At 45.8% G+C, this 115,981-nt stretch overlaps 5 protein-coding genes across 7 annotated transcripts in view; 1 reads left to right on the top strand and 4 right to left on the bottom strand.

Annotated features, from left to right (window-relative positions):
• Window positions 1-494: 494 nt before the first annotated feature.
• MEST (mesoderm specific transcript) lies at window positions 495-22,542 on the bottom strand. 2 transcript variants are annotated; one of them, XM_061638038.1, is made up of 12 exons: window positions 22,435-22,542; window positions 15,758-15,912; window positions 14,653-14,732; window positions 14,466-14,543; window positions 13,453-13,589; window positions 12,469-12,527; window positions 10,757-10,797; window positions 9,805-9,875; window positions 9,509-9,610; window positions 7,370-7,446; window positions 7,185-7,248; window positions 495-4,426 (listed from the first exon to the last, which is right to left on the bottom strand). In XM_061638038.1, exons 2-12 carry the CDS (start codon window positions 15,909-15,911, stop codon window positions 4,309-4,311), a joined length of 981 nt encoding a protein of 326 aa, XP_061494022.1. In that variant the 5' UTR covers window position 15,912; window positions 22,435-22,542; the 3' UTR covers window positions 495-4,308. The 2 variants fall into 2 exon arrangements, with proteins under 2 accessions (XP_061494022.1, XP_061494023.1); XM_061638039.1 differs by lacking the exon at window positions 22,435-22,542 and adding an exon at window positions 21,291-21,615.
• Window positions 22,543-24,307: 1,765 nt separating this feature from the next.
• On the top strand, window positions 24,308-42,139 carry CEP41 (centrosomal protein 41). 2 transcript variants are annotated; one of them, XM_061638033.1, is made up of 11 exons: window positions 24,308-24,466; window positions 29,539-29,602; window positions 31,695-31,742; window positions 34,486-34,547; window positions 35,007-35,076; window positions 35,883-36,027; window positions 37,015-37,166; window positions 38,687-38,754; window positions 39,693-39,807; window positions 40,573-40,791; window positions 41,934-42,139. In XM_061638033.1, the coding sequence occupies exons 1-11, from the start codon at window positions 24,323-24,325 to the stop codon at window positions 42,077-42,079; spliced, it is 1,233 nt and encodes a 410-aa protein (XP_061494017.1). In that variant the 5' UTR covers window positions 24,308-24,322; the 3' UTR covers window positions 42,080-42,139. The 2 variants fall into 2 exon arrangements, with proteins under 2 accessions (XP_061494017.1, XP_061494018.1); XM_061638034.1 differs by lacking the exon at window positions 24,308-24,466 and adding an exon at window positions 25,172-25,400.
• A 4,408-nt stretch (window positions 42,140-46,547) lies between these two features.
• Window positions 46,548-59,964, bottom strand: LOC133390114 (carboxypeptidase A1-like). The gene is made up of 10 exons (XM_061638035.1): window positions 59,864-59,964; window positions 57,794-57,928; window positions 56,556-56,654; window positions 55,341-55,442; window positions 54,440-54,541; window positions 53,017-53,127; window positions 52,795-52,885; window positions 49,672-49,871; window positions 48,051-48,135; window positions 46,548-46,827 (listed from the first exon to the last, which is right to left on the bottom strand). The coding sequence occupies exons 2-10, from the start codon at window positions 57,809-57,811 to the stop codon at window positions 46,640-46,642; spliced, it is 996 nt and encodes a 331-aa protein (XP_061494019.1). The 5' UTR covers window positions 57,812-57,928; window positions 59,864-59,964; the 3' UTR covers window positions 46,548-46,639.
• Window positions 59,965-68,259: 8,295 nt separating this feature from the next.
• Window positions 68,260-78,873, bottom strand: LOC133363264 (carboxypeptidase A1-like). Its single transcript, XM_061582655.1, has 9 exons — window positions 78,769-78,873; window positions 77,655-77,753; window positions 76,567-76,668; window positions 74,749-74,850; window positions 72,934-73,044; window positions 71,860-71,950; window positions 70,365-70,564; window positions 68,726-68,810; window positions 68,260-68,488 (listed from the first exon to the last, which is right to left on the bottom strand). Exons 1-9 carry the CDS (start codon window positions 78,856-78,858, stop codon window positions 68,301-68,303), a joined length of 1,068 nt encoding a protein of 355 aa, XP_061438639.1. The 5' UTR covers window positions 78,859-78,873; the 3' UTR covers window positions 68,260-68,300.
• Window positions 78,874-100,619: 21,746 nt separating this feature from the next.
• LOC133363263 (carboxypeptidase A2-like) overlaps window positions 100,620-115,981 on the bottom strand; it is an 18,118-nt gene continuing 2,756 nt past the window's right edge. The window contains exons 2-11 of the mRNA XM_061582654.1: window positions 115,101-115,182; window positions 113,098-113,232; window positions 112,091-112,189; window positions 109,620-109,721; window positions 109,070-109,171; window positions 106,022-106,132; window positions 105,772-105,862; window positions 103,551-103,750; window positions 102,847-102,931; window positions 100,620-101,192 (exon numbers count right to left, since the gene is read on the bottom strand). Of these exons, the coding sequence (XP_061438638.1) occupies window positions 101,005-101,192; window positions 102,847-102,931; window positions 103,551-103,750; window positions 105,772-105,862; window positions 106,022-106,132; window positions 109,070-109,171; window positions 109,620-109,721; window positions 112,091-112,189; window positions 113,098-113,232; window positions 115,101-115,182 (1,195 nt within the window). The 3' untranslated portion in view covers window positions 100,620-101,004. The remainder of the gene's footprint in view (window positions 101,193-102,846; window positions 102,932-103,550; window positions 103,751-105,771; window positions 105,863-106,021; window positions 106,133-109,069; window positions 109,172-109,619; window positions 109,722-112,090; window positions 112,190-113,097; window positions 113,233-115,100; window positions 115,183-115,981) is intronic.

Below are 115,981 nucleotides of genomic sequence, written 5' to 3'. Positions count from 1 at the left end.
ACTCTATGATTCTCTCTTGAAAGGTACATAGAACTGAAGGGAGTAAGTTGGAAGAGTAACACTTCCCCACTTCCTCTTGCAGCCCTTACGTCCTTTTCAGGTACCTCCACTGGTTCTGACTTTTACCATATCTCTTGGGAAAGTGTGTGTGCATGTGTGCACACCTCTCCTTTTTTGGGTGGAAAGGGAGCAGTATGCAGAGGGGGTGATGCCCATGGCATTCACTCCAAAGTCCAGATGTGCCCATCATGGGCCTACAATGTTGGCGAGCTCTTCTCTAGAGCCTCCCACTGAACTTCATAGCTCAACAGTGATCTGAAGCTCCATTGCCCACATGCAAGCTCAAGCAGCAGCTACTGCCTTAAAGACCATAAGAACGAAATCTCTCTCTTCGCCCGGGTTCAAGTTGCTACACTTGCCTGTCTGTCCGCATTCCTTGTACTGTACCTTTTTAGAGAAGGAAGAGAAAATGAAGCAGAAACACCAACGCCAGCTAGGTTGAGAAGCTGTTCCTTTAGTTGCTGTGTTAACAACTGCTTCACAAATCTGCATTTTGAAAGAGGGTAGGAGCCTGGCATCTTCTAGTGGGAACCGGGTATCAGTGGAAAGGGTTTCCCTGCTGGCTAACAAGCAAGATCCTGTACTTCATGTGTACAGAGGAAAAGAGAAAGGTAAATACCGTGCCTATTCAGAAGTAAGTTCTATTGAATTCAGTGGGGCTTGTTATGTGCCTTCAAGCTGATTATGACTGATGGTGACCCTATGAATCAGCGACCTCCAAGAGCATCTATCGCAAACCACCCTGTTCAGATCTTGTAAGTTCAGGTCTGGGGCTTCCTTGATGGAATCAATCCATCTCTTGTTTGGCCTTCCTCTTTTTCTACTCCCTTCTGTTTTCCCCAGCGTTACTATCTTTTCTAATGAATCATGTCTTCTCATTATGTGTCCAAAGTAGGATAACTCAGTTTCATCATTTTAGCTTCTAGTGATAGTTCTGGTTTAATTTGTTCTAACACCCAATTATTGGTCTTTTTCGCAGTCCATGGTATCCGCAAAGCTCTCCTCCAGCACCACATTTCAAATGAGTGGATTTTTCTCTTACTGCTTTTTTCACTGTCCAACTTTCACATCCATACACAGAGATCAGGTATACCATGGTCTGAATGATCCTGGCTTTAGTGTTCAGTAATAAGTAAGTGGGGCTTACTTCTGGGTAAATGGGGTTAGGATTGCAGTCTCGGGTTTTCTTTGAAAAAGACCAAGTTTTCTTTTGTCCGTTTTCTGCCTGACAAGTGGTCACTTTGCATAGCAAATAAATGTCAGGATGGCATAATCTTGGGTCTTTCCTGTGCAATATTTTTCCTTATTAAACTAAAAACAGTTCATGACCACCAAATGGATGAGAGAGTTAAGCAGACAGATTGCCACTGAAGGAACTGCTGCAGAACCAGCACCAGCTTAGTTCAGTTTTCCAGACTGCTGCCGCCACCACCACCACATTTTGAGCAAGCATGTAGGTGAAACCCAACCATTTCACTGCATGCCTGTAATCACCCTGCAGGCATTCAGATCAGTTTCTCTATCTCACCTTGGGCAAGAGAACCTACCCTAAATGAATTCCAAGTTACTGGCTTCCTATTGCTCCGCTCTTCACCCTTAAAGCAAAGAAGTGGCCAGCTGCCCAAGTCTGACTGTGCAAGAACTCACGTCAGAGCTTCATTCTCGAGTATTATGTGAGCCAAGAACATTGTCCCTTAAGACAAGATGAAGCTCACACTACACAGCTGTAAGCCGCTGTTGCTGTTGCTGTTGCTAGTTGATTAACAGCAGCACCACATCTACTTTTCAGAGTGTAGGAGTGTCCACCTGCCAGTCCACTGAAAGGATGTCTTGAAAAATGGCTCAGGGACAAAACCACCTACAAGCCTGCCAGGCAGAGGTGGGAGCCTTGTGCTGTTGGGGCTGCTTTAGTCCTTCCTACACACCTCCCTTCACTTAGGAAAGTTCATGCAGACTAAACTCTGCAAAGGCCAGTAGTCAGGGAGGGCATCCTGCCTGGAGCGTGGTCGCTCCAGCCAGACCAAATTGCTTAGACTTGTGCCAGCTGCCAGGGAGGAAGCTCCCGCAGCCTTGCCCACTGCATAGCTGCAGGGTGTGGGTTCTCTTAAGAGATCCAGTTTTGCCTTTTTGACGTCATACTATTCCTGGTTGTGAGGAAAGTTACACCAGGCCAATAATGGTGTCTGCCTAACCTTGAAGGCATTCAAGAGGCAGCTGGACACCCACCTCTTGGGTATGCTTTAACTTGGATTCCTGCATTGAGCAGGGGGTTGGATTCAGTGGCCTTGTAGGACACTTCCAACTCTACTATTCTATGATTCAAAGTCCAGACAAATTAGGTTATTATTACAGAACATAGGATCAGGGCCAGCGCCAGAGGGCGGCCAGGTCAGGCCCCGGCCAAGGGCCCCTGGGTCCCCACTGCAGATCGTGGAAGGGAGCACTACCCATCCACCCTAAGGAGGGGCCCTTCAGGGAGAGTTGGACAGGCATGTGCTGGGGCAGGCTGGTGCCAACTCTGTATAGCATGGTGCCAAAATCATCTGTCTAGTGCAGTAACTACACTGATGGGCAGCTCTCAAAAGTCTCAGGAAGAGGTCTTTTCATGTCACCCAATTCTTTATTTGGAGATGTCATGGCCTGAATCTGGGATGTTCTGCATGCAGCTATCCCTGAATAACTCTGGACAGGCCGAAGAGCTACCCTTTTGCTACTAAATGCACTTTCTCTTTATCCCCAAAGTGATCTCCACTTTCCACAGGCCTCACGGGAGATAGTACCTCCCAACCTTTGCCCTGATCAGTCATTGCAAGAAGTGGCACAAGCCCACATCCAGACAGCCCCAAAAACAAGAGGCCTGAAAGCTTATTTGCATTTTGCCAGCCCTTTGCAAGGGTAAGAAGTTGTCACAAAGGCAGACAGAGAAAAGTACTCTCGGGCTCATGGCCCACTCGAATAGAGGGCTGCAGCTCCTAGGAGATTCATCACTAACACATCTCTGGAAGAAACCATTTCAGCCACAGCTTCTTCCTTCCTGAGGCACTATAAGCCAGGCTCGCACCCCCTGCTGCTGCCTGTGGAAGGCAGATGCTCCAATAGCTTCCCTTCCTGTTCTGGGTATGGCAATGACCCCACCCAGAATGCCTCTGATGTCTCCTGGGCCGACACCAAGGAAGAAGGCCAGACTTCACGTGACGTATTTCCCATCATCAACGGAGGGAGATGAGCCTGCCCCCCACCAGGGACTTTGATGCTGTTGGGCCTCTTAACTGCTCCGCAGCAGGATAGAGGCGGTCAGCCTTGGGCACCAGAGATTCCATGTAAGTATCATTTGAACCCTAAGTATGACCTACTGTCTTGTTTCGTTGCTGCTTCCTTGGCTGTCAGTACTCAATACCTAGAACATGTTTTTGTGCTTGTTTTAAATTATTTTGCAGTTTGGATAAAGTCATTTTGCAGTTTGGGTTTTTTCCTTTGAGAACAGTCTGTGGGCTAATCTTCACCTACAGTGCCATGTTCTCCAAACCCATCACTTGTGACATCAGCTGATGGGCAGGGGGCAAGGGTTCAATTCGGTATTGGCTGCAGGTGCCTGTTCCCAGCTCTGCCCACCTGTCCGATTTGGCCCACGAGGCCAATCCTGATAAGGATCTGGCCCACGGAGCCTGTTCCAGAAGCTCCGCTCCATTACACCCTGAAAGGGGTGAGGGAGTCATTCCTCCCACCCAACAGGACAGGCTAAGTGAATTTGCATAGCCCCAGCCTTGGCCCAGATGGGAGGAATAACCCTCACCAGGATGCCTCCCATCCACCAAAGGGAAGACATGAAGACCTTTCTGGCAAGAGACAAAACAAGCTGCGCAAGAAACAAGATCTCTCCCCATCCCACAACCTGATACGTGTTCATCTTTGAAGGAAGCAAGACCTGAATATAGAGAGGAGCAACAGCAGAAATCACCCACTTGTTTATATGCTTCAGTCTCCCTGTCAGCACCATCCTTCTCTTTTCAGGCAGCTGAGAGAGAGGAGTGGCGCATCAGCAGCGGAGCTTATGAACAAGTCACTTCTGGCTCTCCACCCCAGCCACGCATGTGAGATGCTAACCATGAGTCTATCGCTTCGCTCGCCAAGGCAGCAGAAACTGCAAGAGCTTCCTGCTCACTGCATGGAGTGGTTTTTGGTCCAGAGCTCTAAGTGCACAATTTAGCCCTCTAGGATGTAAAAATGTCTCTGATTCCTGCTTGTGGCTCAGAATGAGTTGATGAAGTTCAGGTATGCACTCAGGAAGCCCATGGGGTCCTCCAGCTGGGGGTAGTGGCTAATGTGGTCATCCAGCACAGACACTGTCGACATTGGAAGCACTTGCCTGTTGGAAGACAGCAAGAAACAGCTCTTTAGAACTTCCCACTACTGTTGTGGGGGACAAAGGAAAGGGGCAGAAGCAAAACAGTATTAAGGTAATCATGAAGAGTTTCTCCTAGTGCTTCAGGCTGCAGCTCATCCAAGCCAGGAAAGAGCTATTTCTAGCATAAGAAAGATTAATTTGTTTCCAAAGGACATTCCTATTCAGACAGACAGAAATTGCACCTTGTACAGTCCCCCGTGGGCTGTATTGCTTCAATCTGCAGGTAGAAATTGCCAGTCTGAATTAAGAGATAAAGAAATCCTGTTCAGTTTGCATTTAAAGGTAAACCTGCCACACTTACCAAACCTGCACTTTCCAAAACAATACACAAACCAAAATTCACACTTCTTCGAATTCTGCAATGCAGGTATTATGTGTACGATAAAGGAATATACTAGGGTCAAATGTGCATAAAAATGCATACATTAGAGAAAATAACATACAAAATTGTATTATATTAGGGAAGATTGCTTTGCAATAATGTATACATATATTTTAAAATATATTTTATTGTTTTAAGAAATAACATAACCAAGTATCAAAATTTATACCCCTCCCCATAGGAGTTTGCAATACACATCTTTAAAACTCTACATTGTTTCATTATCCGAGAGTATATTATCATGATAACCATATCCTTTTAGCTGCAGTTGGCTGTTGGTCACACATGTCATGACCAACCGCCAAGAGTAGCTAAAGGATATATTTATCATGATATACACTCAGATAATGAAACACAGTAGGGCCCAGCTTCTCGGTGCCCCGCTTTTCGGCGTTCCACTAATATGGCGCCAGCAGGGTGATCAGCTGGAGGGGGGGCTGGAGCTCCCCACACTCCATCTGATCGTACTGGAGGAGGGGAAGATCAGCTGTAGCGTGCTACACCTGATCTCCTCCTCCTCAGGGGCGGTCAGCGGGTTAAGGTTCCAGATCCCCGCGCCACAGCTGATCCGCTTTTCAGCAGGGGTATGGAACCTAACCTGCTGTATGAGTGGGGCCCTACTGTAAAGTGTATATTAGGAGAAATTTGCACTAAACTGATGGATTTTTTTTTAGGGTTTCCTGAGGGTTCCTACAAAAAATAAATTCTCAAACTGATGTGGAAATGTAGAGAGCTCAGCTTAAAAGACTGGAAAAGAGAGACACTGGGAGACACCAAAATGGGCAGACTGGCCCATCCCTCGAGCGTAAGATGTTCCTCTGCAGAAAGCATTCTGAGCAGGGTCAAGGCAACGCCAAACCTCTTCCCTCCCACCCCCTAGCTTAAGAACATAAGAACATAAGAAGAGCCTGCTGGATCAGGCCAGTGGCCCATCTAGTCCAGCATCCTGTTCTCACAGTGGCCAACCAGGTGCCTGGGGGAAGCCCGCAAGCAGGACCCGAGTGCAAGAACACTCTCCCCTCCTGAGGCTTCCGGCAACTGGTTTTCAGAAGCATGCTGCCTCTGACTAGGGTGGCAGAGCACAGCCATCACGGCTAGTAGCCATTGATAGCCCTGTCCTCCATGAATTTGTCTAATTTTCTTTTAAAGCCGTCCAAGCTGGTGGCCATTACTGCATCTTGTGGGAGCAAATTCCATAGTTTAACTATGTGCTGAGTAAAGAAGTACTTCCTTTTGTCTGTCCTGAATCTTCCAACATTCAGCTTCTTTGAATGTCCACGAGTTCTAGTATTATGAGAGAGGGAGAAGAACTTTTCTCTATCCACTTTCTCAATGCCATGCATAATTTTATACACTTCTATCATGTCTCCTCTGACCCGCCTTTTCTCTAAACTAAAAAGCCCCAAATGCTGCAACCTTTCCTCGTAAGGGAGTCGCTCCATCCCCTTGATCATTCTGGTTGCCCTCTTCTGAACCTTTTCCAACTCTATAATATCCTTTTTGCAATGAATATTTTTACACAGGAGAACAAAACAGCATCCAGCCCCCCCTCCTGCCTCATCTGAAGCAGGGCATCCAAGGAGGACTGTGCAATGGGCTACTTCTCTGCCTCCGAATCAGCTCAGTGGAGGCATTTTGCAGCTCTAGGTCACGCTGGGTGAACACCCTGGGGCTCTGAGTCTGGCTGGGGTCCTCTGAAGCTATTTGTTCTGGAAGCCCCTTGCCACAGAGCCCCTGCTGTCTCCTTCTGGCAGCTGTGGCCTAAATTGAGGAGGGCTGATCTGTGCTCCTGTCTTCTGGCATGGCACTGAACTAGATCTACGCCCCCCCCCCAAAATGACATCTAGTAAAGCACCCTCTTCACTAAGATGGGGGAAGCCCAGGCACGGATGGTTGGCAAGCACGGGCATATTTGACCATTGTCAAATATTTCACCCATCTCTGTGATGCGCCTGACCAGGCCTCACCTGTTGCTCTCTGTCCCTCATTAGCTGGGGGAAGAGCAGTTTTCTCAAACTAGGACTAAAAGGTGGTCTCTTTTCCTTCACCTAAATACTAAGGTTTTTGCTTCTTTTGCAAGACAAGCTAAGTGCTTCTAAGAGGCAGGAATTCAAGAGGGACTGCTTTCTCTAGCATGCAATGTAAGCTGCACCTGCTGAATATCTGCCTTATGCAGCTATATTATAAGGTAAAGAGCATCTCAGAGAGAAAAAGCAGGGACCTCTAGTGCATATATGAAAATCCTTGCTGATGCTGAAAGGCTCTGTTTGCTTCAGGCAAACAGAAGAAAGTGTTGATGTAACCCCAAGACATTATGTGGTATGGCCACAAGCTTACTTGTAGAGCTGAAGAAACTCCGGATATGGATTTACGGGGTCCAGAGGCCCATAAATGAGATGTACTGTAAGAAAAGAAGAATAGTGTCCCCGTTAACCTCCAAAACTATTCACCCCACCAAGTTGCAAAATGCATCCCGGCTCTTCCGTACAACACAGTTAGTGTCTTAACCATCTCCTACTCACGAGGAACAGATGTGGACTTCAGGGCTCCAACCCAGCGGTCTCTGTGCTTCTTCCGTTGGTTGATGTACTGTAAAATGCTGAAGGACAAAGTTCATCAATGGAAACCTATTATTCTGAGCACAAGGCAGAAGCATCAAGTTGCTCTACAGCAATAAATGCCAGAGCTCAGCAAAAGAGCATCTGCCTTGCATGTAGAGGGTCCCAAGTTCAAGCCCCAATGGCATCTCTCAGCAAGGCTGGGAATGTCCCCTGCCTGAAACCCCGGAGAGGCACTGGCAGTCAGTGTAGACAGTGCTGAGCTAAATGGGCCAGCGGTGTGACTCAGTTACATCATAAGAAGCTGCCCTACACCATCTTCCACAGGAATGCCTCGGCCTCCGAGACAAGTGCAAAAAGTAGCTGGCTCTCCAACAGTTTTTCAGCTGGGACCGCAAGGCCCCATCAGAATCCTAGCCCATCCCAGTGAATAATAAATGAAACGGGTGCTTTGCAGGCCAGTAACACATTTGGGAAAAACTCTCCTGGAAATCAAGTCTATCAGTGTCTACCAAACAGGACAGAGAGACAGCAACAATGAATTCTGAGCATGTCCTGAATCAACTGATTTTCTGGGGCATTTGAGAGTGTGCTTCTTGCATGGTGGTCTCTCTGCCAGTTTAGTTCAACACAGAGTACGCAAGACAGGACCTATTCCTCTGTGACCCCAACATGTATGCATGCAAAGGAACACAGGAAGCTGTCTTAAAGAACGTCAGACCGTTCGTCTCTGAGGAGTGGTGAACCTGTGGCCCTCCAATGTCACTAAATAACAACTTGCATCCCCTGCTGGCTGGGGTTGCTGGGAACCAGAATCCAACAACATCTCGAAGGCCACAGGTTAGCCGCCCCGATCTACACTGACTGACAGCAGCTGGGTCCAGGGTCTCATACAGGGGCTTTTCCCAGCCCGATAGGAAGGTACCAGATATTGAACCCAGGACCTTCTGCATGCAACGCATACCCAGCTGTGGCTTCTCCCTGAAATGCAGAGCAATACCAAAAAATTCAGCACTGACAAGTGATCACTGAGCCCCCCAATATGCATAAGCTTTGGGGCCAGGTAAGGGAGAGAGGACAGAGCTTCTTGGACAAGCATGCTTGGAGACTCCTCATATCCCAGGGAGGTACTTGGTGGATTTCTTAGTTGACATTGGGCTTTTCACCAGATTGTTGAACTGAGCTCACTACGCTCCGGGTTACTTCGGGTAACGGTAACAAAATCCAGGAGAACTGCTCATTTGCAGCCTCCAACACAAAGCAAACAAGCCCAGGCACTGAAACAGCCCAAGTGTCGGATCTCCTACACTGCTCTGAAAAGAGGACCTCTGTCTAGAGAAAGCCGAGTCACAGGCTGGTACATTTGAGACTCTTAATGCTTTATTTGCACCAGGAACACTGAATCCTGTGTCTCCCCCAAGATGGCCAGGTGAAGAGGGTGCTACATTTATCCCAAGAGACAATCCTGAGAGCCATCACTAGCAGGGACAACATTAAACTTTCTGTGTCCCAAACACCTTAGCATAAGGCAGTTTTTGCCAACCCGGTGCTCTCTAGACATTTTGGAATTATTATTGTTGTTTAGGCTTACTACAGCTGATACAGTACAGTGGGGAGGAGAGCCTGGCTGGAAGTCCAGAGTGTGAGTTCCAATCCCCTCTCGTGTCTGCTGGGTGTCAAGAGCCAGCTAAAGATCACCCCCACAGTGGGTGGCTCAGGGGTGACGTGCCCTGCCACCTGTGCACCCGTGGGCAAGCTGCAGAGTCCCAAGGAGCCCAGTTGCCCCCCAGCTGGCAGTTGTGGACAAGGAAGGGGCTGGCTTGTGCAGCTGTGGCAAGCTGAGCAGGCCCTAGCCAGCTGGGGAGGACTAGCCTCAGAGGGAGGCAATGGTAACCCCCCTCTGAATACCACTTACCATGAAATCAGGATTGACTTGAAGGCAGTCCATTTTCCAGTCTTACTAGTAGCTTTTTATTATTTATTTATCTGATTTCTATCCTACACTTTCTCCTAGTAGGAGCCCAGGGCAGCACCTTAGAAGCAGACCCCATGTGTCTGTCCATGTGTCCATTATCTTTACCTTTTTTTACCTGGCAGCCTTACCTGTCAACCACAAGGTTTCCGTCATTTGTTCGAACTGCAGTCCACATGTCCCAGTATTCAGCCTCTGAAGGCTGAGTGTAGGGGCCAAAGACTTCCGCAAGTCTGGAAGATTCCAAAAAGAGGTGGCAGTATCATCAAGAGCATCCACTCAAATCCAGAAGGTTAGGGTTAAAAAAGCACTTTAGAAAAGAGGTTTCCAAAACTGGACTGCATCCTTTAAGAGGGCTGAAATGATACTATTGGAGACTTCCTGCTCTAGAAGAGTATCAATCCAAGAACTGAAAATACTAACTCACCCTCTGGCAAAGAAGTAGTAGTTTGATAATCGGGTAATAATGGGCGATAGCAGGCCACCGTCTTTGAGAATCTTTAAAGAAAAAGATAAAAAGGAAAAATGACTATGCCAGCCCTCGCCAACCTGGTGCCCTCCAGTTGCTTTGGACTACAACTCCTATCAGCCCCAACCAGTACCACTGAATTGTAGTGCAAAACATCTGAACAGCACCAGGTTCAGGAAGCCTGGCCTAGAGACTAAACTAACTGGAAATGCAGAACAGAATCAAATCTGAATTTTAATTAAGACTGCAATCCTAATTATTTTTATTTGTTTTTGTCATTTATATACCACCCAATTAACCAGCCATCGGTTCCCAACCTTTCAGGTATGGTGACTCACAAGTTCAAATTAACTTGGTATGGTGATCCCTCAATTTATTGTCCCATGAAGTTTGAACCTTAGGTCTTCTCTACGGCCAGCGAGCAGTTCGCAAGTATCAAAATGGAAGAACTGAGCCCTTCTGACAATATGCCAACAAAACAGTAAGTTGCAAGAGGCATTCATCATACCAGTTAAAGATTAAAAGCAATAAATATTTGGGGTTTCCTGGTAACTCCCACGACCTACTTGCAGGTCATGAGCAACATGTTGGGAAACTCTGCTCTAGAGTTCATAAATTTAATATCAATCAGTACATGTACACATGCACACACGCGCGTGCGCGTGCCAGGAGTGGCAGTAAAGAAAATTATGGGCACAAGTTCACATACAGAACACAGAATTGTCTTCAACCAAGTCCTACTCAGAATAGACCCACTAGAATTAATGAACCCAAGTCAGCCATGTCTATTAACTTCAACAGGTCTACTCTGAGTAGGACAAACACTGAACACCATCCCTGTGTTTCCACCAGATTCTTGGCTAGAACAGTTTTGTTCTTCACAGAAGTTTGACAGAGCAAAGCTGCTTACCTTCTGAATGAATCTGGGATGGTGAGTTTCTGGGAAAATACCTGGAAATGATTTTTTTCCAAAAAAGAGAGAGGTACTTAAGTAAGACGGGATCACAGCGCAGTGGCAGAACACGCGCTCTGCAGGCAGAAGGCTCCGGGTTCAATCCCTGGCAATGGCGGGTAAGGCTGGGAAAGGCTTCCTCTCGGAAGCACTGGAGAGTCGCTGCCAACTGGCACAGGCTACGGTGGCTCAGATGGACCAATGATTTCACTTAGTACAAGGCAGCTTTCTAAGCACCAGCGTCAGTCTAAAATCTTGCACTGTGGTAACCCAAATTTTGCAAATAAAATGCAACAAGTGGCTGCGGTAAAATATTGCAGTGTCGAGTGCTTCAGTTTAGGGTTCCAGTTGTAGCCATTCCATCCCATCCGCTCCAGTTCCCTTCCCATCCCCATGCCAACAGCCGCCATTCTACGCCAACTGAGCATGCTCAGTGCTGAATCGGTTTGAGCAACCGAAGCGGAGGCCTTCACACCCTGCCCGTGAGCACTTGCCAGAGACATCTAGCTAGTAGCCACTGTTAGAAAGAGGATGCTGGACTAGGTGGAACTTTGGCCTGATCCACTAGGGCTCTTCCTTCCAATGTCCTTATAAAGCAAGGGTGGAAAACCTCTCCCCAGGCCAGTGGTAGCTGGTGGCTCTGTGTCAGTGGAATCCACTCCAGGTTTTAGTACAATTTTTGAAGCACCTTGGACAGCTCCTTGAAAGTTAGGGCTAAAACCTGGAGTGGATTCACCTGCCCCGCTGATGTGGAGCCACCACCACCCCAGGCCTGCTTCACATGCTTCTTGAGCAGTTTTGTCTGGCTGGAATATGCCTTTGAACTCTGATAATGCCTCCTGCTTGCCTGGATGGAGGACAGAGAGGGGTGTGCAAGTGTATGTAGAAACCAGCCTACTGGACAAAGGCAGAATTTATTGTTCTGCCAACTTATGGCTTTGGCCCCACCCATCACTGGCATGTGGTGTTGGAGGAGAGCTTTGCACATACCATGGACCACGAAAGAGGCAAATAATTGGGTGTTAGAACACAATAAACCAGAACTATCACTAGAAGCCAAAGTGATGAAACTGAGGTTATCATACTTTGGACACATCATGAGAAGACACGATTCACTAGAAAAGACGATAATGCTGGGAAAAACAGAAGGGAGCAGAAAAAGAGGAAGGCCAAACAAGAGATGGATTGATTCCAGAAAGGAAGCCACAGACCTGAACTTACAAGATCTGAACAGGGTGGTCCATAACAGATGCTATTGGAGGTCACTGATTCATAGGGTCGCCATAAGTCGTGATCGACTTGAAGGCACCTAACAACAACAAATCACTGGCATGAAGGGAATGCAGCCCTCAGGCTGAAACGGTTTCCTATCCCTGTTATAAAGAGTTAAATAAATTGCCAGGTGGCAAGTTCATCAGGAGCTCTTAGCCATAGTTCAGTGGAACCTCCATGTACTGAGGCAGTATATCTTTAAATGTCAGATGATGTGGATAAACAACATGGGCCTGCAACCATGGGCATGCCGTGCTTGCGGGCTTCCAGATGGCTGTTGACAGAAACCAGAGCTAGATAGGCTTCTGGTTTGATCCAGTAGGGCTCTTCTGATGCAATTTTTGAGAATTAAAAACAAAAGAGAGAAAGAGAAAGGTATTTTTTAATAAATGGCTTACCTCCGTTTGACAGACACAGGCTATTGATAAGGACACTCCCAGTTTTATTGTGCTCGTACCTGAGAACAGAGAAGAGGGCAAGGCAGAACGGATTTGGGACTGACCCAAGCTTGTTCTTCTGCACCAAGATGACACTCCCTCAAGGGAATCATTTCACAGATGCCCCCGCAGTGCCAGCTGTAATGACTGGGCTGATTTTTGCACTCAAGAGCAGGCCACGTGGTTCGTTAGCGTCTAATGACCAACACCACGTGCACCTTCTTTATAAACAGCTAAAGCAGATACCAGGAAGGATTGCAAAAAGCAGGGGCGGGGAGAAAGGCTGACGTTCTGGCATGGAAACTGCTGAACATGCACGCGTGTGAGAGAAAGGGTCTTTCAACGGCTAGCCGCAAGAACAGCAAAATTATCTCTGTTAGGATATGGCCAGAGCCTACACCAAATGGCCTTTCAAACCTTCCCAACTCTTAAAAGAATACCTAAGATGGAAAAAATGAAACTTCTTTTCTTTCTCTCTTCATTTGTGGCTCAGCAGCATAAATGCCTTATAGGTGCCATCCTTCAGCTGCAGGGGTCAGCTTGAAAAAGGAAGCACACGCATAAAGGCAGGACAAGGCTACGTCTGAAATATAAAACAACTGAAGGAGGGTGGCAATCTAGAGAAGAGGTAGCCAGTATGGTGCCTTCCAGATGTTGCTTGGACTACAAATCCCACCATCCCTAACAACTGGCCACACTGGCTGGGGTTGACAGAAAACTAGTGCTTGAGGTTGCTTTTCCCTCCTCCCTCAACCTCCTTTTTCCTCGTGTGTCATGTCTTTTTAGATTGTAAGCCTGAAGGAAGGGACCGTCTTGGAAGTGATTTTTGTCAGTTGCTCTGACAGACGTTTTGGCTAAAGGGCAGGGTATAAAGGCTGTAAATAAATAAATAAATCTGGTGAACAACATTAATGAAAATGCAGAAGCATTAGAACGCCCAGTAACCTGTGGAGCAGCTCTTGCGCAACTGTGTCCCCGTAGTCGTGAGAGAGAAGGTTGATCCGTTGGTTCAGGAGGCCCAAGTGGCCCAGCAGTTCTTCCACGATGCTGGCTTGCTCAAAGATGGAATACTGGTGAGGCCTCTGTTTGAAAAGCAAAAGGAGAGCACAGCTGTACAGAGAACAGCAAAAGGTGCATCCACCTCTGCAACTTAAGCCCAGCAGATACAAGCGGTATCCCTGGAGTGGACTGCTTTTGGCTGCAGATAGGAGCTTGTTAAGCTTCAGTGCTGCTCCATTAAAAAGCTCTATTCGCATAGGAAAAAAAAAGAGCATGCCAGGCAGAAAGTGGTCTCCCCAATAAGCTACCTTTCTACATGCAAGGAGGGTTAGAGGGCAGGGGCGTATTCAAATATGCTGCAGTCTGGATTGGTACAACCCAGAATACGTACCAATGGCTGAAAATATGTTATTAAGTCACTTGGAGACCTTTTGTGTAACAAGCAACTAATAAGTTTAATAAATAATAATAATAATTAATAAGCTTTAATGCTTGACCCTACTGTATTTAGGAAAGTGCCATGGCTCGCTGGCAGAGCATCTGCTTTGCATGCAAAAGGTCCCAGGTTCAATCCCTGGCATCTACAAGTAAGGCTGAGAGAGACCCCCATCTGAAACCCTGGAGGGCTGCTGTCAGTCAGTGTAGACAGTGTAGTAGTGAATTAGATGGACTAGTTGTGGGGGGGAAGGGCTGTAGTTCATTTGTAGGGCATCTTGTACACAGAAAGGTCCAGGTTCAGTCCTCAGCATCTCCAGGTAGGGCTGGGAATGCTCTCTATCTGCAGCCCTGGACAGCTGCTGCCAGCCAGTGCAGGTAATGTTGAGCTAGATAGACCAATGGTTTGATGTGGTATAAGGCAGCTTCCTATGTTCAAACTGGGCCTCCTTTCTTTGGATTTACATCCTGTTTGGTTGTGTTTTTAGGGAAGAAAAATGCAGCACTTTTCAGGACTACCTTACCGGTTTGTCACTGAAGCCAAATCCCACAAAATCCAGAGCAATCACTCGGTGAAATCGCTGAGTCAGCCCTTCCCAAATCTGTAGTCCAAGAAAGAAAGAAAAAAAGTGGGTAGGCTCCTGCCATTGAACAGGAAACTCTCTCTACATCCTGCCTCCAAAATTTTAACCCTTACACGGAGCTCCTCACCTTGTACCAGTCATAGCTGGAGGTTGGGAAGCCATGCAAAAGAACCACAATGTCTGAACTGCCAACTGCGCCTGAGGAGTCTGAGGGAAGGGGAGAAGAGAACACTCATTAAAACACTGCGGTCACATCTGCACCATACATTTAAAGCACCATGATTTAAGCAGTCATGGCTTCCCCCAAAGAATCCTGGGAACTGTAGTTTGTTAAGGGAGAGTTGTTAAAGAGACTCCTATTCTCCTCACAGAGCTGCAACTCCCAGAATTCCCTGGGAACAGAGATTGTTAAACCACTCTTGGAGTCATAGTTCTGTGAGAAGAGGGAGGGATCTCCTAACAACTCTCAGGTCCTGTGTTGGGTTCCCTGCCATGGGATGTACAGCAGGTGGGTATGGAAGACAGGAGCTTTTGGATTATGGTGCCCAAAATCTGGAATAACCTCCTAAGAGAGGCACACCTGGCCCCAGTGCCACTCACTTTTTAAAAATGATTTTTTTTTAGCTTTTATGATTTACAAAGAAAAGAAAAACTGAACTTTTACAAAGTCTTACATTCTTACTTCTCTCCTAGTGAACGGTTAACTTTAATTTCTTAAATTGATGAGAAAGAGTTGTAAAGGGCAATCTTATCATCCATCTCCTCATTCCAAAAGTTTATCAATAATGCCCATCTTTCTATAAATCTGCTTTCTTAGAGATTGCTTAAGGCCCTTTTTTGAACAGGCAAGTTAACAGTGCAATCTCCTATATTTTCTTCAGCTATTCAGTAATTGGGAGTTTTTATTTTTCCAATATTGTGAGATGCACAATTTTGCACCAGTCAATAAATTTGTGACCAGCTGATTATCCCCTTTCCTTATTCCCGTTTGTATTATACAGAGGAGCGTGGTCTTTAAAAGCTACTCACTTTTATAATGTGCAGCAAAGATGGGCTTTTATTCCAGTGTTAAGATCATTTGTCTGCTACCTTTTGTCTTTTTTTGGGTAAATGTTACCTTATTTGCGATTGCGTTGTAATTTTTACTTCTCTTTTGATTGTGAGACACCTTGAGTATTTTATAGAAAGGTGTACTAGACATTTCAGAAGTAAACAAATACATGAACAAAAACCTCTGTAAAATATGTTCTGGTTCTTGTACGTGAAGTAGCTTCCTGATGACTTCCATGAGTGCAGAGCTGGTGACAACTTTGGGGGTGGGATGTGGAGGTAGACAGCAATGAGTGGCACGGTCAGCAGGCCCACTTGAATCCACCACTCTCTCATTCTAGAACAGACACAAAATGAATAAAAACCCCAAAGCAGAGTTCACAACTTAACTAGGTTGGGTAAGAGGTCAGCTAGCAGAGCAGAAAGGAGAAAACTCCCCTGGCCTGGCCTTTGCGCCTTGTTCTGATTTTCACTGGGGTGCACGGCTTTAAAAACCACACAAACATACATTTCCAATGAGCGGAAGACATCAGCCACCTTTCAGAAAGTGACCTTCCATAAGAGAAGAAAGGATGGGAAATTATTGAATACATGGACCCCCTCCATGGATTTGTTTACATAAACAATAATGGAAAATTGCTCTAGAATCTATATGAAATGTTTCTATAGCTTTAAAATTGAGATTGGTTCAGCAAAAATTGGTATTCCGGGTATATTAGACCCCGCAACATTTTTATAGGAAGATGTTGTCTAATTCAAATGCTGGAGACGCAATGCTGGAAATGCCGCTTTGAGGCATACAACGTGAGCAGGTCCAGTGATATGTTATTTTTGGTCTGAAGTCGTCGTCTGTATCAATTTTGTATTGATGAAATCCTTGAAATTTGTGGATGTTCATGCACTTTACAACAATGGAATCTGGGCATGTTTGGGCCAATAATCAACCTTCCCCCTTCCCCCATATACACACAGGTACACAATTATTTTCTATCAGAATGTTAACTGGAGCACAGCGCAGGGAACATATCACCCCTGTGCTTTATTGACTCCACTGGCTCCCAATTTGCTTCCGGGCCCAATTCAAAGTGCTGGTTCTGACCTTTAAAGCCCTAAATGGCCTTGAACCAATGTACCCGAGGAACCGCTTATGTACCTGCCCAGGATTTAAGATCATCTGCCTCTGGTCTCCTCTGCGTGCCTGGAGTGAAAGACGTTAGAGGCACGCGGGAGAGAGCTTTTTCAGCTGTGGCCCCCAAGCTTTGGAACACCCTACGCCAAGAAGTCCGCTCTGCTCCGTCCCTGATGGTTTTCCGGAGACTTCTGAAAACGATCTTGTTCTGGAGAGCCTTTGAGAGGGACTGATGGTAGAGCCTGACACTGATTTTATGACTTCCTGTTTATATGTATATGTGTGTGTGTGTGTGTGTTGTATTTTAGGTATTTTAATTGCATTTTATGTATTTTAATTTATTTTAATGTTTTTGTGATTTTATTGTTTACAATTGTATTATGTACGTGTTTGATTTTATTTTTGTAAGCTACTAAGACACCTTTTAGAAGCAAGCATCAAACATAATTAACCAAGCCAATGTTCTCCCACTGAATCACAGAAGAGTGTATTATAGTGGTAGAGGGTTGGACTGGAACCTGGGAGATCAGGGTTCAAATCCCCACTTGGCCATGAAGCTCCCTGGATAGCCTTGAGCCAGTTGCCGTCTTTTCAGCCTAACTGACTTTCTGTGGTTGTTGTGAGGATAAGATAGGGAGGGGGTAGAATGATACATGCCACCTTGGAGAGATCCATTAATGGGACATAAATGCAATAAATACATAAAATTAAAAACATAGGAAGAGCCATATTGCAGGGATATCTAGTCCAATGTCCTGCGTCACTCAGTGGTCAGCTGATGGACACATTGCTGCTGTCGCCTCTATATCCCTGGATATAGCACAAAAGCAGTAACATAATTCAGGTGAAACCCAAGAACTAATGTTCTTCACCGCCCGGCACAAATCCTATGCTCAAACACCACGTCACCACTCTCCCTCTAAGAGCAAACTCAGGTGCTGAGTGCCAATAGCTATATCACAAAAACAGAGCCACTGAGAAACAAGGCACTGGCATGCTCAGAGTAGCACCAAAGTTTGCAGAAGTATTTAGGTAAACAAACTAAGAGGCAATTCCCCCCACCCCTTAAAACAACCAAAGACTACAGCATGCTTAGTAGCCAAGGAACACTGAGCATTTGCAGGGAATGGGGGTGAGAGAACAAAATGGAGTATACTAGAGAAAGACATCACCATCACCCCTTGTAGGGACATTAAAACATTTTGTCGCCGGTCCCATATTAGCAGCTTCAGAGGGACAGACTGGAGGAGCAAGAAAAGAAAGGCTTTAAGGAACAGCAAGAAAGAGGGGGCAGGCGGTAGTATCAGGAACTAGTTGATCCTCCTCCAAGCTGACTAGTCACACTGCAAGCAGGGGGCAGGTTGCAGATTACTCAAGCTGGGACACATCAAAGACCAGAATGCACCTTGTTTGGGGAAATCAGGGGGTCCCAGAGAGGCAATCTCATGCCACAGCCTGTTCAACAGCTTCAAGACCTGCTGCACTCTGTACAAGAAACCTCTTGCTCAGGAACACAGGAAGCCTGCCTTCATACCAAGTCAGGGCACTGGCCCATTTAGCTCAGTATTGTCGACACTGACTGGCAGCAGCTCTCCAGGGATTTCATAGAATCACACAATACTAGAGTTGGAAGGGGCCTATAAGGCCATCGAGTCCAACCCCCTGCTCAATGCAGGAATCCAAATCAAAGCATAAGAACATAAGAACATAAGAAGAGCCTGCTGGATCAGGCCAGTGGCCCATCTAGTCCAGCATCCTGTTCTCACAGTGGCCAACCAGGTGCCTGGGGGAAGCCCGCAAGCAGGACCCGAGTGCAAGAACACTCTCCCCTCCTGAGGCTTCCGGCAACTGGTTTTCAGAAGCATGCTGCCTCTGACTAGGGTGGCACAGCACAGCCATCACGGCTAGTAGCCATTGATAGCCCTGTCCTCCATGAATTTGTCTAATCTTCTTTTAAAGCCATCCAAGCTGGTGGCCATTACTGCGTCTTGTGGGAGCAAATTCCATAGTTTAACTATGCGCTGAGTAAAGAAGTACTTCCTTTAAGACATTTAAGACAGAGGTCTCTCCAAGCCGTACCTGGAGATGCCAGAGATTGAACCTGGTGCCTTCGGCATACAAGGCAGGTGCTCTACCACTGAACTGCAGCCTGTCTCAAACAGGAACAGTGGACAGCATCGGTCCATCCAGCTCAGTATTGTCGACACTGACTGGCAGCAGCTCTCCAGGGTTTCCAGATAAGGGACATTCCCAGCCCTACCTGGAGATGCTGGGAACTGAACCTGGGGCTTTCTACATGGAAAGCAGATGTGCTACCACTGCACCTCTCCAGCGGTGGGGGCCAGATTCTGCCAGCACTCGTCCTCTGCAGGAAAACAGTTGTGGGATAATGGTAAGTGCACAGTCTCAAAAAAAGTAATACTGCTGGACCATCCTCAGTGATGCGAGACAGAAATTTTTCCAGTGCTTTATTTACAGTGCCGTGCAAAATGTTGTGTTTTGCAAGTTCATTAGTAACAACGAATGGATGCCAACTGTAAACACAGCACAAGGCAAGCTGGGCAGATTCAGGGCTGTAATTAACGTTATTCAGGCAATTATCCCATTGCTATTGCCTTTATTTTTGTACAAGTATTCCAATAAAAATATTCATTTAAATCACATTAAGTCAGGTTTAATTTTTCTCCTCAGGTACTTCAGGTCAAATACTTGTGGTGTATTAGGACAAATTAATTAACGCAGGATGCTTTTTTTTTTTAAGCTTTGTTATACTACAAGTCAAATAAACATGCTAAATTAGATATTCTCTTAGGCATCCGAAAATTCTCCGACACAAACTGGACATTTTCTGATGCAAATTACCCTAATTTCCAATTTGAAAGTTTCCAGAAAACCAAAGTCACTTAGCTTGGCTGGAGAGATTATTCTAATTTCTACTCCCTTTGGAACAGCAACTCTTGTGCTGTACATAACTGTTGTGGTGTACGCTATAGAAGCAACATTCAAAATGGAAATGGACTGCCTTCAAGTCGATCCTGACTTATGGCGACCCTATGAATAGGGTTTTCATGGTAAGTGGTATTCCAAGGGGGTTTACCATTGCCTCCCTCTGAGACTAGTCCTCCCCAGCTGGCTAGGGCCTGCTCAGCTTGCCACGGCTGCACAAGCCAGCCCCTTCCTTGTCCGCAACTGCCAGGTGGGGGGCAACTGGGCTCCTTGGGACTCTGCAGCTTGCCCACGGCTGCACAGGTGACAGGGCACGTAACTGTGGTGGGGATCTTTAGCTGGCCCTTGACACCCAGGAGACACGAGCGAGGATTTGAACTCACAGACTTTGGACTCCCAGCCAGGCTCTCTTCCCAAAGTAACAGAGGAGGCCAGAACAGCCCTCTAGCCACAGGGAATGAGAGGACTCTGTCCACTGGAACGTAAGCAGAGCCTGGCTGCTGGATCAGACCAAAGACGGCCTGTCTAGGCCAGTATATCATGTTCTCACAGCAGCCAACCAGAGGCCTCTTCTGGGAAGCCCAAAAGCAGGACCTGAATGCAACTGTGCTGTCTCCACTTGCGATTCCCAGCAACTGGTTTTCAGAGGCATTTACTGCTCCCAACAGTACCGGGTAGAGCACAGCTGTCACGGCTAGTAGCCACCGACCGCCTTATCCTCTATGAGTTTGTCTAATCCTCTTTTAAAGCCATTTAAGTTGGTGGCCCTCACTACAGCTTGCAAGAGCAAATTCCCTAGTTTTACCTTTGTGGCAAATGAGGAAGTTCTCTCTTTTGTCCACCCTGAATCTTCCAGCGTTGAGCTTCATTATACACCCCCAAATTCTAGTATTATGATAGGTTTTCTTTCCCCACACCATGTACAATTTAGACACCTCTATCATATCCCCTCTTACTCATCTTTTCTCTAAACTAAAAAATCCCAGAGCCGCCACCTCTTCTGAACCTTTTCCAGCTTTACAATATCTTTGATGGAGGTGTTGCAAAGCCAAACTCAGCCCATAAACAGGCCAGCCTATGCGAATGTGGGGCTGTGGCATCACTGTGCAGACATCCAGTATCCAGTGGAGGCTGGTCCGTGAGAACAAATGGGGCATTGTCTGCACCAACACTAGTCTGTCTGCCAGCCATCCTACTTAGAACCAGTCAGGGGATGGCGCTACCTGCCACTGGCTGGTCTCCCTGTCTTCTGCCCTGCCAGTCTCAAATGGGCACCACCCTCACACCCACACAGCACGACTAAGACTGAGATGCTACGGCAGGAACAGGCAAGCCCAGCCAGCTCAAGATAAAGAAAAGTTGCTGCAACATCAGATACGGTGATGAAAGGACATCCGCTTCCATCACCTCAGTAAGAGACAGGCTGGGCCAAACCTTGCACAACTGCAAAACAGAGTGTGAGGGACTGCCATGCTGTTAGGGACACCCAGTAAGATGCCCTCCCACTCATTTTATTTTATTTAATTTATTTATTTAAGACATTTATATGCCACTTAATTATTCACATCTCCAAGCAGCGTACACAAAAACAGAAAATGAAGCTGTAAAACCATAACATTTTATCACAGTACCAAACATACCTTAAAATGCCTGCTGGAACAAGGGAGTCTTAGTCATGCACCTGAAGTTCAGTCTAGTCTTAGGTGGGAGGGAGTTCCACAGGCTTGGGCTGAAGGCACGGTTTCTAGTCATTAGGAGCCGTGCATCTGGCACAGCCATTTGATTTTGGGATAGCCTCTGGGTTATTGGGGGAGGGGCGGTGGAGCTGTTCAAATCCCAGTTCCTTCTGCGGGGGTGTCTATTCCATACTTCTGAGTGCAGAATATGCGAATAAGGAATCAGGAGCCACCTCCCACCAGAAAAGCAGGAAGTCAACCTCTCAGGTGAGGGGAAGATGTGACCCTGATGCACCCACGGTTAAAGTCCACAACAGCTGGGATTTTGAGCATGCAACAAAACATCAATTCCTAGTGCAGGGTAAAGTGCAGAGAGAGAGAGCGGAGAGAGACCAAACGCACAATATATAACCCCTTCTGGCCTTTTAAAAAATAATTTCTAAGTTTTCTTCAGAAATAAAGTTTGTACAATTTCGATTCCAGCCCCCACACACACCGTCCACCCCCCCGCAAGGTTACATAACCCAGGGAGGAAGGCTTCTCCCTCCAGAAATCTCCACACCCCCAATACCAGACTAAAACCCGGGGGGGGGGAGGGAAGTCTCCCAACCCCCCCTTGAAAGGTATCCCCTTCCTGCCCATGAGAGAGATCAACAGCCCCTTTCAGGGGGGCAATCCTACCCCCTTGCGAATGAGGGGGAAAGCTTCCCTCCATTGTCCTTTTAGGGGACTGTGATTCACCCCCCAATTTTCAAGAATAAGCCTCTTCTCCCCCCCAACTCTCCCATTCTACCCCATGGGAAAAAGCCTCCAAAAGGGCAGCCCCCCATATTTCCCAGGGGGAACGATTCAAACCCCTAAATTCTAAGAATCTTCCTCTTCTCCCCCTCCTTTTCGGCCCCCCCAGGGGCAAAATAATCCCCCTTATATTTCCTCAGGAAAGCTCACCCCATTTCCTGGAAATGCACCCCAAATCCCCCCTTTTTGTATCTAAGGCTACATTTCTCCCACCCCCAAGTAGCCCCTCCTCCCATATCTGCTCCCTGAGGAAGGAAGAATGGGGCCCCCTCCTCAGGTCCCTAGAGGGAGCGCATGCGCACTCGCTCACCTGGGGGCTGCGGGGAGTCCCGTCCCAGGCTGCTCCCGGGCAAAGGCTTCTGAAGCCAGGAGTTGGGAAGGCGCATGCGCGTCTTGTGCCCACCTTAACTGCTCCGCCCCTTTTGCCGCCGCCTTCGAACCTCTGTCTGGCTAATGGACCATACTTCTTCTGCGCTTGTTTGGATGGGAGAATCTCCCCTGTGGCGCCTCCTGGCGAGAACCGGCGGTAGTGCGACCACAGGGAGAATCGACTTTGGCACATTATGTACAGGGCTACCTGCGGGCCTGCTGCTTTTAAATTTATTTTGGATTTTTTTATTTTGCATTGGACATGGATTTATTTATTCTTACTTATTTATTCAATTTATATTTCGCCCTTACTCCCAGAAGGAGCCCAGGGCGGCAAACAAAAACACTAAAAGCACTTTAAAACATCTTAACAACAAAAGACTGTAAAACATATTAAAACAAAACATCTTGAAAACATCTTGAAAAAAAACTTTTAAAACATCTTAGAAATCATTTCCAGCACAGATGCAGACTGGGATAATGGGCTCTGCACTGTTGCCCAAAATGCTATTCCAAAAATGTTCCAAATGCATCTTTTGCAGGCTTTCCTGCTATTTTTAATATATATATGTAATTGTTTTGAAGTATTTTTATCCTGCTTTTCAGCCGAAGTAAGGCTTCCAGAACATCTTACAAATATCATGGATAAGAGGACAGCTCCTACCCTCAAGTCTTGCAATCTAAAACACAAGAAACAAAAGGGAAAGGGATTGACAAGGAAAAGGCAAGCTGAAGCACTAGTTCTTAGCGAGGTCTTGTATCTATCAGCTTGAATGGAATGATTTGGGGAGGAGGAAGCTAAAAGGGCTGCAGTTCCCTCTCTCTGTATTGTTAAGCCCTCTGTAATGCAGCCCTCCATGCCTGTGGGGAGGAGAGTCTGGCTGGGAGTCCAGAGTCTGTGAGTTCAAATCCCTGCTCGTGTCTCCTGGGTGTCAAGAGCCAGCTAAAGATCCCACACACACAGCGAGTGGCTCAGGGATGACGTGCCCTGGCACCTGTGCAGCCGTGGGCAAGCTGCATAGTCTCAAGGAGCCCAGTTGCCCCCCAGCTGGCAGTTGCAGACAAGGCAGGGGCTGGCTTGTGCAGCGGTGGCAAGCTGAGCAGGCCCTAGCCAGCTAGGGAGGACTAGTCTCAGAGGGAGGCAATGGGAAACCCCCTTTGAATATCACTTACCATGAAAACCCTATTCGTAGGATTGCCATAAGTTGGGATCAATCCGGCCCACAGTGCCTCCCCTCAGGCCATACCCCTCCCTGGCCCTGCTGCACATTCTCCTTGAGCGGTTTCGCTTTATTTTTATTTATTTAGTTATTCCATTTATATCCTATCCTGCCTTGCCTCCCAGAAGGAGCCCGGAGCAGCAAACAAAAACACTCCAAGCACTTTAAAACATCTTAAAAACAAGTTTTTGAAATGTATCAAAATGAAACATCTTTAAAAACAGTTTTGTTGGGAAGCGTCCTTGGACTCTGACCAGCTTGGATGGAGGAGAGAGCCAGCGAGCGTGTGTAGAACCTGTCCTAAAGTACAAAGGTCAAATTTCCATTCGTTGCCCCTTCTACTTTTGCCTCTGGCCCCGCCTACCAGCAACATGTGGCCCCCAGGTTGTCCAGAAGGGAATGCGGCCCTTGGAGGGGGGGGGAATGGTTCCCAGCTCAGGCCTATGTAGACCAACCCGGTTTCTAGGTACATAGAAAGTTGCCTTTTAGTGAGTGGTCCATGTTGCTCGGTTGTGTCTACATGGGACCAGTATTCACCTTTTCACTCTGTCAGTTGGAAAACTGAAGAACTCTGTCTGGGGTCTGCATCTAGAGGCCCAAAGTCCAGAAATGGGGGGGGAGTGTTGTTTCTCCCTCTGCACACTGGGCTCATGCGGATGCCTCTTCCCGGGGGGAGCCTTGCTCCTTTTGGCCAGAGAGAATGAGAGAAGCCAGGACCGCTTGAGGCTAAAGAGGACTTTTTCTCCCTCTCAGGTAAGAACATAGGAAGCTCTCTTACACTGAAACAGACAATCAAGCTCAGTAGTGTCAACACTGACAGGCAGCAGCTCTCCAGGAAGGGTGAGGGCACATTCTCAGCCCCACGTGGAGATGCTGCCAAGGACTGAACCTGCGACCTTCTTGCATGCAAAGCAGGTGCTATGCCGTTGAGCTACGGCCCTTCCCAGCTAGAAAAATAAGAAGACACCCCTTACACTGAGTCAGACCACTGGTCCATCTAGCTCAATATTGTCTACACTGGCTGGCAGCAACTCTCTTGAGGTGCCAGCGGGGATTGAACCTGGGGCCTTCTGCATGCTCTGCCACTGAGCCATGGCGCTTCCCCACAGATGCCACCCAGATTCCCCCACTGGGAAGCCCACGAGCAGGACTCCGCGAGCCCTCCCCAATACAGGCACTATTTCTCTACTGCGGCAAGGCGCGACCCTCCCAAGGAAGAGCCAGCGCAAGGACACCATGCGTTTCTTTGGCCGCGGCTGATTGAGGCGGCACGACGGAACCTTACGTCACAATGCTGTCTAAGCACGGCTTGACAGAATGAAAAGAGGGGAGAGGAAGGACAAAGCAACGCGGAGGAGTTCCGCGTCTCCCCGGTAACCACTGACGCCATTTTTTTTTGTCACAAAAGGAGGGGGGATACGCCCGCCGGCCTCTACGCCGGGACTTTAAACTGAAGGAAAAAAATCACACTACAAACCTCCCTCACTGAGTTGTTTTTTTAAGTGGGAGAGCGCGCGCGAGGGAGCTGATTGGCTGCGGCGCGCGGTGGCTGGCCAATAGGGGCTCCGGGCTGTGGTTTGGAAGGCGTGGATTGGGGAGGACGCGCAGGCCGGGAGGCGGGGCCTGGAGGAGGCGACGCTGACAGTTGGGCAGGATGTCGGCGAGGAGGCGCATCGGGGACCCTGAGGTGAGAGCGCAGCCCCTGCAGGGGCGGCCGGGAGACCCCCCCACCCGTCGCCTCTGCCCCCTTGAGGAGGGGCCCGCTCCCCACTCAGCCAAACCGGGGTGGGGTCCTCCTCCCGATATTGGGGTCCCGCTCTGGTCCCCCCACCAAGCCCTCTCTCCTCACGCCACATATGGCGACCTCCCTCAAGCAGGCTCTTGCTGCCTCCTCTCCCCCCCTCTTCTTTTTTTGGGGGGGTCCCATTTTGCTAACTTCCTATTTAGTGACATCCCTCAAACAGCATCTTATTTTCCCCTCCTTTTCTCCCCCTCTTCTTCGGGGGGGGTGATTCCCATTTTGGGAGGTCCCCTTTGTGTCCTAAACACCACTAAATCTACCGTTCTCTCTCTTTCATGAGTGCCAGATACTTGCCTTGAATTTAGGGGATCCTCCCAAAAGAGGCTGTTCACCCCTCCCCCTTTAGTGCTGCTCCCCTGGTTAATATGTTTGGGGGAGTGGGCAAAAAAAAACCTTCCTTGTTTTTTGGGCTCCCACTTATCCCTGGATTTGGGTCAATATGGAAATCCCCCCATAGGCTGTCTTTCCTGGGGGGGGGTTCCTTACTCATCCCCACTGAGGCTTCCCAAAGAGGTCAATCAGTGGCCATTAGTCACTCTGGATCCATGGAACCTCCATGTTCAGGAGCAGTATGCCTCCTAATAGCAGCACCTAGGAGGCAAATGGGAGGAGAGGGCTGTTGCCCTGCTTGTGAGCTTCCCAGAGGCGACCTTATTGGCCAGTGCAGGCAGCAGATGATAGATTTGGTTGTTCCCTTGTTTGATCTGCTGTTATGTCCTTTCTTAAGTGTCTGAGGTTGCTGCTGCCATAGTTCAGACTTTTTAAAGATGTTTTGTAAAGTAAGCTCATTAATCCCAAGCTGGGATCCTTCCCATTCCCACTGATATTCCTGCTGGTCTCCAATCATGGTAAGGCTTGCATTTCCCGCTGTTACCACTCAGATTCTCCTGGCGATGCCCAATTACAGTCAGAGCCAGTGGGGCCCTGTGGATAGACAGCCTGCCTGGGATGTGGGAGACCTGGTTTCCAGTTCCATCTGGGGAAGAATTTGCCCTGCTCTGGCTGGAGACGTTGGGCTTGTAACTCAGTGTGATTGATTGTGACTTGCTAGGTTGGGTCGGGGTAGAGCTGGTGGTAGATGGCTTACTTCATAGTAGATGGTTGAACTTCATGATTTTTGCACCCTTTTAACTGTGAGATCCTGAGCTCTGTGTTAGCTGTGAACTTCCTGCTGCCTTGCAGGGTCCCTGTGACGAGGGCTCTGCCCTCCAGTCTTTTATTGGTGATTTAACTGATGGACATTTACATTAGTTTATGAATGACGTCTTCCAGAAAAGAGCTCTCTAACTTGGGACAGGAAACTGGTGCAACCTGAAGCCGATGGGAGCTGGAGTTCAGTGACCTCTGCAGGGCCACAGGTTGCCTGCCTGGTCTAACTGCAGTGGCTGTGGAGGGTCAGGACTGAGGTGGTGGAGGGTTGGTGGCAGAGGCCCGCCAAAATATTGCTGTTCCCAAACAGCAAAAATGTTTTTAATTGCTGTCAACCACCCAGAGAGTTTTGGCTATGGGGCGGTATATAAATGTAATAAATAAATAAAATAAGCAAACACTTTCACCATTTTCTTAGCACGCTAAGTGGTCATTTGTGGCTTTGTGTGTAGAAGACAGGCTGTCACTTAGTGGTAGAGTGCATGCTGCTTTGTATGTGGAAGGTCCCAGGTTCAATGTCTGAGTAGGGCTGGGGAAGAGTCCTGTGGAAAACCTTGATGAGCTGCTGCCAGTTACCGTAGAGCGACTGCAGGTGTAGGCATTGCTGAGCTGGATGGACCAATAGCAGCTTCCTATGTTCTTATTGTCCACAATAGGCTGACTTTGTGGAGGCTTGTGGTGGGCTTTCTCCAAAATTGATTTGGAACTAATTCACATTATCCACTTGTAGCTAGTGCATGGAGATCGTTATCTTCAACTCAGGCTGGAAATATGTTGTGGGTAGTATGGTCCTGTGAACAGTTTCACAAACCCAGGCCACAGTTTTTACATCACTGCTCTTTCCACCTTATGGTAATTCCAGGCAGGTAATTCTTAGGTAAGATTTTGGTGGTATCCAGAATTGTGGCTTGTACTTGTGGCTGCTTGCACAGCTAATTTTCTGTAGGCACATGTTAAGCCCATGTTCAGAACAAGGGAGCGTGTATGAAGTGGCCCACTATGTGATTTTTTTGCTGTAAGGTGAAATGTGGATTGCCTTGGCCTGTGTGTGGCTGTTTGGCCTGTAGTTAAATTGACCGTGTGATTGATTTGCTGTATAACCAGAACCTTGTCACAAGGCCTTTGAAAATAGGTTGCCAGCTGTGAGATGAGCAGCAATCTTGCTGAAATGCAAAGGGCTGTAATTGTGGTAGGAACAGAGGGAGTGGCCTGTTCGGTAATTCCAGGCCCCCTTTCTTGACTTCTTCAGTTTTCTGTCTGGTGTGTACGCATGTGTGTGTGTAAGAAGAGCCTCTTGCCCCCTTACTAAAGGAAATGTGAGGGGGGAAATGTGTAGGCAGAATTCTACCTTGGGCGGGAGCAGCAGAGGAAAACCAGAAGTGTATTTTTGTGTAAAATGGAATTGTGAGCTTGGTTCTAATACTGATCACAAATTCCTGAGCTGAGCATGTGCCGGTTCCTTCATTTAAATGTGTGTCTATCTGCCAGAGCCACTATTTTGTATCTGGCTCTGGTTGGTGGATCTCTCAGGGTTCTAGTGAAAAAAAGTAGATCTTGCAAGGCTAAAACCCACCCATCCCTGTTCTACCTAAGTAATCAATAAGATATAAAGCCACTCCCACCTTCCAGTGGTCTGGCCAATATACTCTGGTCCAGCTAACAAGCAAAGAAGGCAGTGACATCCCATCTGCTTCATTCTACTACCGTCACCTCAGCTGACCAGTGAAGGAGGAGGACAGGAGTTTGTCCTTCTGTCCCTTGTCAGTTATAGCAGTTGTTTTGCCTCTGTTGATCACTATATATATTTTCTTGGCTGCATTACTTTTTCAGGCTGGGTGGTAAGCAAGCATAGACTTTCCTGGTGGGAATGTGGTGCTTATTTTCTAATGTTATTAAAACTTTTACTTTAATGTGTTGCTCATTTTTAGGTTTTTGCACGTACAAGGCAGATTCCTTATCTTCTCACAACCAAACCAGACAATCTCTGGGCTTTGAACCTGGCCATACAGGGTGGGTCAGTCCACACTTTCCCAAAAAGGGAACTGTAAAGTTGCTAAAATTACACCTGGTTCACACAATTGCTTTTATGTGCTTTAGATGTAGGTTGAATGCCTGTTGGTAGAGTGCTTGCTTCTCTAGGCTTGTAGTGAAGTGGTCATCATGGTGTCTGCTTCATCATGTATCTAGATCCCAAACTACTGTACCACAGCAAAGCTTTGGATAAGGAGTGGTGAAATGTGGGTATGTGATGAAAACTCTGTGTGTGTCTGCATGAAGCAATGACACAAATACTTTGCCAGCCAACCTGATCATGTGGGGGGAGTTTAAAACCAAATTCACTTTACTCAAGACTTTCTCCCCACCCTGGTGTTCTCCTTTATTGTATTGTATTGCTCCATTTCAGAGACACCCTGTCTTGAGTTCATTAGAGACTGTTTTCAGCTACAGATCTGTACAGATCTCTACAAATCAATTTGGGACTAGCTAATCTGCTCTGTAGAGATTTGTAGCTGCTTCAGCCTGATCTGGACAGGATACCAATTGGCCTGATTTGGTTTGTGATTTGAACAAATACAGTGCACAGCCCAAGTAAAGTGTGTGTTGTGATAAAATGTTGTCTTGTGCCTCTTGGCTCTGTGAAGACTGTAGTGTATTGGCTCTTGGGTTTAGGACTCATAGTTCCCAGTTTCTGCTTCTTTCTACATTCTTTGTTTCAACTATTTATTTATTTATTTGATTGATCGATTGATATCCTGCCCTTTCTCTTAGTTGGAGCCCAATTATGTGCGTCCCTGATCTGGTGTTCCAGTTCTCCATTCCATACTTGGGTTATCTGCTGGGTATACTCTCTCTTTCTCTCTCTCTCTCTCAACAGTTTTTGACCAAAAGGATCCCACAGAATCCTAAATACCAGCATGTAAAAACTCGCCTTGACACAGGTAAGTGGACATCTCTCCCTCTGTCTTTCCTCTAGAAATGTTTTAATCTGAGCAAAGTACATGAGACAGAAATCTCTCCCTTGCTATATCAGAACAGTGGGTTTTGTACATACAGGAGGATGTGACCTTGTCAAGAGTTTGTGGGCTATGATGTCAGATCTTGAGGTAACAATGTGCTTTTGTGACTTAGCTCCCAGAATATACTTAATTACAAGCCCTTAGAAAGTCAGCACATTGGATACTATTTAAATGTTGGAAATTTTTGTAAATATATAGTGGGGCCCCGCTTCTTGGCGCCCCGCTTTTCAGCATTCCGTTAATATGGCACCAGCTGGAGGGGGGGCTGATTTTCTCCTCGGGGGCGGTCAGACTCCTGCACCATTGATCTGTTCTTCTTCTCCTCTGGTGCGATCAGCAGGTTAGGTTCCAGACCCCTGCACTACAGCTGATCTGCTTTTCGGTGCTTTTCACTTTCCGGCGGGGGTCTGGAATCTAACCTGCCGTATGAGTGGGGCCCTATTGTAGCTACTTGGCCACCTCTGAGGAATAATAACTTCCTCCAGGCAATCAGAGTGAAAGTGTTACAGTTGGTTCTTTATTTCTTTTAGACCACAAATGGCTAATACGGGGGGGGGGGTGTAGCACGTCGACTTTTGTGGGATATCTACAAGGCTAGAATAGGGTTTTTTTCCAGTCTTTGAAGTGGGAGCATGGAAGCTAGAAATTTGAATAATATGAACCTGGTCAATGCAGTTTAACCATGGATTGAGCATGAGGCCTGCACACAGCAGGTCTTGGCAGAAAGGGGAAGCCCCACCAGCATGCATGCCTTGTAGTGTTCTTTCAACTGTTAGCAGTGTATTAAATATGTCAGGATATGAAACTACCTAGTACTGAGTAAGACAAGCAGTACATCTAGCCTAGTATTGTCTACTCTGATTGGCAGCAGCTTTCCAAAGATTCAGGTAGATCAAAGCCTTTCCCAGTTCTGCTGGCTGAAGTCCTTTATGGGGAGATTGAACCTGATGCCATCTGCATTAGTCTTTGCTCACCCAATGGGCTGTAGCCCCTTTCATAAATTACTTGAGTGTCTATGGTCTGTTTTGAAACACACACACCTCCAAACCTGATTGCAGCATATGGACCTTCCTCTGTGTTTTTTACTGACAATGTTTATCTCTGGAGGCCATCTTTTCATTGTAATATTTATTTAATTATTTAATTATTTGTAAGGGGGTGGCTGATATCTGATTGCTGGGAGTAGGAAGCTGCGATTGAATAAAAAGGCAACTTAGAGAAGACCACCTATAACATAGCTTCAGCGTTCAGTACAGTACAGCAAAGCTAGCACTGGGTCATAAAACTCCTAATGGAAACTTGTTTGTCAGTTACAAATCCATGAATGGATCATGCGCAGCATCTCTCCCAAAAATCTAGCCTGCTTTTCCACACCTCATGAGGAGACCACCTTTCTTTGCCAGTGGATCAACTCTTTCATCCTAAATCAAGGAAGTGAGCAGAAATCTTCTGATGCTGTACTCCAGATTGGTTAATGTGGACCAGTTACCTCTTAATTCATCTGCGCAACCCTTTCAAGGATGCTGCAGCCTGATTTATGTCTACCCTTTTAAGGCATCTTTATATGGAATGGGAATTCTGGAGTGCTAGACTAATACTGGGGAGACCTGGGTTCAAATCTCTGCTCAGCCTTGACGTTCACTGAGGGGTGTTGAAAAGTCACTGCCTGTCAGTCCTACATTTTTAACAGGGCTGTTGTGAGAGTTGCATGGGGCATGGGAAAACACGTTTGTCACCCTGAGCTCCTTGAAAAAATAGCAGGATGAAAACACAATAAATAAAATATTTCAAGCCTCTCAGAGCTAGCATCAGCTATTTTGGGATCCCTATGATTTTCTAGACCTACTAATCCACATTAATGATTACGAGCATTGGATTAACTTGGAATAAATGGGTGAGTTGAGGACTTGATAACCCTTAAGGTTTCTCCCTCTTCCATATTGCTGGGGAACTAATTCATTGTGCATCTTCCATGGAGAAGAATGCATTACTGTGTGTGTGTGTTCTCTTGCAGGTAGTAGTATGACCAAATACACTGAAAAACTGGAAGAGATCAAAAGAAGTGAGTAATCTTACAGCAACTACTTAGGCATCTGTAATTCACTGATTTGGGGCCACAGACTGGCAGAGGGGAGTACAGGAGAGCCTGCTGTAGGGGGTCCAGAACTTTGAGGACTTGTCACTTGAATCAGGATTGCCCCTCCCAAGCAGTGAAGTGCTCATGCAGAGAAGCAGGCTGTTGGCATCTTTGCATCCTCTGGCACAAGATGTTTCTTGGACTAGGACCTGGGAGACCAGGGTTCGAATCCTCACACAGCCAGGAAACTCACTGGGTGACCTTGGGCCGGTCACTGCCTCTCAGCCTTGTGAAAACCCCGTTCATAGGGTCACCATAAGTCGGAATCGAAGGCAGTACATTTACATTTTTACAGGAAGGTAGCTGCCTTTCTCTCCTGATTTCCCACAACCCCAATTAAGTGCACCTCGGCTCAGGGACAGCCATGTCTAGGGAATAAGCTTCATCAAAGTGTGCTTATGCAATGATCCGGCCGCCGCCACATGCATTTTCCCAACCTCGATCTGCAAAACTGGGGACTAGAAGCTTTCCAAAATGAATGCTAATATTCTCGGCTTAATTAATTCTGTGAACAGGCCTGATGACGCTGTCCTTTCAAACTTTGTACAGTTCAGGTAGCAAGTCAGAATCCATACTTGGAAAACAAAGGAGTTTCGGGTGTTTTTTTTTTATTGCAACTCTCAGTTTTTCCTCACCCTGCAATCTCTCTTATTCTTTTTTAGTTGCAATTGCTTTGGTCAACTAGAAATAAAGTTACTTTGTTTCACAGCATCCTTTTGTGAACAGATTGCTTTTGAGTACTGAAACCTTAGCAGTGGTCTCCTTGTATCTGTGCTACAAAACTTGTTGTGTTTCCATTTGTTTTGCTCTGAACTCTTTTGTGTCAGACTCTTCTTCTGTTTAAATCCCACTTCAAGAAGCTTAGGTGCAGAAACCCTCTCATTGGGCCTATGGTGAATAGCACCTTGTGTGGTTCAGGTAATTTGCAAACCGGCTTGATTTCTCATGGATAGATGACACCAGTTGGACGCATCCTTAAATGCCAGGTACAGTGTTGCCTCTGTCTCATCTGTAACTTGAGAAAATCAGCGACAAGGCTAGAAAATCAAAACTGAGGAGCTGTCAAGCACAATCCCCATTTGCCTATCTAGCAGATGCGGGTGAGAAACTAACAACCGAGATTTCTTCTCTTTGTAAATCTTTTTTTGCTGCTTCTTGAAGAGTTATAGACTCTTCTGAACAGTCATAGTTTGGTTCTCACTAGATCTTTGCTTCAAGATGTCTGAAAACTTAAATGGACCTTCCAGATTAGCTCCAGGTATGTCGTGCTGATATTGCAAGGCAAAAGTGGATTTGTTATCTTCCCTCAAGTGTTTCTGTGGAGCAGACTTCCCCTACGAGGTGCCCTCCAGATGTTTTGGACTACTGGGGCTGCTGGCTTGGGCTGCTGGGAGCTGTAGTCCAAAACAAGTGGGCAGCATCAGGTAGGAGAAGGCACCTGTAGAGCATCTAATGTTGCTTCAGAAGAAATCGGTCCCTATCATGAGGCAAACCACCCCAGGTGGCAGATTTTAGACACTGTTTAAGGACAGCAAATTGTTGGATATATATTATGGTGCCTATGGCAACAAATTGTCTTGGATCAGGCCTGAAAAGGAAATTAATGAATAATTTGTTTTCTGCAGGGGGCAGAATTGTCTAGTGTAAGTTGGTGGTAGTTAAGAAGCAAGGTTTGGTCTTGTTCAGCTTAGCAACGTATTGCATACTTTGACCTGGTGAAAATAAATGGGGGGTTGCGATGCTTCTTTCGCTTGCTCTTGTTGTCTGGAGCGGTCTTGCTTTATAGGCTTGTGCGTCAGTGTGCCCAGCCTTTTGCTTGATAGCGCAATGCGCTCTGGGTTGCACAGAGTGGCTGGAGGTGCCTGATTATTATTATTATTATTTAATTTGTATCCCGCCCTTCCTCCCAGCAGGAGCCCAGGGCGGCAAACAGAAATGCTAAAAACACTTTAAAACATCCTAAAAAGACCTTAAAATACATTAAAACAAAACAATGTTAAAAACATTTTTTAAACGCTTTAAAAACATATTTAAAAACAAAAAAGGGGGGTTAAAACGTTATTAAAGAAAACATTAAAAGCAATTCTAGCACAGACGGAGACTGGGATAGGTCTCAATTTAAAAGGCTTGTTGAAAGAGGAAAGGCATTACTTGGGTGGAGGGTGGGCTGCAATGACCTTTTCAATCCCAACTGTCTGTGAAGGCAGCAACAGATGGGGGCAAGGCTGGGGAAGCTGTGGCCCTCCAGATGATGTCAGAGATCCACTCCCAACAACCCTAGCCAGCATGGCCAATGGTCAGGGATGAAGGGAGTTAGAGCCCAACAGCATCTGGAGGGCCACAGGTTTCCTCACTTGTGAGACAGAGCGTTGGTCTTGGAGCTGGGTGATTCTTTAGTTGGAAGGACCTGGGAGGCCTGGGTTCTCTCCCTTGCTGAAGCACAGTCCTGTTTCAATAGGCCTTGAGTGAGGTTAGATTTAGGTTGAAGAACAGCTCATAAGCTTTTGTATATCTTGGAAGCTTTAGGATTCCACTCTAAGCTCCTTGGTAGAAGAGTAGGATACAGGTATAGTACATGGGACAGGCCCTCTCCTGAAAATCCAGGTTTTTAATGGAGCTCAGTCTATCGGAGTTTTCTCATAGATGGCACCTCTTCATTGTTTTCCAGATTACAGATACAAGAAAGACGAGCTCTTCAAGAGACTGAAAGTGACTACTTTTGCCCAGCTGGTATGTTTTGTCCTTGGCTGCATTTCTCCTTAAGTGTCCCACTGTACTCACAGTGGTTCTAACGATTCTCATAAGCCATTATATCTTGCCCATCCCCCAGGTCTTGTATAGTAGACAGTCGCATCTATGAGTTTTTAATAGTTCTGAAAACGAGGCTTCCATCACTTAACATTCTGGAAAACTAGTGGAGTAATTTCACTAGGACCTATCAGATCTCAGCCTTGATATCAAACCCAGATTTGGGGGCCAAGTCCTAAAACATGTGAAGTAGAAGGTGCCTCAGAATGCCTTATCCATGGAGTAACCCTAGCCTAACTCTCTCCCCACCCACCCACATATATGAAAATTCTCTCTGGGGCTGGTCTTCCTCTGGACGGATATTGCTTGTTGAGTCCTAGTCAATATAGAGCATCTCTTTTGCTGAGCTGCTTTTGATTGTGTCCTTGCCTCCATCCACAGGTGATCCAGGTTGCTTCTCTATCTGATGAAAACTCAGAAGTACCATCAGAGGAAATTCAAAAGCTCGATGGTAATATCCCAGGCTTTTTTTTTTTTTTTTAAGTTAAAGGTTTTTAGAAATGGTAGAGTACTGCTGCAAAGAAAGAGGTATGGGCATGAAGTGCTGCCAGTAATCCATTTAGTTCATTGCTAAATTGGTAGAGATTTTTCTCTGATGTGCTACTTGAGGTCCTTTCAACCAGAATTTTCAGGTATTGAACCTGGGATGTTCTGCATGTAAAGCATGCCCTCTGCCACTGACCTATGGTCTCTCCCCAGACAGAGAAGTACTTATTACTTTTTTTTTCTTATTAAAAGAACTGTTTGGATGCTTATGTGACAAAGTAATCCCTTGCCCCTTGACCAAACTTAATGATACTCCCAGAGCCACATGCTGGAAGTGGCTATGGTGGGCAGTGTGTCTTGTCATCAGTGATATCACAAACACTGTCCAGTTAGTGCCCATTAACACAGAAGTGCTTGTTCTGTTTCTGGGAGGAGGCTCTGAATTTTGGCAAGTACAAATCCTGAAAACCTGGTTTCCTGTGAGCAAAGTGTAGCAGGGCAAATAAATCATGTGCTACAAGAGGAGAAGACCTACACCTGTGGAAGGCTTATTGTCCCTGCAGTGAGTCTGTGAGTAACTCATAGGCTGTCCCCCATGGCATAATACCAGCACTTTCCCTGAGCCATAAGGCTAAACCCTGTTATTACTGAATGTCTGTTGCTATGATACTGTTTTTATGTTACATTTTTGTATACTGCTTAGAGATTTTAAAACATTAAGCGATTCAGGAATGCGTTTAAAGAAACATTTGCCTTCTTCCTCTCTTTCAGAAGGCGATGCCTCTCCTGCAGATAACGACGCAGATGTTGCAGCAGAGACCAATGGCAAAGGCAGCCCTGGTGAGAAACCAGCCAGTCCCATCCTGTTCATCAACAACACCGGAGCCGGGGAGTCATATCGTTCCACCCTCCAGAGGTATCTAAGAGTGTGTCTCTGGGCTTGCCGTTCCTTCCATTTGCTGTGATGCCCTTTACTCCCTGCATGGATTGGGTTAGAAAAAGAGGCAGCAATACAGTTCGATAGAGCAAAGTCCAATAAAAGTAATCAATAACACTCTAAAAGCAGCACGTGGTATTCCACACTGTCGATCAGATTAGCTTAAACTGCTTAAAAATTGCCACTGGGCTTTAGGCACTTTTTACAGGCTTTCAAAAAGTTGGATGAGGCTGGCTTAGACAAGCCTCATTGGGAAAGGCATTGGATAACAAACTGCCATAGATGCCGTGCTCCTTGTCCCCTCCGGGTATCCGAATCCTTTTCTCTCAATGACTGTTAGCCATTATAGCTAAATGGAATTTCCAGAGGCAACATGCCTCTATGCCAGTTATTGGGGACAAATAGCGGGAGGACGGCTGCTGCTTTCATGTCCTGCTTGTGAGTTTCTCACGAGCGTGACTGCTGTGGAAAGCAGGATGATAGTGTGGCCTGGAGAGACTTCATCAGGTCAGGCTGAGAGGCCTAGCAGGCCACATTCAGCCCACAAGCTGGAAGTTCCCCACCCCTGGACTTGATGGACCTTTGGTCCAATCCAGCAGGGCTCTTGATAGTTGAATCTTCATCCCAACTTTTCTCCATGGAGTTCAAGACACACACAGTCTCTGCTCTCCCCTCATATCCGTGTAACAAGCCTGTAAAGTAGACTAAGATGTCTTCTGATGTGCTCAGTCATTGGTACCAGGGGCAGGACCTCCACCTGTGACCCTCAGGGCTGGAGGATTCATCTAGGGAATTAGCTGGATTACTTTCCATTTTGAACTCCTGTGGCCAGGGGGCAGTGGCATTACCCCTCTTATTTGGGGCTCTGTGGATCAGCTTTCACCAATTGCCACAGGAGCAAGCCAGCCTGAAGGAGCAGGCCTAGCCACGCCCTTGAGGCCCTTACTGTGCTCTTCTTTCCTCCAGTGTGATCAGTGGCGTAGGCGAGCTGGACCTGGGGAAAGATGCCCCCAAGAAAACGGAAACCTGTACAAAAGACGGCCCTTATCCCGATTGTCCCTACCTGCTGCTGGACGTGAGAGAGCGGGATGCCTACGAGCAGTGCCACCTAGTGGGAGGTGAGGCAGTCGGTGCAAGGGGGTGCAGGAGTGGTGGTGCATCATGAGCATTTTCCCCCTTTGTGGAGGTTAATCGCCTTTCCAGAAAATCAGAATGGATGAAACACACACACGCACACACTCCAACCATAGATGGGGAGATGCCTGGTTTGCCTTGGAAGCAAGGCCAGCTTGCATCTGCTACTTCCTCTGGCTGCACCCTGGCTTCTTAGAGAGAGAGAATGGAGCTCCAAGAACTGCAGGCTCCTTCCCAGCTCAGGAGAAAGCGACTACTAGCTCACTCCCCAAACATCCCCACTGAATGAGACTGATCTCCTTTCCCCTTTACCTCGCCTGAGTCAAAGCGTGTAGCACAGAGGTGCGCTCTGGCTCTCCAGAGGAAGATCCTTGGGCTCTCAGAAGGATACCGTCAAATCTTGGCTTCCAAATTAAGAAGCTTTTATTAAGATTAGAGGTGGAGATACAAAAGATGAGGGGAGAAACTGACAACAATAAACAGAAATAAAGCCATTTATTCTCTAAGTAGCCTAGGGTGGACAATCTTAAAGATGACTCCCAGATTTTCTTGTGAGGAGCAAGGGTCATCCATGATAGTTGCAAATGACAGATTTTCATGGAGAATAATCCCCATTTTTTAACCCTTTGTAATGGGGGATGGATTCTTAGCCAGTTATGGCCATTTGGGTTGAGGCACCCCTCTGGGGGTACAGTTTGGGCATGTCTAGTGCATAAGCAAAGGAGTGTCTGGGGAGAAGGAGCATTGGCACCCAGGAAAGTGGAAGGGAAAGGTGAGAACTGGGAGAGGTTTCTGATCTACTCCTGGTAGGCAGAACCATTGGGGAGAGGGGCTGTTTGAGGCAGTGTGCAAGGAGGATGCTTGAAATGTTGCAGGTTGGTTGCTTTGTAACAGAGGAGCTAGGCCACGGTGCCGGGTTCGTTGGGTTTTTAATGAGGCAGGCTAGAGAATAAAAAACTCCTTTCTCCCCAAAGCCCCCCCCCCCACAACACTGGCCAGGATCCCAAGAAGGGCAAGGCACAACGGCATGCAGGAGAGAACTAACTTTGGACAGCCAACATTTTCCTTCCAGATCATGCTGCCACAGTTCCCACCTCTGAAGACCAAAGCCACTTCTAAAACTGAACTTCCAAGTGCGTGCTCTCCCTTTTGGGTCCTGGCCTTAACCTTCAGGAACAAGTCACAACCTTCTCACAGCTGTCCCGTGCTTGTGGCAGGATCGTCATGCAGCCCTGGGAGGGTGTGGAGGAACAACAGCTGCTGCCTTTCCCAAAGCAAACGTCAAAGCTAGATGTTTGAAACGCACCCCCCCCGGGGTTGATCCTTGCCCCTGCAGACTGGCAAGTGAGCCCCCAACCATCTCGTATTACAGAGAGTCAGAGTCACCTGTGTCCACCCACCAAAGCAAGGCCTGTGGAAGACACAGCTGTTTAAGGTTCGGGGCTTGTGCCCATCCCTTCCCTCCTATGACTTTCTGAGCGTTCTTTTTCTCTTGCCTTTGCAGCTTACTCCTACCCCATCGCCACACTCTCCAGAACCATGAATCCCTATACGAATAACGTTTTGGAATACGTATCCTTCATCCGACAAAGCGTCTCGGTTTCCTGCCAGGATTTCTGCATCAAAGGCGGCGAAGCTTGATCGGGCGTGCTGCCCTACTCGCAGCCCCATAATGTTCCCTTGGGGAACGCTCCTTTTCTGGGCTCGGCTCAGGGCTGAGGGCTGATGGATCGTCATATTTAGCTGCTTTTTCTCCAGCCTGCGGCTCAGATCTGTATTTACTTTGCATATGTGGATCTGAAACGCCATGGAAACAAAAGCAGATGGCAGGAACTTCAGGGGTAAAATGACTGTCTGGGAGAGGTTAAGGCAGCACTCCCCTCCCACATTGCAAGGGAGAGGCGGCAGTTGGGCTGTGTGACGCTTGGCTGTTGTGTGGCGCATGCTGTGGGGAGTTATTGCTGCCCGCTGTCTCCTCCCATCTGCACCCTCTGCTCCTTCCTCTTTCCATCTCCCCAGCAGCCCCTAGGGTGGGCACTCTTACACTGTGGAGGGAAAGATGCAATTATCTCTCCCTCTTCTTCCCTCCCAATCCTACATCTTGCCCAACTAGGCCCTCTTCAACAGCCCCCCCCCCCAAAGAATAAATCAGAGGCATAAACAATCACTCCTTGTTTAAAATGTCCAGGGATGTTGCTTAATTTAGTTCACTTCTGAACAGAGAACTTGGGTTTTAATCATTTTTGTTGGTGATGTTAGCTGTTGTGTGTCCATCTTTACGGCAACCCAAGGTTGAGGCCACTCACCTTAGTTTCCCTCGTGAAGCTGTGTTGGCACCGGTGTCCAAATCTCATTTTTCAAAGCCTAAATGCTGCTCAGCTGCCGATGAGTTGAGCTGTGTCAAGCGTTGCTGCTTTGACATCGCTGGGTGCTGGGAGGGGTCTTTGCCACCATCTTGTTCTCTTTCCACTTCAGTTGGTTGCACAAGCCTTAGTGTCTCTGCTCACCAGAAAAATGCTCACGGGAAGATCATCATTCTTTACGATGACGATGAGAGAGTGGCAAGCCAGGCGGCCACCACCATGTGTGAGAGGGGCTTTGAGAACTTATTTATGCTGTCTGGAGGTAGGAAGCCCTGGAGTTTTCCTGATAATTTCCTGCTGGTATATTCAGAGCCATCCCCACCACCCCAACACTGTGTAATGTGATTCGTAGAGAACTGGTATGTGCATTCAGTGACCTTGCTACACATAGACATGCCTAAGGAACTAAATCCCTGAAGAGATCAAGTTAGTTTAATTAGCCTGGGTGTAATGTGGTGTAGTGGTTAAGGTGTTGGACTACGACCTGGGAAACCAGGTTTTGAATCCCCACACAGCCATGAGCTCACTGGGTGATCTTGGGCCAGTCACTGCCTCTCAGCCCCAGAGGAAGGCAATGGTAAACCACTTCTGAATACCGATTACCATGAAAACCCTCTTCATAGGGTCGCCATAAGTCGGAATTGACTTGAAGACAGTCCATTGATTGAATTCGGTGAAAAACACACCCCAAAGTTTCCTCAAATCCAGCTTTTGTGTCCTGTCCAGTTATGCAGCTCATCAAGCACACTTTGCATATCTTTGAATCCCTCTTTTTAAATTGCTGTGCATAACATGTGAGCCCCTGGTTCCAGAGTGCTCCAGTGAACAGGTGCCTCCCACCCCACATAGAGTTAAGAGAGAGAGTAGAATCATGCACGGCCTCCATGTACTGGAGTACTGAATTAAATGCGCGATGGACCACATGGATGGGGACAGGAGCTAGCTTTGCCATTGAGCACGTTCAGTGTAATATTGGATGCGTTGCTCAGGCCTGCATGGTCAGAGTCTCTTCTTCCTTGTCTGCCAGGTCTCAGGGTCATTGCTCAGAAGGTCCCTGAAGGCCTGGTAACGGGTACCTTTCCCACATCTTGCCTGTTGGCCAGCCAGCCTGGGACTGCCCGGAAAAAAATGACTCCCAGGCATCCCCTTCCCCCGCCCGCTGAGAATAAATGGAGATTTACAGCAGAGGATCTACAGAAGATACAGTACTATCTAGAAGAGGAGCAACTTCCTTTGGATACCGCCAGTAAGACCTTCCTCTTTGCTGCCTGTCTTCTACAGGCATTTATCACACAACCGATCCCCACCATTAAGCCATGGATACAGCAACGCTCCCCCAATATCCCAGATCTGTGGTGGGTGGCCCTCAAGGAAATTGTCTGGCAAAGGGCTTAAAAGTTCCCAGGTATTCCTTTTGGAGCCAACGCAACACCCCAATATTCCCATTCATCAGGCACACAGCAGATGAGGTTGAGCAGATGCCTTGAGGGCCACAGTCTGCCACCATGCAGAGACCACTCTGAATGTCTCCCACATGCACTGGACCACTGACTTTTCTTTCTGCCCCTGCAGGCCTAACACAAGCCATTTGCCGTGACTTGGCTTAGCATGTCATCTGATCCTGAGCTTCTGGTTTAGCTCTCTCCAGACGAAGCACAAGCTGTAAGCAAGGTTTGTTCTATGGCTCATGGTTTGTCTGGGAAAGCTAAACCACAAGCCAGGTGATACGCTAAGCCAAACCGCAGCTTGGCACAGGAGCAAAACAATGGGGGAAGAGTGAGCCCCTTGCCGGGAGCCCCGCATTTGCTCATTCACACTAAGCTGTGGTTTAACTTAGCATTGCATGTGGACTTGAATTTAGCCCAGCTTAGGAATGCCTGGCCTTTCTCAGGGTTTTACCCTTTGTATTGGGGAAGAAGGAAGAACCCAATTCTGATAAGCTTTTGTTGCTAGTGACATTATTTTAAAAATTCTGAGTTAACTGCTTTTTGTAAAAAAAATGTTCAGAACAACTTGCCGTCAATAAAACATTCAAACTAAAAACATCTATTAAAAACCAACCAAACCAATACAGCAGCAACCAGAAGGTTTAGAATCCAGAAAATATGCCCTGCAGTTAAGTATATATGTTTAGAATTTTGTCATCATTGTGTTATCATTATTTAGATAGCAGCATCAACATAAGCCCCCAAAGGACGGGTTCCTGCCCTGAGAAGTTTACAGCCTAAGTTTAAACACTGAGGGGAAGCAAAGAGGTTCAGGGACAGAAGAGAGAAAGGTAGCCAGGCCTGGATGTGCCCAAGCTGGGCCTGGTTGCTTATGATGGAGAAAGGCCTGGGCTAATCAGCTTGCCTCGCTCATCCTTCTTCTCTGGTCCTTCTCTTGCAGGCCGTCTTAGTCGTGGTTCTTCAGCTCGAGACTCCAAAGCCACCGCCGTAAAGAGCAGCCAGAACCTGCCAGCCGCCCACTCGGCTGTGGCCCTCACCACCCGCTCCCTCAGCAGCAGCAGCCTCCAAAGCAGGCCATGGAGATAGACGGTGCCTTTTTCCACTGAATAAAGAGAGCCCTGTTCCTGGGGCCCTTTGATCACTCCAGCCAGTCTTTCACTTTTAGGAAGGTGGTCTGTGCAGGGCAGAGGGTGTGTGTGGAGGAAATGTGGGTGGGGTTTTGACTAGCAGAGGGGGGAGGGAGATCATGCACAGGCTGATAACCTTTGCCATGGAAGGGAAGTCCAGGATTGTGGGGATGGGGGCAACAGATCAACCTTAGCTAGTCATCCCAACTAAGACTGGTGTTGGTGTTTGCAACTCCCACCCCCAAAGGTAGAGGAGATGGTTTTTTTAAAACTGTTCTGGCACCTGAGACCACGAAGACCAAAGCGATCCAAAAATGGGACTGGACTTTGAACAGAAATACAGCAGAATGAGCAAGGAAGTAGCAACGTTGGTAGCGAGTGAGGTTAGTTAGTGCTTGAGATTTAATGGCCATAGATGTTTGTGGTACAGCCAGGTAATGATGAACGGGCGATTTGAGTGTTTAATTTCTGGCCTTCTACCTAGAGGTCTCGCCCCCCCCCAAACACTCTTAGAAATTGCACTTGTACATAAAGGGGAAAGAATATAACCTCTCCCCTCTCCCGATCTTTCACTTTCTACTGGCTGGCTGTTTTCCTTGCTATGGCCATCCCAGGCTATACTGTGAACACGCAGACAGCATGGAAGGAAAATCCCATTCCCTAGAGTTGAAGAATAACTCTGGAGGCCAGATTGCGAAAGATTCTGGAGATGAGTGTGTTGTAAGTATGTCTTGTTCCACTGTTTGTTTGCATTTTAGGGTTTTCTGGGTGATACCCAACATCACAGTGGAGCAGTGTAACCTCTACCCTCCCCCCGCCGGGTAATTTTGAGATTGTTCACATCTCAATAGCTGCTGGCAAAGTTGCTTGGCTTGTTGCACTGGCAGAAAGGGCAGTCCTCTTGACCCCCTTACTCTCCTCTCTCTCTCCCCCACCCCTCCCCATCTGTGCAAGGAAATATTTTGTTACTCCTGATAGGACACCTGGAATTAAGGGTGCATCAAGCAGCAGACTGGTTGCGCATTGCCTCCATGGCAGCATGCTGCCATCCTCTTCTGCAGTTGGTTGGCTGTGTGGTGGGACAAATGCAATCACATCTGCTGTGGTCTGCATAGGATTTGGAGTGGTCTCGGTGCCAGATCAGGTGTCCCCTCCACCGTGGAGCACGTTGGCAGGAGGCAAGGGGTCCCTGAGCTTCCCAAACTTGACTCTTTCGACAAGCTGGTTTCTTGTCAGTGTCAAATAGAAACTGGAGCAATTATCTGTTGGCCTGTCATCCTGAGCAATGGCGCCAATACCTGTGACATGGACATCTCCGCTCCAGAGGTCATGGGCAACTTACTGCTGTAACTCTGATCCTGCTAAGCAGTGTCAGAGCTTACCACCTGCTCCTGCTTAAGCATCTTCATTTTCCTCTCTCTCCTGCCTCCAGAGTAGGAGCTAGCTTGCCTCTCTTTCCAAGATGTGAGCCAGCTGGGGATCTGTGGAAACAACAAAGGGTATCCCATTTTGGTCCCAGAAAGAGAGAGAGAGATTCTCCTTTTCCCGTAGCCACTACTTTTTACAGAGGAAAGGTTCCAGTGGTGCTGCTGGAGTGATTCCCTTGGACGAATCCATGTAGGAAATGACAACATACAGTCAGTTTTGAGCAAAGACCCAAGAGCAGGACTGTAGCTCCTCCCACTTAACAGCCCTTTCCTGGAAGAGAACCTGTCTGGAGTTCAGTTCCAGGCATTCAGTTCCATGGTGCTGTTTTCCAGGTGAATTCCTAAGCGCAAATCATTCCACAAGGACTTTCCTAGGAGGCACAGTCTTTGCTTGTCTCTCCATCTCTACCAGTCCTGTGTATATTTTAGTTATAAAACTGTATTTTACCTTAGCCATCTCAGTTGCAGTTGCTGACCCAATATGTATATGGTTGTGTGTACCATACAGTCTCTTTATTTGAGAATCTAACCTCATGTAGCTGAGCAGAACTTTTCCAACTTCCACTTTCTCCCTAAAATACTGTCATAAAATTGTCCTACCTGGTGCCCTCCAGGTGTTGTTGTACCACAAGTCCCATCATCCCTAACCATTGGCCATGTTGGCTGGGGATTATTGGAGTTGGAGTCTGAAAACAACTGGAGAGCACCAGATTGGGGAAGGCTGTTGACATTTTTTTCTCAAGTCGTGACTGGAGCTTTGGAAAATGCATTCAATTGGTGGCATTTGAACTCCTGTCTGTGTTCATAAGCCCCTGGAAACGACACTGCAGGCTCTCAGTTTTGCCTTGTACAAACGATGTGAAATCTTAAAAGTAATGACATTGCAAGGGGTTGCATGCAATAGGTGTTACTGCAAAATCCAGTCCAGTGCATTTTTCCAACCTGATAAACTCCCCTTTGCAGCTTTTCTTTTTATACAGATTTTTAAAAGAGATCTATTTTTATATGAACCAACTTTGCATGGTTAAAAATAATAATCCGTAACCCCATAGCGACTAATCAGGTTGGCGCTCCATCAGCCGTATGGCTCTTTTTTCTTTTGGCTTCCCCTGCCTTTGTTTTTCCTTTGCCTTTGTTGCAAGAGTAGCTTGCAATTGCTGCTCCGGTGTGGACTGTGGGATTTTAAGACATGGCATGGGAAGTTGTACTGTGAAAGTGTTTAGCTCCTCAGCTACTTGGGAGGCATCTACCTAAAAGACTGACTTCTCAATATCCCTTTAACACACTGCTTGCTAATCAGTTCTCCTATTTTGATTTTTGTTCGTTTTGAACTATCGTCTTGAGCGGTTTTTAAACTGATTGTGGAAGAGCAGCGGATTGTGAATGGCCTGGCCGAAGAGGTGGGGATTCATGTTCCATCCTGTGGCTTGGGTCGTTTTGCCACGTTGGAGGAGTCCTTCAGCCAAGCTTGTGGCCTCGTGTAGCCGAGTCACAGAAGCCCTCTGGGTTTCCTCTTCCCATATTTCTCATGAACCCCGCCTAGTCTGTCAGTGATGACCTGACACTTTGAAATTAGGTGTATTTAAATATCATGTATTTGTTATGAATGACAAGACCGATGGATGGTTGGTTAATGTTTGGTCTTGGTGCATGAGCTGCTCCCTTGTGGACTGCAGTAATTGACCCTTTTTATATTCAATGTACAGTAATCTGATCTATGGTAGTGTTTTCCTTTCCAGCTGCTATTTTTATTCGCCCAGCAGTGCTTAGTACCATTTAAAAAATGTGTGCCTCCTGGGGCTGAGGGACACTCTCTGCCTAAGAAATTCTGGAAATGGTACAAGTAGGCTAAGCATTTCTAACAAATCTTCGCAGAAATGCAGCGTTCAGGATTCCTTGGGGAAACCCAGAAAGGCAAATTGGTTTAAAACTAATTTAGTGTTTTTAATATAAATGTGCAGATACTACATCTTTTTGTTTCATGCAACAGCTGAAAAAAAACTGTTTAAACCACAGACCCCAAGATTCCCCCTCCCCACTGAATCCCATTACAAATGGCCTACATTTGTGTGTGTTTCTCTTTGATTGAAACTTCAGTGTTATGACGCAAATGTTCTTAAGCACTGGATACTTGGATGTCTTTTTGTCCCAAATGTGTTGCTGTTACACCAAGACTTGAGCCGTCTCTCCAGCCTGGACTTCCAAATGCTGTCTCGTGTTGCAGAAAGACAGACAACCTTCTGAATTCCCCCATTTGAAGAAGAGCCTCTCTTAATCCTTGGCGTTGGAAGTAGAGCTCAACATGCGTTTGATCCTCTTAACTGGCTTGTGGATTTTATATATTTTGCTCACTAGGCTAATTATGTCAAATGGTTTGGCTGGTGCTGCTTTTTATGATGGGTGAGTTAGATTTTTGTGTGCATATAGTTTTGGTGCGTATATTGTTTCCAGCTCAATAAAATGAGAACCGTCCACTCTTATCTATGGGAGTCTTGAATGGGTTACCACTCAAGTCCATTACACGATATTAACTGCAAAAAGAGATGTTTTGTTTGGAACAAGAGATTCTAAGTGTCTCTTGAGAGGCTTTTCTGTTCAGCATCAAAATGGAAAGGGGTCTTCTTTGAATGACTCCCACGACTACATATGCTGATAACTAATTGTGCACGTGGTGAGACTCACAAACAGAAGTTGCCCATATGCAGGTTTTCCCCATGGTGAACACACTGATGGTCATGGGAATGAACCCTGAGACCCCAGCCTGAAAGTCCAACAACATTCTCTGAAGTTATCCAGCACTGCTCTGCAGTGAGGATCTTTCCTTCTCACCGCTGTGGCAAGGAGGCTGTTTCACAGAATAGTTAAAAATGGTCTTCCTTTCTTCTCCACCATGTAAATTCTTTTTGTTGAAAATAGAATTAAAGCCCAATGCAAGTGTGCAGTGCATGTGTGCAAATTGGAAGGAATTACTTGTGAGAATAAGACAACTAGATAAGCTACTTCTGTATTCATTCAAAATATTTATTATTGCCAAATAGGCTTGCGTGCATTGATTGTAAGGTGACCTGAGATGCCAGCCCTCTGCTCTGGTTTTAATAGGGATGATCTCGGGTGTGCTCCATGATGACCATCAGGGCCAGCCATGTCTCCTCAGCGGTAGCGATGATTTGGCTGGCAGGGAGCATGAATCCATAACGGCCTGTGTCTCGCAGCTCAAATGTGTAAGAGTATTTAATGCCTTGATCGTAGGTCCAGTCAATAGTTCCACCGCTTGCTTGGTCTAGATCAAGGAAAACAGCCATGTCACATCGGTTCTATATAACTGCTGTTACTCTTGCCATTTAAAGATGATTGTACAGAATAGTAATTAAACCACATGTTTTGGAACTCAGTGCTGCTGCAAGGGTTCTTTGTTGTTATATGCCTTCAAGTCGATTACGACTTATGGCGACCCTATGAATCTTTTTTGGATTCTGTATATCCATAGAGTTTTCATGGTAAGAGGTTTACTGAAAATAAATGGTAGATTCTTGATCCTCTTTGGTAGACAGCTTGATATCCAAGCAGTTCAATACAGACTTCAGGCTTGAACCCAGCTCTCAGAGGTACGTCCAGCTCTTTAGAGTAGACATGGGATCATTTGCTAACTCGTCTAGGAATACATTTAGCTTCAGCTACACCAGAAATAGTAAATCATGATCCCTTAAGACACAAGCATAACATCTGAAGAAGCTGACATTTTGAAAAAAATGAAAGTGGGTTTATAGACCCCTTAGTTGTAGAGGAAACCCAGAATATGTGCAAGAGATTTTTAAGAGAAGTTCTTCAAAACCAGAGGAGGTCAGGAGTTGTTTCTAGTATCCAGGAGATGGGACTTACTTGTTCAGCTCTTCTGCAATCCATCTCTCCCCAACCAACTCCCCTCCACATCCTCCTCCCACCCTCTTTTCCCCTAGCAAAATAGATATGGAATTAAATTTTCTATACAGGAAGCTCTAATTTTCCACCCCCAAAAAGCATCTCTCAACCATTTGTCTGTGGTCGCTCAGCTGCATCAGTCTTGCCACCTTGCAGATTTAATGAATGTTCCTGCATTTGGCCGGGGGGGGGAGTGCAAAATAAGACTTGATATTTTATATCCAAGAAAGCCAAATTGTGTATTTACACAACATGGTCTAATCACAAGTTCTGTTTTGGCTCCAACCCATCCACGCTGAGTAACCGCTCCATCTACAACTGGACCGGCCTGTGGCTCAGAAGGACTCGGGAGCAATTCGCCTCCATGCCTTGGTAGCAACAAGAACCTTTTCTACAAAAAGCCAATGTTCAAGCATTACAGGTTGGATGGATGTGCACTGGAGCATCAGTTGTATTGCAGCCTCAGAAGAGAACTATATAATGACATGCGGGAGTCTTACCAATGATACCATTCAGTTCAAAATAGTTGACTTTCCCCTGCTGGCCTGGAGGACCATGGGGTGTTTTCTCCAGTTAGTCACTTACAGATGGTGGTGATGATGCTGCCATATCTGAATTTAGTCCCATACAGGGAAGCAAGGGCGTCGACTGCCTTCTTAGCAACAGCGTCCTGGAAGACAAGAGGAGGACAGACAGAAGAGGGATAATGAGATCTAGAAAGGTCAAGTGTATGGGATGAGGGGACTACAGAGTCACTGTGTTGTACTGTATAAAGATGAGAGGACCCAAGAGATGCAGGCTTGGGGAGAGAAAATTTGCATGGTTTCCCCCTCCCCTTCTATTTTAAATGCTGCACTTGTCTGCTGTTTCCCTGTTTATCGTTTTACATGGGTTTCTCCTTTCTGCCCTACATCAACTCCTGTTTCCCTACAGGATTCACTGTTTAAAAAAATGTAGCTTACAATTGTTTTCATGTTCTGGCTTCTTATCTTTATACATTCTCTTGCTTTGTTGATATCTTGGGAATTGAAAATCTTACATGCTATCTTTTGCCTCTTCCTTCCCCTCGTGTTCTAAGCAGGGCATTCTAGTGATAGTGCTACGAGTCTGGGATTCAATCAGATGACAGGGAGCTGCTGTCAAAGGTGACGGCTTGTTTAATAGTCTAGAATCCTCAGCTGGGGTTTTATTAATGACAGGAGGTGGTCCCCTGATAGCCTGGGATTCTCTCTCCAGCTTTTGGAATGGGATACCCATCAGAGCATAAGAAAAGTGGCATCCCTCCAGTTGAGAGGATGGGCAGATAAACAATTTGGACTTAAACAGGCTGAGAGTTTCTGGGAGGTGGGCTGGGTAGCTGAAACAGGGATTACACAACCCTTTAGGAAAGGCTGCACAAGTTGCCCTGTGGGGATCTGCTGCTTGTTTTTAGAACTCTGCTGGTTTCCAGTAGAGTAGGGCTAGGGAACCTGTGGCTCTGCAGATGCTGTTGGACTCCAGCTCTCATCAGCCCCAGGTTGCCTGTCTAACAGGGATGGTGGTGGTGCTAGTCCAGCAACACTGGGAGGGCCACAGGTTTCCTGCCTTGAGTTAGATAGCTCTTTTCATTCATAAATCAGATTAAATGTCCATCAATTAAATCTCCAACAAAAGGAAGGCAGAGCCCTCATTGCAGGAACCGAGCAGGGCAGTGGCAAACCCAGTGTTTTGCACTCCTCCTTTGCAATGAGCGGATCAGAAGGGAAAAACTGAGTTCATGGGCAGGGAAGGGATACAGAAATCTGTCACTTCTGGTTTCTCGGCTTCTCATTTTTCCAGTCTTAAATTCAGTTCACCCCATTCCCACATCAGTTTGCAACTTTTTTTAAAAAAAAGGGCATCCCAAACAACTGTCAGCATTTTTGTGCACATCTCTCCCAATGATACACTTTTGTGTGTGCAGTTGTGCCCAGTGTGCACATTTCTGCAAGCACTTTTTCCTAATATAGCGGATGTATGCTGTCTTCACAAATATATGCACTTTTATGTACACTGTCCCCAATTATGCATTTTCACACACGTCTTCTTTGGGTTGGAGAACTGCCTTGCAAAATTTGAAGAAATTTGCATTTCTGCTGCTTGTGTATTGTTTTGAGAAGTACAAATTAGATTGGTATCCCCCTGCCCCCGTGTCCCTAGGGGAGGGGATTGAGCTGTGAAATCATACCAATTCCGCCTGATCAGCTGCCTTCTTGCTGGTGTAGCCATAAGGATAAAGGAGAAGTTGAGAGTAGCTGTGGATGGAGATGAAGGCTTTGATGTTGCCATGACCCTTTACAAAGTCCACGATGGCTTTCACTTCAGGCTCAGAGTTAGCATAGGGTCCTCGGTATGTTTCAGTACAAGGGCTCCCACTGGAGCCAGCCCCTGTAATAGACAAAATCGAAACAGTCTGATAGCCATTGATTGGGAACCAGGCAGGTCAGGCACTTCAGAGAGACAGCCCTTCTGGTCATAACCTGCTGGTCAAAAATCCATGAATTCTAGGGACAGGTCTACATTATAAACTTTAAACATTGGTTTGAGACCAGCGTCATGACTCCCCCCCCCAAAAAAAACAACCCAACCCTTGGTGACTGGTGAAGGTGCTGCAGACTTGTAGCCCCAATCTAGTGGGCCTTGGTTGGACATTTTGCGCTTTCCCACAGTAAGCTGAATACACGGAAGAACTCTATAAAAGAGATGCAAGGATGACAAATTCATTCATGGAGGAACTGTATGATGAAGAACCAGAAATTTTAGAATGTGAGGTGAAAGCTGCTCTTAAAATACTTGGAAGAAACAAATCACCAGGAACAGATGGCATACCAATAGAGTTGCTACAAGCTACTGAGACTGAATCCGTCCAAATTTTGACAAAAAATTGTCAACGAATAGGGAGAACTAAACAACAGCCCACAGACTGGAAGTGTTCCATATACATCCCAATTCCAAAGAAAGGGCATCCCAGGGAATGCAGTAATTATCGAACTATTGCCTTAATATCCCATGCAAGTAAAGTAATGCTCAAGATTCTACAACACAGGCTCTTACCAAATATGGAGTGAGAAATGTCAGACGTCCAAGCTGGATTTAGAAAGGGAAGAGGCACCAGAGATCATATCGCAAACATATGTTGGATAACGGATTGGACCAAGGAATTTCAGAAGGAAATCACCCTGTGCTTTATAGATTACAGCAAAGCCTTTGACTGTGTAGATCATGAAAAACTATGGAATGCCTTAAAAGAAATGGGGGTGCCACAGCATCTGATTGTTCTGATGCGCAACCTATACTCTGCACAAGAGGCTACTGTAAAGACAGAATATGGAGAAATCGATTGGTTCCCCATCGGAAAGGGTGTGAGACAGGGTTGTATTTTATCACCCTATTTGTTTAATCTGTATGCAGAACATATCATACGGAAAGCGGGATTGGACCAAGATGAAGGAGGTGTGAAAATTGGAGGGAGAAACATCAATAATTTAAGATACCATACTCTTAGCAGAAACCAGTAATGATTTGAAACGAATGCTGATGAAAGTTAAAGAGGAAAGCACAAAAGCAGGACTACAGCTGAACATCAAGAAGACTAAAGTAATGGCAACAGACGATTTATGTAACTTTACAGTTGACAATGAGGATGTCAAGGATTAACAATACCTCGGCACAGTCATTAACCAAAATGGAGACAATAGTCAAGAAATCAGAAGAAGGCTAGGACTGGGGAGGGCAGCTATGAGAGAACTAGAAAAGGTCCTCAAATGCAAAGATGTATCACTGAACACTAAAGGCAGGATCATTCAGACCATGGTATTCCCAATCTCTATGTATAGAAGTGGAAGTTGGACAGTGAAAAAAGCAGATAAGAGAAAAATAATTTGAAATGTGGTGTTTGAGGAGAGCTTTGCGGACACAATGGACTGTGAAAAAGACAAATAATTGGGTGTTAGAACAAATTAAACCAGAACTATCACTAGAAGCTAAAATGATGAAACTGAGGTTATCATACTTTGGACGCATAATGAGAAGACATGATTCATTAGAAAAGACAATAATGCTGGGAAAAACAGAAGGGAGTAGAAAAAGAGGAAGGCCAAACAAGAGATGGATTGATTCCGCAAAGGAAGCCACAGACCTCAACTTACAAGATCTGAGCAGGGTGGTTCATGACAGATGCTCTTGGAGGTCACTGATTCATAGGGTCACCAGAAGTCATAATTGACTTGAAGGCACATACAACACAGTAAGTCGACTATGATTAAGGGACTAAAGCTCAGTGGTAGGGCATGTGTTATGCATGTAGAAGGTCCTGGGTTCAATCCCCGATATCATAAGGTAGGACTGGGAAAGACTCCTGTCTAAAACCTTGAAAACTGTCTGAAGCAAGTCTGTGGTTGTCTAGGACAGTTTCCTGTGCCTTATACCAGGTTAGGCTATTTGTTGAATACAGTAGGGCCCTGCTTTACAGTGCTTCGCTTTACAGTGCTTCGCCAATGCAGCAGTTGTCAATTGCAGAAAGGCCCTGCTCTTACAGCGCTTGTTCCGCTTTTACTTTGTTTTTTTGCCGTCGGGCGCCATTTTGGTCAATGTTAGTCAATGGGTTCCGCTTTACAGTGGTTTTCGCTTTACAGCGGGGGTCCAGAACGTAACCCGCTGTATGAGCGGGGCCTTACTGTAAATCGGTCTATGTCTACGGACCCTGATGGCTGTGTTCCACCTCCACTGTCAGAGGCAGTATACTTCTGAATATCAGTTGCTGGGAATTGCAGGTGGGGAGAGCATTGCGTTCAGGTCCTGCTTGTGGGTTTCCCATATGCATCTGGTTGGCCACTGTAAGAGCAGTAGACAAGATGTGCCTTTGGCCTGATCTAGCAAAGCTTTCCTTATGTTCTTATCAATCTAGCTGGCAGTAGCTCTCTGGAATCTTAGACAGAAGTCTTTCATCTGACCTGCTGCCTGATCCTTTTAACTGGAGATGTCGGGAATTGAATTTTTATGACCACCTGTATGCAAAGGATGTGTTCTATTTCTTCCACTAAGTGATGGTCTATCCCACCAAATCAGCACCCCAAAGTCAGTTCCAGTCAGAGCTTGGAAAAGTTACTTTTTAAAACTACAACTCCCATCAGCCCCAGCCAGCATGGCCACTGGATTGGGCTGATGGGAGTTGTAATTCAAAAAAGTAACTTTTCCAAGCTCTGGTACCAGTTATAGTGTACATTGCACATTGGATCTCTTCAGATAATCATATTCCACTGGACAACCCAACAATTTGCATCCACCCTCTGAAGAAAGAAAACCCTTTTACCTCCAAACCCTGCATCCCAGTTCCTATTGGGATCTACTCCAATACAGGATGACCCACTGTTCTTGGATCTGGTCTTCCGCCACATGCGATTCTGTAAGAGCAGGAGAGACCCATTAGCAACGTTCAGCAGTTACAGAACCACTTCTGACACTAGAAGTTGTTGTGCTGTTTAAATCCACCCACCTCAGTCCCAACATAGAGGTTAAAAAGGGAAAGGAATACCTGGGTGTGTGTGAAGGCAAAACCATCAGGGTTTGTGATTATTTCCAGGAAGATGTCACACTTATCCAGGATGGAGGTCAGGGAGGCATCTGTGCCATAACCATCAAGGATCTGAACAGGATGAACAGAAAGGGCTTAGAGAATAGATGTATCCAAAGATGGTGAACCTTAGAGTCAAAAATCAATTCTGGACAGGAAATAGGATCACACTTCTTTTCATTTAGTCTGTGTCTGCTAAACAGCTATGATCTACTCAAAAGGAGAACTGTCCTCTGTGTCATTAGAAGCAGGAGAACAGAGCAGTAGATGCTGCTTTCTCCCTTAGGCATTTGATTTTGTAACTGTATGCTGCTTTCCTAACAGTACTGACCTCAAAAACAGCTCACAGTAATAACAAAGCATTAAAAATTAGCAAATAACATTTCTATCAACATACTCCTATCAATAAATGCAGCAGCATGCAAGTAAAGCAAAAACCAAAGCTATTCAATAAATAAATAATGCAGTTCCATACAAACTCATAACAATTCAAAAATAATAACTTTACATTGTTTACTAATGGTTGCATTGACTGATTTTGGATTGTTTTCTCGTGTGTTGACCAGAGACTTCAGCAACTAATAAATGCAATTGATAACAATTTGTGTTTTTTTTAAAAAAATGTTTTTAAAGATGTTTTACTGTTTTTAAAGATGTTTTGTTTTAACATGCTATAACGTCTTTGGTTTTTACGATGTTTTAGAGTGTTTTTGTTTGCCCCCTGGGCTCCTTCTGCGAGGGAGAGTGGGATATAAATTTAATAAATAAATTTATCATGAGAAACATGTCAGAGACCAAACAGGTCTGGAAGCCCTGAATCCTGTGATTGATATAAAGCAACCAGAATTAATTTCCACTTCTGGTTAATCGGTTTCACTTTGTACTACTATGGAGAGAGGCAAAGACTATGCAAGACACTGAAGCTGCATCTCTGGCTCTGGCCAATATCAGTGTGTTTCCCTTACACACACACCTTCTGTGATTTTTCACTTTCAAGTTTACCTTTGCAGCCCTGAAGGCTAGGAACTTTTAACAGTAAATAAATGCTGACATTTCTGAGGATATTGAGTTATGCGCCCTTTATACATGTACATGTTTGATTGCATACACAGTACACACCATATATTTAAAGCGCACATACAACATATACCAAATCCTGGGAACTGTAGTTTGTTAAGGATGCTGAGAATTGTAGCTCTGCAAGGGGTAAGCTATAGTTCCCAAGATTCAGGGTGGGGGAATCATGTGTGTGGTGTATACACAGCCACAGTCAGAGCTGTGGAATCCTTACAGCCCTGGGTATACTGTCTCTGAACATTGATGGTTCATCTCCCATTTATGATGAAACATGTGCCTCCCTCTGATATGAAACGATAGCCGGTACCTTCTTTGCAAACCAGACTCCGCTGGCTTGAGTGACCCATTCGCGGGAGTGGATGCCGGTGTCAATCCAGATGGCTGGCCGGTTGGTTCCCCCTGTGCTAAACTATAGGAAAAGGAAAGAAAGGGAGCCTGAATTTCTGTGTCCTCCGCAGGGCTGGCTTCATGTTTGAAGGGTCCTTCTGGGCAAAGAGGCCTCTAGCAATCCCCCCTCCACAGCCGTTGTGGCCATGGTCCATGCAGCACTTGGTAGCTGGGTCTAGCCACCCTTTTAATGTCACACAGCAAGTCAAAACGTGACACAAGATCCAGCTACCTGCTCAAAAATTAAGGGGGGCAGTGATAGACAGCCGTAATGGGCCCTACCTGGGCCCTGGCAGCTGCTCAAGAATGCCAGGTGCTGACACCAGCTTCTCACCATCCAATCCCATAAATCTGAGAGCTTTGCTAGACCTCAGCATTCCCTGTGATCAAAAGCAGAAGTCCCCAGCCTTTTTTTTTTTATCCCAGGGCCACATTTGAATATTTATGGATGTCACAAAAGGCCCACTTCACAGAACAAAAACTGGTGATACTCAAAACACCCTCCCACAAAAAAAGCAAAATAGGCAAGACATCTACACACACACCCAAAACAAGTGAAACACAAAACAAAAAAACCCAAATGCTTCAAAAGAATTGGGAAGAGTAAGGCCAAAGGAGGTATCGGGGAAAACCATGATGCCCATAGATGCTATGTTGATCTAAAGGATAAGATATTAACCCTCTTCAGGCAGTATGTATGTCTATGTAGGCGCTCTGGGAGTTATGCATGTTGATCCCACCGTGTACTGAGCGGGAAGGGCTGAAGGGGGAATGTAAGTGTGTCTGAACGGCCCATGTCTGCAAACGCATGGGTGACTTACCTTTAAGATGTTGATTGGGCGACCCTCGTAACTCTTGCCAATCTGGATTTTGCTGACCAGTTCAGGATTTTCACTCACCAGAAGGTCCATGAAATCATAGACCTAATGGACAGAGAGAAGAGGGGAGACATGTGCGTGTCGATAAGAGTCTCTGTCCTGAAATTCTGCCCTGAGAAAGGAACTGCCAAGACTCCGTTCAGGGGGTTCCCAAAATAACATTTATTTTTCATTGTCTTCTGTGTGACAATGTTAGTCTATTAAACTGTGGAGTGGGCCAACTCTCCACTTAACTGGCCATCCGTTCCCAGGGGCAGGCATTACTTACCCTGTGGCCTGTGGTGGAGAGACCACTGCCACACCAATGATGATAGCTGCCATATCTTTTTATGGCTAACCTGTGGCCCTCCAGATGTTGACGGACTACAACTCCCATCATCCCTGGCTGTTGGCCATGCTGGCTGGGGCTGATGGGAGTTGTGTCCAAGAATATCTGGAAGGCTATAGGTTCCCCATCCCTGAGGTACAGAATCAACATCAATCAGGAGTGTGGCACCATCAGCTACCGGGGTGCAGGGCAATGGTCAGAGGAGGGGAAGGGGAGGAAACAGGGAAAAGTTGATGGGATCTACACATCCCCACCTGTTGAGGAGCTGACATTTCTGTGAAACTGATGTTCTGAAATGCAGAATTCAATTTAAGATTAGGGATATTCAACAGCACTAAGATGTGTCCTTGGTAACAGGATGCCCATTACTTTTGAATTTGCCCACCAAGAACATTCTTCTGTTGAAGGATATGGGGGCTGATTCAGATCTACACACTGTTTTTCAGAACCGTCCTCAGCCATTCGAAAAGCATCCCTCTTGTTTGATGACATTTCAATGACACTTGCAAAAATGTTCTTGTATTCACTTATGTTGCCCTCTCTTGCTTGCTTTCTCAGTTGGCTTTTGCCCAAGGGGATGTCATGATGTAGCCATCTCTGATTGGCTATCTACACATCCCATTCACTATGTGATCCCTAATTGGCTGGGACCATTGAAGTGACTAACCGAGGAAGCAAGGCCCTTACACTCAACTAGCTTGGTTTACCGATCCCATCAATGATGTCATCCCATAGGCAAATCTGTTTAAGTATATAGCACTGTGATACCATCCTTTCCCATTTGTGGCATTATGACAATTGGAGTCCAAGTATGCCTTAACTGCACTCACCTCATCCAGAGTGTGATAAGAAGCATAGTTAAAGGTCTCGACTGATCGGGGCATAAAATGTTGGCGTGACATGTAAAGCTTTTCCTCATCCACCAATGACTGCAGGGAACAAAAGGGAAGCGTTAGGAAAGTGGAGGAATCACAATGCAAGCACAGCACAAGGCAAAGCTTTGTTTTTGTTTTCCTCTCCATTACACTTTGATTTCAGGGCTGCCCTATAATTCTGGGGTGCTGCACAATTTGTGGAAAAGCTGCCTATAAAGCATTCTGTGAAAGTTACTCCTCCCTCCATCCATCATTCGTGCCTCCATCAATTTCACACCGTGCACCTGTCTAGCAGCATGGTACTAAATGCCTCCTGCCTCCGTACAGGCTATCAAACCAGAGAACCTTTTAGGCCTCTGCCCAGTGCCACAAAACACCATGATCCCATCTACTATAGGAGCAGGGGGTTTCTTCATCAGGCAGAGCGGGCGTCAAGGGTTGGCAGGGTTGAGCCTCGGCCAAGGGCCCAAGCCCCAACTGGGGCCCTGGTGACAAGAACCTCCTTTTCACCATTGCGACCTGGTGCTTGCACCCCAATCTCTTTCTGTGGCCTAGACAAGGGCAATGGCGACAGTGAGAAGAAGGACTAGCAGATGCCACTGCCTGTCTGCTCATTGGCCCTCTGCCTGCAAGCAAGCAGGTAGTGCCCATTGAGGAGCAGCAGCATTTTGGGGCTAGCTGCCTCAGTGGTGAGTCAAGGAGGGGAAGGGTTCCCTGAAAGAAAGGAGGGGATATTTACACCCCTGGTGATTGAGGGATTAATAGGGAAGCAAGACTGCTTCAATAAATGCGTCTCAAAAGGGCTCTGAGGACGAGAAGGGCTCAAAATGTTCCCTTCTGGTCTGCTTTCACCAGGGTTTCTCTGAAGACAAGAGGACCTCTGGGGCTCTGAAGACCCTTGAGATCCATAGTGGGAGGGTGGGACCTCTCACAGCCAGGTGCATCTTCAGCATGGCAGCAGCAGCAAGGAGACAGACTCACTCAAGAAAGGGGGCCCATGGAGAGTGGCTTGCCCAAGGGGGCCCTTCAAAGCCCACAGCTGGTCGAGGTTCACAGCACACAACTCTTTACAGCACAGCCAGACCTACCATTAGGTAGTGACAGCAGTGAGGTGTTGGAGGACGGAGCTGGGCCAACCCCTACTTTGCAGACCACACTCCCATCCATTTCTTTCCTCTGGGCAAGGCACTGACCTGAAGGTCCTCAATCATGATGGAATATTGGATGCCATTGGACTCCAGGAACACCTTGACACCTTGGAGGCCGTGGAATGGGACGCGCACATCTATTGGGACTTCATGGTGAACTGGAGCTTGCCAGAAATCCAGCTGGGTGGGGAAATGAGAAGAAAGGTATATGTTCAGTACATGGGTATGGAGGAAGCATTGTGATCTCTCAGATCTCCCAGTTAAGAATATAAGAATTCCTTTGCTGGCTGTTGAACAGAGGAAGCTACCTTCCACCAAGTCAGACCATTGGTCCATCCACCTCAGTACTGTCTACACTGACTGGCAGCTGCTGTCCAGAGCTTCAGAAGGAGTCTTTCCCAGCCCTACCTGGATATGCTAGGGATTGAACCTGGCACTTCCTGTATGTAAAGCAAGGCTCCGGCCCTTCCCAAATAGCAACATCAGATGCTGCCTTATACTGTCAGACCAATGGGTCCACCTAGCTCAGTACTGTTGACACGGACTGGCAGCAGCTCTCCAGGATTTCAGACAGGATCCTTTCCCGGCACTACCTGGAGATGCTGGAAACTGAACCTGGGACCTTCTGCATGCAAAGCAGGTGCTTTACCCACTGCGCTACAGCCTCTCCCTAGCAGGCAGCAGCTGTTTTTGGGATGCTCACAAGCCGCCCTTTTCCACCATTGCTCTCCAGCAGTATCATTTCTTTATAGTCTCCCTTCACTGTAAGGTCCCTGGGTGGGTTGCATCTAAAAGAGATAATACAATACAGTAACCCACACCCACCCCAAAAAACCATACAACACAATGCACACATATCAGCAAGCCAGAGGGTATTTAGGGGGACACTGACAGCAGCAGTTCAGCGGTCAAGGAGATGATCAAGGAGAAAAAGTCCATTACCAACAACGGCCTAAAGGCAGGAAGAGCCAGAGCCAATGACAGGCACAGCCACCTCTGGGACTGGTTGTAAGTAAGAGGGAGGGCAGGCAGGCAAACAGGCTGGCTGAGAGGAGACTGAGGTTGGTGAGGTGCCCACTCGCCCTCATGGATGAACCTCCTTTGACTTGACTCTAGCCTACTCAGGAGTAAAATGAGATGCTTCTTAAGGCTGGCAAGTTTGGGGGAGGAAATGCTTGAAGGACTGCCTGTGAATGGGTTATGAGTCTCTTGAGTATCTCATGAGCAATTGTTGCCAGTCTCCTCCCAGGATGACCACTTGTCCGACTTTAGAGAGGCAATGACTGGCCCAAGGTCACTCAGTGACCTTCATGGCCAAGTGGGGATTTGAACCCTGGTCTCCAGGTCATAGTCCAACACTCTAACCACTATACCACACTCTCTCTTTGAAGGCACCCTCCGTCTGAAGGGCTGCCCGGGCCAAGCCTGGTTTAAAGAGACAAAATCCTTGAAAGGGATGGCAGGAGGGTTCCTTCCCACAGGGGAACTGCCTTTTGGCTTGTGATTGGCTTTTTCGCAAGAGTAGAGATGTGAAGACCTGGAGGGGGGGAAATCCAGGATTTTTTTTGAAGTGGGTTTTTCCTGTTCCCTCCATTTCTTTTTTTCTAAAAAATTGGGAAAAGGTGAGGGGAATCAGGGGTGGGAGTTCTTGAATTTTTTTGTCCCTGACCCCCAGGCCTTCACATCTCTAAGTTAAGGGCAGAAGGGGTTAATCGATGATCATCTCGGGGAGTAGAGTATCCAAGGATGAGAGCAGACAAGGAGAACCCTCTTTTCTGCTTTCATGTGTCATGAATGGAAAACCTCAGGCCTGGGGGCCAAATGGGCCTCTCTCTTTGGCCCTGAAGACCCTCCAAGGCCAAACCCCCTCCCAGGCCCTGCTTTGCTGTGTGTTTGCCTGAGTAGAATGTGTCCTCGAACACAATGCTTTGCACTTGCCTCAATAGAGAGGGTTGTGTGAGTGTGTGCATAAACTTAGGCAAGTGTACAAAGGCAAAACTCACATTTGCTACTCTGCCTACACACACACACACACACACACACAGACAGAGGTTCAGCAAATTGACTAGTAGTAGGGGTCAGGTGTGAATCCACACTTCTGTTCTTGGGCATTACCTGCAGATCTGTGAGTCCTTCCAGCTCCTTCACCTTTTCCACTTGAAACTCATCAGCAGCAAAGATCCTCAGCACCTGGTGACTGCAGAGAGGCAAGTTGTGTGAGTTTTATGCCACCATCACTTTTAAGTGGGCACATACAGCGGTTGCCATTCATGAAACATAAATGTGCTTGTTAGCGGAGTTTGTTCGCCGGCTGCTATGGTTGCTAGTTGTTTAAACAGGCATCATTTGTATGAGTGCTTTCCTCCATGCCCAATAATACATTTCGGTTGATGTTCTACATTTGGGCTGCAATGCTTGTGTCCTATCACTAGGTGTCGCTGTAGCGCTGTTTTCTTCAGAATATATAGTATAAAAATGGAAATAGAAATGGGCTGACTTCAAGTCAATTCCGATGTATGGCGACCCTGTGAATAGGGTTTTCATGGTAAGTGGTATTCAGAGGGGGTTTACCATTGCCTCCCTCTGAGGCTGAGAGGCAGTGACTGGCCCAAGGTCACCCAGTGAGCTTCATGGCTGTGTGGGGATTCGAACCCAGGTCTCCCAGGTCATAGTCCGACAGTTTAACCACTACGCCACGCTAGCTCTCATACAGTATAAAAAGAGACCATAATTCACACAAATGTTTCCCAGCATAGAGCACAAGATGTCAAAGAAAAGCCTCCCAACACAGCTGCTCCTTCAGTCATTATCTTTGAAAGGATGGAAGCACCTGCTCTAATACTGGGAGATTACAATGACCATTTCACACACCTCCCCAGCCATGGGAAAAGCTATGATAAAAAGCAATCACATGCTAGGATTTTGATTTTTTTTTTTAACGGATACCAAATTGTGATTGGAGATATTTACACCATGTGCATAGGGACACAGCAAGCTGTCAGGCCATTGGTCCATCTAGATCAGTATTGTCCACACTGACTGGCAGCGGCTCTCCAGGGTTTCAGGCAGGGGATATTCCCAGCCATACCTGGAGATGCCAGAGATTGAACCCTGGCCTTCTGCATGCAAAGCAGATGCTCTGCCACTGAGTTACGGCTCTTCCCTGAGAGTTTCTTACAAACAACCCAAAGGCCCACATGCTATTCAGGAAACAAACACAGGAAGCTTTGCTGGTGTTAGGAAATATTTTATTGCTAGGCCCCAAAATTTGTTCAGAGATGCTCAGTGTAGTCATTTTTTCTTCTTGTGGGAAATAACACCCAGAGGTGCCTGAAAGACTGCAATTTTGGAAATAGAGATAAAGTGTATTCCCTCTTCCTTTGTTGCTATTTCTCTCTGTCTACTTCACTAGGCAACATTTGTAGCAAACTCAGCACAAAGAAAGCAGTATTATCAAAACAACGTGTTAGAAATGTATTCATACGTTTTACGTCACACTGCTAACTTTCAGAAGCACACTAAGACCCATGTTTATCTTTCACCAAGTGTCAAAGTAACTCAAATACTCGCTTTTCCTCAGTTCTTATCTCACATTAAGTTTCTTAGATTGACAAGTGTATAATGAGTAATGTAACAAAGAGATGAAGATGCGCTTGCTTTATCTATGTAACACTGTATTCCCTTCTTGTTATGATTTTACAACAATACCTTGTTTTGCTTATGAACCCTATTTAATGAACCTGCAATCAATAAACGTGGCTCTTCGCCCTGACAGACTCCTGTCTGTGCAGAGCGGAGATCCCTCTTGATCAAGCAGTAATTGTGTATGTCTCTTTATGTTTGGTATCTGGCTGAACCACCAACAGGTAAATTAAATTGCTAAAGCTTGCGCCCCTATTCAGGGGCGCGCACTTAGATTTGGACCCAACAATTGGCACCCCAGATGGGACTCCACATAGAATCTGTACCAGGTTTTGCAAAATACCAAGGCGCCCGGAGAGTCTTTTTTCTCAAACGGTATTTTGAAAAACTGAGCAAAAACTGAACTGCTGGAGTAAAAACAAATTGAAATACAGTGGTGCCTGCCAGGTATCATAGTGAGTCTTGTTATGTTAATGTCAATGTTGTGACCCCTTTAAGTGTTATGTGCAGGTTACGAAGGACGTCGTTGAATCAAGGTAGGCATGCAAAAGAAAAGGCATGGTAAAGTTATGCGTGGGAAAATGGTCGAAAATAACTGCAGTTGGGGCACCTGAAATAGTCAGGTAACCTCGGGTTGGGTCCTTTGATGCCGCTTGTTTACTTGGGGTAAAGGAGCGGCTAGACAAGGATAGCCCAGCGCAGCCAGATTTCTGGCCCTTGTGGAAGCAAGGGCGCAGAAATGGGCTAGCAGCAGGGTAATGATTGGTAGGTCTGTAACTGGTAGGACCCTGATCCCAGCTGTTTTGCTGATGACCCCCCCCCCAGACAGCAGCCTATTGACTGCACCATAAATTCTGTCTGCCCTGCCACCTTCACCTCAGGGCGGTGGTTCCCCAGGGGGCAGGCATCCGACTCACATCCAAAGATCGGTGGTGCGCTGTCTAAAGGGAGGGGTTGGGAGAGGGAACCTGAGGACCAGCAAACGCGCCTACGAAAAGCCTCTCCACAAAAGGGGGGATGCCCCCATTTAGCTCCCATGCCCTTTCTGCTTTCTCTTCTACAGCAGCGCCTCAACAGCAACAGCAACAAGTCCCGGCAGAAAAAAGGAGGAAGGGAAATTGGGATGCTCGCACTGTTGTCTTGAACGGGCGCGTTTTTTTCGCGTTGAACACAAAATGTGGTTGGAATTTTAAGGAATGGAGTCAGCTGTTTAAACTCCCATGTGTGTAGTTTGTAATATTTCCCTGGGACATAAGGAATGGTAATAGGAATGATTTTGTTTAAATAGATGTATATGACTGAGTACTCAAGTGTGAATTGGATGTATGTGTGAAGGTGTGAAAGTTTCTTTGAGTGTTTAATGTGAAGGGTTTCTGTGGGAATGCTAAAAAGGAAACTTCCTTCCCTTTGCTTTCACTTCTTCAAACAGTTCTCCTTGTTTTCCTTGTTGCTTGGATCTGCTTTGCTGGCTTATCCTGAATCATCAGACCATTGGTCCACCTAGCTCACTATTGCCTACATCATTCTTTCCCATCATTTTTTCCCCAGCCTCATGCCCGCCATATGTTTTGGGCTACACCTCCACTTAGTTGATGGGAGCTGTAGTCCAGAACACATGGAGGGCACCACGTTGGTGAAGGCTGGTCTCAAGTGGCTGGCAGAGCTCTCCAGGGTCCCAGGCAGTGTTATCTCTCAGTCCTACCTGGAGATGCCAGGGACTGGACCTGAGGCTGTCCGGTTGCAAAGCAGTCGATCTTCCACAAAGCTGCAGCCTTTCTTTGAAATGCGGAGCCATCTTTTATCAACTTACCTGTGTGCCCCATTGGGCTACAGCCTTCTCACACAGGAACCTAGGACACCGCCTTGAACTGAGTCAGAGCATTGGTCCATCAAGATCAGTAATGTCTACACTGACTGGCAGCGGCTTGCCAGGGTTTCAGGCAGGGAGCCTCTCCCAATGGAGATGCCACTGGGGATTGAACCTGGATCCTTCTGCAGGCAAAGCATGTGCTCAGCCACTGAGGAATGGCTGTTTCTTTAAAAGGGAGAGCCACATATTTTACAAATTTACCTGCATGCCCCATTTATGTTTAATGCAGGTGGTGGTGATTTAGTTTTAACGTAAGAAGGCATGTGGGTGATGGCTGTGTGGGGGCTGAACTCTCTCCCCCAGCTAATCTCTTGACACTCCATTGCTTCAGGAACTCTCCCCTCACTTTGAAAGCAGAGCCAAGCGAAGAGGAAAATGCCTGGAGGTAAAACTGAGTGAAAGGTCCTGGAGGACTTCTCTCCTTGTAACGTGCATGAGGAAGGCCGGTAGCGTAGTGGTAGAGCATCTGTTTTGCATGCAGAAGGTCCTAGTTTCAATCCCCAGCATCTCCACATTGGATTGGGAACGTCTCCCTGTCTGAAATCCTGGACAGCTGCTGCCAGTCAGTGCAGACAATACTGAGCGATATAGACCAAGGGTCTGTATACAAGGCAGCTTTCATGTCTCCTGGGTGTCAAGGACCAGCTAAAGATCACCCCCACAGTGAGTGGCTCAGGGTTGACGTGCCCTGCCACCTGTGCAGTCGTGGGCAAGCTGCAGAGTCCCAAAGAGCCCAGTTGCCTCCCAGCTGGCAGTTGCGGACAAGGAAGGGGCTGGTTTGTGCGGTGGTGGCAAGCTAAGCAGGCCTAGCCAGCTGTGGAGGACTAGCCTCAGAGGGAGGCAACAGGAAACCCGCTCTGAATACCACCTACCATGAAATCCCCATAAGGCAGGATCGACTTGAAGGCAGTCCGTTTCCATTCCTATGTTCTCCCTATGTTAAAATTAGGCACCTGACCCTCAGTTTGGCCCTAAGGCAGGGCTGGCACCACTTCAGAAGTTGTCGGCCACCCTAACAATGCCTTCACGGGGCTGTCGAAGGGAAAGGCCTTGAGCGCGGAGGCAGAGCATCTACTTTGCATGCAGAAGGTCCCCCGTTCTCAGACCCTGGCATCTGCAGTTCAAGGTTCTTGGGTAGCCTAGCTGGGACAACCGTTGCCAGGAAGGCTAAAGCTAGCTCAAGGCTGGGGAACCTCCAGCCCTCTAAATGTTGTTGGACTATAGCTCCCATCAGTGGAGGCTGATGGCTCTGATGTCAGTGGGGCAGTGAATCTGCCCCGGGTTTCAATCCTTGAAAGCTCCTTGCAAGTTTGGACCGAAACCCGGAGCAGGTTTACTGCCCCACAGATGTCGGAGCCACCAGCTTCCCCTGAGCATTGACCATCCTGGCTGGGTCTGGGGAAGTTGGAGTGCAACAGCATCTGAAGGTTCCCAATCTGTGCTGTAACAAAAGATGCCAGAGATTGCATCTGGACGCAAAACATCTCTTCTACCCCTGAGCAACTACAGCTTTCTTGGTTCTAGATCCTGGAGATGAAAAACAAAGAGGTTGGCAGTATCTCATGCTCATGAAACGCCTTGAGCATCCAGCCATCTGCTACCTGGAGACATAAAGTAGAGCAAGGCATATCGTTGCTCAGATCCACCACACCAGTAATTCTAATGCCAAGCTTGCGTCTACGTACCCCACAAAGATCTCGGTGCAGAACGAAACTGCCAGGAGGGTGGCAAACAGCAAGAGGCCCTTCATTTTCACCAGGACAGGATAGCCACCGGGAACTGGGAGACCTCCCTAGGGTGCCTTATATAGCAGCCAGAAGTGTGACTATTGCAGCTTGCGCATGGCCCGGCCACAGAGACCAGCCTCTGCCAGCTGTCCTCCTTCCCACAACTCTGTTGGGAAAAAGTTGACACGTCCACCCCCTTTCTGATTGATGTTTAGGGAATGCACCACCTGCCTTGATAAGGGATGGGGGGGCAGAATGTTTGCTTTCATCTCTGCAATGTGAAGGAATTATTGAATCATCCACAAACCACAGATGTGCGATAAGCGGGCACACAGCACCCTAGAGCTGACACTGAGTTATGGGGCACAGGGCTTCAGACCCGCAATATGTCAGTTTCAGTGCAATGACTCAGTCAAGGAATACATAAGGAAGAGAGGATGTTGTCTATGTGCAAAGATACTGTTATTAGATAAGAAATCTGAACTCGTCCCCACACACCTAGAATCATAGAATAGTAGAGTTGGAAGGGGCCTATAAGGCCATCAAGTCCAACCCCCTGCTCAATACAGGAATCCTAATCAAAGCATTCCCGACAGATGGATGTCCAGCTGCCTCTTGAAGACCTCCAGTGTCAGAGAGCCCACTACCTCTCTAGGTAATTGGTTCCATTGTCACCTGTTGTGATTAAGGTTGCTTCCAGATGGGTGTTTATTGCAGGTCACATCCACAGCATACATTTAAAGCATGTGCTTTCTCCCAAAGAATTCTGGGAACTGTAGTTTGTTAAGGGTGCTGGGATATGTAACTCTGAGGAGTAACCTGCAGTTCCCAAGATTCTTTGGGGGAAGCCATGTCCTTTAAATATGCTTTAAATATGTGTTGTGGATGAATGTGACCTTAGTATGGATGCTCCTCGTGCACATAAATTCTTTGTGGCTTCCACAATGACATGGTTGGCATCAACATTCTAATCTGTGTCCCCCCTCCCTTGAATCCGAATTTACCCTTTCTGGAAACATCTGATAAATGACTCATTTGCAATATTAAGCTCCCATCTGGAAGCAACCTATTCATTGATTGATTTTGATCCATCCATCCCGCCCTTCCTCCCAGTAGGAGCCCAGGGTGGCCTAGATGAAAGTCTTTCCTAAGAGGAAAGGTGAGAGGTTTTGATGACCCTGAGGTAATCTTCAGCCCTGGAGTCTCTCATTTTAGCAAACAGATGTCCACGTGAGCCCCTGCCCACACAACGTCACGGTAAGTGTCTTCGGATACATTTCCACATGCCCTGACTACACACACCAGACCAAAATCCGCATTGCCTCTTGCCTTGTATGCTGCTTTCTGTAACTTCCATCAACATCATGCCCCTGAAAAGCAGCTTTGGGATTGCAAGGTGTGGACCAAGCAGGCGAGTGAGTTACTGGGGATGGCATCTGACTGGTGGAGTGATTTAAAGTTTTTATGGAGCTCTTTTGGTCAGAGATAGCCTGAAAGGGGTTTCCATGAAACAGACATCAGTATTAACAAAATTGATTAAGCATTATAAGATGCTGTTCAAATCAGGCTTTGCCAGCCTACTGCCCTCCAGATGTTTTGGACTGGGGAGTTTTGGGGGGTCCTCCTGATTGGTGCTTTTTTTGACCCAATAATGGTGCCTTAGTGGTGGATTTATACTGGACCGTCCACACATCATTCCACTTCATTGGTTCAGCAATGCTTCCTCAATGCCACCACATTATTGCTGTCTGGAGGAGCACTCTTGCCCCATATAGCACAACAAAAATGCCCCCCCCCAAAAAAAACCCCAGAACATTTGTGGAATGGAAAGTTATGGGATAACAGCAGGACGTAGCAGGATACGCACTGATTGGAAACGAACTAGTATGACTGCCCCAAAACTTTTCCAGGCGCAAATAGTATTAAAATCAGGATTGTATGTAACTGCCCTGATGCACAATCATGAACTCAAATATGATGCACACAAAAATGGATGTCTGGAGGACCCATAGCCCAATCATCAGGAGGGCACCAGCTTAGGGAATGCTAGTTTAATTAATTCAAACTCAGTTTATTTGGCCTCATCCAGTCCACCACTCCAACGCTGGTCCAGAGCTTGCACAGCCTCCCCGATTCAGATGTTATGGAGAAGTAGGGCTGGGTGTCATCAGCGTACTGATGGCACCGTGCTCCAAAACATACTCTTGGTGATCACTAATACAAAGTCCCACTCATTTCAATCAATTTTGCACTATGGGCGACTGTCCTCCAATTAGATATCCCTTGAGAAACAGATGAGATAGCACTTAATCACAGAAATAATGGAACTCTTTATTTTTGTCATGTTTTGATTTACTGTAATATTTAACTTTCCATTACAGAAAAAAAATGCCTTTCCCAATCTTCTGTTATTGAAACAGGAGCCCCAATACAAATTAAATGGTCCCATTTTTCAGCAAGGCTCACAGAGATAGTAGTGGAACATGGTTTATCATGATGGAGATGAGCCTAGGTGAGCATTGGGGTTGCAGGTTCCTCCATCTTCTCTGGCATGGCTGCAAGAAAGAAGCTATTGCTTTTCTTTTTGTTAACCACAGCTTATTGTGCTGCCCAGACCCAATGAACTGTGGTTAATCTTAACTATGATTTGATTAAAACAGGGCCATCCCTACCATTAGGCAAAGCGAGGTGGCTACCTCCACCAGTGGATTTTAGGTATTGGGAAACGGCAACAACATTTATTTATTTATTTGTTTTTATTAATTTGATATCCCGCCCATCCTATATTGAATAGTAACTCAATGTGTATTTTTACTGCCAGGGAGAAGAGGTGTTTGGGGGATTTTCTGCCTGAAGTGGCAAAATAAATTGGCTAGCCTTGGATATAATGCACCTTGACTTGGGGTGTGGGAGTGAGAAACAGAGTACCATTTCCTGCTTCTCCTCAAGAAGCAAAATGTCCTGAGCCAGCTCTGGACAGAAACAAGTCAACTTCAAACCATGAGTTATAAAGCTGGCTTGTTTCAATAAACCATAGGTTAGAGTTCAGAGAAAATGGTAAACTGTGGTCAATACAAAACGTTCCCAATCTTCTTCTTGTGGCTGAATTGGGGTGGCACGGGGCTTGCCTAGGCTTATTCCCATGATGAAACCATAGTTTGTTGCAACACCTGAATGCAGCCAAAGTGAGCTTCAATAGGAACGAGAAAATTGTAAAATGGAATCTCGAGGTTTTAGCAGAATGGTGCTATACTCCCAAGGGGCAAAGCTTCGCTCTGGAACACGTGTTAGCTTCACCCGCAACCTCATAAGGTTAATAAGGATGATCTCGGGCATGTTCTATGATCTTCATGAGCGCTAGCCAGGTTTCTTCCGCCGTTGAGATGATCTGATCCGCTGGTAGGAGAAATCCATATTGGCCTTTGTCCCTCAGCTCAAAAGTATAGGAATATTTGACCCCATTGTTGTAGCTCCAGTCAATGGTGGTTCCATCAGCTTGGTCTGCAGAAAGAGGAAACGGAAAGAAAATCTAACAGATCCAGTGCTTATACTAGATGTTTTATTCTGCTGTTTTACCAGGTTTCTAGTCTAATGGGAATTGATGTAGCTCTTTTGTAACTTATATTAAAAAGCAGACAACAAGGTGAATAACATAATACTTGGTGGAAACCTAACTTCAGTGGAACAGAAACAGTGCTGATTGTGATGAATCCATGGCAAAACACAGCCACTACTCACATATGGTGTCGATCGTGCTTCCAAATGTGTATTTTGTCCCATATACTTCAGCCAAGGCTGATACAGCCTCTTGAGCAAGGTTATCCTGCATGTGAAACAAGGAAAAAGGGGAGAGTTGACGTTTGGAACTGCAGTTGCTGGTTTTCTTCCCGGTCTCTTCTCCCTCTTCCCTGAACAACGGGACTCTTTGTGCATCAGCTTCCTTTAAATGGAAATGGACTGCCTTCAAACTGATCCTGACTTATGGCGACCCTATGAATGGGGTGTTCATGGTAAGCGGCGTTCAGAGGGGGTTTCCCATGGCCTCCCTCTGAGGCTAGTCCTCCCCAGCTGGCTAGGGCCTGCTCAGCTTGCCACCGCTGCACAAGCCAGCCCCTTCCTTGTCCACAACTGCCAGCTGGGGGGGCAACTGGGCTACTTGGGACTCTGCAGCTTGCCCATGGCTGCACAGGTGGCAGGGCACGTCACCCCTGAGCCACTCACTGTGGGGTGATCTTTAGCTGGCCCTTGACACCCAGGAGACACGAGCGGGGATTTGAACTCGCAGACTCTGGACTCCCAGCCAGGCTTAGTTTGCTAATTATTGTCAACACTGCCGTGAATGGTCATTGTTAGGAGTTGGAGAGTTCCTGTCAGAGCTTAGAAAGTGTCACACCCCATCAGGTGGGTAGTCACTGTGAAGGGTCATAGACCCCTTGTTTTTTGGGGGGCAGGGTCCCAGACAGGTCCCTATGTATGAGCCAATCAGCATGAAAAAGGAGCGTATTAGCCACTGAGGAGAGTCCTTGTCCTTTCGTGCTGATTGGAGCCAATCAGAGTGAACAGAGTTGAGCCAGCCCCTGAGAAGACTCTTCTCAGCAGCTAACCCACAGCCTCTCCTTTCATGCTGATTGGCTCTTAGGGATGTCTGTTTGCTGTAGCGGAGTGTGGACTCGCAACGCGCGCGAGAGCGCGAGGGAGGTGAAGGAAAGTGGAAAAGAGGGTGTGGCTGGGAGGGGATGTGTCATGACTATCCTGAAGAGACCCTGCACTTCTGAATTTGCCACTACACTACTGCACCACACTCCCCGCTGGGTGTGTGTGTGGGTGAAGGAGAGGGAAAGGGAGAGAGAACTAGTGGTGAGCTGAAGTCACCATGTGTGTGCATTGTGCAGATCTCTCTTTCTGGGCATACCTTCCAGATGTTGCTGGACTCCTGCCCCAGCCAGCAATGCCAACGGTCAGGAACCATGGGAGCTGGAGTCCAGAACATTTATTATTTATTTATTTATTTATTTATTATTGGATTGATATCCCGCCCTTCCTCCCAGCAGGAGCACAGGGCGGCACCACATTTAGGGGGCACCACATTGGCTCCCTCTGCCAGTAGTGCAGCCTTCCCCAACCTGGTGCTCTCTGGATGTTTTGGACTACATCCCTGCCAGTCTCAGCCAGGATGGACTTCCTCAGGCATGGTACCAAGGGCTGACCCTGGGAGCCTTCTACCTGCACGGCGGGTGCCCTCTCTGGCTTTGAGCTGAAGATGACAACGTGAACCGTGGGCATCTTGGCACCACAGTCTTCCGGCCTGATCCTACCACCCAACATTTCCACAGCAGGTCTTGGCAGTGTGGTCTTGCTGGGAGTGACCGGCTCTTACCAGTTCCTGGTGGTCAGGGGCAGGCTCCGTCTTATACCCGTAGGGAAACATCAGCATCTGGGAATAGCTGTGGATGGAGATGACGGATTTCACGTTTCCGTGGGCCAGGATGAAGTCCGCAATGGATTTCACTTCACTCTCGGAGTGAGGGAAGGCCCCGTGGTACGTTTCATCACAGGGGTTGCTGCTGGATCCAGGGCCTGTGGTAGAATCCGTGAGGAAGGACTCTGAGACATGATCCTGTCTGGAGCAGGGCTGAAGAATGTTTTTCAACATAAGGGCCACGTTCTCCCGTAAGCAATCCTCCAGGGGCCATATTCCAGTGGTGGGTGGGGCCAGGGACAAAAGTGGGTGGAGCAATGGATGAGGCTACATCTCAGCCACACAAAAGTCAGGAGGTTGTACAGTCTCTCTCTCTCTCTCTTCACCTTCCACCCAGACAAGCAAGAGGGATGACCATAGTCCAGGCGTGGGGAACCTTTGGCCCTCCAGGGGTTGCTGAACTGCAGCCCCCATCATCTCTGGCCATTGGCCATGCTTGCGGGGGCTTCTGGGAGCTGTAGTTCAGCAACCTCAGGGGCAAAGGTTCCCCACACCTGTCATAAATTGCAAGGGCACATTTCAGCCAGACAGAAGCACTCCAGGAAGGCACAGGGCAGGGCAGGAGTGGGGTTGTGGCTTGGGAGGAGCCTGGCCTGGAGACAGAGACGAGAGAGAGAGAGATGGGGGCCATATTCAGGCCCAGGCCTGAGATTTCCCACCTGAAGCCTAGAGAAATCCTTGCGAACACCAGGAGAGCAGGCGTTGTTATCCCCATTTTATAACTAAGGGTGTATCCAGACAGGTGTTTATTTGGTTGCAGGGACTGTCCACAAAGCGTTGTTGGCATCAAAATGCCAGCATCTGTTCTCCACCCGTTTAATCCAGATTGACCCGTTCCAGGCAAATCAGATAACTAAAAAAAAGCCCCGTTAGCAATTACCCGTTTGTGATATCTGAATGACTCGTTTACAGTATTAACCCCCCATCTGGAATGATGATGATGATGATGATGATGATGATGATGATGATGATTATATTATATTATAATTTATTTATACCCCGTCTTTCGGCCAAAGGCCCTCAAGGCAGCTTACAAAAAGCACAAATAACAATACAATTTACAAAATACAATTTACAAAAGTTAAATAACTCAAGATATTCAAATACAAGTTTGAATTCTTCTAAGTTGCTTTAGTACTTGCAGGACAATATTTAGGGGGAACCGACAGGATTGCCTGTTTCGTTTTCAGAAAGCACACAGCTGATCATGGAGGTATGCAGGTGTTTCTGAAGAAACAAGGCCACTGAGATAATGTGCTATTCATCCACATTGGTTTTCTGCAATCACCCTAACAGTAGTAGCGGTAGCAAGCCATTCTAGTTACTGAAACCATCAAGGCGACAACAGAATTGCCCCCTATGTTGCTTCTTGTGGGATACTTCACACACTCGCCTCCAAAGCCAGCATCCCAGTTCCTGTTGGGATCCACCCCAATGCAGGAAGATCCAGCGTTGATCGACCGAGTCTTACGCCACATGCGGTTCTAAAGGAGCAGAAACACTGAGCTCAGCCTTCGCCAACCTGGTGCCCTCCATATGCTTTGTGCTGCAACTCCCATCAGCCTCAGCCAGCCTGGCTGTGTTGACTGTAGCTGATGGGAGTTGGGGTCCAAAACATATGGAGGGCACCAGGTTGGCGAAGGCTGGTATATGCTACATCAGTTTTAATTAACAGGATTGCAACTTGCAACACTGCAAAATCTTGTATAGTTTGCACTTGAAAGCAACCAACTGGGTTTAGCCTGAACTCTTCCCGGCCTGCAAGTGTGTGGGAGGTCATATGCTCTGCACTCAGAGCGCACTGGATGCGCTTTGAGGTCCCGCCAATGCAGTTATGGTCCTTGTGAATCTGGACTGTGCCAAATGTTTAAGCCCTCTCAGAGCTCTATGTATGGATCCTAATGCAGCCAAAACAGCACCATCCATCCATGCACAGGACCACAGAGGTAGCCAATATGGTACCCTCCACGTGTCATTGGACTACAAGTCCCATCATCCCTGCCCATTGGCCATGCTGGCTGGGGCCAATGGAAGTTGGAGTCTATGACATCCAAGTGGTACCACGTTGGCTACCTCTGTGCAAGAGGGAGGTGGCACCAGGCTCAGGGGAACTCCAAGGTTTGCCAGAGTAACACAGTTATTTAGGGGGGGAAATCCTAAGGTGGGAGGGAACCCAAACACAGGCCATTGAGAACTGAGCATGCCACAGAATCCTGCTTTGCTGTTAGAGGTGGAGGAATGAAAACCTGGGAGAAAGAGGAATGGATTGGAGTATCCTGGAAGAGGGCACAGCTATGCTGGTGGCTGAACTGGAGCAGTCCACACTGCAACATTCTGTTGCAGGTCCCACTTCTTGTACTGTACCTGCCAAGGATTCTAGTTTGTCTGGGAGCTTATTCTATAGCATGTTTAATCAAATAGCTGAACCGGTCCTGCCTCTGTAACCTTTTCTTCCAGGAGAACTTACCGTAGTGTGAGTATAAGCAAAGCCATCGGGGTTAGTGATGATCTCCAAGAAGATGTCCATAGAATCCAGTACTGCCGTCAACGAGGCATCCTTACCAAATACGCTGGCTATCTACAGGAGCAGGAATGTTCCCCATGAGTTATGCGCAGTCGTTTCCATTTGATATATCAGCTAAAGTTGCATGTAGTTGTTGAAGGTTGTCTCCAAACCAGCATTCTTGATCAGTTCCTCTTTAGTTTTCTTCCTCAACTGTACCAGAACCCATTTCTCACATGTTCTGTTTAAGCTGAGGTTCCTCATTCCTGCCTTACATGCCTTTGTACATAACATTAAGCCATGGTTTGTTTTAGCCACCATTTCTTCAACAAACCATTAATCGTCTCATAGACAAGCAGACAAATTGGTTTGTTTTGCCAAAGCTTGGCTTGTTTTCCAGCTGCTCTTGATTTGTGCCTTTGCAGCTTGGTGAGCATCTAGGTTGGGGTGGCCAAACAAACTATGATGAAGCAAGGCTATTTGCTTCAGACACTGCACCAAACCATAGTGAAAGCAAGCCATCGTTTGTAAGCAAACAACAAATCATGGTTTCACATCATGGTTTGTTGACAGAAAACAAACGATGGTGAATTTTCCAGACTGCGTTTGCATGCTCAAACAAACTGTAGGATAAAATCATGCTTTAGCATTATGTGCGAACCACGCTACTTTCACCCTTAGAACTCTCTTCACAGAGATGCATGGAACATCTCTCCCCTTTCTGTTTTCCTGCTGACGAGTTAAAGCTGCAATATTACCGGGCTTTTGGAGTGGGAGACTGGATAACTGCTTAAGATAAACCATGCTACTAATTTTCAGATTAATTTTTTCCCCTCAAGCATCTTGAGCATCTTTCTTGCAAAGGGCAGGTCACCAATTCTTTTTGTGTGTGTGCGTGTGTGTGCATGTGTGTGTGTGTGTGTGCATGCGCGCCTTCAAGTCGATTACAGCTTATGGTGACCCTATGAATCAGTGACCTCCAATGGCATCTGTCGGACTCGTGAACCACCCTGTTCAGATCTTGGAAGTTCAGGTCTGTGGCTTCCTTGATGGAATCAATCCATCTCTTGTTTGGCCTTCCTCTTCTTCTACTCCCTTCTGTTTTTCCCACCATTATTGTCTTTTCTAGTGAATCATGTCTTCTCATGATGTGTCCAAAGTAGGTTAACCTCAGTTTCATTATTTTAGCTTCTAATGACAGTTCTGGTTTAATTTGTTCTAACACCCAATTAATTGCCTTTTTCACAGTCCATGGTATCCGCAAAGCTCTCCTCCAACACCAAATGAGTTGATTCTTCTCTCATATATATATATATATATATATATATATATAAAATATACATTAATATATAAATGTACTGATTTGCATGTCCTGCTACTAATTTAACCCAGTTTGGAGGACAGAGAGGGGTGAGTGAGTGAGTGTAGAACCTACCCTACTGGTCAAAGCTAAACTTTACATTCATTGCTCCACCCATTATTGCCTCTGGCCCCACCCACTCTGGCATGTTTCGCCCAGAAGGGAATATGGTGCTCAGGCTGGAAGAGGTTTTCTCTCTCCCCCATATTTTATCCTCATACCAACCTTGTGAGGTAGATTAGACTGGGTGATGCTGAGCAGCCAAAGGACACCCACTGAGCTTCAGGGCTGAGCAGTGATCAGAACCTTCCTCTCCCCTGTCCTAACCTGACATTAAGATACAATTCCTGTCTAGCAGAAGGCCTAAATTGAGTGTTCTGAGCCTTACAAAAAGGCACCTGCATGTTCTCTGACAGTACCTTGTTAGCTGTCCACAGTCCTGTCGCTTGGGTGATCCACTCTCGGGAGTGAATGCCGGTGTCAATCCAGATGGCGGGACGGTTGACCCCTCCCGTGCTGAACTGCAAGAAGAATCCACAACTTCTTTTAATAGCAGCAGGGGCTTTAGTCTGTGCCTGGCTGATCTTAACGCAAAGTGACTGTAGGTGGGTTCCTAAGGCAGCACTTTTGAAGGACTATCCTTCTTGCAGCAGTAGCAGATGGAAACAATCTTCTCTTTCCTCCTGAAAGTCAATATCCTTCCTCTTTCAATAAGCCTTTTAAGTGGAGACCTTATCCCAGTCTGCGTTCTGTGTTGGAACTGCTTTTTAATATGTTTTTAAAACCTTTTTTTAAAAAATAAATAAATATGTTTTAAACCTTTTTTTAAGATGTCTTCAAAGCTTTAAAAATGTTTTTAAAGATGTTTTGTTCTAATGTATATTAAAGTCTGTTTTTATGATGTGTTAAAGTGTTTTTAGTGCTTTTGTTTGCTGCCCTGGGCTCCTGCTGGGAGGAAGGGTGGGATATAAATCAAATAAATAAATCAAATAAATCAAATAAATAAATAAAATTAAATAATGAAGGAGACGCATCTCACCAGGGAGGGCATTCCCCAGAAAAGGAACAACCACTGAAAAGGCCCTGTTACGGGTCAACGCCAACTGGTGCTTCTAGACAGGTGTTTATTAAGGGATGGGTATTCTTCATGTATGCAATTTTTTCACAATGTCCATGTGACGCCCTTCCCTGGCTCTCCCTGTCAGGTTCCTACCTGCTCGTGGTTACTGCCAGTCTCTAGGCACCACCAGGGACTCCACCAGTCCGGACTGTCCTTTTATATGGTTTCTCTCCCCGCTCTAGCACAGATCTCAACAGATCCCCCTGCTAGGCAGCACTACCAGTCACGTCCTATAACCAGTAGTCCCAGAGACTCTGCCTGAGTCTCTCTATCTGGTTACCTCTGTGACTGAGTGCTAAAGCTGTCCCAATCCCTTTGATTTACTCAGACTGCTTGTGGTGTTATTCTACCCTTCCCCGCTGCCACCATTTGTTATCCTTCAGCCTTGGTATTTACCTTACCCTCCCTTCTGGTCTGTGAAACCCCAGCCAAGGATCAGGCCTTTGGTAAACCAAATATATTTATTAAATAACAAAGCTAACAAGATTAACAAGATTTCTTCTTAAGGCACATAAGCATATGGTTTTACTCAATACTAATCTGAACTCCACCCCCCTCCTTCTCCACTCTCTCCTGGCAAACAACTCTCTAAACCCCACCAAGCAACCCACTCAGTTCACCTCATCCACCCCCACTCTCACTCTTCCTTTTATACGTTCAGCCATTTTAAACACTCAGCCAATCATCTAGCATTCTACTGCCCATTCACTCCCCCTCCTCTTTCACTCCACTTACCATGTATCTTCTAAACAACCAACACTTACCGTATATACATTAATATAGGAACATCACAGTCCACAGAATATTGTTGGCATCAAAATGCTAGGATCTGATTATCATAAAAGGGCCTAACAATCTGCCAATTTTTAATATGAGTTATTCATGAAACAGCTCCTTTGGTATACAAACTGGTTCTGCAGAATAGCATAAGCAAAAGAGACAGACCCCTGCCCCACTGATCTTACAGTCTACATTTCAATGTAGGGGAACAAAAGAGAGAAAGAGAGGGAAGAGAGAGGCAAGGGGAACAGGACCTGTTTATCAGCAAATACAAAACAGGCCTTGTTGGCGTTTGGGACACCCTTAATGGCTAACAGGGAATGCCATTCTTTCTTACCTTCAGAACGTAGATGGGCTGCCCTTCATAGCTCTGCCCAATCTGCATTTTGCTGACCAGATCTGGATTTTCAGCCACAAAATCATCCATCCAACTGTAGATCTAAAAAGTAGGAGTTTACTGCTTGTCCTTGTATAGCAGTGCAACTGTGGATCTCATTTGAGTTTGAATTTTCAGAAGGGTAGATGGCCATTCTTCTGAGTCTTGCAACACATAAAGACTAACAAATATATTATGGCAGATTGTAGTCTGCTTCATTAGATACATATGCTTGTGCCACAATACATTTGTTAGTCTTTAAGGTGACACAAGACTCTTTGTTATTTGAGTCTTAGCCGTGCCAAGCTGCCAACTGGGCATGTCATACAACTTCCCAAGGTCTCCAGGCTTTGTAAGGAAAGTATCTACTTTGGCTGCTGTTGTCTTTTCCTGTTCCCACCCACTCTGGATTTGCATGTTAAAAAATGTGGTGAAAAAGTCGGTGCGTTACACTAGTGACTTGTGCTTGCACTTTGCACCACCAGAGACCCACACGCTTGTGCTTTCGATGGATTTATAATAACAGATGCAAAGCAGCACACACACACGCTGCCCCCAGAAATTAGGTCAGCTACATTGTTTTCCATTGCCCAATATATCAGGTTTCCCAGAAGCAGAGAACTGGGAAGGGGAGATGGAACTCCCTCATAACACTTGCTTCCCTAGATTTGGTCAGCCAGGGTAAAAGTATGGTGACAAGGAAAGGTTGCCAACTTTCTTTTTGGCTCGGAGGCTCTGCGCCATTAAGAGTTCCGTAACAGGCTGAAATGAGCAGCTGAAGCTCTTTCTGCCATGGGAAAAAGTAATGCAGCAATGGGAAAGGTTCCTAGTTGGTTGCTCTCTCTTTTAAATGCTGGCATCCCTGCAGTAGCGGTGGCATTGGCTGAGAACCAAAGCAAGGTCTTTGCTCAGTAGATTCGGAGAGGTGGACAGATGCCTAATCTGTGTAATTGCCACTCCAATTTACTCTGGAAATATACTTTCAAAGACAATTTCATTTGTAGTGGACAGTAGGAAGGGGGGAAATATATGCATTTATGCAAAAGTACCTCCTCGATGGTGTGGTAGGTAGAGAAGCTAAATGTGCCAGTGTTTCTTTCAGACTTTCTGGCCAGCAACATGGATTCCTTTTCCTTATCCAGCAAATCCTGTTTAAATAAATAAATATCAAAAACATACTCAGAAAGAAAAATGTTTCAAACTGCTCCCAGACTCTCTTTCCCATGCTCAGTTCAGGATGTTGGTGAAGGATGGCATGCAAGGCCCAAAACAGCCTGGGGCCTCCTTGGCCCAATCAGATGTTCCATCAGCTGACTAAATTGGAGACTGATTGAGAATGATTCTCTTAAATGTATCCTCTACAGGGTGCACATAAATGAATATAATAGTGAAAAATATGATACAAACATTCACAATGCTAAGGAAAATTGCCTTGCAAAAATGCTTCTGTTAGGCAATACTGTATATAAAAATGTGTATAGTACGAGAAAGGTCTCCGGTTCCCTCCCGGCTCTCGCCTTGCCCCAAAGAATGAATGAATGAATGAGTCTCCTGTAAACCCGCCTTTAATGCTGACTCGCTCTTCCTCTCCTCCTCTTCTCGCCTCTTCCCACCCCCAATTAATTGTTTGCTTGTTTATTTATTAAATTTATATTTAGTTGCTGTAAACTGCCTAGGGAGCTTCGGCTATGGGGCGGTATATAAATACAATAAATAAATAAATATGGAAAGGTGGTGCACTGAACTTCAGCCTGGAAAACTGAGGGCCTGAGAAAAAACAAAACGGACATATTGGCCTTTCCCAAGTTCACCAACGTGTTGCGATGACCCTGCTGTTATTCATTCTGAGCTCTTGGGAGGAGACAGTCTATAAACTGAAGAAATTATATGGAGAGGGGGGGTGCAGTGCAGAAGATGCCCAGTGGCCCTACTTCTCCCTTCATGGCTTGGGGCTGGGGGGCAGGGAAGAAAGTCCTGGAAAAGATCCTTCTTGGAAAAGAGAGGGAAGCCGGCCGCTCTGCTCTTTCACAGAGCTTGGAAAAGTTACTTTTTTGAACTACAACTCCCATCAGCCCAATCCAGTGGCCATGCTGGCTGGGGCTGATGGGAGTTGTAGTTCAAAAAAGTAACTTTTCCAAGCTCTGCTCTTTCAGTCCCCCTCACCTGTAGGTCTTTGATCATGATGGTATAAGGGATGCCCTTGGACTCCAGGAGGATCTTGACGGCTTGGAGGCTCTGGAAAGGGACTCTCATGTCCACTGGAAGGCTGGCCTTAGACGGACCTTGCCAGAAATCAATAATATTTTCAAAAGAAAAAGAAAGTTAGCAGAACTCAGACTTTACAGGTTGACTTGTCCAGGTAATTTCAAATATATTTCAAAGCGTTCCAGCAAATGTCAAGGTCACAAGGGATCCTTTCCTTGAAAGAGTTGCCTAGAAAACCTTCAAACACTGAGCTGAGCGACTAAATTTTGATACGGGAACTCACCATGACACAGCAGTCAAAAGACTGCCTCACCTTTCAAAGATCATGTAGAGAAGACATTTTGTGGGTTCATGAAAACACCGTCGCGTACACACTGACCTGCAGTGCTTTCAAGACACTGTAGAACATCCGGAGCAAATTTCACCTGGGCCCTTAGAGTTCTGCCTTTGTGCAACGGCAGAATCGTTTGCTGAGGGGGTCAACCCTGGGACCTTTTGCATGGCAAGCATTCACAGGTCCAAGAGGCATTTGGAACACCATAAAGGGCAGCAGAGAAGACAGGTAGGTCCACTGAACCATGGGGTCCTCAGTCCCTGGAAAGTTCTCCTCCACAAACTAAATTGAAATTGATGCGAGTTGTGCAAGAGAAAGTTTCAGGCTCCTCCACTCTGTGTTTTGCACTAGGAGGGATTGAAGCACATACTAGAAAACGTACGTGTGCACAATTAAAGTGGTATTTGCTTAAAGCCTTCTGTCACCTTAGCACAACAAATCTGCTTTTAAAAAGTAACTGATTTTTTGGCGGTTTGGCAAGCGATGGGGGAATGTTTTGTACTGAAAAGCGTGGAATTAATTAATTATTATTGGGACGATGTATAAACATAGACTCATAGAATAGCAGAGTTGGAAGGGGCCTACAAGGCCATCCAGTCCAATCCCCTGCACAATGCAGGAATCCTAATCAAAGCATTCCCGACAGATGGCTGTCCAGCTGCCTCTTGAAGGCCTCTAGTGTCGGAGAGCCCACTACCTCTCTAGTTTTTGCAACTAGTTTTTGCAAGCAAATCAGGATGAAGGCAGGATGAACGCTGCAAACAAATCAGAGCAAATACTCAGAATAATCTTAACATCCATGTAAACTTTGTGCAGGCAGATCAGGATGAGTGCTCATTGAACAGCCCTTCAGTGGGGCTTGTGCAAGAGAACTTCCCAATGGATTGCAACAGCAACCCATGTTAATTGGGGAGGGGGCAGAAAATGTCAAATAACTTAGGGATCAAGCCCTGTCACAAACCACAGATGTTGCAAACAGTCTTCTAACAATTCCTGTGGTTTGCAGCAAGTGAACACACTGGTCACTCACCACCACAACTGTTGGCTGGGTGGGGTCTCAGCTACTGAACACTTATCACCTCTAGGGATGGGTGAGAATTTCAATTCAGTTCGCATTTCAAGCAGAATTTATTAAATTTGCAATTTCCAAAACAATATGAGAACCGAAACACAGCCATCCTTCGAAATTTGCATTTATTCGAATTTTGGGATGCAGTTTGCCAATTAAACAACACTTAAAAAATGCATATATTAGGGGAAAGTGTGCATAAAAATGAATACGACTGAAAATAACAGGCAAAAAGGCATGAAGTAATGGGAAATGGGTTGCAAAAATGTGTACCTTTGTCAAAACCTCCTGCAAAAATGTGTTTATTTGGAGAAATTCGCATTAAAATGGTGGAGAATTTTCATGAGGATTGGGGGGGGAAATAAATTCACATATCTCTGTAGAAACGTAGATAAATGAATTTAACACTGGAGAAATGAGGAATGGAGAGAACCGAAACTGGCAGATCTTTCCATCCCTAATTCACCACCACCCTCAAATACCTTCCCATGCCTTCCGGTGAGGAGCAAAGAGAGCGATTTTCCTCCTTGTTTCCACAGCCACAAACACATTTGGAGTGCCGAAGTCTACCCCGCTCTAGCCGTGCCCACAGAACCACTTCACCTGCCGCCCTCTTTACCTGCAAGTCTACCCATTCTGCCAGCTCCTTTAGCAATGCCAGTTGCTCCTCGCCATTCGCCCTGACGCGGAGGACCTGATCTCTGGGAACGGAAGAGAAATAGGTGGATGAGGAAGATATGCAGATATAAAAGGAGATGACACCCCCTCACATGTCCATCTCCTTTTTTATTCTTGGAGGAAATGCAGGTTACAAACATAATAAAGGAAGTTTGCTGCAAGGGTCTACAAACACAGCGAAATGTGACCTTCATGGCTTTGCTCACCTCTTTCAGTCTCTGTACTCACCCGACAAAGAGCTTGTGGCTGAAGGCAGCTGCTGTGAGGAAGCCAAGGAACAGGAGACTCTTCATGATGGGCAGGACAAACATTCTTCCTGGGTTTGCTTTGGGTATATATGCCTGCTGGCTTCCCCTCGGCGTTTCTCAAGGACCTGCCTCCCCTGGGGACATTATTCATGTCCGGATTGACCATGGGATCAAAGATAATTCAAGTGAGTTTAAAAAAGCCATTTATTGTGTTTACCCACAGACATTTATTTGAAGGGGAATATGGCACAGTCTTACAAGTAGATCACAGTGGGTCTTGCCCTGAAGCAAAATAAAGCAGTTTTAAAGACCATGTGGTATAGTGGTTGGATCAGGGCAGGGGAGAGCTGGGTTCAAATCCCCACTTGGCCACAAAGCTCAGTGGATGACTTTGGACCAGTTGCTCTTTTTCTTTCTCTCAGCTTAACATACCTCACAGGGTTGTTGTGAGGTTAAAATAGGGCAAGGAGAATGATATACGAACGTTCATTGTTTTTATGTTATATGTTTTTATTGTACTATATTGTGTATTTTATTATATCCTTTGTTGTTCACCGCCCAGAGAGCTTTTGCTAGTCGGGCGGTATATAAGTGTAATAAATAATAATAATAATAATAATAATAATAATATAGACCATTGTGAGCTATTTGGAGGAGAGGGATATAAACATACTTTAAAAATTCGTTAAGGTTCATAAACAATACTGGGTGCTTCCAGAGAGGTGTTTGTTGTGGGATAGGTGCCTCTAACACAATAGTACTGCTCCACATGGATGAGTATTTGGAGATGTTGCAAATGGAAGCCACTTCTGTTGGCAGCACTGTAAGAACTTCAGAACATAAGGAGAGCCATGCAGCTGGATTGGGCCAAAGGGGGCCCATCTAGCCCAGCGTCCTGTTCTTAAAGTGGTCAAGCAGATCAGGGGAAGCCCACAAGCAGAACCAGAGCGCAACAGCAGCACTCTCCCCACCTGCGGTCCCCAGCAACTGGTATTGAGGCATACTGTCTCCAACGGTGGAGAGAGCACACAGCCATCATGGCTAGTAGCCATTGATAGCCTCGTCCTCCATGAATTTGCTTGTGGCATCCATAACATGGGTGTGTGCTCTGGCCCTCTGTGCTTTTGTTGCCCGGAGCAGTAAGTGGTCCAAGGGCAACCAGACTTTGTTCAGAACCCTGGGAGTTACCTGCTGTGTGGTACTGCTAAGGAATGTGCATATAAAAAGGCAGCAGCTCTAGGATTTGAGAGTTCTTGGACACAGTCGCTGAAGGACAGATGAATCTAACAGTTTTGTTTTTTCACAGCTTCTCATTTTTCCAATCCTAAATTCAATTTGCCACAATTACATATTAGTTTGCAGATTATTTTTTTTTGAAGACTGCATGAAAATTCATCAGCATCTTAGTGCACATTTCCCCTAATATACATGTTTTTGTCTGCAGTTTTGCCTAATGCACACACATTATTGCAAGCAATTTGCCCCAGAATAATGCATTTTTGTATGTTATTTTCAGTGATATGTGCATTTTATGCCTACTTTCCCCTAATAAATCATCATCATCATCATTATCATCAATTATTATTATTATTATTATATCCAGCCCTTCCTCCCAACAGGAGCCCAGGGCAGCAAACAAAAGCGCTAAAAACACTCTAAAAATCATAAAAACAGACTTTAAAATATATTACATCCTTAAAAACATATTAAAACAAAACATGTTTAAAAACATGCATTTTTATACCCATTTTTCAATTGGAGAATTGCATCCCCAAAATTTGGAGGCATGCAAATTTCCAAGGACACCTGTTTGGGTTTGTGTATTGTTTCGGGAAGTGTGGATTAGCTAACTTCTAATTAAAATGGGAACCAAGCTGAATTTCCCCTCCATCTCTACCTTCAGATGAGGCAGAGTGTGCAAACAAAGATTTCTCTCACACAACTCCTTTCTTGGATGCTCTCTGAAACATGACAGTAGCCACAATATTAGGATGATGGTCCAGCTGCCAATCAAGAAGCCCCAGGGCAAATCTGAACACTCTCTGGAGCCAGCTCTGTTTGTGTAAATTCAGCAACTGTACCAGGAGTGGGACAGATCCTTAGCTTATGAGCTTTTGCTCTTTTGAAAATGGAAATGGACTGCCTTCAAGTCGATCCCCACTTATGGCGACCATATGAATAGGGATTTCATGGTAAGCGGTATTCAGAGGGGGTTGACCACTGCCCCCTCTGAGGCTAGTCCGCCCCAGCTGGCTAGGGCCTGCTCACCTTGCCACAGCCCCTTCCTTGTCCGCAACTGCCAGCTGGGGGGCAACTGGGCTCCTTGGGACTCTGCAGCTTGCCCACGGCTGCACAGGTGGCAGGGCACGTCACCCCTGAGCCACTCACTGTGGGGTGATCTTTAACTGGCCCTTGACGCCCAGGAGACACAAGTGGGGATTTGAACTCACAGACTCTGGACTCCCAGCCAGGCTCTCCTCCCCACTGTTTTAGCAAAGATTTAATTCATCCACAGACCAAACCCGACTCTGCCATCCTTCTGCCTGCCCAAGTTCTCTAACAGCCTCTTGGGTCAGAGTGAATATTTTATGTCATCCACAGAATTTTTTTTTTTTTGCTTTCCAGTGAGTAACTCAACAGCTGCTAGAGCCAGTGAAGGACACAGATAAGCCACTAACGAGTTGGTTGAAATGTTGCTATTGGGACAGAAGATTAAGAAACGTTAATCTTCAGGTCTTCGATGAAGTTGGATCTGTGACCATGAGGTTGTCCTCACGTTGGGGTCAAGGGTGGCAGCAGGTGAGTCAGTCTATATGGGAGCCTCACGGCTCCTGCGTTGGGGCAGGGGGCTGGACTTGTCCTTTTGAAATGGAAATGGACTGCCTTCAAGTCGATCCCAACTTTTGGCTACCCTATGAATAGGGTTTTCATGGTAAGTGGTATTCAGAGGGGGTTTACCATTGCCTCCCTCTGAGGCTAGTCCTCCCCAGCTGGCCAGGGCCTGCTCAGCTTGCCACAGCTGCACAAGCCAGCCCCTTCCTTGTCTGCAACAGCCAGCTGGGGGGCAACTTGGACTCTGCAGCTTTCCCACGGCTGCACAGGTGGCAGGGCATGTCACCCCTGAGCCACTCACTGTGGGGGTGATCTTTAGCTGGCCCTTGACACCCAGGAGACACGAGCGGGATTTGAACATACAGACTCTGGACTCCCAGCCAGGCTCTCCTCCCCACTGTGCTATACCAGTCAACCTCATGATTCTTTAAGTGAACTGAGTGTGCTCTTGTTATAAACAATACGCCCCAGTCCCTTTTAGGGATCCTGGTAGCTTGGATCCGCTCCCAATACTCACCCAATAGAGCTCAAGAACAAATGAAATAAGATGGAGGATAGAGTATATTTATTTCTAACACGTGCACGTGGAGAAGGGCCAAGCCAGTTCTGACAGACTCGGCTGTGCTGGCCCTTTTATAAGCTTTATTTTACTAATTATTCATGCATCAATTTCATCACATCTACATCATAACTACATCATTAATCCATGCCCATTTCCTCCTCATAACCATATTTAGAAGTTGTTTTTCACACTTGTTATCTTGTTATGTTCATCTTAGCCTTGTACATGTGCAACATAGTTTGATACTTTCTTCGGCACAGGTGCATTTGCAACTAAAAGCCTGTGTGAATACAGTTATCTATTTTGCAGACACAGCTTTAAACAAACAATGGTTCTGCAATTCAGCAAACTAGCATTTCTCTTTACACACACACAAGTAAATTCACTGTCAGCATTTTAGCACACAAGCAAGTCATACTGTGCTACAATTTCAAACAAGCCTAGCACTTTTTACTTTGACTATGCAAAGAAAGCTTAATTGAACAAAATATGTTATTAATTCAAACAGTCAAACAAACAGAATTCAGTGTCACAATTCCCCCCTTAGAAGCTTTTTGATATTTATATCATATAGCTTCTTCATTCTGAATCACTTGTTGATACATAATTCTTCCATACATTTGCATACTACTTTTAGTTACTGCATTATCTATTATGCTACGAATACCATTCATGATTACAGGCATTAGGCAAGGTAAAAGCATACATCCCATTAAAATCAAAAGAACCAATACAATCATTGTCTTCATTCCTCCAAACCAATTGAACCAACTTCCCCAAGCTCCAAGATTTATTCCTTTCCAAGTTTGTACTGGGACATAAGCAAGCTTTTTGATTTTATTAGCAATGTCTTTTACTATATTGCCGTTGTCATCAATTTTCACACAACATTCTGTCAAATTAAGGAGTCCGCAGACACCTCCTTCTTTAGCTAACAAATAATCCAAGGCCAGTCGGTTTTGAAGTATCGCTTCTCTCATTTGAGTTGATTGATCAGCAAGCAAGGTTAAAGCTTCAGCTGTTTGATTGGTTATTATCTCTATTACCGCCTGAAGTCTAATAAGGCGATTTAAAATGTATATTGGGCCGCGGTAACCCGCTGAACCATCTTGTGCCCATGAAGCAGGATCATAATGTTCAATGATCCTTTCTGGAGGCCAAGTATCTCTCCAACCATTGTCTTGGCCTTTTGTTAAAGAAAGATCAAGTGCCCTTCTCTTTCTTTCAGATTGTTCTCCATCAAACACTGGAACTAAAGGATTTAGACTTCCACCTTTTATAGTATACATTGGCTGTATTATTCCAACATAACAAATCCCAGTCCAATTCAAGGGGAGAATTGCATAAGCTTTACTCCCACAAATCCAATAGTGTCCTTTTAATGCAGGCATAGTAGTATTGTGTAGAATTGGAGAATTTTTATTATAAGGAATGTAATATGTATCCTTTGCACCGAGAGGGCCTGTGACAATGCGGTATCCTTGTCCCAAAACAAAATTACACTTCCATAATTGGGATTCATTTCTGTATGTACATCTAGTATCATTATTAGTTTGGTTCCATACTGTCCAATAATTCTGAAATCCCATAATAATGGTTCCATTAAGGTGCTTCCATAGCCAACCTTGATCTTTTAAGATGGTAGGAATCGTTAAATTTCTTTCTTGGCAGTCACTCAATTGAATATCTGTGTAAGGATCCGAACATTTAGACCTACATGAACTCCGATTACGTGCACCAGGAATACATGAACACCATGTTCCATTTTCGAGTTGGATGTGTGTATTATTCCATCGGGAAACAAATTTAGTACAGTTTGTAACTGGACAATTACCAATGGAACAATATTCACGCCATCCCAATGTCCAATTACATTTACTGGCTCCAACATTTTTGCCTCTCAAAATATTCTGTTGGAGACAATATTTGCCCAAACTTGATTTGTACAATTCCCATTCATGTGGCTCTGTCCAGGTGCTCAGATTAACATGCACTTCACTTTTGTTACTTAAAAGCCAGTAGGGTGCAAGGGGAAATCCTATCCATGGCCATTTCAAAAATCCTTTTGGACTTCCACAGATCCAACAATTTGTAAGGTTAAACCCTTTGGCTACCTCTTGAGCGAGTTCAACAAACACATTTTCCCTTTTTTCCTTCTGGAATGAGCTCCTTTGATCTCTACATATTCCCACTTTTTGAGTGGAAAAAGGAGTTGGGAGGCAGATATATACCACAAATAAAGAAGTGAGACACAAAATAGTACCAAGGATGGGCTTAAAGCCCAGAGAATTAATATCTGCTGAGTTTCTTCCCATTTTAATATGAGATACAACTTAGGCCACAAATCTAGTACACAAATCTAATACCACTGTTTGGAATTCTGTGATTCACCCAAGTCCGAACCACTGTATGCCACTGATATGGTCTATCAAGGCATGAACCAAGTAAAGGTGGTCGTTTCTGAATTACTACTACAGGAACTCGAAGATATCTTTGATAGTTCCTTTCGTTTCTTGCAGCTATTATTGCAATTAATGGGGAAGGTGGAACACTTCCTCCCATTGACTTAAGGGCCTTGATCAAGGATATAACGACCTGCCCTTACACGCCACACTCGTCGCCTGTACGTAAGATTTGCTTCTATTTTAGGATGATAATAATACTGCCTAGGATCTTTTGGTATATTGGCAATCAATGGAACATGGGGCAAAATAACTTTTACTTCAACACGTCCCCAAGTTTGCAAAGATTCAATTCTCCAATTTACAGTGTATGCTTCCGGTGGCAACGTTGGTGGAGACCCTCCCATTTACCACCTCAGACGTACAGTCTTTAGATCAATATCGGGCGGTAGAACAGAATTCAGAAAGGTTCGAGCAACAGTATGTAGATGTTGCTTTCTATTCTTAGTACACGTATCTACAATTTGGACTACTGTTATTGGAACCTTCCTCCTAGGATCTCCTGGTACTTGTATACTAGTAGGCTGGATGGGGAAAGGTTTCTGTGAACCTCCCATACAATCTCAGTCTTTCTGTTTCTTCAACTTGAGCTTCAGGTTGAAACCCGGTACGGTTTCCGATAACCACTTTTCTTCAGGCGTCTGATCCTTCGCCTCTCCAGATGGGGAGTCCTTGGCTACTCCCTTCTCTGGTTCCTGGGTAATTATAGGTTCTGCTTTCTTTATCCTACTGGCATGGACCCACCGCTTATGGCCTACGAGCTTTACTGCCGATTCGGTAATCAAAATGATCTGCTCTGGTGGTCCCCACGTGGGCTGCAAAGGCTCTTGCTTCCACTTCCGAACTCGTACCCAATCTCCTGGTTGGTATTGGTGGATAGCCACATCCAAGGGTAACCTCTGAAACTCACGATTATGCCTGTGAATAGAAGACAAGACACCCTGCAAGGCAGTAACATATTCCAATAACTGTCTGTTCCCCAATTCCCCATTAATTTCTGTCTGGGGCCCAGGCTCAATGGGAGGTCTGCCAAACAGTGACTCAAAGGGAGTCAGTTTTGTTTTTCCCCTGGGAGTATTTCTCATAATAGTTAAAGCAAATGGCAATGTTGTTATCCAATTCAACTTTGTCTCTTGGCAAAGCTTAGTCAACAAAGTCTTAACCGTCCGGTTAGCACGTTCAACTTGACCAGATGGTTGTGGTCTCCATGGGGTATGGAGGTTCCACGTGAATCCCAAGGCCACACTTACAGCACAAATTATTTTACTCACAAAATGTGGGCCTTGGTCTGACTCAAATGTCTCTGGCATAGAATATCTTGGAAAAATTTCCTTCAACAGTATCTTCGCTACTGTAATTGCTGTTGCTGCTCGCGTGGGAAAGGCCTCTATCCATCCTGTCAATTGATCTATTATAACTAGCAGGTACTTATACCCTGCACATCTTGGTAATTCTGCAAAGTCTATTTGTAATCGCTGGAAAGGATAGTAGGCCCATGGTCTTCCTCCCATCGCTGGCGGTGGCTTTGGAGCAGGATTAGTTGCTGCGCAGATAGTACATCCATATACTGCTCGCTTGGTCTCTTCATATAATCCAGGTGCAACCACTTGTCTGATTAGAAGATCTCCTAAAGCGTTGCCTCCAAGATGAGTCTGTTTATGAGTCTCTAGTACAAGAACTCGAAGCACTGCCTTTGGGACAAAAATTAATCCTGTAGGTAATTGCCACCAACCATTGGATAACTTCTGAGCCCCATACTGTATTGCAGCATCTTCTTCCTTTTTAGAATATTGAGGGATCAACTCTCTCCATGGGATCATAATGCTCATTAAATTCTTCTCCAACGGCTGTCCACTCAATGCTGCTTCCTTTGCTGCTTCATCTGCTTGGCGATTCCCCTTTCGCCTAGCTAAATCTGATTCTTTTCCATGGGCCTTCACATGAACAACAGCTACTTTCTTTGGTAACTGGACACATTCCAGGAATTCCTTTATCATCTGTTGATGTTCAATTCTGTGTCCATCACTTTTAATAAAGCCTCTTTCCTTCCACAACATAGCGAAGGCATGTGCAGTTTGAAATACATACTTAGAATCAGTATATATATTCCCTTCTTGTTGACTCAATTCTTTCAGAGCCTCTATGGCTGCGGCCAATTCCGCCATCTGGGCTGAATAGGTAGGTGGCAATTTAACACTCTTTATAGGCTTCAAGTCCTCACACACAGCGCAGCCTGCATACCGCTGTCCATCTATTACCTTCGAACTTCCATCCACATATAAATGTCGTCCTGCTATTGGCTGATCAGTCAAATCTATCCGAGGTTTCAATGAGCATTCTAATGTCTGGATACAATCATGTATTAATTCTCCCGGTTGGGGCAGTAATGTTGCTGGATTCAAAGTATTACAAGCTTTTAAATGTAAGCCTTGTCGTCCTAGCAGCTGTTGTTCATACTGGGTAAGTCTACTTGGACTAAGAACCTTTGCTGCTTTTTCTCCCAGGATCCTTTTCAAATCATGAGGTCCTAGTACTTCTACAGGAGCTCCCATCATTATCTTTTCAGCTTTCTTCAAAAGGATTCCTGTGGCTGCCACAATTCGCAGACATGCTGGCCATCCTCTTGCTACAGGATCCAATTGAGACGAATAGTAACCCACAGGTAAATGATCAGGGCCCCACTGCTGTGTCAAAACTCCACTCGCAGTTCCCTTGTTTTCTGAAACATAAAGTCTATATGGTTTAAGCCCATCTGGTAAGGCTAAAGCTGGTGCTTTCTGCAAAGCTTGTTTGATATCTTCAAAAGCTTGGTGACATTCTTTAGTCCATTTCCAATCTGTTTCCCTCTTCAATAACTCATACAAAGGAGTGGCATAGCTACTGTAGTTTGGTATCCACTGTCGGCAAAAGCCAGCCAAACCCAAGAACGATCGTAGCTCCCTAACATTTGTTGGTGGTGGTAAACCACAAATCGCTGTCCGCCTTTCAGTTGATAACATTCGTCCCTCCTGTGATAGTTGGTATCCTAGGTACGTTACTTGCTTCTGGTTCCATTGTACCTTATCCTTGGACACTCGATATCCACAAGTATGCAAATGATTCAATAGGCTCACAGCATCCTGTTCATTGCTCCTCTTATCTGGGCTACAGATCAAAAGATCATCCACATAGACCAGCAATGCTGACTTTGGTTGTCGTTGATACCATGGTCCTAAATCTTTCTGCAATGCCTTAGTAAATTCAGATGGGGAACTGATGAATCCTTGAGGTAATACGGACCAGGTTAGTTGACACTGCCGATGGTCAACTGGGTCTTCCCATAGGAATGCAAAAAGATCTTGACTATCTTCATGAAGGGGTACTGAAAAGAATGCATCCTTTAAATCAATCACAGTAAACCGGGTAGTATTGCCAGGTACATGAGCCAGCAGAGTATGTGGGTTTGGCACTACTGGAACATCTTCTAAAACTTTTTCATTGATAGTTCGCAAGTCTTGCACCATCCTATACTGTCCTGGGCGGCCTTCCTTGGGAACTCCAAATATGGGGGTATTATGAGGACTAGTAGTTTGATGTAACCATTGATAATGGATAAAGTCCGTTACTAATTCCTTCAGACTCAGCGTACTTCCAGCTTCAAAGGAAATTGACGTACTGGAGTTGGGCCTACCTCAGGCTTCAATCTGACCTTCACTGGTTCAGCATTGATTGCACGAGCAGGATTATTCTTTCTGGCCCAAATATCAGGATGGATCCCCTCCGGAGGCTCCCACTGTTGTTTCTCTTTAACTTCTGGCTCCCCCCTTAGGATCATTTGGAAAGCGCATTCTTGTTGCTTTGGTATCATCACTTCCAAGGTTTTTCCTTTAAATATGATTTGGGCTTGAAGCTTTGCTAGAAGGTCCCTTCCAAATATTGCAATAGGGCAATCATCTGAAACCAAAAACTGATGTGTAAAATATTGTTGTTTATCTTCTCTTCCTGGAAGGTGTACCTGGATGGGTTGGGACAAAGGGACTCGACGACGGTGTCCTTCTATTCCCATTACATCTTTGGTTTCTTTAGTGAGGGTCAAGGGTAGACGGGACATTGCTCGTGGAATCATAGAGAAGGCCGCTCCTGTATCTACTAGTCCTTGGATCGCCGAATTATTCAGGGTAAGGGACACATATGGTTCTTCCCGTGAGCCGCCCTCATATCCCGTCCATCTTCATTCTGATTCCTCCTGTTCCCCTTTAGCAGCCATCATCCGCTCATAGGGTGGATTTGAATCAAGTGGGCCTCCCCGTCCATCTTGGCGAGGTCTAGATACCTCCTTATTTCTACAGTCTTTTGCCCAATGGCCTCTTTTCAAACACTTTGCACACTGGTCCTTCTGCAATCTCCTCCGTGGCCCTCTTGCCTTATCTGTTTGGTTTATGCTAACCACTGCCGCAATCAGATCGCACTGCTTTTCAAGCATGCTACATTGCTTTTTCATTAACTTTCCTTCTTCCTTTTTACTTAGTTCATCCCTGTTTACATAAACCTTGAACGCAATGTCCATTATTTGTCCCAGTCTCATACCCATCACCCCTTCCACCTTCTGCAACTTCTTCCGAATATCTGAAGAACTTTGGCCAATAAACAAGGAAATTAAAAGCCGTTGATTTTCATCCGCCTCTGGATTAAGAGTGGTAAATCTTCGCATGGCTGTGGTAAGACGATTAAGAAAAGAAGAGGGAGTTTCCTCTTTCTCTTGATGGATTTCATATATCTTTGCCACATTCATTGGCTTAGGAATGGCATGTTTAAGTCCATGTAATATTAGTCTTTTATATCTAGTAATCTCAGGGGCTCCTATTCCTGGGGTTTGAATCCATTTACGAGGTTCTTGTGTCGGTAAAACATGTACCGGGGCTAAACCAGGTGCATTACCACCTTGTCTCTGCTCTTCCAATGCAAGAGCCGTGGCCTGAGAAAGTACTAGTGACTTTTCTTCTGAACTGAGAAGGGTATTCATCAATGTCTGAATATCAGCCCAAGTAGGGTGGTGGCTAGCAAAAATAGTCTCCCATAGTTGGCAATGTTTATCTTGGTCTTCTCTCAGCCCTGGCGTCTGATTTTTCCAATTATATAAATCAGAAGTGGAAAAGGGCACATGTACATAAGCAACTTGTCCCTGGCCATCCAACATCTCTCGCATTGGTGCCATAAGGTGAGAGGCATCGGCCAAAATATCTTCTGGTGCAAGACTATTTCTGCCTTCATCTCTACTTATGGGAGTGGAGCTATATGTACGCCCGCTCCGCAAGGTATGTCCATCCATTCCTTGGTTCTCCCTCCTAACTTCCTCAATCATCTGGAGACGTGGGTCAATCATTTGGGGCGAGGCTCCTAAATTCTGGCTTTGTCGCACAGAATAAGCATAACGATCCAAAATATCATATTCTTGTCGTATTCGCCTTAAGGATTGACTTAAATCCTGGAACGTCACTGCAGTTCCAGACGAAGTTCCAGCAATAGGTGATTGACTTAAATCTTGTTCCATTGCTGTACTTCCAGAAGAAGGGGTTCCAAAACTGGCGGACTGGGTCTGCTGAACAATAGACTGTTGATACGTTGGGGGCTGTACTTGAACTGATGGCACAGCCTGAACTGACGATTCAGCCTGAGCCTGGGTAGGTGGCTCAATTTGGGCTGGTGGCAATTGGACCGCCTGTGGTGGCTGAATTCCCTGTGGTGGCATTAGTAATACTGGTGGTGCTGGCAAGGGAATGGCCGGAGGTGGAGCCATAGGTGAAACCAGCCATTCTTCTTCTTCTGCCTGAAGAACTGGGGGTTTTATTTCCAATTTCTTTCCCTTATTAATTTGGCATTGAGCCAAAGCCATTTCCAGCGCACACTCTGAAGGTGGGTCTAGGCAGATGATTCTCCACCCCCTAGCATACTACCACGAGGTTAACTCGTCTGGCAGCATGTCAAAAAGGGTGGCTTCCAACTGCCGAGCCCTTGTAATGTTAAACGTTCCTCCCAGTGGCCAATCAATATCTAGCTCCACCCATGCTTCATTACAAAATATTGACAACTGCTCTTCATTCGGGACCGGCCCTCCAGAAGAGACAACACTTTTCTTAAACTCAGATAAATTTTGCAAAATACATTCAAGGGGGGTCATTTTCCAATCGCCCTTTTTCTTTTGAGTCTTTCCAGACCCTTTCTTAACTTTCCTCTGTTCTGTCCTCTCCATCTTGTCCTGTTTTGAAGCACCCTGCCCCATGTTCCCTGTCCAGTCCTATCTGCCCTTTGCAGATGACATATGACTTTTGGGGGTAGCCTCTCTGTCTACCTGGGGGGATGTCTGAGACAAAACAACAGACAGATAACGTTCCGATGCACCCTTCCCCTCTCCCGTGTTCAACCGACACTCGGGTAGCCTCTCTGTCTAGGTAGCCTCTCTGTCTAACCTGGGGAGGTGCCTAACACGGAACAACGGACAAATGACGTACAACACTCGCTTCCCGGTTTTCGCGGCCCTTCTCCTCGCGGAGGTAGGGAAACGTGCTACTCACGGTCCTCACTCGCTTCAGGGTAAACTGCTGCAGATAAGCCCTGTCTCATGCACACACTTTCACACACCACTCTCTTCACACTTAAGCCCAATGAGCTCTTACCCCTTTCGAAGAGACGTTGGAACGTTGAAACTCCCTGCTCTTCTCCAATCCTCTCCAACCTTGTTTCGATTTAAAAGGGAGTCATCATGGCAATACCTCGTCGCCCCAATCCGCTCCCACAGGCTTGGGCAGGCTGAAAGTAGCCTGGAGCGCTCTTCCCAACCCCTGCAGGGACCACGTCCAAGGCAAAGAGGAATGCCAACAAGATGAGTCCCGGCGGAGTCACGCCAAATTGTTACAAACAATACGCCCCAGTCCCTTTTAGGGATCCTGGTAGCTTGGATCCGCTCCCAATACTCACCCAATAGAGCTCAAGAACGAACGAAACAAGATGGAGGATGGAGTATATTTATTTCTAACACGTGCACGTGGAGAAGGGCCAAGCCAGTTCTGACAGACTCTGCTGTGCTGGCCCTTTTATAAGCTTTATTTTACTAATTATTCATGCATCAATTTCATCACATCTACATCATAACTACATCATTAATCCATGCCCATTTCCTCCTCATAACCATATTTAGAAGTTGTTTTTCACACTTGTTATCTTGTTATGTTCATCTTAGCCTTGTACATGTGCAACATAGTCTGATACTTTCTTCGGCACAGGTGCATTTGCAACTAAAAGCCTGTGAGAATACAGTTATCTATTTTGCAGACACAGCTTTAAACAAACAATGGTTCTGCAATTCAGCAAACTAGCATTTCTCTTTACACACACACAAGTAAATTTACTGTCAGCATTTTAGCACACAAGCAAGTCATACTGTGCTACAATTTCAAACAGGCCTAGCACTTTTTACTTTGACTATGCAAAGAAAGCTTAATTGAACAAAATATGTTATTAATTCAAACAGTCAAACAAACAGAATTCAGTGTCACACTCTGAGCTACTGATTTGGTGGGAATGATTTGGCAGAATGGATGAGCTTGTAGCGCCTCCCCTTTTGCACAGCATCCTTGAGTTTGCCTCAAGGGGGGGGAGATTCGAATACCCCGGGAGTGATTGTGAATACAAAACCAAGAGGCTGTAGTCATTAAAGTGGAATGCAAGGGTGTGATCTGGTGACTCACAAAAGATGGGGAAGGTGTCGTGGATGGAGGGGGGGGTCTATCCCTCCCACTTAGCTCCAGGTCCAAAGGCGATCAGAGGCATTCAAGAGCAACAGGGTAGTCCTAAGCAGAACTGGTAATCTTAATGCTCCAGGGTAGAGGTAGACAACATGGTGTCCTCCAGATGTTGTTGGACTACAACATCCCATCATTCCTGACTATTGGCCACACTGGCAAGGGATGATGGGATTTGTAGTCCAATGGCATTGGTTTCTGGAGAGCATCACATTGGCTACCCTTGCCCCAAATCATAGATGGGGGAAGCCAAGAGCCCTAAGAGTGCAAGCTTATGCACTTTCCCCCTGGCAGTACAGGATTCAGGCTGATCAAGCCGTGCCTCCTGCCCCCACCATTAAGGACTATTTGTGCTTTAAGATCGGCATCTTAAAACCGAGTCCTATTGTCTGTACGGCAGCCTTCCCCAATCTACTATCCTCCGGAAGTTGGGAAAGGGCCATAGTTCAGTGGTAGAGCATCCGCTTTACATGCAGAAGGTCCCAGGTTCAATCCCTGCCATCTCCAGGTAGGGCTGGGAGAGTCTCCCTGTTTGAAACCCTGGAGAGCTGCTGCCAATCAGTGTAGACAATACTGAGCTAGGTGGACCAATGGTTTGACTCAGTATAAGGTAGATTCCTGTGTTCCTAAGTTTTTAGGCCCAGAGCTCCCATCAGCCCTAGCTGCCTGAAAGACACCAGGTTGTCGAAGGATGCTGAACAGGTATGGCTGGCAGGTGTGATAGACAGGACCTTTTCGGTGGTGGCCCCTAAACTATGGAGTGTTCTCCCTTGGGAGATTCATTTAGCACCTTTTCTTCCTGCATTTGGACAGGCCCTGAAGACATACTTGTCCAAGCCATCTCTGTTATCTTTTTGGCGCCTACTGAGTACCTTCCTCTTTCAACAAGCCTTTCAAGTAGAGACCTTATCCCAGTTTGGTTCTGTGTTGGAACTGATTTAAAAATGTTTTTATTGTTTTATCCCTCATTGCTCCTTTAGCAGGAAGGGTTGATATAAATTTAATAAATAAAAAAATAAGTAGTAAAGCAAATAATGGTGGTGCCGGTGGCTGCAACTATGCCTTCCTTGCCTCGATCTGGGTGCCATTATGAATTCTTTTAAATTGCTGCTGTTACGTTGGGTTGTTCGATTCTGTTTTGTTTCTGTTTTACTGGTCATGCTTTGGATTTATTATTAGGTGCTTTGAATAGGGTCTTATGGGAAAGCAGGATAGATTTCCATCAGATAAAATAATACTCTTTACAAAACAATTGCAGTCTAGGGTTGCCAGGTTCAGGGCCTGAGGCTGATCCTGTATCCTTAGGAGAAGAGAAAGTCAGCCAAGTGCAGGTGTTCTTGCAGCATCGTAATGGGAAAAACCACAAGGTGGAATTCTCTCTTCCCCCACACAACCTTTAAAGATACAGAAGACCTTGTGGTTGCCAGGCCCGGCCTCCAAGAACCCCAGACTTAACACGCTGAAACAGAGGCCTAGAGTTGAGAGCCGGGAGTATGCCCCCATTGCAGCTGCCCCTGCTATAGAAGCCAAGGCAGTCACGACCCTTGCAACAATCCTGTGGGGCAAACGCACTAACATGCTGGAACATAGATTTCCAGGGGTTTAACCCAATTTATGAAAGGGACCGCCTTCCTGCCTTGTTTGCGAGCTTCCCAGTGTGACATCCAGATGGCCACTGCTGGAAACAGAATACTGGGCTGGATGGAACTTTTTGTCTAATCCAGCAGGTCTTGCTAGATCAGGGATGGGGAACCTGTGCCCCCCCCAGAGGCTGTTGGACTACAGTTCCCATAATTCCTGACCATGGGCCATGTTGGCTGCTGGGACCTGGAGTCCAACCACACCTGGAGGAACACACTCAGGGCCAGTTTTACCACTAGGCAGAGTGAGAGCCTCAGGCAGCAAAAATGTGGGGGCAGAGAATTGTGTCAAGGTGTTGGGAGACAGACAGCGTGTCCCTTCAGCTCAGTCGCTGCCCTCTGGAAGACACTGACCTACCGCCAGGGGCAATGCAAGATTCATCTGCCAGGCCTACTGGCTTCTGTTCTCTGTGTGAAATGGGGGTGACATCTTGTGTTTAGCCTCAGGCAGCAAAATGTCTTGGCCTTGGCCCTGGCCACTGGCAGAGCTTGGGAAAGTTACTTTTTTGAACTACAACTCCCATCATCCCCAGCCAGCATGGCCCCTGGATGGGGCTGATGGGAGTTGTAGTTCAAAGAAAGTAACTTTTCCAAGCTCTGGCCACTGGTTCCTCCCCCCCTGCTGCGCGAGACCAGGCAGTTCAGGCAATGTGAGGAATGTGATGTTCCTGTATTAGTGTAAATAGGGTAAGTGCTGTTTGTATAGGAGATACATGGTAAGTAGAATGAAAGAGGAAGGGGGAGTGAATGGGCAGTAGAATGCTGGATGATTGGCTGAATGTTTAAAATGGCTGACAGTATAAAAGGAAGAATGACAGTGGAATCTAGGGAGGTGATGAAAGTGAGTGGGTTGTTTTGGTGGGTTTTAGAGAGTTGTTTGCCAGGAGAGCGTGGAGAACGAGGGGGGTGGAGTTTGGATTAGTATTAGATAAAACCATATGCTTATGTGCCTTATGAAGTAATCTTGTTATCTTTGTTATTTGTGTTATTTAATAAATACTTAATTTGGTTTACCAAAGGCCTGATCCTTGGCTGGGGTTTCACAGACCAGAAGGGAGGGTAAGGTAATGACCAAGGCTGAAGGGGAACTGTAACAAATGGTGGCAGCGGTGAAGAGAATAACAATACAAGTATTCAGAGTCTCTGGGAATACTGGTTATAGGACGTGACTGGTGGTGCTGCCTAGCAGGGGGATCTGTTGAGATCTGTGCTAGAGCGGGGAGAGAAACCATAAAAAAGGACAGTCCGGACTGGTGGAGTCCCTGGTGGTGCCTAGTGACAGGCAGTAACCACGAGCAGGTAGGAACCTGACAGGGAGAGCCAGGGAAGGGCGTGACAAGGAACCTCAAAATACCACTTTTGAAAGGTGGCATAAAAACCCCAAATCCCAGCCCAGCTCCGTGTTTGGGTGGGCTCCGGGAGCAAATGATTTGCAAAGGAAAAGGCAGAATTTGCTCCGTGTGCATTCTTCTGTTTTGCGTGCATTATATTTCTGTTAGTTGCTTTATTATTAAGTAGGCCATGCTACTGTGCTGAAATAAATCCTACAATTGAGTCTCTCAGTGCAGACCTAATATAACATTGTTATAACATTGTATTATTATTATTATTATTATTATTTGATTTCTATCCCGCCCTTCCTCCTAGCAGGAGCCCAGGGCAGCAAACAAAAGCACTAAAAACATTAAAACATCATAAAAACAAACTTTAAAACCCATTAAAACAAATCATCTTCAAAAAGTTACTTAAAAAAAGCTATCAAAACATCTTCCAAGATTAAAAACATTTTAAAAAAGAAAGTTTAAGAACATATTAAAAAGCATAAGAACATAACATAAGAAGAGCCTGCTGGATCAGGCCAGTGGCCCATCTAGTCCAGCATCCTGTTCTCACAGTGGCCAACCAGGTGCCTGGGGGAAGCCCGCAAGCAGGACCCGAGTGCAAGAACACTCTCCCCTCCTGAGGCTTCCAGCAACTGGTTTTCAGAAGCATGCTGCCTCTGACTAGGGTGGCAGAGCACAGCCATCATGGCTAGTAGCCATTGATAGCCCTGTCCTCCATGAATTTGTCTAATCTTCTTTTAAAGCCGTCCAAGCTGGTGGCCATTACTGCATCTTGTGGGAGCAAATTCCATAGTTTAACTCTGCGCTGAGTAAAGAAGTACTTCCTTTTGTCTGTCCTGAATCTTCCAACATTCAGCTTCTTTGAATGTCCACGAGTTCTAGTATTATGAGAGAGGGAGAAGAACTTTTCTCTATCCACTTTCTCAATGCCATGCATAATTTTATACACTTCTATCATGTCTCCTCTGACCCGCCTTTTCTCTAAACTAAAAAGCCCCAAATGCTGCAACCTTTCCTCGTAAGGGAGTCGCTCCATCCCCTTGATCATTCTGGTTGCCCTCTTCTGAACCTTTTCCAACTCTATAATATCCTTTTTGAGATGAGGCGACCAGACCTGTACACAGTATTCCAAATGCGGCCGCACCATAGATTTATACAACGGCATTATGATATCGGCTGTTTTATTTTCAATACCTTTCCTAATTATCCCTAGCATGGAATTTGCCTTTTTCACAGCTGCCGCACACTGGGTCGACATTTTCATCGTGCTGTCCACTACAACCCCGAGGTCTCTCTCCTGGTCGGTCACCGCCAGTTCAGACCCCATGAGCGTATATGTGAAATTCAGATTTTTTGCTCCAATATGCATAATTTTACACTTGTTTATATTGAATTGCATTTGCCATTTTTCTGCCCATTCACTCAGTTTGGAGAGATCTTTTTGGAGCTCTTCGCAATCCCTTTTTGTTTTAACAACCCTGAACAATTTAGTGTCATCAGCAAACTTGGCCACTTCACTGCTCACTCCTAATTCTAGGTCATTAATGAACAAGTTGAAAAGTACAGGTCCCAATACCGATCCTTGAGGGACTCCACTTTCTACAGCCCTCCATTGGGAGAACTGTCCGTTTATTCCTACTCTCTGCTTTCTGCTTCTTAACCAATTCCTTATCCACAAGAGGACCTCTCCTCTTATTCCATGACTGCTAAGCTTCCTCAGAAGCAATTCCAACACAGATGCAAACTGGGATAGGTCTCAACTTAAAAGGCTTGTTGAAAGAGGAAAGTTGAAAGTACTGATTGCATTAACTTACAAGGCCTTTAACGACTGAAATCTAGAATGCTTAAGAACCACCTGCTGCCTTATATCCCTACCCTGATCACTAAGGTCTTTGGGGGAGCCACTGTTAGCGGTTCCCCCCCCCCCCCGGCTCAGAGGCATGCTTCATATCCACCAAAGTCTGTGTGTTCAGTATCGTGAACCCAGTTTTATGCAACTCCCGTCCGGTTGAAGTCAGACAGCCCCCCCCCCATTCCTGCTGAACTTTTGGTGCCTACTGAAGACTTTTTATTTTTATTTATTAATTATTTAAAATATTTCTATCCCTTCCACCCTAAAATAGGGCGCTTGAGCATCTCACAATAAAATCATGTACAATAAAAACACAAAAAACATTAAAATAGATAAAAATAGATAAAAGTACAGTTAAGAAATCTAGGGGAGTGATATTAAAAGAGGACTAAAGAAGCACAACTAGAAAGGGGGGGAAGTAAAAAATAAAAGCAGTGTCAGGCTCAGCCCTCAGTTCCTCCCAAAGGCTCTCTGGGACAAGATTGTTTTCAAAAGTCTCCGGAATACCATCAGGGAGGGAGCAGAACAGGCTTCTCAGGGTAAGGTATTCCAGAGCTTGGGGGCCACAGCTGAAAACACTCTCCTGCGTGTCTGCCAGACTGACATCTTTCATTCCAGGCACACAGAGAACGAGGCAGCTGATCTTAAATCACAGGCAGGTGCGTGTGGGTATAAGTGGTTCCTTCAGGTACATTGGTCCAAGGCCATTTAGAGCTTTAAAGGTCAGAACCAGCACTTTGAATTAGGCCCAGAAACAAATTGAGAGACAGTGGAGTCGATAAACCACAGGGGTGATATGATCCCCACGCCATGATCCTATTAATATTCTAATATTCTAGCAGGAATTTTAAGTAAGTTTTATGGTTCATGTTAATGCTTTATGGCTAATCTTTTGTTTCTGTTGTATGTTCTGTAACCATATTGTACACCGCTTGGAGACAGTGGAGTTAAGCAGGAAATTTATTTATTTATTTAATTTATAACCCGACCTTCCTCTCCAAGTAGCCCAGGACAGCAATAGATTGTTGCAATAATAAATAGCATCCATCTTAGATTTTTGACTCGCACTTCCTTCCCCCCCCATCCCCTTCTGCATAACATCTTGCACACAATGAAGTGATCTGGAAACCTTGCTCACTGTTTTGTGACATTTTGCTTGGTCCTGTTGAAAGTATTGCCCAATGGTGGCTTTGGGCTTTTCTTTCTTATGGGACAACATGATTCCTTTTGCTTTTTAAAGGTTTATTCATTAAACTTTATACTAGAGGGCATGGTTGCTTGCTTTCCCTGTTCCATTGGGATCCATAATGTCCCATGGCTCGCAGCTGCTGTTGCAACAGCCTTCCGGAGTGCCCTGCAGCGCCAGAGTGACTCCCCCATCTCTTTGTTTCGCCTCTCAGTAGGGATGGTCTCGCACATGCTCCAGGATGGTCTTCAGCGCCAGCCAGGTCTCTTGAGCTGTTGGGATGATCTGGCTAGCGGGCAAGAGGAAGCCATAGCGGCCGGTGTCTCTCAGTTCAAAGCCAAATGAGTACTTGATGCCTTCGTGGTAAGTCCAGTCGATGCTGCCACCGCTTGACTGGTCTGCAAGGGAGGAAAATGGGAAGGGTGAGCCAACAGCTGGACAGCCAAAGGCAGTTTTACCGGTTGCAACTAGGAACAACGCAGTTCTCCAGCCAAGTAATATGTACAAAAATGCATATACTAGTGTAAATTTAGACCATGGTATTTCCGATCTCTATGTAGTCAGGATAATTCACACCATGGTATTCCTGATCTCTGTGTACAGATGTGAAAGTTGGACTATGAGAAAAGCAGTTATGAGAAAAATCAACTCATTTGAAATGTGGTGCTGGAGGAGAGTTTTGCGCATACCATGGACTGCGAAAAAGACAAATAATTGGGTGTTAGAACAAATTGAACCAGAACTATCACTAGAAGCCAAAATGATGAAACTGAGGTTATCATACTTTGGACACATCATGAGAAGCCATGATTCACTAGAAAAGACCATAATGCTGGGAAAAACAGAAGGGAGCAGAAAAAGAGGAAGGCCAAACAAGAGATGGATTGATTCCATAAAGGAAGCCACAGACCTGAACTTACAAGATCTGAACAGGGTGGTTCATGAGAGATCTCTTGGAGGTCGCTGATTCATAGGGTGGCCATAAGTCATAATAGACTTGAAGGCACATAACAACAACAACAAGTGTAAAGTGTGCATATAAATTGTATATTAGTGAAAAGAACATACTGTACAAAAAAGCATTATGTTGGAAATGGACTGCCTTCAAGTCTATCCCGACTTCTGGTGACCCTACGAATGGGGATTTCATGGTAAGTGGTATTCACAGCCACAGCTGCACAAGGCAGCCCCTTCCTTGCCCGCAACTGCCAGTTGGGGAGCAACTGGGCTCCTTGGGACTCTGCAGCTTGCCCACGGCTGCACAGGTGGCAGGGCACGTCACCCCTGAGCCACTCACTGTGGGGTGATCTTTAGCTGGCCCTTGACGCCCAGGAGACTGTTACAATAAGCAAACATGCATGTTCCCTTTAAGGGATATTTTGGAAATATCCCATGTACCTGTTTACCAGTGATGTAACTTCCTAAAGGGTGGGCTTACCTGGTTTTCTCTTCCTCCTCCTTTGTCTGAGATTCTTGCATATTCTCCGTTAAGCTTGAGGTGAGAGAAGCATCTACATGCTTCTCTTCCAAGATGACCGTTATTATGGACTGAGACTCCTTTTATTTCATCTAAGCTAGAGCCTATGTTTCCTGAACATATGAAAGGTTTTTATTTATTTATTATTTCATTTGTATCCCACCCTTCCTCCCAGCAGGAGCCCAGGGCGGCAAACAAAGCGCTAAAAACACTTTAAAACATCATAAAAACAGATCAAAATACATTAAAACAAAACAGCGTTAAAAACATTTTAAAAAAGGTTGTGAGTAACCATTCTTTATCTTTTACTTAAGAAGATTGTGTTTGTAATTATTTGTGTCTGAGGGAAAGGGTGGACTGGTTGATTCTCATTCCGCTGCTTGCATTTATATCCCTGCTAAGAAATAGGACCATGAAACTATTCCTTTTTCACACATATTTTTAAAATACCAAATGTGGGGATTTGAACTCACAGACTCTGGACTCCCAGCCAGGCTGTCCTTCCCACTGTGCTATACCAGCTGTTAGAGAGACCTTAGGTGACAACAATACCTGGATGGCAGGTACATACTCACAGATAGTGGAGCAAATGGACCCGACTTTATATATTGTGCCGTAGAGCGAAGTAAGAGCTCTGGCCGCAGCATGCCCCAAGTCATCCTAGAAGAAAAGAGAAAGTCAACGGAAGAGTCACAAAACAACCACTTGATCCCTGGAATATCCCCTACTTAAGGATGATGGAAGCGAAGGCAGTGCTTGACTTAACGCAGCCTGGCTTTTCTCTTCAACCTTTCTCATAACCCTGGAAAGGTTATAGCTCCACTGTAAAGGAACACTAGTTCTGAGGCAACCAGAGGTAGCGCATAACCATCACAGCTAGTAGCCACTGATAGACATATCCTCTATTAATTTTGTCCATTTTTAAGAACCATCCAAGTTGGTGGCCATCGACTTGGGGAAAGGGAGTAGCTCAGTGATAGAACATCTGCCTTGAATGCAGAAGGTCCCAGGTTTAATTCTCACTGGCATCTCCAGGTAGGGCTGTGAAACCCTGGAGAGCTGCTGCCAGTCAGTGTAGGCAGTACTGAGCTAGCTGGAACAATGGGTATGACTTGGTATACAGCAGCTTCCTATGGTCCTATACTTCATCTTATGGGAGCAGGTTCCATCTATGCCCCTGGCAACTAGATTCATGACCTTCGTCTCTTTCATCTAGTGGCCAACCAGCAGTGGGTGTTGCTTGCTTGTTACAGTGCCCAACTCCACCCTGCGCCCTTACCAGTTCTTTGTAATCCTTGATATTGGTGCAGTTGTGGCCATAGGGATACATCAGGAGCTGGGAATAGCTGTGAATGCTGATGACTGCCTTGAGATTCCCATGGCCCTTGACAAAATCCACAATGGACCTCACTTCCGCTTCGGAGTTGGCACTGGGGCCGCAGTAAGTGTCAGAGCAGGGGTTGTTACTGGATCCAGGTCCTGTCGGGGTGGGAAGCCAAAAGAATGGCATCAAAATGCCAGGGAAGTTCACGGTGAGGCTGGGTGAGATTGGTGCTCTGTGCAATTTTCTTGCGGCGAGCAACAGTCAGCTCAGGATTACTGCACAGTTATGACACCTGGTATAGCACAGCGGGGAGGAGAGCCTCCAGAGTCTGTGAGTTCCAATGCCCGCTCGTTTCTCCTGGGTGTCAAGGGCCAGCTAAAGATCACCCCACAGGGAGTGACTCAGGGGTGATGTGCCCTGCCACTTGTGCAGCCATGGGCAAGCTGCAGAGTTCCAAGGAGCCCAGTTGCCCCCCAGCTGGCAGTTGCGGACAAGGAAGGGGCTGGCTTGTGCAGCTGTGGCAAGCTGAGCAGGCCCTAGCCAGCTGGGGAAGACTAGCCTCAGAGGGAGGCAATGGTAAACCCCCTCTGGATACCGCTTACCATGAAAACCTTATTTGTAGGGTCGCCTTAAGTCAGGATCGACTTGAAGGCAGTCCATTTCCATTTTCCATAGTGGGTCTGCTGTTATCATCTATGTATGTTGCCAGGTGTACACATGTTTAAAGCACTACATGACTTAGGCCCCAAATACATGAACAAAAGTGACTGGCGGGGATGGGCACCACCACACACCAAGCCTCCTGTCAGGGGTGTTGCTGTGCTTACTGGGAGGGGGAGGGATGAGTTACTGGGGAGGTCAGTGTGATGCCAGTACAGCCACTGTGGCAAGGGGAGGGGGGAGGGGGCAAGAAACTGGCTGGTGCTGAAATCACAGGAGCTGCATTTAGTCACAATCTTGCAGTGGAATGTGGGAGGAAGCAATAGACATACAAGATACACTGCCCACAGACAATCCCACAAAAAGGGCTAATTTTTCAAAATAAAATGATTAGGGTGTTGAGGGAGGGCCATAGCTCAGTGGTAGAGCATCTAACAGTAACAGGTCCCAGGTTGAGTTCCCAGCATCTCCAGGTAGGCCTGGGAATATCCTGTCTGAAATGCTGGACAGAAATTTGGGGCAGAAAATAACAATAAGGACTAGAATCTTGGCATTGGTATGAAAAAAGACTGTGAGCCAATATAAACAGATGATCTCACGGAGGGTAAATAAAAGTGCAAGGGAAGGATAATTGCTTCGAAACGCCTTCCTGTTACACATCAGACAGGCGCTGTCTTTGTGGTCTTTTCAGTGCCTATTAGAGACCTTCCTTTTTCAACAACCTTTTAAGAGGAGTTCTTTATCCCTGTATTTGGGTAGGATTTGAAATTGTTTTTACGTATGAATTTTTTTATTGTTATATATAGAATTGTTTGTAAATTGTTTGTATATATGGAATTGTTTTTAGTCGTTTTTTCCATATGGAACTGTTTTTAATTATGTTAATTGTTGATGTTCTTTAAGATATTTTATGGGAAATCTGAAACAGAACCAAAGGTTAGTTTTGGTATACAAAGCCCCATATAGCTTGGGGGCAGGATACCTGAAAGATCGTCTCACCCTTAATATACCCATTTGTTCACTGCGTTCTGCAGGTGAGGGCCTCCTGCAGACACCATCTCATCAGGAGATCTGTCCCATAGGAAGTGGACCTTTAGTGTAGTCGCACCAACCCTTTGGAATTCCCTCCCCTTAAATATTAGACAGGCGCCATCTCTGTTATCTTTTTTGCAACTACTGAAGACCTTCCTCTTTCAACAAGCCTTTTAGGTAGAGACCTTATCCCAGTCTGCGTCTGTGCTGGAATTGCTTTTAAAGATGTTCTTAAAGCTTTTAAAAAAAAGATTTTAAAGGATGTTTTGTTTTAAAGGATGTTTTGTTTTAATATGTTTTTAACACTGTTTTGTTTTAATACATTTTAAAATCTGTTTTGGGGTGTTTTTAATGTTTTGGGTTTTTTTGCCACCCTTGGCTCCTTCTGGGAGGAAGGGCAGGATATGTTTAATTAATTAATTAATTAATAAAAAACTAGTCACTTCTACTGCATGAGCCCAAGAGCAACCCCCCCCCCGCCTACCTCCAAAGTCTGCATCCCAATTCCTGTTTGGATCAACTCCGATGCAACTACTGCCGGGAAGTTTGGAGCGGGTCTTCCGCCACATACGATTCTGAAAGTGAAAAAGAAAATGGTACCAGTCCAAAAACAAAACAAAAAACACCCACAAAATAGGCAGCAAGAAAAGGTAGATAACGGGCCACTATGGTTGTAGGAAGCTTCCCCATTTGAAAGAGGGGATGGGACTGTGATTAAGATTTCAAGTACTCACACTGGTATGAGAGAATGCATATCCGTCTGGATTTGCAACAGGCATCAGGAAAACATCCATTGTGTTTAACAGGGAGGTTAGTGATGGATCATTCCCGTAGTCACAGGCGATCTGGAGAGGGCAAAAGAGAGGTCACAGGAGGTAGGTCATACATCTGTTTATATTGGTGTGCCTGGGCAGGGCTCATCTCGAGTCACTCCCCCAGCACTGGTGGAGCTCCAGGCAAAAAGGGCTGCAGTGGAACCCTCTTCCAGGAAACAAGCCTACCCTCTTTTTCTCCAGCAAGAAATGTTCTACACACTTCTGTGGTCTGTAACACAGGATGGGAAACCTGTGGCTCTCCAAATGTTGTTGGACTACATCTCCCATCATCCCTTACTTTTGGCTATGCTGGCCGCTGGGGTCCTGCAACATCTGCAGGGGGTCACAGGTTCTACACCTCTGCTTTAATGCATGAGAACATCAGGAGATAGTTTGCTATTGAGGAAGGTTGACCTGGGGAGAGCTAAGATCACCTGAAGTGGGAAGTGAACATGCTGATGCCCCAGGTGAGAGTGGGTGGGCAATCAGCCAGGGCGAGAGTCTGGCTGAGGGGATTGAGGGAGAACCTCCCAGTGATTGGGGAGCTTATGTGGCTAGCTGGCTGGCTGGCTGGCATTAGTAACAAGCTGAGGGTTAGATGACTGAATTATGGGGTAGTTGGTGCCTAGGGTTGTTATGAATTGATCAAAATAATATGGTTTTTGTGTAACATCCTCTTCCTATCAGTTTATGCTGTTTTGATCTGAGAGGCTGAATTTTATGTGGAATTATTTTTTTTAGGTTTTGGCTGGCAATGGGGAAGGATGTGCGCCTGGTAGAAAGACAGGGTAGTGTAGTAGTTAGAGTGCCAGACTAGGACTTAGAAAACCAGGGTTCAAATCCCCACTTAGCCATGTAGCTCACTGAGTGACCTTGGGTCAGTCACCCTCTCTCAACCTAACCTACCTCATGGGGTTGTTGTGAGGATCAAATAGGGAGGGGGAGGATCAAGTGCTCCACCTTGAGCTCCTTGGAGGAATCTTACATTATTTATTTATTTATCGCCTTCCACACCTGTCTCTCAAGTCAATGTACAAATTTAGATTAAAACAGCTAAAAAACCAGTTAAAGATGCTAAAGATTACATCAGATGGATTTAAAGTAAAGTAGACACCAATGGCAGAGGCCTATTCATCCAGCTGGGAAACCTTGTCAGAACAGAAATGTCTTCAGTTGTTTCCAGAATTGGCAGCAGAGAACAGGGGCAACCACATTGAACGCCCTGCCCCAAGTTATTGCAGTGCGGGCTTCTGAGATCTTTAGAACGTGCAGGAGAAGCTCTCCTGCAGATCGCAGTAACCTACCGAGTATATAGGGCATAAGGTGGCCTCTCTCAAGTAAACTTAGTAAGCTGCCTTATACTGACTCAAGTAAGCTGCCTTATACTGACTTAGTATTACCTGCTCTGACTGGCAGTGGCTCTCTGGGGTTTCAAAAGAGGGCCTCTCTCAGTCTTACATGGAGATGGAGACAAAATCACCCTAATGCTGTGTGTGTGTGCGTGTGTTTGCATTTGCGTATCTCCATCCCCGAATACACACACCCTCTACTGAGTGTGTCTGTGTCCTCCAGATAGGGATGGTTGAGAAATTTTATTCAATTCGCATTTGAAGCTGAATCTATCAGATCTGCACTTTCTGAAGCAATATGAGAACCGAAAGACAGCCATTCTTTGAAATCCGCACTTATATGAATTTTGCAGTGCAGTTCGCCAACCAAACAATGTTTTAAAAAATGCGTGTTAGGGGAAAATGTGCATAAAAAATGAATGCCGCGTTTTGCCTCTCATCGCCTTTGCTTTTGGCTTCTCGGGGAGAACTTTCCTGTTGGTCGCGTCTTCGTGAGGCCTGTTTGTGCCGCCTCTTGCTGTTTGCTACGCTGGATGCCGGATGCTGAGAGTGAGAGGAGATGCCGCTTTCGGTTTCGCAAATGACGCACCTTGTGGACTATACGGGCCAGAAGCTTTATTGAACTTTGTTGTGGTGACCTTTACCTGTTGTTTCAGTTTTATTGCTGTTTTGATGTTGTGATACTTACATATTATGACTTTGTGCATCGCTCAGAGTGGCTCGGTTTCCAGCCAGATGGGCGATAAATAAATCGCAGAAATAAAATAAAATAAATGTGTGAGTGAAAATATCATACAAAATGCATTATATGATGAGAAATTGCTTGCAAAAATGTGTAAGTCAAAACTGACTACAAAAATGTGTTAATTAGGAGAAATTTGCAGTAAGATGCCGGAGAATTTTCATGAGGATTTTTTTTTAAATTAACAAATTGCTTCAGAAATGTGGAGAAGTTGATTTAAGATTTGAAAAGCGAGAAAACTGAAATGGACCGAACTTTCCGTCCCTACCTCCAGATGAACTATTTGCTGAGCATCTGTCCTGATGTGCTTACACAAAGCTTATGTGGTGGTTAGACTACGTCCGGTGTTTATTGAGCCTTTCTTCTGATTTGCTTGGGGGAGGTTATCCGACAATCAGCATTCGTCCTGATTTGCTTCTGTGGTGTTTACACATCTTACATACCTTCCCGTTAAATTATTTGTGCACTCCACACTTGTCAGTACATTCCCCCATCACTTTCCTAGCCACAAAAAACATGTTTTTTTTTAAATTGGATGCGTTGTGCTATGGAAACAGAACTTTCATCCACTTTACCTGCGCAATCCTGAATTTCCGGTATGCGCTTAAATTCCTCCTGCAAAAGAATGGCTGTCTGGAGGCATCCTCTCTGCTTGCCTGCCTGTGTATGAGTGCATGTGAGTCTACCTGTCTCTATGAGTGGCGAATGTGTGGTGCGCGTGTGCTGTGAGGGTGTGTGGTTTCTGCGTGCACATGGACCACACTCACCGCTGGAATGTGGCCTTCAGAAGCATTCCTAGGCCTCAATGTGGCCCTTAGGCTAAAAAGGTTTAGCCAGCCCTGTGCTACATTAATCCAGTTAGAAAGAACAGCCAACCTTTTCTGCGGTCCACAAGGCAGTCGCTTGGGTGACCCACTCTCGGGCATGGATGCCAGCATCAATCCAGATCGCAGGACGGTTCCGTCCTCCGGTGCTGAACTATTGAAAGGAAAGTGAAGTTTAACGGCAGGTCTTGGTTTATTTACTGAATTTGCATCTTGCCTTTCCACCAAACAGTGCTCAAGGTGGCTAACAAAATACTAAGTAACGATCAAAACATAACAAGAGGTAGATTAAATCAATAAACATTATTTTTTTTAAAAAAACAGATAGTTGAATAAATTGCAACATTTACAGTGGGTATAACAAGTCAGCTCAAGGCCTGTCTGAATAAATTTCACATTCATTGCTCCCCCCCCCCGTTTACCTCTTGTCCCACCCACCATTGGCTGAAAAAAGGTTCCCAACCTCCAACTTAATGTGAAATTAGTGCATTTAATTCCTTCTGTCAAAATGCTAGAAGATATTCAACACCTAACACCAGACCTTGGGGGCTCTCATTTACACAGTCTTGCACGGCATTTTAATACACAAACATGAACCATACCTTGAGGATGTAGAGGGGTCGTTTTTCGTAAGACTCCCCAATCTGCTGTTTGCTCACAAGCTGGGGGTACTCAGCCACAATATCATCCATAGCTTTGTAAATCTAAAATGCAAAATAGTTATGGATTTTATACTGCTGGCAAAGAGGAGGATGTTTAGGAGAAAAGGACAAAAGTGACTGAGAAAGAAAGAGCTGTGTATGAGGACTAGAACCTTGAAAGTAATTTTACAGCAAAGTTGAGATTAAATACTTGGATGTATAAGCAAATGTTTACCTTTGAAGTAAAAAAGAAATAAAAAGGAAGTTTGGAATAGCTTGTTTCTAAGATGAGCACATAAGTAGAATGCACATATCAGGGAGGTGAGATCATGAATGTCGACCCTGCATGTCCAAATACTTATAAGGTTCAATGGCTGGGGACATAGCAAGCATCCAGAGTAAAAGGGGAAACAGACAGACAGGTACCGGCGGGGTGGGGGGGAAGGAATGCAAGTCTGGAAGTACCTAGGGATAACCTAGTGGCTTCCCACCATACATCATAGAATTTAGAATGATAGAATCAGGAGGTACCTTGGAGGTCATCTAGATCAGCCCCCTGGCTCATTAGGGATATCACTACAGCAACCCTGGGAGCCCAACACCTTCTGAGGCACAAACTTCCACTGTTGAACAGCTTGTTTTGTTAGGAGGTTACTGTGATGTTCCTATATATTAGTGTATATATGGTAAGTGCTGGTTGTTTAGAGTATACATGGTAAGTAGTGAAAGAGGAGGGGGAGTGAATGGGCAATAGAATGCTTGATGATTGGCTGAATGTTTAAAATGGCTGACAGTATAAATGAAAGGATGACAGGTAAATCTGGCGGAATGTGAGGGAGTGAGAGTGGAATCTGGGGGGAGAAGAGAAAGAGTGGATTGCTTGGTGGGGTTTGAGAGAGTTGTTTGCCAGGAGAGAGTGAAGAAGGAGGGAGGTGGAGTTCGGATTAGTATTGAGTAAAACCATATGCTTATGTGCCTTAAGAAGAAATCTTGTTAATCTTGTTAGCTTTGTTATCTGCAATAAATACTTAATTTGGTTTACCAAAGGCCTGATCCTTGGCTGGGGTTTCACAGACCAGAAGGGAGGGTAAGGTAATGACCAAGGCTGAAGGGGAACTGTAACAAATGGTGGCAGCGGTGAAGAGAATAACAATACCAGTATTCAGAGTCTCTGGGAATACTAGTATTGGGACGTGACTGGTGGTTGCCTAGCAGGGGGATCTGTTGAGATCTGTGCTAGAGCGGATAGGTAAACCATAAGAGAGAGCGGTCCGGACTGGTGGAGTCCCTGGTGGTGCCTAGAGACAGGCAGTAGCCACGCACAGGTAGGAACCTGACAGGGAGAGCCAGGGAAGGACGCATCACAGTTACTCCAAAGGTTTAGCCGAAATCTGCTTCTCTGCAATTTTCCACCCCTTGGTTGTAGCCTTGCCCTTTTAAGCAACAGAGAACAAGTTTGCTCCATGAGAGAGTCCTTCTGGTTCGGAACAAATTAGGTCCATCTAGTCCAGCATTTTGTTCCCACAGTGGCCAACCAGATGCCTCTAGGAAGCCCACAAGCAGGGCCTGCTTAGTACAATAGTCCTCTCTTAATCATGATCTGCCCCCAGTTGAGCCTAACAGTAGGCTCATCTACATGGTGGTTTATTGTATCTTTGGTGCTGCTCACTTTAAATTTGCGTGGTTCACATGACATTAACGGCAAACAGAAGCTATCACGCAATTTTCTGTACTAACCCAATCCTCCAATGATATGAGAAGGAAAGAAAAAATGTCTTCACTCCATATCTCTAGTGCTTGCAGATGCTTTGCTCCGATGCTTTTAGGTGCGTGTGTGTCAATCGTTCCCCTCACCACGCCCACTCCCTCCTCCTCCTTTTGTTCATTTCATTTCCTGTAGGCTGAAGAGCAATTTCCAGCTGCTCTCTCCTGTTCTGCTGGCATTTTTATGTTGCTGTAAATGGTGCCTTTGTTTTCTTTCCCCCCAACTTGTGTGCAAAAGCATAACACTGCTCAAACAAAGAGTTGTATTTCATCTGTATTGTAGCAGCAAAAATACAAATAATCACACTTCTTTTTTTCTTTTTAATAAATCTAACTGGTAGAACAAACTGAGCATGCTCGGTTGCCAGGTAACCAGAGGGAGTGGAAATGTTAGAGGCTGTGGTCATTAGGAAACTGTGTGACTAATCCTTCCTCTCAGTGAGAATAGAAAACACAATGTTTACAGCTGGTATTGAGCCCTTACTGTGGACGGTGCAAATAGAAAACAGAGGTAAAAACAGCATCTTTAGTATGAATTAATGCTCCTGTGTGGATAAGCCCAGTATGTCTACTGCCTCCTGCATCTCTCTACAATCTCTCCAGCTAGACTTGAGATGGACTGAAAGACAAAAGGAAGGAGGAGGAGAGCAGCTCCTTTCCCCACTTACAGATTCTAAGGGGTGATAAGCGGCATAGTTGAAACTGTTGCTGCTGCGTTCATTTCGTTCGTTGAGGTTCATCTCATGGGTTTCTTCATCCACCATGGCCTAGGAAAAGAACATCTGTCAGGACAGGAAATGTGTGTATTCTCTCCCAGGTGTTGGAGCAAAAGGGAAAAGCTCCACCCACAACAAAAAACTCCACCCACAATTGCAAAACAAACAAACAAACAGAAAAGCAAAAGAGGACACAAAATTGCATACAATCTGCCTGGGCTCAGGTATATTTATAGGTGCAAATTTAGACATGATAACTTTAAATAGAAATGCAGTACATCTCACCACTGTGGGGATGGCCGTAACCAGGTGACCTGTGTACTTGCTCAGTCTGCTGTCCAGGGATTTGCTGCCGATGGGCCCCCTCAAGGCCCCCTCCTCCTCATAGTTCTTCATTTTTAAATTAGCCCTGGACTGAGCAGCTCTTGAAACAGAGGACTCCTTTTAATAGAGGATTGTCCTTTGTAGAGAAGGACACATGGACACCCTATCTGAGAATCAAACTGAATTTATTCAGGCTGTGAGCACCACTGCTTACGTTAGCTAAAACAGCATCATCTATGCCCAAACAGGAGCTATCAGCAGACTTGGGGGAGTCTCAAGCTTTGCAGAAATTGACAAAAAAGTCTTTAAGGGTGGGGGACCTGAGAAAGAAGGGGAATCCCCAAAAGCAGCCCAGTGAGGGATGAGCATTCACAGTGGGCACAAAATGCTGACTTAGGATCAGGGATGGGATGGAGCCATTGGAATCCTGAACAGCAACATTCTACACTGCAACATTTTGTTGCAGGCACTACTACAATTGTTGTTGTTCAGGCTTAGACTTTACAGTCTTGGATTTTGAAGAGTCTGCAATGGGGGAAAGGGATTACAAAATTGGGGAGCAGTCACCTAATTTAGGTGCACTAATTTAGGTGCACTAATTTAGGCTTCATTCGCAGATGTCTTTCTTTGCCTACCTGGACATCTTCAATCAGGACAGAGTACTTCATCTGATGGGACTCCAGGAAGACTTTGACATCTTGGAGACAGGCAAAGGGTACTTGGACATCCACAGGTTGATCAGGGTATGAAGGGAACCGCCAGAAATCCAGCTGACAAGTAGAAAAATAACAAGTCAAGTAATAATTGAAATAAAAAGAAAAAGGGATCTGGGGAGCAACTCATAAGATCCCCAAACTTATCTCCAAACACAGGAGATCATAGGATTGCAAAGGGTTTTGCATCATTTAGCATTGTAGGAAAAACTGCCTATATGTAAAAACTAGCATGTCAATGAGAAAAGGCTAGTCAAGCACCATCTAGGTGCTCTCTGATCATCAGAGCTTGCTCAGTTTAAATATCGATTTCAATGACTGTGAAATAGCAATTTCTTCAGTTACAACATTTGCTAGTATCTATCTATGGCCCATCTGCTCTGAGTGCTTCAGCATTTCCAAAACTGTTAGTAGGAATTATTGGATTCTTTCAGAAAGCTAAACCTATAACAGTTGTTTCTAAATGTTAAATGAATCTTTGTAAGGTAGTAGTTCAGGAACTCAGAGAAGTGTGGAATAGGGAATTAGAATGTATTATACTGCCTAAACAATGGAAAATTGCTCTAGAATCTACATGGAATGTTTCCTTAGACCTGAAACTGAAATTGATTCAGCAAAAATTAATACTTTGAGTATATTGGCCTTCACGGCACTTGTATAGGAAGGCACTGTCCAATACATATGGATGCTGGAGGTGTAACATTCAGAATGCCTTGTTGAGGCTTATGATATGGGTGTCTAGTGATATATTGATTCTGGTCTGAAGTTGTTGTCCATATTAATTTTGTACTGGTGAAATCCTTGATATTTGCAGATGTTCATGCACTTTTAAATTATATTCCAGTAGTACAGGGGTTAACAAAAGTGGATTTTGCAAGCCCTTTTGATTTCTAAGAGACTTATATTTCAATCCTGGGAGGATAGATGAAATGGAAATGGACTGCCTTCAGGTCGATTCCGACTTACGGCGACCCTACGAAGAGGGTTTTCATGGTAAGCGGCATCCAGAGGTGGTTTACCATTGCCTTCCTCTGAGGCTGAGAGGCAGTGACTGGCCCAAGGTCACCCAGTGAGCTTCATGGCTGTGTAGGGATTTGAACCCTGGTCTCCCAGGTCGTAGTCCAACACTCTAACCGCCACGCCACACTGGCTCTCTGGGAGGATAAATAGCCACTGTCAATTACGCAATGGACTGTGGACCACAGAAACTATCTTCTGTTGAGTCAGACCATTGGCCAATTTACCTCAGTACTGCCTACACTGACTAGCAGAGGCCTTTCCAGGTTTCAAGAGAGTAGATGTTCCCATTTCTACCTGGCGATGCCAGGGATTGAACCTGGGGCCTTCTGCATATGATGCTGTTGCTCTGCCACTGAGCTACATACAGCCCTTCCCTGTAGAGTAATGACCCCCCCATCCAACCTGATGAATATGGCTGTGCAAGCTGATGATGTTCCAGAGGGTTGGCAGTTTGACCTCCACCAGCCAGCCCTTGAGCCTATTGCAGTTCCTTTTTCCCCTCCCCTTGCTGAAGACAAAAGCCTCGAACGTGGACCATGTCATCAATTTCCAGGAACTAGGAGACTGGGACTTGTATATGCTCGTCAGCATCTCACTAATTATAGCATCTCTCTGTGTGGAGTTTGTGAACAGCTTGGGGAAGCAATCTTGGATGAAAAGCGTGGTATAATAAGGACCCAATGAAACAAACACACCTCTGCAGATGTCAGTGCAATTATTTTATGTTATTGTGCAACATATACCTGCAAAGCAAAGCCTGGGTTCATGGAGCTTCCTGTCAACGGCAACGCTTTTTTGTTTTTTTGGAGGCTCTGTCAGTCTCCAAATGAGCTGTCATCCCAAAACATTAATTCACATTCCGAACGGATTATTAACAACCATCCCCAAGAAGGAAAACAACTAACCTGGAGAGCTTCTAGAGCTTCCAGCTGCTTCAGTAGGGGGACTTGCTCATAACTGCGTGGTTCCACTCGGAGAACTTGGTCACTACAATAGCAAGATTTTTTTTAAAAAAAAATTAGGTCAATGGTCTGCTGTTGCTGCTGGACTTAAATTGCGTTATTCTCCAGGATACATTTGCTGCAGGGTAGCCAATGTGGTGCCATTGAGGATGAGAGAAAAAATTGGAACCTACCTAATTTGATTTTTTTTTCTTATTATTTTGGGAGGGGGCATGTTGTTATTTGGTTTTTAGTACAGAAGAAAAACAACAATAAAGAGAGATTCATATTAAAATACAAGGAGTATATTTATATACAGTATTTATTTTCTTACATTTGTCACATTTCTTTCATCAAGAAATCCAAGGTGGCATACATATGGTTCCCATCCAGACATCGACCAGACCCAAACCTGCTTGGCTTCAGCAGCTGGGGGCCTCATGTGCCTTCAGACCATACCCTGGTCAGCTTAGTCATCCTCAGAGTATACCCACCGAAATCAATGAACCTAAGTTAGTCCCTTAACATCAATGGGTCTACTCTGAGTAAAACTAGCATTAAACATAACCCAAGGTCTGAAGTCCAATTCACAAATTTGCAAGTATATATTTGTGTTTTTACAGGAATCATCCAAGATAATACCATCCAAAGTTGACCATGCGGTTCTTTTCTCTCTTTTTGGCATACATAATAATGCAATCCCAAGTCTCTTGAAAATTGTCTACCTCTGTCCCTTTTTTTAGTGCTTATAGTTGCATGCGTTAGTTTTCCCATCAGTACCAGTTTCCACTCTCTAATTTGAACTTCTCAAAAAGATATGCAAAGAAAAAAGACAAGATACCCTT

Source organism: Rhineura floridana, chromosome 8, assembly GCF_030035675.1.
Source record: "Rhineura floridana isolate rRhiFlo1 chromosome 8, rRhiFlo1.hap2, whole genome shotgun sequence".
Lineage (NCBI taxonomy): Eukaryota > Metazoa > Chordata > Lepidosauria > Squamata > Rhineuridae > Rhineura > Rhineura floridana.
Note: the sequence above shows the minus strand (reverse complement) of the source record. Positions and strands in the feature narration are given on the sequence as shown.

Coding starts and splice junctions, on each gene's coding strand:
- MEST (XM_061638038.1), bottom strand. CDS start 15,911: ATGAGAGAGTGGTGGATTCAAGTGGGCCTGCTGACCGTGCCACTCATT. Junction 12,528..13,452: donor GCGCAAGAGCTGCTCCACAG/GTTACTGGGCGT, acceptor CTCTGTTCTCAG/GTACGAGCACAATAAAACTG. Junction 7,249..7,369: donor GAAGTCCACATCTGTTCCTC/GTGAGTAGGAGA, acceptor CTTTTCTTACAG/TACATCTCATTTATGGGCCT.
- CEP41 (XM_061638033.1), top strand. CDS start 24,323: ATGGGGGGGGAGTGTTGTTTCTCCCTCTGCACACTGGGCTCATGCGGA. Junction 24,467..29,538: donor GGACTTTTTCTCCCTCTCAG/GTAAGAACATAG, acceptor CTCTCTCAACAG/TTTTTGACCAAAAGGATCCC. Junction 38,755..39,692: donor CGAATAACGTTTTGGAATAC/GTATCCTTCATC, acceptor TCTGCTCACCAG/AAAAATGCTCACGGGAAGAT.
- LOC133390114 (XM_061638035.1), bottom strand. Junction 48,136..49,671: donor CAGCTGATCAGGCGGAATTG/GTATGATTTCAC, acceptor CTTGTCTTCCAG/GACGCTGTTGCTAAGAAGGC. Junction 46,828..48,050: donor CAGCATCATCACCACCATCT/GTAAGTGACTAA, acceptor TCCTTGATCTAG/ACCAAGCAAGCGGTGGAACT.
- LOC133363264 (XM_061582655.1), bottom strand. CDS start 78,858: ATGAGAGTCCCTTTCCAGAGCCTCCAAGCCGTCAAGATCCTCCTGGAG. Junction 77,754..78,768: donor TCATGATCAAAGACCTACAG/GTGAGGGGGACT, acceptor TTATTTAAACAG/GATTTGCTGGATAAGGAAAA. Junction 73,045..74,748: donor GACTGTGGACAGCTAACAAG/GTACTGTCAGAG, acceptor CTGCTCCTGTAG/ATAGCCAGCGTATTTGGTAA.